Source organism: Gymnodraco acuticeps, unplaced genomic scaffold (assembly GCF_902827175.1).
Source record: "Gymnodraco acuticeps unplaced genomic scaffold, fGymAcu1.1, whole genome shotgun sequence".
Lineage (NCBI taxonomy): Eukaryota > Metazoa > Chordata > Actinopteri > Perciformes > Bathydraconidae > Gymnodraco > Gymnodraco acuticeps.
The window spans coordinates 1,509,271-1,653,449 of NW_022992059.1; the positions used below are offsets into that span (position 1 = coordinate 1,509,271).

At 42.4% G+C, this 144,179-nt stretch overlaps 4 protein-coding genes across 9 annotated transcripts in view; 2 read left to right on the top strand and 2 right to left on the bottom strand.

Moving 5' to 3' along the window:
• LOC117537050 (syntaxin-12-like) overlaps positions 1–9,324 on the bottom strand; it is a 13,709-nt gene extending 4,385 nt beyond the window's left edge. The window contains exons 1-4 of one of the 6 annotated variants that reach the window (XM_034202225.1): positions 9,173–9,324; positions 8,289–8,429; positions 2,021–2,161; positions 1,118–1,217 (exon numbers count right to left, since the gene is read on the bottom strand). In XM_034202225.1, coding sequence (XP_034058116.1) covers positions 1,118–1,217; positions 2,021–2,161; positions 8,289–8,429; positions 9,173–9,300 — 510 coding nt within the window. In that variant the 5' untranslated portion in view covers positions 9,301–9,324. Of the gene's footprint in view, positions 1–1,117; positions 1,218–2,020; positions 2,162–8,288; positions 8,430–9,168 lie in introns of all 6 variants that reach the window. The other 5 variants (XM_034202226.1, XM_034202229.1, XM_034202230.1 and 2 more) reach the window with 5 other exon arrangements.
• Positions 9,325–25,924: 16,600 nt separating this feature from the next.
• On the top strand, positions 25,925–90,924 carry abcf1 (ATP-binding cassette, sub-family F (GCN20), member 1). Its single transcript, XM_034202239.1, has 24 exons — positions 25,925–25,987; positions 32,171–32,184; positions 33,525–33,649; positions 33,728–33,762; positions 33,835–33,930; positions 44,069–44,125; positions 44,219–44,299; positions 44,373–44,468; positions 46,828–46,950; positions 47,064–47,164; positions 56,820–56,905; positions 56,983–57,122; positions 60,147–60,295; positions 60,372–60,455; positions 62,324–62,448; positions 65,049–65,161; positions 72,713–72,887; positions 73,523–73,594; positions 74,903–74,973; positions 75,051–75,083; positions 89,011–89,179; positions 89,263–89,327; positions 89,415–89,487; positions 90,568–90,924. Exons 1-24 carry the CDS (start codon positions 25,925–25,927, stop codon positions 90,732–90,734), a joined length of 2,313 nt encoding a protein of 770 aa, XP_034058130.1. The 3' UTR covers positions 90,735–90,924.
• mrps18b (mitochondrial ribosomal protein S18B) lies at positions 90,918–95,845 on the bottom strand. The gene is given in 8 exon segments (XM_034202234.1): positions 90,918–91,102; positions 91,104–91,180; positions 92,060–92,119; positions 92,202–92,268; positions 92,801–92,869; positions 92,948–93,045; positions 94,019–94,184; positions 95,586–95,845. Coding segments are annotated over 8 exon segments (738 nt in total). The 5' UTR covers positions 95,667–95,845; the 3' UTR covers positions 90,918–90,982.
• A 258-nt stretch (positions 95,846–96,103) lies between these two features.
• ppp1r10 (protein phosphatase 1, regulatory subunit 10) lies at positions 96,104–114,261 on the top strand. The gene is made up of 19 exons (XM_034202233.1): positions 96,104–96,244; positions 96,419–96,705; positions 99,639–99,747; positions 99,858–99,944; positions 101,142–101,277; positions 101,363–101,414; positions 101,506–101,592; positions 103,142–103,273; positions 103,359–103,464; positions 103,574–103,671; positions 103,756–103,883; positions 104,245–104,407; positions 106,939–107,082; positions 107,186–107,432; positions 107,543–107,618; positions 107,755–107,961; positions 109,511–109,634; positions 109,724–110,083; positions 113,175–114,261. The coding sequence occupies exons 3-19, from the start codon at positions 99,641–99,643 to the stop codon at positions 113,333–113,335; spliced, it is 2,415 nt and encodes an 804-aa protein (XP_034058124.1). The 5' UTR covers positions 96,104–96,244; positions 96,419–96,705; positions 99,639–99,640; the 3' UTR covers positions 113,336–114,261.
• Positions 114,262–144,179: the final 29,918 nt, after the last annotated feature.

The following is a 144,179-nucleotide window of genomic DNA, read 5'->3' on the forward strand; positions in this document are numbered from 1 at the left end:
ATGGTGTTTGGTTAAATATATCATTAGCATGACGTGTTCAAGGGAGTGTTCTAAAATGTAGTTTTGTCTGAAAATACTCCTTTAAAGACTGTATAAATAGAGTTGTTAAAAGGAGATGTGTTCCTAGCTAAATACACTGGACCCTAGAGAGGGCATAATGACCTGTAAGTCCCTAAAGAACAGTAAACAGACTGTTATAGAGTATTTCCAGCAACATGGCTGTTGATCTTTGGTCAAAGGGACTTTCTATCTGGACTTGGAAAGCTTCAGAACTAACTACTCACTCGCACTAAGCCTTGTCACATGGCCAGTGGTGGACAGGGAATTAGTGAAAGTAACTATATAGCCATACTATTTAATAAAACATTTAGCAAGCTAACTATAGCTTAGATTTTCTCTCCATCCTTATGCAGGTAAAAGCCTACACTTTTTATATTTATGTTCATAGGCAACCTTTCATATCTCATCATAATCTTCTCTTGCATCATCATCCTCAATCAATAGTAAAGGTTTCTCTCAATGTCTTCAAAGTTCATGTGGAAATAGAACGCTCTGTTTCTTCTAACAAAACCGCTCTCTTTTGTAGAGCGTCATCACGGAACTATCAAGTACCCCCAAAGGTGCCATTGAGCAAGGCGCCTATGATGATGTAATGTATCCTGAAACAACCAAATGCCACTGAGCAAGGCATCCTCCTCTACACTACTCCCAGGCACTGTGCGTTATAGCTGCACTATTGACTAGGATAGGTCGAATGCAGAATCTGGGGACTTCTAGCTACTTGGCTTGGGACCTGAAGGGTTGCCGGTTCAAGTCCCGACAAGTAGCTGGAGAGGTGCCAGTTCACCAAGACACCGAACCCCCAACTGCTGAAATCGGACAACCTGGCACCTCTCTAAACATATGCATTCCTATGCATGTGTGTATTTGTACTATGTGTTTTCATCAAACGGTGTGAAGAACTGCATTTCCCCATCCTCTTCATCACCATCTTAATGAACATAAATTGTGGAGAGGTGTCATCATCAGTGCAGAGGCTGGAGCTTCCACTCTATCTCCAAAGCTGCTCATCCCAGTAGTGATGCGTAATATCCTGATGTATTGAATCAACACCTACCTGCTCTGAGGGGGATGTGGGCAGAGGGATGGACCCCAACTCTTTCAGGTGCTTGTTGGTTTCTTTCGCCAGCTGGTTGGTGTAATGCTGTATCTGCTGCCTGTGGAAACATGTCTTATAGTTCATCCCTTTCAATGATCAGAAACATTTGACATATTACATAACTCATGCTACCTCATTAGATTGAAATGTTAACTAAGAAACATCAGTTTTCACAGTTTGTAATGTATATAGTCTATGTTTGTCTGTTTTTGTAGTAGATTTGTATACAAAACATGAGTATTCTAATTTACTGGTTATTCTTTGTATTCTTCAGATACTCTATTGATATATACAGCTCTGGAAAGAGACCACTCTTTTCTTGAATCTCAATCTCTACATGTACGGCAGCCACTCCAGTGTCTGTTGGATTCCAACACAGAGAAATGTAGTCAGTAGTTTATAGAATCACATTTTGGTTTTTTTCATTTTACTCAAACATATAGCTATAAATAGTAAAACCATAGAAACTGATCATGCTCCAGTGGTTTCTTTATCTATTCCAGACCTGTATATATAAGTATATATTTACTGTTGATGTTTATCTTTTATTCTATTTGTATTTTATACAACTATTATATATATATATATTGTATTATTAACTTTCTGCTGCTGTAACAGAACAATTTCCCATTTGGGATAAATAAAGTCACTCTAATGTAAAAAGTGTAGTTCAAGCCACATCTGATGTGTTTCCTGGGTGAAACTGTTGTTCAACGTGCATCCCTGATAACGTCATCATAGAGGCACGTGACCTTTTGGAGGGTTTAAGATTATATTGGGAGTATGACAGCTCTGAGTGCAGTTTCAACTGTCCATAACAGATGAAGATAACAGGGGTGTGTGTGTGTCAGAGATACGTACAGTCGGTCCTGCAGCTGACTGGAGTCCTGACTCGTCCCCAGCTGGCTCACTATGCTCTTGATCTGAGCAGCTGTCAGGAGAACAACACACACTCTTTTAACAGAGGAACATATGTGTGTATGGAAATCCTGCAACACTGTCCTGTGGAAAAGTGCATGTGACAATGGCTTAAAACATCTTGTTTTGTATTAACGCTCATTATATAGAAAGTCATTAGATATGAGAGCAGACCAGCAAAACATTCTGTCATCAAACATGCTTCTGTTTTGTGGAATACTATAATTAAAATAAAAACTAAGTTCAAATTAAGATTTTGCTTAAACTAATGCAACATATTGTAATGACACACTGAACATGTTTCCTGTTTCCTCTCGAACATGTTAAAGGTCCCAGGTCACGGCCATTTCCACTGATCATAGCTCCATCGTTCAGGTCGACTAGAATAGATTCACATTGGTTTCTCACAGCATCTCTGTATAGTCTGTGTATTCACTCTCTGTCCTACACGGCTTGTGGGGGCTTGTGGGAGCTCCTGCCCCCCCCCCCTGTGAGCCCAGTGGCCGTCTGCGAGACAGCGACACACACACACACACACACACACACACACACACGCCGCGTCCCGCCGTCTCAAGGAGGAGAAATTGGCAGAGCCGCAGCTGAGAAAAGATCGTGTGTGTGTGTGTGTGTGTGTGTGTGTGTGTGTGTGTGTGTGTGTGTAATAACTGGAAAAGCATGACATGGGACCTTTAACATCTTCTCATTCTAAACAAAACACACTGAATGGCAGCTTGTATTAACATATACTTTAGGTGAGGGCAGAACATATAATGGAGAGAGCTTTATCCTCTGGATCTAACTCACACAAACAGATTCAAGTGTGTTACATGGTTCAGATTCAGTTTTGTCGTCTTTGTTTGACAGAATAGATACACACATGCCTGAATGTACATTGAAAGAGTTACAAAGAGATCATTTTCCTAATTGAAGGTTCAATTTTTAGACTAGAAAAAGTCATACAATGTGTGTTGTTTCTCAGAGAACAAGATGACATCATGAAATGTGTTGTTGGTCCAACAGTTAAGTTAAAGCCTTTTATTGTCATTATACACAGAGTATAACGACATTCAGAGTGCAACTCTGTCGCGGTGTGCAAAAAATACAAACAAATACATAACACTAAAAACACGGCAATAGGACAGACAACATACAATCATACGGGGGAATAAATAGTTACAAATATTGATATAAAAATAGTATATAAAGTGCATTAAAAGTGTGTGTATGTGTGAGAATGGTTACAGTTAATGCATTATGTGTGGTGGTTGAGCAGCCTGACGGCCCAGGGGTAGAAACAGTTTTTGAGTCTGTTTGTCCGTGACTTGAAGCTCCTGTATCTCCTCCCAGAAGGCAGGAGAGAGAACAGTCTGTGACCTGGGTGAGAGCTGGGTGAGAGCTGGGTGAGAGCTGGGTGAGAGCTGGGTTAGAGCTGGGTGAGAGCTGGGTGAGAGCTGGGTGAGAGCTGGGTTAGAGCTGGGTGAGAGCTGGGTGAGAGCTGGGTGAGAGCTGAGTGAGAGCTGAGTGAGAGCTGGGTGAGAGCTGGGTGAGAGCTGGGTGAGAGCTGGGTGAGAGCTGGGTGAGAGCTGGGTGAGAGCTGGGTGAGAGCTGGGTGAGAGCTGGGTTAGAGCTGGGTTAGAGCTGGGTGAGAGCTGGGTGAGAGCTGGGTGAGAGCTGGGTGAGAGCTGGGTGAGAGCTGGGTTAGAGCTGGGTTAGAGCTGGGTGAGAGCTGGGTGAGAGCTGGGTGAGAGCTGGGTGAGAGCTGGGTGAGAGCTGGGTGAGAGCTGGGTGAGAGCTGGGTGAGAGCTGGGTGAGAGCTGGGTGAGAGCTGGGTGAGAGCTGGGTGAGAGCTGGGTGAGAGCTGGGTGAGAGCTGGGTGAGAGCTGGGTTAGAGCTGGGTGAGAGCTGGGTGAGAGCTGGGTGAGAGCTGGGTTAGAGCTGGGTGAGAGCTGGGTGAGAGCTGGGTTAGAGCTGGGTGAGAGCTGGGTGAGAGCTGGGTGAGAGCTGGGTGAGAGCTGAGTTAGAGCTGGGTGAGAGCTGGGTGAGAGCTGGGTTAGAGCTGGGTGAGAGCTGGGTGAGAGCTGGGTGAGAGCTGGGTGAGAGCTGGGTGAGAGCTGGGTGAGAGCTGGGTGAGAGCTGGGTGAGAGCTGGGTGAGAGCTGGGTTAGAGCTGGGTGAGAGCTGGTGAGAGCTGGGTGAGAGCTGGGTGAGAGCTGGGTGAGAGCTGGGTTAGAGCTGGGTTAGACTGGGTGAGAGCTGGGTGAGAGCTGGGTGAGAGCTGGGTTAGAGCTGGGTGAGAGCTGGGTGAGAGCTGGGAGAGCTGGGTGAGAGCTGGGTGAGAGCTGGTGAGAGCTGGGTGAGAGCTGGTGAGAGCTGGGTTAGAGCTGGGTGAGAGCTGGGTGAGAGCTGGTGAGAGCTGGGTGAGAGCTGGGTGAGAGCTGGGTGAGAGCTGGGTGAGAGCTGGGTGAGAGCTGGGTGAGAGCTGGGTAGAGCTGGTGAGAGCTGGGTTAGAGCTGGGTTAGAGCTGGGTGAGAGCTGGGTGAGAGCTGGGTGAGAGCTGGGTGAGCTGGGTGAGAGCTGGTGAGAGCTGGGTGAGAGCTGGGTGAGAGCTGGGTGTGACCTGGGTGAGAGCTGGGTGAGAGCTGGGTGAGAGCTGGGTGAGAGCTGGGTGAGAGCTGGGTGAGAGCTGGGTGAGAGCTGGGTGAAGCTGGGTGAGAGCTGGGTGAGAGCTGGGTTAGAGCTGGGTGAGAGCTGGGTGAGAGCTGGGTGAGAGCTGGGTGAGAGCTGGGTGAGAGCTGGGTGAGAGCTGGGTGAGAGCTGGGTTAGAGCTGGGTGAGAGCTGGGTGAGAGCTGGGTGAGAGCTGGGTGAGAGTTAGAGCTGGGTGAGAGCTTGGGTGAGAGCTGGGTGAGAGCTGGGTTAGCTGGGTGAGAGCTGGGTGAAGCTGGGTGAGAGCTTGGGTGAGAGAACCATGGGTGAGAGCTGGTGAGACTGGGTGAGAGCTGGGTGAGAGCGGGTGAGAGCTGGTGAGAGCTGGGTGAGAGCTGGGTGAGAGCTGGGTAGAGCTGGGTTAGAGCTGGGTGAGAGCTGGGTGAGAGCTGGGTGAGAGCTGGGTGAGAGCTGGGGTTAGAGCTGGGTGAGAGCTGGGTGAGAGCTGGGTGAGAGCTGGGTGAGAGCTGGGTGTGACCTGGGTGAGAGCTGGTTAGAGCTGGGTGAGAGCTGGGTGAGAGCTGGGGTGAGAGCTGGGTGAGAGCTGGGTGAGAGCTGGGTGAGAGCTGGGTGAGAGCTGGGTGAGAGCTGGGTTAGAGCTGGGTGAGAGCTGGGTGAGAGCTGGTGAGAGCTTGGGTGAGAGCTGGGTGAGAGCTGGGTGAGATGCTGGGTGAGAGCTGTCCTTTATGATTGTGTTAGCTCTGCTGAGGCAGCGGGAGGTGGAGATGTGTTCCAGAGAGGGCAGGGGGCAGCAGATGGTTTTCTCTGCCATCCTGATCACTGTCTGCAGGGCTTTCTTGTCCGCAGCTGAGCATCCTGCATACCACCCCAAGATGGAGTATGACAGCACGCTAGGGCTGTGCAATTAATCGTATTTTAATCGCAATTACGATTATGGCTTGTGACGATTATGAAAACAGCATAATTGACAAAATACGATTATTTTGCTGGGTGCGCTTCGCCCCTCCCTAAAAGCCCACTCGGCCACGTAGGAGTGATATGTGTTGTGAGTGTTCAGCGCAAGCGCAGATGTCAGAACAAGAGCAGCAACTCGTTAAAAAGAAGGGTACAACTATTTCCACTATTTGGAAGTACTTTGGCTTTCAGGAGTCCGACGTGGAGCAAAAGAAAGTAGGCCTACAGTGCAGGATTTGTTACCAGGTTGTGTTGGCACCACACGCTAACACAACCAATCTCTTTAATCATCTGAAATACAACCACAAAGTGCAATACGACCGGGCAGTAATACAACAAAAAGCAGACCAAAAAGCAGATGCCCGCTTGACTTCATCCACAACATCATCACAGTCATCGATTCAGGACGCATTGTACAGAGCAACGGCCTACGCGACGAGCTCGCAGAGACACAGAGATATTACAGGTGCCATTACATTTCACATCGCTAAAGATATGTGCCCAGTTAGCACTGTTAGCAACCAGGGCTTTAAGCAACTTGTCAACACGTTGGACAAGCGTTACGCGATGCCGTCTCGGTATTATTTCAGCAGGTATTATGTGACAAATGCCGTGGGGAAGTTGAGAGAGATGTGGCTTCAGCTGACTACTTTGCCACCACAACGGACCTATGGTCTAGCCCAGGGGTGCCCAACCAGTCGATCGCGAGATGCGTCTAAAAATAGAACAACAATATTCTGTTTTATGTCCTGTAACATAATCTTCCTGTGCCAGAATAATGCACTTGAACGCATCAAAGCTTTGTGATTGGCCGGCGTCACCCCATGTGTCAGGGCGTGGCTGAGGGTCTTCAGTACAGGTGGCAATATTGTCACCTGCCTGCGCTCATCTCTGAAACCAGACCATGTCAACAGGCTGGTGTTTCTTGCAAAACATCTTTAAGAGATGACATGAGCAGCCCTACCAGCATTTGCCATGGTGGCCTAAACATTTTTATTTGGTCTTAAATTGTAGTTCAACATTTATTTCCTGTTTACTTCTGGACCATGACGGTTGGCCAGCCTTCAACGTTTAACTGAGTGGAATATGTTGAACCAACATGTTGGCTATATGTTAAGGAGTTTTCAGGTTGTGACAGTGCACTGCAACATGTTTGATTTCATTTATTTTTATGTATCATATTAATAATATATGTTTAGTATGGTTTTGGAAGTGCGCTCCAACATATTTGTTGATCTTGTTTATTGGTAAAATATTATTTGTTTTAAAGTTCAATGAATAATCGTCAAAATAATCGTGATATCAATTATTGACCCAAATAATCGTGATTATGATTGTTGCCATAATCGCACAGCCCTACAGCACGCTCTCGATGGTCGCCCAGTAGACCATCTGCTGGGCCTTCTTAACTGCTGCAGTGGTGTGTGCTGTCCAGCTGAGGCTCTCCGAGATGTGAACCCCCAGGAACTTAAAGGTGGAGACCCTCTCCACTCTCTCTCCATTGAGGTGAAGGGGGGCGTGTTCTGGACGGTGCTTTCTGAAGTCTATGATGATTTCTTTTGTTTTGCTTGTGTTCAGATACAGATTGTTTGCTGAACACCACACAGACAGCTTCAGGATCTCGTCTCTGTATGCCGACTCGTCGTCTCCCTTATATATTTGGCCGACCACAGTGGGGTCATCTGCAAATTTGATAATGGAGTTGGAGGGGTGAATGGGAGAGCAGTCGTGTGTGTGTAGAGAGTGTAAAGTAGAGGGCTCAGCACGCAGCCCTGCGGGGAGCCAGTGCTGAGGGTGCGGGTGGAGGAGCAATAAGGGCCTATTTTCACTGTCTGAGGACGGTCTGTAAGGAAATTATTAATCCAGGCGCATAAGATGGAGGGGAAACCTAGGCTTGACAGTTGTTCCACTAGTATGTCAGGTATGATGGTGTTAAAAGCTGAGCTAAAATCGACAAACAGCATCCTTATATAGGATGCTGTTTGTCAGCAGTCTGAAGCCCAGCTTATTTAGATGTCAATGTAGAATAGTTTATATTCTATAATTGCAATCTATTTCACTGTAAATTACTGCTCTATTTTATTGCTATTTAACTATATTTTATTACAGTGTCCTTAAAGATTCTTTGTTTTATATTTGATGTATGCACCACGACATCAAGCCAAATTCCTCGTATGTGTGAACCTACCTGGCAATAAACCCGTTTCTGATTCTGATAGAAAACAGAGAAAAGTAGCAAAACCTTACAGTGGAAGTATGAGCAACAACAGCATGTGGTTGGAATTGTGTCCTCCTGGAGGTTCAGATGTATTCCATACACTGTGATATCAGCCTTCAGTTTGGTTCATATTCAGAATCCTATGAATTCTGGGTAGACTTCCTTAAGAGTCTATTCCAATCTGCATCCAGAGTGGATTTAAACTTTAAGCCTCTTGCAGACTTAATGCATTTTGAAAAGGCCTTGGTGCTCAATGACTTTCCAAAGGAATTCAGATTTCCATACTTAGATCAAATCTTGTATCTTTCCTGTTGGCCACAGCTTTTGCTCTCGTTGTAGCAGGAAGAGCCACTGACGCTGCGATGGAGCACTTACTGTTCTGTGTGATCTTCTGGATGTTGGAGCTGCATGTCTGGATGAGGGTGTTGAAGTCCCGGAGGACGGGGCGGTAGCTCTCTGCTTTGTCGTAAGACATGTCTGCCAGAGAGTGATGCTGCCTCAAGTGTAGAGCTCTGTCTGAACACAAACAGGAAGGGTTTCACAAGTTAGATGTCATTCAAACAAGCTTCTTCACTGCCATGTTTACAATAAGATTTAAATAGATCTGATTTGTTTGGGCCCAAGATTGGCCAATTTTAGAAAACAGCATCAACACAGCTGATTTCAACTTACGGAAAAAGGGGGGTTAAGTAAGTTTCCGTTATGTTTAAAGAAAAAAACATTACAAATACATGTTTTACTTTATGGTACACCAGTTTACTCACTATTGATACGTGTTACATTGCCTGTTTACAGTTCAAGGAAAATATGTCTGATTCAGACTTCATTGTTTTATTGCTTGAAGTGATTAGTTTGTGTAACTTGGTCTAAATAACAACTGTGTCTGTTAGCTTGCTAACAAGTTAGCTGGCTAATGTCCAATCATACAAGACGATCGAAATAAAAGAATACAGAACGTTGCGTTGATGTGTTTAGTTAGTTACCATGGTTTGTGTACACATTTGTGATCGACATAATAAGGTAGTTTCATTGAACCTCTTTATCTACTGTTTACAATTGCCGCATGACACGTAGATGTAAATAACGGTACAACATTACGCTCAGCTGTTAGCTTGCTAGCTAACTTGACAGCTTTCAGTTGTTTAGTATGAACTGGGTATCATCAAAAGGCTAAGCGTGTTGTTGACAGACTTAGATAAAGCTATATATTGTCAAAAAGAGCAAATCGTTTTTGATATTAAATTAACGTTAGTACTTGCTTATTTTGGTGTTTGCTTATATTCCTCGACCAGCCGTCAAAAACTGCTTTTCCTTTCCTGATCCCGAATCCTGGTTCTTCTTCTTCTGTTGGTTTATTGGCGGCTGGCAGCCTATCGTTTAGGCGCATTACCGCCACCTACTGAGCTGAAGTGAGGACCAGACCAATCTCACTTTCCCTCATCACTTGAGAGAACCAATCATTAGTGCTGGAAAGTAACTAAGTACATCTACTCAGGGATTGTACCATTTTACTCGTGTATTTCCATTTAAACCCAGTTTATACTTGTTTATACATTTCAGAAGTAAATATTGTACTTTTTACTTCATTTATATTAACACTCACAGTTACATGTGGGTATATAAACACATGACATGTTCTTTTTACAACACTGCATAATAACTCTCAATGTCACTCCTTATGTTTTCCTCTGTGTGTTTCATATATCTGGCAGTGACATAGTGACAGGTTCAACCCTTTCATCCTCCAATATTACATCTAAACATAATGCTACCTTTTTAGCTGATTTTGCTCACTCAACTGCAGTTAATTTACAACAGCCAACAATTAAAATATATAGTTTACTGATAAGTGATCTGATGTGTTTTCTTAATGTTTGTAATCTGGCAGAAGAAAAGAAAACCAGCACATCCATTTGGTATAATTTGATTCTTATTATGAATTCATTTTTGGTGTGATGTGGTAAGATGGACCTTTATTGATTTCGTAGGGAAATTCAAATGTCAAGGCAGCAACAGCATAAGACAGAAACACAGATAGTACACTTGGGATAATGAAAAAAGTAAGATAAAATAAGAATAAACATGGAGCAATAGTATGCATCATAATAACAAAAATGACATGAGTCAAAGTTAAACTCTGAATTTTAACATGTGAATGTTAATACAGATATGTATAAAGTTTAAATATATATACACAAAAAAAATTATATATAATATATATATACATGTGAATGTGCAGGTAGCAGTGCGGCAAAAGTCTTGTTTACATACAGTGCAAATATTATTCATATTAATTTTGTTGGCATTTCCCCCCCAGCATACCACAACAAAGTAGAGCCCACAGGCCACCACAGACTGGTAGAACATCTGCAGCAGCCTGAAGGACCTGAGCCTCCTCAGGAAGATCAGCTCTGTCCCTCTCTGAAGAGAGCCTCAGTGCTATCCCTCCAGTCCAGTTTATTGTTCAAGTGCATTGAATTAGCTCCAACTTTACCAGCTCTGATCACAACATTGATGCATCAATAATAATAATCTTGTAATATATAATATATGATTCTAAAATGGGAACCTACGCACAATAAAAAAATGTTTTTACTTTTGGTACTTTAAGTATATTTTGATGCCAATACTTTTGTACTTTTACTTACGAAATACTTTCAATGCAGGACTTTTACTTGTAACAGAGTATTTTTACACTGTAGTATTTGTATGTTTCCTTCAGTAAACTATCTGAGTACTTCTTCCACCTCGAGGGACACATGGCCGTGTCTCAATTCAGGGGTTGCATCCTTCGAATGGTGCATTCGTAGACCGCATACATCACTTCCGCCGAAAGAAGGCTGTGCCATTAAAAAAAAAGACGAGACTCCTCCGAATGCGGCTGTCACTACCCGATGTCACTACCCGATCTGCAGTGCGCATGTGCGAGATGGTCCGCCATATTGGACAACTCCGGACGGCAACCCAAGTAGGACAACATTGACACAGTGGCTTTTGGCAAAGCTCAAAAGGAAAACTCGAGAGAGATGAGTTATTGTTATTACAACGTGACTTCACTATTATTTAATAACTCTTTTTATTGGGTTCTTTTATTTGGGGTTAAGTACATTGTCAGAATAAGTGAGAAATGGATTTAACTTCTGTTAGACAGCCATATGCCATACATTTTTGCACACATTCACAGTAAATATGTATTCAGTATATGATAGCTGTCTAACAGTAGTTAAATTCATTCCTCACTTATTCTGACAATGTACTTAACCCCAAATAAAAGAACCCAATAAAAAGAGTTGTTAAAAAATAGTGAAGTCACGTTGTAATAACAATAACTCATCTCTCTCTCTCGTTTTATTTTTGAGCTTTGCTAAAAGCCACTGTGTCAAGTGTCCATCTTGGGTTGCCGTCCGGAGTTGTCCAATATGGCGGACCATCTCGCACATGCGCACAGCAGATCGGGCAGAGCTGCAGATCGGGTAGTGACACGGCCCACGAATGCAGCCTACTTTTCCCCAATTTGAAGGATACATCTGATGTACACTCATACCATGAGCATGCCCGGCGCCGTGGGAGGGCCAGGGAGGGCCAGGCCCTCCCATTTGACATTCCTGCCCTCCCCCAATAAACACGTTTTTTATTATTTATAAAAATTAAAAAATATATATTTTTAATTTTTTTAATTATAAATAAACTGTGAACTTTTATGCTACGATGTATTTGATGTCAGAACAACAACAAAAAATCGCAGGCGCCAGGCTACGTCCAATAAATGCATGTGTCTGTTGTGATTTGTGATTCGTCCCCATTTAGACCAATCACAGTGTCACACTCTGCCGCCTATTCTGGATTTATTTATTGTGCTTTCTGTAGACTCCCATTTCTGTTTGAATTACAAAATGGACATCAAAAATGGGCTTAAAAGGTCTAAGGATTTATTAAAACGAAATAGCGATGAAAGAACTGCAGCCGATGGTGCACAACAGAGCATGGCTTGAATATTCGTTAAAAGCAGACGCAGCCTTTTGTTTCCCCTGTAGACAGTTTAAAGTGAATACGTCTTCATCTGATGCGGCTTTTACTGTCAAAGGTTTTTGCGACTGGAAACACGCATTACAGACTGATAAAGGACTGCTAAGGCATGCCGCATCAAAAGAACACATTTCATGTGAGAGTTTGTGGAGAGAGAGAGACAGATAAGCGAGGAAACAAATAAGGAAATTAGAACTTTGGTGCAGATCAGCTGGCACGTAGCCGTTATTACGTGTCAGCTGCAGACCCGGCGTCATGGGCGGCCCCATGGGGCCGGGCCCGCCCATCCAGGATTTGGGCCCGCTGTTTTAATAAAGGCTGAATACCACATTTGTATTGTTTTATTATTATGTTTATTGTTGTTATTTCTAGGGCTTTGTCCTAATATTTATTTTTGTATTAGTTTAATATAATTTTTTTATTTTGCTAGGAAATTCTGAATGAAAGGCTGCGCGCAAGACTGGTTTTTCGCTGGGTTGAGTCGTGTGGGTTTTTGAGTGAGATGCGGCACAGCAGCCTGTCAGTTAGTTTACTCTAGCTAGTGGTTCACGAAAGGAATATGGCAACTCAGCGCCAGATGCAGGCACATTAGAATAAATCAGTTAGGCCTAGTTACCAACGAGCAAGCAAGTCAGCTGGCAATCAATTATATTTTGAAGAGAAATGTACTCTCAAGCCGGCTCTCTCACAAACTCCTGCTCTGTGCGCAAGCAGACCGCTGCACAGGCTCTCTGCCTCGCTCAATCTCTCTCTCTCTCTCTCCCTTTCTCTCCATTGCTCAACCTTACTCCACCTCTCCACCCTGTGTGCGCTCAAGTTTGCCTGCGTGCTTGCCCAAGTTGGCACAGCGTTACAAATGTGCCACAAAACCAACCAATGGATACATAAGACCGTCAACAGCCTTATGGCAACCTAAAACCCCTCTCTTTCAACAATTCATGAGCGCCTCCCTCCCCCCCGTTGACAAATCGCGAGCATCTAACAGCCCCCCCCCCCCCGTTGACAATTCAGATTTCCCGGGAAATGTAAGTGTCGTGGTGGGCCCGCCCTGGTAAATCAAATGCCCGCCCAGAGATGTATGTCTGCCGCCGGGTCTGGTCAGCTGTCGTTGATATTATAGCTTTTTTAGCTGTCAACCAACTCCCTCTCAGAGGTGACTCGATTCACTCCACAGCATGTCCGAGTGCAGTGCATAGGAACGTAAACCATACCCAAGGCGGGCTAAACAGCTCATCGTCTCCGTCTCTACTATTTCTCTCCGAGTGCAGCGATGAGGAAGCTGCCATCCGTAACCAGTGTGGCTTGCTCGTGATTTACCAGTGTCTGTGCTGCCACGCACACAATGTTTCAAAGTGGTTGCTATGTTGCCCTTTATTTGTGTATGTATTTGCGATAGTGTGCGTCTTTACGCAATGCTGTTGGCCTTGCTGTTTGATATATATTGTGCCGCAGGCCCGCAGCACGTGACGGTTTTGTGTGCCCTCCCATGGAAATCATATGCCCTCCCTTTAGATTTGTTCTGGCGCCGGGTCTGACCATGAGTACCAGATTTGATCATCTTTTATTTAGGTTAAAGTGTATTTAATTTATCCTGATCCCATAATAATAATAAGACAATCAAAAATAGACAGCAGCCTTTTGCTTGATGTTAGTTTGTGCTATCAAAGGGATGCAAGCTGTAACTGTCATTTCATCTCTTTAGTTTTTAAAAACCAGAACAGCACATCATTTTAAATGATCCTTTAGGGATTGTTTGTCTGAAATGCTGAGAGTTACATTTTTGCAATAATACTTTTGCAACCCTTTGTTTAATATGGTTAATTCACTTTTTTCTTTTTGTCTTGTTTTTTTCTGTAATTTTGACAATTCTGGAGAAACGGATCTGCTGGAGAAGGACCCCTAATCTGAAAAGTGCACAGCGGATCATCAGGACAGAGCTGCCATCCACCTGGACCCCCCGAGGTGCTGGAGAAGGACCCCTAACCCCAGCGGATCATCAGGGCAGAGCTGCATCCACCTGGACCCCCCGAGGTGCTGGAGAAGGACCCCTAACCCCAGCGGATCATCAGGGCAGAGCTGCATCCACCTGGACCCCCCGAGGTGCTGGAGAAGGACCCCTAACCCCAGCGGATCATCAGGGTAGAGCTGCATCCACCTGGACCCCCCGAGGTGCTGGAGAAGGACCCCTAACCCCAGCGGATCATCAGGGCAGAGCTGCATCCACCTGGACCCCCCGAGGTGCTGGAGAAGGACCCCTAACCCCAGCGGATCATCAGGACAGAGCTGCCATCCACCTGGACCCCCGAGGTGCTGGAGAAGGACCCCTAACCCCAGCGGATCATCAGGGCAGAGCTGCATCCACCTGGACCCCCCGAGGTGCTGGAGAAGGACCCCTAACCCCAGCGGATCATCAGGGCAGAGCTGCATCCACCTGGACCCCCGTGGTGCTGGAGAAAGCAAAACGGCGATCAGGAACATCCTCCACCCAGACCTCTGCTTACTGCCGTCCTACAGACTTGTGTCTTAGTTATTATGGAATGCCATTTAAGCCAAAATTAAATAAATAAATAAATACATAAATAATTAAATAAATACATATATATATATAAATATGCCTATGAAATTAATTCTGAAATAAATAAATGAGGCAATAAATATGTATGTACATTTACATTTATTTATTTCATGGGACTTTTATTTCATAATGACACATTTATTTATTTCATGGGACTTTTATTTCATAATGACACATTTATTTATTTCATGGGACTTTTATTTCATAATGACACATTTATTTATTTCAAGAGACTCGTATTTCATAATGACGCATTTATTTATTTCAGGTGACTTGTATTTCATGATGAGACATTTCCATTCTTTATATGCAAATGAACGGGGCGTGGTTAGCTCACAGATCCAGAGACCCAGACCAAAGCAACAGCACCACACTGACTACTCGAGAAGAGGAAGAAAATGGAGGAGAAGGACTATAAGGCAAACTACTAAATTCTCAGAGTCAGACATCGCATGTAATCTGATACTCTAAATTTCACCCGCCAGAAATGTTCGCTTCTTCTTCTTCGGTGTAAATTGTCCAACCTGATTTATTCATTATATATGATTTATTTATTTCTGGTTTTAGTCATTCAAACTAGCTGCACCTTTACCAGCTTTGAAACACTTTAATGATCAATAATAATAAAACACTTTAGAGAATCCGACTGCACTTTCACTATCCGACGTGTTTATGATGCGCCAGCAGACGTCATGAATGTGCGTCTGCTGCTGTGGGGAAACTATGGAAACTACAGTTTTCTATACAGCGGACTACAACATGGATGTTTAATAAGAACGAGGGACTACTGTAAACTCATCTAGAGACTCTGCACCGTGCTCTGATGCTGTTGTTTTATGCTTTATGAACGTGGACAACAGAGAAACATATTCCTCCAACCTGGTCTCACCAGAATGCGTGACTCCTTAACACCGCAGTACGTGGTGGAGTCAGGCACTTTGCTACATTTACGTGTCGGCACCACGCAAAGAACCCCAATGTGAATGAGGCTGCTTTGTCGTGGTGCACACACGCATTTCTACAACGTCCTGCAGTCAACTTTTATTCTATAAAACGTTTTTAAAATCTACTGTATAGCTTGTAGTAACTCACGGGAGGCTTCTTTTATTTTATTTGTATTCATAATCATTTTTATTTTTCATCAGAATGTATTATGGTGCATTAGTTACGAATTTTTGTTCTCAAAAAACAGTGCATTGTGTGTAATACAACTGTGATTTGTATTCAATTAGTTAGTTTTTAAGGAAGGCCAGAGCTTCAGCTGTGTCAAATAGATTGTTCCCTTTTAGTTAACGTTTTTTAAAATAACATTATATTCCGATTTGATCATGTCCCCTTTATTGTATTACGGAGAGCAATGTGAGCGTCCATTCCCATTGGATAACGGAGGGTTTTACAGCCGGAAGTAAGTATTCTCTTTACTGTCGATTGATTTTACAGTGATATCTGCACTACTCATCAACTCAAACACACCAGATTATCCTTGTTAATTACACATCATTGATTGGTTTAAATTGTGTGCAATGCTTTTGTAATTTTCCCCTTCGATTCGGAGAAACAAATATTTGTTCAGTTTAGGATGGCCGAAGACACTACACTGAGGAATCAAAACAGGAGAAAGACACAACACATCACGCAGAAAACCCTGAAGAATTATCACTGCACCCGCCTGAGGAATGTTCTGATTATGGGAGACCTATGAGACAAATGGAGGAGTCTCCACTGCCCGTCACCCCCCCCCCCCCCCCTGTCAACGCCTTTGAGGATACTCCGTTCACCCTTTCACCCTCGCCCACCCTCCTGGAGATCGATGAACACACAAAGGAGATACAGAGGGTTGGCACCGATTCCTTCCTGGAGTTCAAAGACCAAACGAAGGCGATACGCAGGGCTGGCACCATGTCCTTTACCCCCGCTCCTCAACGACGCCCACCAAAATCACCGCGGAGACGCGCACCATCTCCCCCGTCCTCATCACCGCGCCTACGTCAACCACCTACCCCCCCTGGCAGCATGTCCTCTACCCCCGCACCATCTCGCCCGTCTCCATCACCGTGCCTACGTCGACCACCTCCCCTCCCTTCGGGGGGGCATCTGCAGTCTCCGAAGCCTGATAAGGATGTGTGTGTACAAAACACAACAAACTCTTACTGATATGTGATGGGTCCAGGCTCAAGGGCGTATGGCACTCTCAACTCTTTCCAGGACATGTCGGGGCCCTGCCTGCCAGTAGCTTTGCCGTTATCTGTGTTGATAGGTAATAGATTAAGAGCGGTGAATCATAGAAACAGGAAGCGCTCAAACGTTTGTGTGAGTGTATCTAATTTAGCAGTGATTCTATGTCAGCCACAGCTTGTTACAAAAAACATGACTGATAGTGTGTTTAACAAACTTAAACTAGCTTTATTAAATGTCAGGTCTTTGGCAGGAAAAACATTTTTAATCAATGATTTTATCACTGAGCACAATCTCGATTTTATGTTTTTAACAGAAACTTGGATTGAACAAAATAACAGTGCAGCTGTTCTTATCGAATCAACCCCTCCCAACTTTAGTTTTATGAGTCAGGAAAGAATGCATAAGAAAGGGGGTGGAGTTGCTATTCTGTTCAATGATTCCCTTCAATGCAGGAACACATCGTATGGAAACTTTGATTCTTTTGAATATGTGGCCCTTCGGCTGAAATGCTCCTCTCGAGCTCTGTTCCTAAATATATATAGACCACCCAAATACTGTGCAAGCTTTTTTGATGACTTTACTGAACTGCTGTCTATAGTGTGTATTGACTTTGACCGTCTAGTCATTGTTGGTGATTTTAACATCCATGTTGATAACCCCCAGGACAGAGGGGCTAAAGAACTATTTTGTGTTCTTGATAGCTATGGACTGACTCAGCATGTGACGGAGCCCACGCACAATAAGGGGCACACTCTGGACTTAATTATCTCAAAGGGTCTGAATATCTCTAAGGTTGTGGTGACTGATGTTGCACTCTCTGACCATTCCTGTGTTTTCTTTGAGAGCTCTATTTCTGTTCACAAAAATGTTCAAAAAGAGGTAACCACAAAGCGATATTTAACTGAAAATACTAGGGAAATGTTTACTCAGAATTTCTCTTCCACACTTTCCCCTGCCAACATCTCAGTAAATGAGCTAGTAGATCATTTTAATTAAAAAATTAAAAATGTTATAGATGCCATTGCTCCAACTAGGTTAAAGGAAGTGTCTGGCAAGAAAATATCTCCATGGAGAAAGGCCATGACCGTGAAAACAGAAAAAAGACAATGTCGAAAAGCTGAACGCAGGTGGCGAAAAACAAATCTCCAGGTGCACTTTGAAATCTATAAAGAGAGACTTGGCCTTTATAATTTGGAATTGAAAAACGCACGACAATCGTTCTTCTCTGACATCATTACCAAAAACAACGCACGTGCCTTGTTTGCTACCGTCGACAGACTAACTAACCCCCCAGTGTCAGTAGCCTCTGAATTTCTATCCACCAGGGCGTGCAATGATTTTGCATCCTTCTTCACTGACAAAATTCAGAACATCAGACAAGCAGTCAGTGCCTCTGCATCAGGAACAGCAAATGTGTTGTCCCTATCTCCACTTAACATCAATTCAGACATCATGACACAATTCCATCAGATTAATGATAAAAACCTAGAGGACATTATTCAACTTCTGAAATCCTCCTCTTGCTGCCTTGATATTATTCCAACAGGATTTTTCAAAGATGTTTTGCCTTGCATGGCCTCAGATCTACTTCATATAGTAAACACATCTCTTCACTCAGGTATTTTTCCACAGGCCCTGAAAACTGCAGTCATTAAACCGCTCTTAAAAAAGAATAATCTAGATGCTTCAGTAATGAACAATTACAGGCCCATATCAAACCTGCCATTTCTAGGTAAAATCATTGAAAAAGTTGTTTTTCAACAGTTGAGTAATTTCTTGCATTTAAATAACTGTTTTGATGTGTTCCAGTCAGGCTTTCGTCCAAACCACAGCACTGAGACTGCTCTTGTAAAGGTCTTTAATGACATCCACTTAAACACAGACAGTGGCAGAACTTCAGTGTTAGTATTATTAGATCTCAGTGCTGCGTTTGACACTGTTGACCACAGCATATTACTAGACCGACTGGAAAACTGGGTGGGACTTTCGGAAACAGTTCTGAATTGGTTTGAATCCTACTTAAAGGACAGAAACAACTTTGTTTCTATTGGTAAATACACATCTGAGTTGACAAATATGACATGTGGGGTTCCTCAAGGCTCCATCTTGGGGCCTCTTCTCTTTAACATCTACATGCTACCACTGGCTCAGATAATGAAGAACAACAAAATAAGTTACCATAGCTATGCGGATGACACACAAATTTACGTAACAATTTCATCAGGAGACTATGCTCCAATTCAAACACTGAGTAAGTGCATTGAACAAATCAATGACTGGATGTGTCATAACTTTCTCCAATTAAACAAAGATAAAACTGAGGTAATGGTTTTTGGAGCCAAGTCAGAACGTATAAAAGTTAGCACTGAGCTTCAGTGTGCAATGTTCAAAACAACAGATAAAGCCAGAAATCTAGGTGTAGTCATGGACTCTGACCTGAGTTTCAACAGTCACATTAAAACTGTTACTAAATCAGCCTACTATCACCTAAAGAATATATCTAGAATTAAAAGACTAATGTCACAGCAGGATTTGGAAAAACTTGTCCATGCTTTTATCTTCAGTAGACTCGACTACTGCAATGGTGTCTTCACAGGTCTCACTAAAAAATCTATTAGAAAGCTGCAGCTAATTCAGAACGCTGCTGCTCGAGTCCTCACTAACACTAAGAAAGTGGATCACATCACTCCAGTTCTGAAGTCTTTACACTGGCTTCCTGTGTGTCAAAGAATAGATTTCAAAATACTGCTGCTGGTTTATAAAGCACTGAATGGTTTAGGCCCAAAATACATTTCTGACCTCCTGCTAAATTATGAACCATCCAGATCTCTCAGGTCTTCAGGGACTGGTCAGCTTTCTGTCCCCAGAGTCAGAACTAAACATGGTAAAGCAGCGTTCAGTTATTATGCTCCAAATATCTGGAACAAACTCCCAGAAACCTGCAGGTCCGCTACAACTCTGACTACTTTTAAATCCAGGCTGAAGACTTTTCTTTTTGTCGCTGCTTTTAATTGAACAATTCATATCTTAGACTGCACTGTAACTTTTATCCATGTATTTTTTTCTTTTAATGTTTATTTTATTAGCTTTTCTTTTTAATGACTGATTTTAAATGCCATTTTCTTAATCTCTTTCATTTTTTGTAAAGCACTTTGAATTGCCTTGTGTTGAAAAGTGCTATATAAATAAACTTGCCTTGCCTTGCCTTGCCTTACACTACCCAGAATCCTCAGCTATTGTTCCGCATTGCCTCAAGCTCTGTGATTGGTTGACCTCCAACTGCATTCCATATGAAAAAACGTTTCGTAAAAGATAAATCATACTTTATTCAGGAGTGCTTGCTTTACTCTTTGAAAGTCATCACATGAATGCATTGTAATAAATGGTTTGGCTTCATTAAATATATTACACATCTGTCGTAGTTCTTTATTTATCTACAGAGATCGGCCTCAGAATAGACCGGAAACTATTCTTTTACCGTTCTGTTTTAATTTCACAATAAAGTTAGTAGTAATAATTTGTTTTGATATTATTGTTTTTTATTAACTACTAGACCGCTGGGTCATGTTAAGACCATCTTTTCTGTGTTGCTGTGGGTTTTTTCCATCGCTTTTGTTACAAATATCAAAACAATAACAGAATATATCCGTCGTAAACTAAACCAGAAACAGCAGTATATTTTATTTTGTTAACACTGTAAACTTGACAGCTTTTTAACCCAAACCACCTACTGGTTAAAGCACGTTATTACATGTTTAGAGTAATATTGAAATCTTGAAAGGGATGTCCAAAATAGCAATTATATACCGTTTTTAATTAACTATTTGCATAGAATAACGAGTAATGTATATACTTTATAGGGATCTGCAGATAAATATTTAGTCTTCTCAGGCACCAACAATCATTACATTACATTGCATTGCATTTAGCTGACGCTTTTATCCAAAGCGACTTACAATAAGTGCGTTCGACCAACAAAATACAAGCTTGAAGAAAACAGAATCATATAAGTACATCAGGTTTCATAGAGCCAAAACATTTCAAGTGCTACTCAACTGGCTTTAGATAAGCCAGTCCTCCAATCAAATATCTCTCCTGATTGTTGGCACTTAACAATCACCTTCCCTGAATTTTACTCAGGTGTAACTAAAGTCTGCTTTAAGGGTTGTTTATATTTCACATCATTAATCAGAATCTGTAAAGTAACTAAAATAAATGTATAGTGGAGTAAAAATACCAGGTTAACCTTAAAGAAAGCCCTCAGGATTATAAAAGACCCCCATCACCCCAGCCACAAACTGTTCTGTCTGCTGCCATCTGGCACAACAGCCGCATTCTAGGAGAGGATGTGGCTGTTGTGGAGGACTACAAGTACCTGGGAGTGCACTTATGGGCTAAACTGGAGGATCAACACTGATGCTGTGCACAAGAAGGGGATGAGCAGACTCAATTATCTGTGGAAGCTGAGATCCTTCCACGTGTGCAGTAAGATGCTGGAGATCTTCTACCAGTCTGTTGTGGCCAGTGCACTCTTCTTTGCTTCTTCTTTGACACTGAACAGGCTGTTGTCCATGATGGATAACCCCACCCATCCTCTCCACCTGCAGCTGGACAGTCAACGGAGCTCCTTCTCCAACAGACTGCTGCAGCTCCGCTGTCACAAGGACCGATACAGGAACACATTCCTGCCCACTGCAATAACTCTGTACAATAAATCACCTCTGCTGGAAGAGAACTCTCTGCTCCATAGTTTCTCTTGTAATACAACCTCGCTGTACATTTTACACATATATAATCTGTTCAATATTTGATATTCCATATTCCATGTCATATATTTTTGAATATGTATATTTGCATATATAATATCTACATGTATATTTTCTATTTCAACACGTATATTTTCTATTTTCTTTTCTTTCTATTCTTGTTTATTTGTGGTTTTGTTTTATTGTAAAATGCCTTGTCTTTTATGCTGCTGCAACAAAAACAATAAAGTACCATCTTATCTTATCTTATCTTACATCCGGACTAAAACCACCAGACTCAGGGTGTCACAATCTTAAGGAGAACCCAAATGCAGCACTCGAGAAACCAAGGAGAATTGGTAATAAACTTTATTGGAGATTCCACTGGATCTGAGGAATTCCAACCGAGCAGTTTAACGCACCGGAGGACAGCGGGCAGAAGGTGAGTCAGGGACAGGCAGAGAGTCAGGGAGTAAGCGAGGCGGTCAGCGGGGATACAGGCAGGGTCGGATAACAGGCCAGACAGGATAGTCGAGGGACAGGCAGGATCAGGGAACAGGCAGAGCAGGCAGATCGAGGACAGGCAGGATCAGGGAACAGGCAGATCGAGGACAGGCAGGGTCGGAACCGGGTAGGCAATCTAGTTTCAAACGCGGGAAAGACAAGCATGAGGCAAAGTACAATCTGGCAAAGAGTGTGTGTAAGGTGCGGGTTTAAATACTGGCAGAAGCTAATGGGTGCAGAAGAGAAAGAGAGTGAGCTAATGAGTGGGTGTGGAAAACAGGTGAGACAGGTGAATGGAAAACTACTGGTGAATGATGGAGCAGACTATGACACAGGGACAGTTTCATCCACAGGCCATAAGACTATTAAACACCTGAACTTTGCAATAACATAGCATTCATCTGGCTGCTACTTAGAAATGATTGTCTAATATATCATATATTCCAATCACTTGTTTTAGACTCTTATTGCACTATTTCATTTTTTACTATTTTACTACTTTTCTTTTTGTATTGACTTGCACTATTTTTTCTGTGTATCTGTTTTACTGTGTTGCACTGTTGGGGGAGCCTGTGACTAAGGTGGGGGGGGGGGGGGGTAGGAGACGTTCGATTCCTGTTTGAATAGTGTGCCGTGATGGGTTTCATTCCATTTTCAAAATGCTGTTTGTCGCTCGGCGTAAACTTCGCGCACTGCCACTCCAGCATCCAATCACAGAGCTTGAGGACAAATCATCGGGGTTTGTCAAGCAAAGCACATGGTGTAGTCCCAAACGATAGCTGAGGATTCTGGGTAGTGTAGTGTCTTCGGCCATTCTAACTGAACAAATATTTGTTTCTCCGAATCGAAGGGGGAAAATTACAAAGTATTGCACACAATTTAAACCAATCAATGATGTGTAATTAACAAGGATAATCTGGTTGTGTTTGAGTTGATGAGTAGTGCAGATATCACTGGAAAATCAATCGACAGTAAGAGAATACTTACTTCCGGCTGTAAAACCCTCCGGTTATCCATATGGGAATGGACGCTGCTCACATTGCTCTCCGTAATACAATAAAGGGGACATGATCAAATCGGAATATAATGTATTTTTAAAAAACGTTAACTAAAGGGAACAATCTATTTGACCACAGCTGAAGCTCTGGCCTTCCTTAAAAACTAACTAATTTAATACAAATCACAGTTGTATTACACACAATGCACTGTTTTTTGAGAACAAAAATTCGGTAACTAATGCACCATAATACATTCTGACGAAAAATAAAAATGATTATGAATACAAACTAAAATAAAAGAAAGCCTCCCGTGAGTTACTACAAGCTATACAGTAGATTTTATAAACGTTTTATAGAATAAAAGTTGACTGCAGGACGTTGTAGAAATTCGTGTTCACACACACACCACACACACACACACACACACACACACACACACACACACACACACACACACACACACACACACACACACACGCACGCACGCGCACGCACACACACACACACACACACACACACATCATGCGCCCCGGTGACAGGACATCTCCTTCATAAAGCGAGGGGGGAATACTCTGGTAGTTCGATGTGTGTATAGGTGTGTGTGGTTAAACGTAGCAGCCTCGATCTCTATTCAGCGGTTCTAATGAAGGGAAAGGCAGGTGAAGTAAACTGTAAAAGGCACAGCTCTTTGCAGCTGGTGCTGCTCTTCTCAGATCTGCTGAGTTACACGTTACTGCCTCCAGTGCCCTGTACGACGAAGCCAGTTCAACAGACCCTGGATATGTTTGATTTACCCGGCTTAACTAACCCTAACAAACGCGATGTCGATAAGCGGTCCTACGAAGCTGGTATTCAACTCAGTAAATCAACCAGGGTTTCTCTGTCCGGCTGAGAGCGCGCTCACGTGAAAGGGGACGGGGTTAGCAGCATTTGACCATCACAAACATGGAGACGCGTTCTGACAGCGCAAGCGTCATACTTCATGAATGAATAGTGTAAATAGCAAATCCTGCTTCGTAGTACAGGCCACTGGTGCCGCAGAGATTTCATAAAGTGAAGGATGGTTTTCCTTCTATAAAACAGCTGTGGGCAGCAGATACTGTGAGTCACGGTTTTAAATAAAACGAGGCCACGCTTTATTAACTCGTGCGCACGCTTTATTAACTCGTGCGAATGAGAAAGTAAAACGTGGCCACGTTTTATTTATTTTTCCCTCAATGAACCCTCCAGGGCTCCGTACCTCTGTCTCAATGATGAAAGTTATAATAATAGAAGACATGAAGCTGCAGAGAGAGGATGGATATATTCTTACCTCTACTTTGTGATAACACTGAAAATACAATATTACATTGTAATTGTTAAACACATTGTTTATTTCATTACTGAGGTTTATAACCATTATTTACAACATGTGTACATAAACAGTGGAATAATAGGATATCTCTAGTCAGTGTTTCTCAAACTTTTTCAATTAAGGACCACTTAACCAATACAAAAACACTCGCGGACCACCTAACTCCACAAATATCCAAAATCACATCGTTTTTTCTAGAACAGATTACAAATCGCCTGAAAATGGTACAAACAAGTGGCAACATGTGTGATGAAGGTGTTGCCACTGGGCTATATCATATTGAAACTTAAGCTCGCTCCATTGCGGAGATATTCCCGCGTGAGTGCGGAAAACTTTAATTTATTAATTAATTAAAAATGTGAAATGTTACCAATATACTCACGGACCACTAGGGGGCGCTCACGGACCACCAGTGGTCCGCGGACCACACTTTGAGAAGCACTGCGGCTAGGTCATTCAACTGTCTTCAGTTTAATTTATTAATACAAAAAATAGGTCATAGAAAATGTTTAATTGTGTATTTCCGCAGAGCGGGGGGGTCACGGTGCTGCTGGACCTGGAGGTGCTGACCTGGGGTCAGTGGGACATCATCTGGGCAGGTTTAGGGGAAGAAGGGAGAATATAAACTGTTATAATCACAGCTATTAAGATTAGAACAATAATATTGTTAACAATCAATCTATACAACATGCTTTGTTCATTTAAAAAACATATTGTTTTATTGTTAATATGAAATAATATGATTAAATTACATCAGCTATATTTAATTTATTTGTAACTACTAATGTAACATTACTGGGGGCTAAAGGAACTGCTTCATCTTATTTACCTGGCCATGGTTCTCTTTATTTCATCGCCTACGGTGATCTCCAAAAACATTTAAAAGTAAAAGTAAAGTTCCTGGATCCTTTTCAGCTGAGTTAGCTTGTAAGCTAATTTGCTAGCAGGCTGCTGGAGCAACGCAACCGAACAGCGCGTATCATGTGACGTAAATACGAAGCGCTCCGTAGGCTAGACCGTCTCATTTCGAGGCACTCGGTCCAGCCTACCCGGTCTACGTGGGCTGGGTCCTCCGTGGACCGCGTAGGCGGGTCCTTCGTACTCCGAAGGGTGCAAGCCCCTGAATTGAGGACACGGCTGGATAGGGATTTCTTTTTGTATTTTCATTTCTAAGTGGTTGACCAATCACAACAGAGCCGGCCAACTAACCAATCAGAGCAGACTGGGCTCTGGTTCAGACAGCGGGTGAAAAGATTGGTGCTGCAGCACAGGCAGTATGAAAAAAACAAAGAGCTTTTGAACATCCAAGTATGGAGACATGTCACAGTAGAGACCATTAAATACAAATATGAACCTGAAAATGAGCAGAATATGTCCTGCTTTACGGGATTTAAAATGTAAATGTGATAAACACTCCGGGGCAGCAGGTGGCGCTAATGCACCCAATTAGCTGCATGCCAACCGCGTTAAACCAGGAATCAGAAGAATGAACCTGTGTTGATGACCCGGCATCACCCGGCATGTGCCTCACGTCGCTGGGCCGCATTACCTCTGTGGATGACAACACCTTGCTGAATAGAAAAAAATACATAGTTTTAGCTGAGTTATTTTAAAAGATTCATAGTTGTAAAATGCCTAAGAAAACGAAAGAAGGCGCAGAGTGGGTGGACGATGAAGTGGCCCCCGGCCAGCTGGTGAGAGCAAGCTAACGTTTAGTTAGGAGTTAGCTAGCAGGCTAAGTAGCTACAGCTAGTGTTAATCATGCAGTGGTCCGCATACACTGTTACTTATGCCAAACTCCATTAAATATCTTCTATAGTTGCTCTTACATGCAAAGTAAAAACATGTATATGTGGTCATACACAACTTGAACTCTTTCATGAATCTTCAGAATGTTTTGTTCAATTCGGATGTAAGGACATTTCATCTACAGGCATTTCTTTGATTAAAATCCAGATGATACACCTGAAGAAGTAACGGTAAATAGCTACCTAACGTCATGATTACACAGTGACAAGCCTCTATATTAATATCACTCAAATGTCAAGAGGGGAAACAACAGTTGATAAACATCTGGTTTAAAGAAATGTTGACTGTATGAATAGTTTAGCGTTTGCCATCAATAACAAAATATAGTATTATCTTATTTGCAGTGATAAGAGAAACCTAAATCACAAGTGAACGGCCGTCATGTTTAACAGTGACTTGAACAAAGCACAGTTTCAGGCTAAACGTTGCCCATTTAAAAAAGTGATGCAATGCTTTTGTCTGCTCTGACATGTGACAGTGTGGCAGTGTAGTCCTCAGTTTGAAGGTAAAACACATGCTTTTAGACCAGAGCTGGAGTCCTGCATTGCACATTTTACTCAAGTAAAGTATTTAGCATCAAAATATACTTAAATTAGTCATTGTGCAGATTGTCCATTTCAGAATAACATATATGATATGTTTTATTTATTAAAGTGTTCTCAAAGCTGGTAAAGGTGCAGCTAGTTTGAATGACTTTGTATACTGCAGGGTAGCTGGTGGATTTACTCCAGGTGGAACTAAAGTCTGATTCAACACTTGATTATATTTCACACTCATTCTTCCAGATCTGTGAAGTAACTAAAGGAATTAAATCAGTGGCGTAGCCACCATAGGGCCACTCATGGCCCCACCCTGAGAAAGCTTCGGTGTTGTTTAAAAATGTATTTACATTTTTTTTTAAATCATTTTATTATTATTATAAAAAAAGTATTCACCCATTGAGAATATCCAAGCATTCAAAGTGAAATTCAAGTGAACAAATATCGAGTTTAATTCATGTTGTATGTGTTCTGTCCTCTGAACCGAACTCATTATGGTAAAAAAATGATGGCACGCGCCATAATAACGTGAGAGAGGCAGAGCGCTGCCTGCAAAATAAATGATGGCTCAAAGTTCACTAATGAACTTTGGTTTAAAAAAAAAAAAAGCCAGACTCCAAGAAGAGCCCCCACTGCCCTCATCTAGCAGCGATCTATACGATCATTTTCTGATAACGATGAAATAGCCCCGCTCCCTCTCCCCACGTCTCCCTCTCCCCACGTCTCCCTCTCCCCACGCCTCCCTCTCCCCACGCCTCCCTCTCCCCACCCCTCCCCACCTCTCCCTCTCCCCACCTCTCCTGCTGCTGGGCTGTCAGAAGAAAATAAATGTTAACGGAAACCCCTCCGCACGGTTCCCTCGTCCCTTGGAAGAGGCGGAGAGGTGGGTGTTTTTCATCTGCTGGTGGACAGTCCGGAGAGATATACACAGGGTTTGGTTGTAACGGAGTACATGTAACGGCGTTACGTAATCAGAATACAAAAATCAAGTGTATTCAGCTGGCGTTACATTTGAAAAACGAGTAATCTGATTACAGTTACTTTCGTAAACCTGAAGTGAATACATTTTGGAATACTTATTGGAATTATTGGTGGAAAAGTTTCCTCACAACATGTAATATTCATTACCGGCAGAACTGTGTGCACACTGCACGGCGCTGCAGCATGTCTGTGAGCGAGAGAGATGCAGCGTGTCTGTGAGGCCCCGCCCCCGGCACGCAGATGAGAGAGAGATCTCTTTTAAAATATATTGAAAGTTAGAAACGGAGATGGTTAGATAAATGTGCAAGATAACGTTTATGTAGCATTTCTTTATTGTCGAGATGATGACATTTAAACGGGATCAAATCAAAGTGAATGGCCTGCTGCTGCTGAATGCATGGGGCAAGTGACTGAAACAGTTTTAAAAGTTATTACATCGTTTCAGATAATAATAATAAAATAATAATGATAATTCATTCGATTTAGGGGCGCCTTTCAAAGCACCCAAGGACACCTTACAATTCATAACATATTCTAAGGAAAGGTTTTTAAGACAGTACAAGAAGGCAGTCCGGCAGACCCGGCATCATGGGCGGGCCCCATGGGGCCCGGGCCCGCCCATCCAGGATTTGGGCCTGCTGTTTTAATCAGGGCTGAATACAAAATTGTAATTGTTTTGTATTATTATGTTCAGTGGCTGGCACCAGGGTATGGCTGGGGTAGGCTACAGCCATACCAAGAAATGGCTTAGCCCCACCATGAAAAATGATGTTAAAGTAAGCAAAATAAGGTCCGCCAACTCGCGCGGTAGTTAAATTGCACAGACAGCAGTTAGTCAGATTGATTTCAGTAGCCACTTGTCTGGAAATACCGAAGACCTAGAAACGGTTTTTGAAAACTTTTGTCACGTAGTGATCGTCTTCTCAATAGAACATCTTTGATAATGTCTTCTGGCCCAATCAGAATCAAGATAACGGCGTGGTGTTGTTGCAGGTAGTCCCAACGGAGAATACTTTTGCTGTATAACATCTCTTTATACATCGATACAACATTACGTGTTGATAGAAATCAAGAATCGATGTCGATCCCCCCAGACCCCCCTGCAGGGGTTGGGTATTCAGCATGTGAACTCTTTCACCTGTGGGGAAGTTGCAAAGATTGGCTCCAGGTCGCCCTTTTTATTTACTACAAGACAATGTGCCTTTTTATTTTCATACAGTTTCAATTTGGATTGAGACAGGGAAATAATCTAAACCTCACGCATGGCGTTTCACTGTCAAGGGGAGCGTGTATGTAATTACATTGCAAATACTGACTTGAGCCCCACCACTGTATGGGTTAGCCCTACCATAGATTACCCAACAAAAATACTCTGGAGCCGCCACTGATTATGTTTATTGTTGTTATTTGTAGGGCTTTGTCCTAATATTTATTTTGTTTCCATTTCCATTTTTGTTTCCAATATCATGTTGAAAGATTAGTTTAATATAATTTTTTAATTTTGCTATGAAATTCTGAATGAAAGGCTGTGCGCGAGACTGGTTTTTCGCTGGGTTGAGTCGTGTGGGTTTTTGAGTGAGGTGCGGCACAGCAGCCTGTCAGTTACTCTTGCTAGGTTAGTTTTGGCTATTATCATTTATAATTTATCTGCCAACAATGGATATATCAGTAAGTGGTTCATGAAAGGAATATGGCAACTCAGCGCCAGATTGCAGGCACATTAGAAGACATCAGTTACGTTACCAACGAGCGCCGAGCATGCCAGCCAGGGACAAGGGAGGCTGGCAATCAATTATATTTTGAAGAGAAATTGACTCTCAAGCCGGCTCTCCTCACAAACTCCTGCTCTTGTGCGCAAGCAGACCGCTGCACACGCTCTCTGCCTCGCTCAATCTCTCTCTCTCTCTCCCTTTCTCTCCATCGCCTCAACCTCACTCCACCCTCTCCACCCTGTGTGCGCTCCTCAAGTTTGCCTGCGTGCTTGCCTAGTTGGCACAGCGTTACAAATGTGCCACAAAACCAACCAATGGATGTAGCGTATAATAAGACCGTCAACAGCCTTATGGCAACCTAAAACCCCCTCTGTTGTCCGTAACAACAATTCACGAGCGGTCTCCCTAGCCCCCCCCCCCCCGTTGACAAATCTCGAGCGTCTATAGCCCCCCCCGGGTTGACAATTCTGATTTCCCGGAAATGTAAGTGTCGTGGTGGGCCCGCCCTGGTAAATCAAATGCCCGCCCAGAGACGTATTTCTGCCGCGGGTCTGCAGTCAGGGTGATGTTTTTTATGTGTTGTTGCAGATGAGAGAGCTGTCCAGAATGACACCAAGATGTTGTGTTTGAGTTCTTGATGAGCCATAAAACAATAACATACGTGTCGTCCTGTTCAGCAAAAACATCCCATCTGTTATTGGAAAAAGAAAGTATTCCAAAAGTATTCTAAAAGTAATCTGCCACCGGTACCGCCGGGATTGTTGTTAGCTTCTGATGCGCAGAAGAAAAATCTGGCCCACCACTATTTTTTACAGGCCCACCCTAAAGTACATTTCTGCCTATGCTACTGTATTAAATACATGTAGTTGAGGGAAAAGTACACCATTTACCTCTGAGTTGTAGCGGGGTTTAAAGTAAATCATAGTTTCAAATTAAATATATTTAACATTTTTAATTTTTATTTTACCGGCAGTGATGAACACATTAATGCATGAACAAAAATAATTGAATCAATTCATGAATATTATTTTAAAGTGGGACCTTACGCATAGGCCTGTCACGATAATATATTTTGATGGACGATCAATTTTTCTGGAAATTATTGCGATAAACGATAATATTGTCGGCACCGTTGTAAGACCATTTTAGACCACTGACATAATGATCATATATAATAATAATTCAAGTACATCCTTTCAAACAGAACTTTGTATTGAACATTCAACATTGCAAATGAAATGTGAAATAATATTAAAATATATAAATTATATATAATAAATAAAACAAATTAATTAAATTATAATAATAAATTAAATCACACGCAACCAAAACAATAAATTAAATAGAGTCAGGCTGGAAAACAGAGCTCTCTCTCTCTATCTATCTATATATATATATATCTATATTATTTATAGATATATAAATAAATATGAGCACACATTATCTCACAAGCAAAGAAAGCCTCCTTAAAAACAACAGTCAAGTGTACAGTCCACTGTCCATACAAAGACCCAGAGGCCTCAAACAGGCCTTATCCAAATCTGTTTTCAAAGTTTTCGAGCAAGGAACAGCAACATGTTTGCATTGTCGGGCAAATGCATCTTTGATTGTAAACTGTCAGGAAGGTGGGGGCTCTCCATCTCCAGCTGCCGTGTTTGCCTCCCAGCTGGGAAAATGGTATGGGGTGGTTGTGTTTTAGGTGTAGTTTAAAATGCGTGGTATTGCCTGCTTTTGTCGCTACCTTTTTTAACCAAATGCGACACACCGCCCGGGTCATTGAAGGCCGTAGGTTCGCCTCGTTGATTTGGCTTGAATCCAAAATACTGCCACACCGGAAGAATCGAGATGTGTAGTTAGGTTTTGTATCCAATTCCATTTCACTTTAAATTCCCCGCGAGTAAGTCACACGTTGTCTCCGCTTGTCGCTATATTATTAATTTGGCTGCTGCACGTGCACGCGGAGTGTCCTGACCATAGACTGTATATATAAAGGTCCTGACCTGGCTGTTGTGTCAGCCGCCCTCACAGCGCGTGTGTTCGGTAGCCACAGCGCTCCTAGCTAAACATGCTGGTCACATCCTTATGTAAACGGCAATTAATCGAGTTCAGAAAAGTTATCGAGTCCATTTTTATTTATCGTACGATAAGTCAATTTATCGATTATCGCGACAGGCCCTACTTACGCACAATAAGTAATTTTACTTTTGGTGCTTTTTAGTATGTTTTGATGCTAATACTTTATTACTTTTTACTTGTAACTAGTATTTTTTCTACTGTCACTTAAATAACAATTCTGAGTACTATCTTTCACCTCTGTATAAACAGATAAAATGCAAAAGAAAGGAAACAATGACTCGGAGGATAAAAGTGCTGAGTCACAGGTTCATGGTATTTGAGTGTAGAACTCTTAGCTCTGGATACAGATGAGGTTGGCAGACGTATTTCTCCGTCTTTGTTGACTGATAAAAATTGTAATGGCTTTATTGAAGGTTCATTTAACTCGTCCAGTTACATTGTGTCTGTATTGAGTATACATTTTATAAAAGGGCCACAAGTTTTATCTACGGATGTGAATGCTGTTCATACGTATATGAAACCTCATAGCTTCCACTGATTTGTGAAATGTTTTTCTTACAGCTGAAAAACTGTGAAAAAGGGCAAGAAAGATAAAAGGGGAAGAAAAGTGTAAGTAATTCTTTGTATCGTTTTGTAAATGATACTCAGTTGTTAAATGCTCCGCCTCACTGGATTTGTTGTGCTCATGTTTTTCTCCAGTTCTTTGAGGAGCTGGCCACAGATGTCAAACCTGAGAAGGAAGATGAGGTGGCTGTGAAAGAAACGCAAGGAAAAACAGGTAATCCTCCCTCTGACAGGAGAGGCAAACTGGCCTTGAGTCTCCAGCTATGATGTATGCAGCTCACTTTGATGGCAAGTCCAAACAAAGAGAAGAGGATCAGACGTATTTGAAAATAATTTTTTTTATTGTAAAGCAAAATATGGCATGTACAAACAGCCCCAACAGCTGACTATAATTTACCAAAGAAAGACACTAAAAGGTTTAATAAAGAAGACTTATTTCTGACAAAGTGTTGGTCAATGAAATGTGAGGTTTCACAGTTCTACCTGGAGCTCTGCATTTGTGCCCTTATATGTAAAGGAGAAAAAAGGGGGCCAGTCGGCAGTATTGGCTTCTCAAAACTAATTTCATCCATTAACTTAAACCGAAGCACAGAAAGGCAATAACATGATAATATAATGGGGGCAAAAAAGATACAATTAATATGCTGTAAACAAGACATTTCAAGTCAGACATTTTGCCAAAAACTCCAAATATGAGGAGCCAAAAATGTAAAGTTCATTCAAATCCAAAACAAGTAATTGGTGAAAATGTAATGGTGGGCAGCAGGAACCGGTGTGAGTACGTGTGTTTAGATAGATAATGATAGCATGTTAGCGCTCCACTTCTGTGCTATTGATGGCAAGTTTGTTGGAATAAATAAATAGACATACTGCATTTACGTACATCAAAATGAGTGTGTGGATGTATTAAACACACTGGTTCTCAGTAGATATGGAAACCCAACATCTTATATATCTCAAATAAATGAAAATATTTGAATAAATTCTCTTTAATGCTAATGAAAGACTACAACTTGTGAAATAAATAAATAAATAATCAAATATTACTTTATACATAAATAAAATTAAGAAAAATACTATGATTAAAAAGACAAAATACTTTTAAAAGGCACTTTTTAACATTTCTGATAAAACATTTTTTTCAACACATTCAATGAGTTTAGTCATTTAAGACATTTAAGATTTTTTTTAATATATTTTACATATGTTTATATCATAATTGTTCTTATTTATTTAATATAAAAGTTTCTGTAGCTTTATTAATAAAATATTCTGTGTAACTCTATTGACCCCGGTTGGCTAAATGTGATCAATCTACATGAAAGACAGTTTCTTTGTCAATGCCATTACAAACTTTGGTTACATTCATTTAGCCACTGGCTCGTTTCCTATTGTCACAGCATCTCTGATGCATTCTACTATCATATTTATCCATATTTCCCCGGGCATGCATTGATACTGTGTTTTTCTACTCAACATCGATGTCGTTTTTTAAAACGATTTCTCCACCAACTCCAAGACTTGCATCACATTTGATCTACTTGTTATCTCAGAAAAAAGAAGAAAGACAGGCGGAAAGGAAAAGGTGGGAATGCAGCTGACGATGACGATGAGGATGTCATGCTGAAGCTGAAGAAGCTCTCGGTGCAGGCCAGTGATGAGGAAGACGAGCCAGGTATGATGTTTGAACACTGACCCAGAATCAATGTTATTCTCACATGTGTACTTATTCAGTGATTTTGTTTTCTTCCAGTCATCGCCCCCAGCAAAGGAAACAAGAAAACTAAGGTTAGTTCTTTACTTTTCATTCTGTCTTGACTCCTGACATGTTGCAGTGTAAAGCATCTGTTCCTCCTGCAGGGTGGAAACATCTTCGCTGCTCTCAGCCAGTCCCAGAGCGACGAGGAGGAGGAGGAGGACGCTGATTTGGACGAAGAAGATAAACCAGCAAGAAAGGTACAGTGCCTTTAGCTCATGGCCTCCAACTACCACAGATGAAATGATGCTACCTTGATTCATAGCTTTTAACTACATGAAATGAATCAAATTAAAGAAATAATGTGAACTGAAGCTCATGTAAAACATAATTTAAGCCGAGTTTCTTCTACACTTCCACAGTCCGAAACCAGAGTAAACTAAGCCTGCAACACATTTTCCATAGCAGCGCATTACAGCATCACTCCTTCTGTTCTTACCCCTCATACAAAAAGACAACTTAAATGTACTCTAAAGGCCCTGACACACCAAGCCGATTTTGTGTGTGTGTCAGTGCCAAACCCGGCCTGTTTTTTGTTGCGTTTCCACTAGTAGTAGTTCGGCTAACGGGTGTTTTTTCACAGTTTTTCTGGCCCTCCAAACTCGTGGTTCTTTCCGGGCCAACAACCGGACTGAGTATGCTAAACTAGAGAGAGAATCGCTGGCAAGAGGGCTATAACTACCACAAAATGAACATATTTTACCGTGATTTAATTGTAATACACGTTTAAAAAATGATGCCGAAGTAATAACATACTGATACCGGTTAGTAAAAACCATGAATTAATGCTTTGACAAGTCTGCAGACAGACGGCAGGCGAAAAACCTTTTTAAAATGCGTGTTTTCTAAATGGAGATCGGCTAAGCATTGAAGATGACGTCACTGCGCCGCCTACACTGCGTTACTATAGTTACTGCCCCAGTTCCTAAACTGTAATGGAAACGCAGCATAAAGTGAGCCTGGTCTACCAAGGCCTAACTATACTGTACTACCGTGCGAGGCCCTGCAGTATGCGCCATAAGAGAAAACAGCTTATATTATCAATCAATCAATCAATGTTTATTTATATAGCCCAATATCACAAATGTTACATTTGTCTCAGTGGACTTTACAGTTATTAGCATTAGAAGAAGAAGACGACATACTTTACAAATTCAACAAGGTGACACAATCAGTTTTCCCTCTGTTATTTCACCTTTCTTTATTGATTTTCACTTATATCAAAACAACGCAGGGCACATGAAAATGCAGATGTGCAATCATACAATTGAATTGAATTACATTTGTACATTTGTACCACAAATACAAATGTCATTGCAGTACATATACTGTGCAAGCACATACACGTAATATATATGTATATACGCACATACACATATTCATACACACCCACAGCTGCACTTAAAGAAATAAAATAATAAAATAAACAAAATAAATAATACAATCCACTAAAAATAAACAGTAAATTAAAAGGGAAGGTTGGGGGGGGGGGCTTCATGCAGTCAGATTTGCACAGGGGAGTTAAAATAGTCAAGGAAAGGCTGCCAGAGCTTGTAGTATTTGTGAACACATCCCTGGCTACGATACCTCAGCTCCTCCAGCTGCAAATGTGCCATCACATCCCTCACCCAGTGGGCGTGAGATGGTGGAGTCCGGTCTTTCCATTTGAGGAGGATTAGACGGCGGGCAAGAAGGGTTGCAAACGCAAGTCAGTGTGACTGGCAATTAGAGAGGGAGACCCCCTCAGGGGCTACTCCAAACACAGCTATTATGGGATTTGGTTGTATGTTCTGGCCATACATCAATGAAAACGTTTCAAATATAGAAGACCAAAATGGGGCAATGGACTGACAGGAGAAAAACATGTGCAATAGGGTAGCCGTGGCACAATGACACCTCTGGCATGTGGGATCAACATCAGGGTACAGCCTGGCAAGCCTGCTCCTGCACATATGTAATCGATGGAACACTTTAAATTGAAGTACTCCATGCCTCACACAGATGGAGGATTTATGTATGTTCTCAGTTGCAGACCGCCAGGTCTCATCGGTTAGTTCTATGCCCATTTCTTCTTCCCAGGCACCCTTAAGGTGGTTAAGGGAAGGGCTAGAGATTTCTTGAATAATATTATATAGCTTTGAGATATAGCCTCCCTGACAAGGTTTGAGGCCAAGGCAGTCTTCCATCCATCCACCAGGTGGGGCGGCCGGGAAGGAGGGAAATAGTTTTCTTGTATAATCACGAATTTGTAAATATCTAAAATAATGATTCCTTGGGATGTCATATTCTTTGACTAAATGTTCAAAAGATGTGAATACCCCTTCGTAGAACAGATCAGCAACACACTTAAGTTCCTTCCGGGACCACAGGTGGAAAGCGGAGTCTATCAGGGCTGGTTTGAAAGCCGGATTGCGAACTATGGGGATGGAGGAGGATAGTTTGTCTATATCCAAAATGCCTCCTGAAACTGTGACCATATCCTAAGAGAGCTATTGACCACAGGGTTGTTCGAGTGATATTTTCTACTAAGTGGTAAAGGAGCACACATCAGGGAGGCAGGGGCCAGTGGTTCACACGAGTGTTGTTCCATGCTAGACCAAATAGGACCGCCCCCTTCCCGGAAATGACTCATCCAGAATAATCATTTTATGGATATTGGCAGCCCAGTAGTAGTGTAAAAAAAATTGGGTAATGCAAGACCCCCCCTCTGTCTTTCTCTTCACAAGAAATGCCTTATGCAGACGGGGAATTTTCTTATTCCAGATAAAAGTGGAAATATATTTGTCCAGGTCTTTAAAAAACTTTTTAGGGAGAAAAACAGGAATTGACTGAAAATAATACAGCATACGTGGCATAATAACCATTTGAATGGTGTTCACCCTGCCCGCCAACGAAATAGGGAGTGACGCCCAGCGCTTCAGGTCCTCATTAACCTTGTCCAGAGCTGGTTGCAGGTTCTTTTTAAACAGGGTTTTAAAGTCCTGTGTCACACACACTCCCAGGTAGGTGAAAGAGTCAATGGCCACTTTAAAGCGGAGTTCGCTAAATGAAAGCTTGGCCGCAGTCTCATTGATGGGGAAGAGTACACTCTTGGTCATGTTGATCTTATACCCAGAAGCCTTGCCGAAAGAGGTGATTACATCGAGTGCAGCCGGAATGGACCTAAGCGGATCGGAGCAGTACAGTAAAACATCGTTTGCATACAAAGACAGCTTATGCGTACAGCCTCCTCGCTGAATGCCTGTAAAATTTGACCAATTCCTGAGAGCAGCTGCTAACGGTTCTATGGCTATATCAAACAAGAGGGGGGACAGGGGGGCATCCATGCCTTGTGCCCCGTTGAAGCCGGAAGTATTTCGAAATTATATTATTAGTGCGAACTGCTGCCTGAGGTGCAGAGTAGAGGACCTTTATCCAGGAGATAAAGCATGGGCCGAAGCCAAATTTAGCAAGAGTTGCAAATAGGTAGTCAAATTCAATGCGATCAAAGGCTTTGTGTGCGTCTAGAGAGATGAAGGCCTCTGGAGAGAGTCCTGGATTTGAGTAAATTATATTATATAGGCGCCGAAGATTCCCAAAAGACTGTCGGCCTTTTACAAACCCTGTTTGGTCCGGGTGGATGATTCTATGCAGAACAGTCTCAAGGCGCAGAGCTTTGGAGAGAATTTTGTCATCACAACAGACTAGACTTACTGGTCTGTAGGAGTCACATTTCGCTGGATCTTTGCCCTTTTTAAGGATGACTGTTATCACCGCCGGAGCTAATGTGGGGGGCAGTGAACCCTGCTGGAGTTAGGGCTGTGCAATTTAATCGATCCTGCGATATATATCGATATTTAGTTTTCCGAGAAAGTATCGATATTTCAGCCACGGGTATCGATACATTAATTCTGATAACTGTGTTCGTTATTCTCGCGTCCAGGAGAGAAGCTTTAAAAAGGAGACTAATTGAGTCTCTGAGAAGGTTCAAATGTATACTTTAATTAATAAAAAGCGCGGTAATGTTACAAGCAGAAGATGGTTCAGTCAGAAAAACAGCTGTGTTCTGGCTCTCATGAGCAAAGGGAAGAGAGCGAGCTCCACCTTTCCAGCTGTTAAATATCCTCTGCTGGCTCCTCCCTGTGGGCCGGTTGGCGCTGCTGGTGGCCGGCCCTCCACGTCTCCAATGTTCATTGTTGCGCATTACAGAGGATTCAGACATTGTACATTAAATATATAACTAAACACGCCTTTCCTCCTCCTTATCTCTTTCATGACTTTTCATTTAATACATTTTAAACGCTGTAATCAATACTCCAAAAATACCTCACGGCTGGTATCATTTCCGGTAGTTCCGGATGTTGTCTCATGCTACCCACGTCTGTAAACAAACGTATTCAAATAAACTGTACCTTCATTTAATATTCAGCAATAATAATATCTCGACGTCTATAGTTGTAGTGTTGAAATCAGTAGGTTTCGGTGTGCAACACTCCGTGTCATATCACTACTAAATTCACCTCTATAGTAAATGGTATATTAGCCACATGCTAAATGCTAACCGGAGATGAAGGATTTTCAGAATAAAAGCTTAACAACTGGTTGTGCACAAGAACTTCTGGTTTTTCAGTATAAAACAGCATTTAAACTGACGGTATGTTTAAGGTACTTTATGCCATCAAAACATTGATTTTAATTTCTAACAAGTCCCATTCAAATCCCCCGTGTTCCGCCACCTGCTGCACCTTTTAATTCTCCATTCTCCATTGTGATACTGCACTTTATGTACTTACGTTTCAAAGGCTTGTAAGCTACAGTTTGCACTGTTTCAATAAATGAAACAAATTTTCTCACCACATCTTTTGATTCATTTTGTCCAGCATTTGCAAGCTGTAGACTCTCTGTCAGAGCCATATATTGTATAATTGATGCTTTCAGTTTTCAGTTGAATTAATTCAATCCAAGTCAATGGAACACTCAAGATGTCACCAAAATCACACTGTCCCTTTAAAATCTTTCAGAAAATGCACAATTCACAGCAATAAGAACATAAACACCATTGACAACCTAAAATAGAAGGTCCATATGTAATTGAAGTGATTGAAACAACATTCACAATAAAGAACTGGTCCCTCCCCAACTGAGGGACTGCTACCCGCCCCCCGATAACACTCGCACCTCAACGTGGACAGCTTACCTGGCGAGATCGAGCCCCGCCAGAACCATCAATAGCTTTAGATAAACCTTGTGCTAATAGATATAGACAAACCTCTAAGTTGAACATTCATAACATGGTCTCAGTAAAAGTAACTAACTTATTAACCAGTTATGGCAACATATGCAAACATCCAGTATTGATTGTTGAATGAAAAGTAGAGCCAGAAAAACGTGAACCTCCCCAGGAGTATAGGAGAGCAGTTGCTTGAACTAGCGGGCTGTAAGCCAACTGACTGTTATAAAATGTGGGCTAGTATGAGCAGCGCGAGCTGGCTTAAATTACACAATAATAAGAAAAACCACAAACGTTCGTAGCAAGTCCTAGCCCACAGCCCCATATACGTACATGTGGAAAATTCAACGCCACTATCCGGCGCTGCATTAGTCCGTCAGTCAGCTTACCTAGCATCTTAGCCGCTCTGTTTAGCCACGTTCCTCAAAACAAAGTCCTTCGCCTCCCCCGGGTCTGTGAAACTGTCGCTTTCCATCGGCCGTTGTGATCCGCAAAAACCGAGGGATACCACAGTCCGTACTTGACACCATCACAGCCTCTTAGCATGCCTTTCACATCCCTGAAGGAGGCTCTCTGCTTCGCGACTGCTTGGGTATAGTCGGGGAATACTCTGATCCTGTCTCCGTGTGACGTTGTCGGATCTGTGGCCGTGGCTGCCTTGCGGAGGGTCGCTTCCTTCTTCTCCCGGTAATAGTGAAATCTCACCACAAATGCGCGGGGTGGCTGGTCCTCCTGGGGCCGTTCCCGTAGGGGTGCGATGGCATATGCAGGGTGTCCGCGGGGTCTTAAAAAGTATTAAAAGTTGATAAAATCAATTTAGCGAAAATTAAGGCTATTAAAAAGTATTAAACGGCATTTTCCAAGGTATTAAGAAGGTCCACAGCAACGACAACATGGAAACACCCTTTAATTTACTGAAACAACATGTCGGGAAACCCCCTCAAGGTGGCCCCATGCATAGCGTGCCATAAAATGCTGCTTCTTATTTAAGTTTCGTTGCCTTGCTCCGCTCTGTGGGGTTATCTGCTGGTGGACTACCTGAGAGATATACAGCAGGAGAACACGCCGTCCACCGCGGAGATAAACAGAAGGGCAACCATGACAACCTTCTTCGCTGCTTTTGGTGTATTTTGTGGCGGCAGCAGCGCCACTTACAGGCCTGGCATATGTACTACAGCATTTCCAGCGTTTCCAGCGGTCTAGTGTGAACGGACACGTTAATGAATCGAATGCGTGTGAACGGAAGACTTTTTGCGTTTGCGTATGCGTTTTACTTAGACCCCTCGTGGGGCCGGGGTCTAAGCCAAACTATATCCGGTCACAGAGATCTGCTATTTTAAAGTAAGGTACATATCGACCCTAAATATAGTCTATATTAAGAACGAGAAAAGTCTTAACATATATATCGTTTTTTGTAAACATATGACAAATGTGTGCGGGTGATGACGTCAGAGCATCTTAGCCCCGGACAGCCCTGGCCCAATTGAACCCCTGGGTATTTGTGAGGGAGCTCCTACAGTATATGGCATTACCCCCCGCTGAAGCTCACCAAAGTTTAATATATTTCATAGTTCAAAGTTTTGTCAATTGTTTTGTTTATTGGTCAAATACTGGTTTCTAATGGTTTCTGAGGAGTTCTACTGGAATGAAAGAGCACAGAGTCCAGAAGCAACAAAGCAGCATACTGCATTAAACCTGACCTTCACAGAGAGGTTGAAGTTCATGTGGAGAGGAGGCTTCAGTAGTCTGTCTGCACTCTGTTTAGTTGTGCTATCTTACAATCAATATAGTAAATGTGAGGTAAAGTGTGTCGCCAATGTAACCGGTTAGAACTCGAAGTTGCGATGAGCTCTTAAAATGTATGGAAAGGGTCTTAACAAAGGTCTTAAAAGGTATTCAATTTGACTTCAGGATTCCAGCATATACCCTGATATGTCTAGTAGTGGCTCTTTTTCTAAGCCCAGCGTTTCCTGGAGTAGTTTAGCTACAAAGCCAGTTGGGTTCTTCCCTGCCTCCCGTTTTTCTTGTATCCCGGTGATGCGGAGGTTGCACCTCCTAGACCGCGCCTCCAGGTCCTCACTCCTGTCAGAGAAGATTTTCATGTCCTTTTTTAGCTGCTGCACGTCTCGTTGGAGAGTGGTAATGAGATCCGAGTGATCATTAGCGGCAGTATCCAGGCTCTTGACCCGGTCCTCCAAAGACTTAGTGCGGCTGCTGACGCGGTCAACGGCGGATCTCAGCTCGTCCCTCAGTTGGCTTATTTCACGTCGTAGTTCTTTAGACTGCATCTCGGCGTTGTCATCAATTTTCTTCAGCAGGTCCTCTCTGAGAGATTGAATGGCCCGTAGAATGGCGGTCTCATCACCTCGTGCTGCGCTAGCAGCTAGGGGCCCTGCCCCAGCACCTTTAGCCGGGCTAGCACTATTAGCTTTCGGATCTGGCGCAGCAGACGCCTTTTTGCAAGAGGAAGACGACATATTTCAAATGAAACTGTTGGGCGGAGGCAAGGAAGAACAGCTTAGATTAAAGTTGCTTGAATATAGTGTAGAGCAGGGGTAGGCAAGTAAGTTTGGCCGTGGGCCAATTTTTTGCTGAGCCGCAAGATGGCGGGCCAGAACATAATCAAAACCTAATTCAAGGAATTGATTTTGGTAAGAGGGCGCAGCGCCCCTGTTCCCCGGTTCAGAAAAAACTCTATCGCTGATGACCCTCCCCATCAACACTCTGATGCGCAGTCAGATCCGCTGATTGGTTCACTGATGATATAGGCGCCCAATCCAGAGCCCCATTTCAGTCCCAAAGCCAGGGCTATTATCTGTATTTTAACAGACTTATCTTTTAAATTGAGGTGTATTTATTGTTCTCTTCAAAGTTTATTTTTCTCTGAAATTGTAGGGAGGATGGTTCTCCCTTTCCTCAATGGACGAGCCTCCACTGAGTAAAGTAGAGTTATTAACTAGCAGTGTTATTTAACATACTTTTATTCTGATAAGTATTGTCAAGTTCTCTGGGTTTTTGGCATTTATTTGAGTGTTTGCCCACATTTGAGAGGCTTGAGGGACAACTGGAATCCTTTTTCCTTTTCTTTATTTCAACTTTTCAAGGACACATTAGGATTCTTTCAGGTTGAAAACCTTTAAAAAATACCAAAGGACAAAATAAATCAATTACAGCATGTTTTGCTTTGCAATTTCATATATTATAACCAATTAATCAGTAACCAAGTATTTTACTCAAACTCAATGTATTTAATAGTTAAATAAGTACTTTAATTGACCTGGTTCCCCCCAATTTGCCATATGTGACCCGCTCTATCAAAATCAGTCGAAAGTCGCAACGGCTCATTTCAAAATAAACGTGGATTTGCGTAAAAAACTAGTTTTTCGGGGATCGGGTGTTTTGTTTGATTTTAAATAAACAAAGTCTTGGCTTTCAGAATATGACATTTTTATTTCCAAAATCACACGATAAATACATGTTTGAAGCTTGTAAAGGGAAGATGACAGCTCTCCCTCCACTCTGCTCTTCCACAGCGCCGCTTCCCCTCCCTCCGCTGACATTATGAATGTAAGCGGATATTTCGGGACAGAATTTATTTTACCGGACAAATTTGAAACTTACCGGTCATGTTTCAATAATAATAATAAGAGTTGTGTAGCAGAGTTTCCGTTAGCAGGTAATCACCGGACTAGGACCGGATATGCTGATGTTTAAAACTCAGTTAATGGGGCTCATTTTTATATTGCTTCAGTTTATAATCGTTACAGATCGAAAAGTTCAGATTCATTTTTCAATAAATGATTCCACAAACAACATAATTATTACATTCAAACAAACTACTTGTAGTAGATGAAGTACATTATTCAAAAGTTTACATTAACTTTGAATAATAACACGGGAGAAACGGATGCTCTCTTTTCCTCTCTCCCTCTCCCTCCCTCTCTCTCCCTCTCTCTCCTGACAGCCCGTCAGTTTCTCATGCAGCTCCTGCAGCTCGCTAAACAGTGGGCGGGGCTTCAGGTGATTATGCAGAGCTGCTTGTCTCGGTCTGACTCAGCAGCTGATCTGATCTCTCTCTCGGGTCCGGTTACACTTCACTCGCGTTTATGTCCATATCGAACAGATCCAGCTCTCCTGATCGGCCTTTATAGAGAGCACCGATCAAACTATTAAGAGTGAATATCGGCCGATAATGATCTGCGGCCGATCAATCAGCGGCTTTTATGTTGTAAAAAAAAAAAAAAATCTCAAAATAATTAGTGATTTTCAAAATTACGGGCCAAATATTATTGCTGGCGCCTCGGCGTCGCCTCTTTGCCCTTATTTGGAGCAGGCGGGAGTTGAACTCTGACGTCACTGTCTAGCCGTTAGTGGCCGACTCCGCCTACTAAGGGCTTCTCTGCAACTCTGCAGAATCCTATGGGTGACGTCACGGACCCTACGTCCATTTATATATACAGTCTATGGTTGAACCCAATGGGAGCAAATTACACTGAATGCTGCGACGCAGCACCTGAGATTACTTCCAAAAAGTTGTTCACGTTCTCAATTTTTTACGTTTAACTTTATATTCGTTCGGTACACTTCAGTACACACGTGTACCGAACCAAAGGGCCCGTACCGAATAATTTCGATACGTATACCGTTACACCCCTACATATATATCATTATTATTATTATAAATACATACCTACTATTATTATTTATTACATTTCAGATTTTATTTTGTATACCCCTGGAAATAATTACTGCACTTTATTCCTTATTCCTACATAAGTATGTATGCTGCGTGTCTTATGTTGTGATGTTTTTTGTTTTGATGGCACATTTTAAAAGGGAGAAGCATTTAGTTCTCTCATTGTACATGTATAATGACATTAAATGATTCTATTCTATTCTTGTGTTTTAAATCTGAGTGAAAAGTCAAATAAATGCTTCCATAATGTAGTGGTATAGAGTAACAAAAAATGGAAATAGTCAACTAAAGGCAAAATATAGTAAATGTACTGAGTTACCTTCCACCTCTGGTTTGTAATGATGGGATACAGATGCAGTGTGCTCCAGTCTTTTCTCATTCTATTGATCTAAACATCTTCTCTAATTACATGCATCTGCATTTCTTCCTTCAGTCGCCAGATAACGATGAGGACAACAAGCCTAAGAAGGGGAAGAAAGAGCAACAGAAGGTAAGAAAGGAGCACTGATGTTAGCTTAGCACTTCCATCCAGTTTTCAGCATCGTCCAGGTAACCATCATGTGATTCATCTGTGTCCCTGTAGAAAGGAAGACCTGCTAAAGCATCACGCAGCGAAGGTGAAGAGGAAGAGGAGGAGGACAGTGACGAATGTGACACCATGAAGGTGTGTTTGTCCTCCATAATCTGTCTATTGTCCTCCTCTGCTCTGGATCAGTGCTAACGGTTCTGTCTCTCAGTGTGCAGAGGATGTGATCGCAGAGCAGGCCCAGCAGCAGGACGACGACCCGTTAGCTAACCTCAGCAAGAAGGAGAAGAAGAAGATAAAGAAACAGGTGATAACATGTGCTGATGATGCATTCATGTGTGCCTTACTCATCATGTTCACATTGACTCTGAAACTCATTGAGTGCTATACACTGTTGGGAAGAGGAGATTTCTGGCTTTCTTATATTTCTATTGTTTCTCAAACTATTACGTAATATACGTCACATGACTGTTGGTGAGCCATAATTTTCAGACAACGGAATTCAGAGTTTGCATACATTATTTTAGTGTTTATTCAGAATAATCTGAAGACTGAACCCTAAATCTAATTCATCTAGATTCACATGCACGCTTATTCTCACCAATCGTATAAAAACAAATTCAAAGTTTAACTTGTGCATTTCATATCATGTTTGAGCACATGCTTACGTGCACACCCAGAGCCATGTGAGCGCCTGTACTCACAAGAAGTTACATCTACGTTTTTCATAAATGTAACCTCTCTTTTTACTCTCAAAGTGCACCATGGATACATTTGTGTCATTACTATGATAACTAGCCAGACGTCCTTCCTGACCAATTCGAGCTGCGCAAGATCAGCATATGTAGCAAGGTGTTCAGAATAAAAGCACTTTAAAGAAAGAATGTGCAAAAAATAGAGATGATTATATAAACCTAATAAGCCAAAGTATAATGTAATAAAAGTCCCAGGGGAAAATTGGGTTTGTGACATTTGCTTTATTTAAGATCAAATGAATACAAAATGTAAAAACAAACATAATACATTCTAGTAACAATATGCAATAAGATATTTAAATAAATATGTTTGTATAAACATAATAATTCAAAGTAAAATGTTCAATAAAAAAGAAGATCAAAATCTTGGGGGGAAACATAAGAAGTTCAAGAGAAGTTGAAATCAAATGAATAACAAGATGTTTAAATCATAAGAATTAAAATAAATTAATAAAAGATAAAATAAGTTGGAATAACATTTTTCACATTGTATTAAAATATATATGTGTGTGTTTGTGTATTACTAAGTACACTTAATGGTGTATTAATAAAATGTATGGACTTTATAAGGGTTTGGTGGTAATGGTGAAGTCCTCCATTCATATGGTTACAGAGTCAAACAATTGGACGACTAGTCTCTTAAAGGTCACATGTCATGCTTTTCCGGTTAGTACCCGTCCCCTTGTGTGTTATGAAGGTTTTTATGCATGTAAACGGTGTGCAGAGTCAAAACCCTCAAAGTACACCATGTAGCGAGTAAAACTCTAACACAGAAAATACCTCCCCAAAACGCCTCGTTGGAGATACCTCACTGTCGATTTGATTCTTCCGGGTACATCATGATGTCATGTCGTCCCCGGAACAAAATGGACCAATCCGTGGAGCCGTTACGTTACGTCCGCGGAGCCGTTACGTTAAGCCCCCGCTGTTTGGTCCAAATTGACCAATCCACGGACTTCCTCACACACTCAGTGCAGGCAGCTCTGCTGATCTCTCCTCCCTGGCTGCAGGCTGATAACAGACAGTTGGGATCGCGGCGAAATTCTCTCTGCAGACCCATTCTCTCTGCAGACCCGTCTCTGCAGGTTCTGCAGACCCATTCTCTCTGCAGACCCGTTCTCTCTGCAGACCCGTTCTCTCTGCAGACCCGTTCTCTCTGCAGACCCGTTCTCTCTGCAGACCCGTTCTCTCTGCAGACCCGTTCTCTCTGCAGACCCGTTCTCTCTGCAGACCCGTTCTCTCTGCAGACCCGTTCTCTCTGCAGACCCGTTCTCTCTGCAGACCCGTTCTCTCTGCAGACCCGTTCTCTCTGCAGACCCATTCTCTCTGCAGACCCATTCTCTCTGCAGACCCATTCTCACAGCGTTTATCAACTCAACCTTTTTCTTACTCAATATCAAGCCACACTTATTGTTTTTACTTCGGCTGTGACTTTATGTGTGCTCAGGGTGAGTTTGGCTGTGTTTGGCTGTGTATCGCTAAACAAGGAAATCACACCTCCACGGAGCTCAGCGCGATTCACAACGTCCCGACTGGTCCCGACCAATCGGAGCACACTGGGCTCACAGGGAGGGGGGGGGGCAAGAGCTGCAACGAGCCGTTTAGTGGAGAGAGTGAATACACGTAGTTTACAGAGATGCTGTATGCGAAACAATGTGAGTTTGGAAAATTGCACAGTATAAATCTATTCTAGTATACCTCAACAATGGAATTATGATCAGTGGAAATGACCATGACATGTGACCTTTAATACAGTCCTGTCAACCATAGGTGTTCCAAATGTCACTTTAAAAGTAACATTTAAAATAGAAATAAACAAATGTTGCATCTTAATGTCTCCCGGGGGAGGAGGGATCCGGCCCATACTGTGCTTTATTCTTGTGTGTGTGTGTGTGTGTGTGTGTGTTGCAGCTGGAGTACGAGCGGCAGGTGGCCAGTATTCGCGCTCAGAATGCTTTGGAGGGAGATTTCTCCATCTCCCAGGCCGAGATTTCCTCCAGACAGGCCATGCTGGAGAATGCCTCTGATATCAAGGTTCATACTCACCATCCTCTTCTCTGTTCTCTTAAATTCTCTTCGCTTACTTTCCTACATGCAATGCAGAGACAGTTTTACTCTCTGTTAGTGATGATGTTTTGTGCCTTCAGCTGGAGAAGTTCAGCATCTCTGCTCACGGAAAGGAGCTCTTTGTTAACGCTGACCTTCTGATCGTGGCAGGAAGGAGATATGGTTTAGTCGGACCAAATGGGTAAATATCTTTTAGTTATTTTCAAAGAGACTTCTATTCCTTTTCTTTTTTAAAACAATGTTTTTATTAACATTTTATACAATAAGACACAGTTACACAGTGTACAGTTACAAACATACAGAAGTGCACTTCTCAAGGTCAAATTACACTGAGGTACAGGTGCAAACACAAATAAACTAAAACAAACACATTACCCTTCATACAAAGACACGTCTTACATACATTTAAAAATTGAATGACATTTCTAGCCACTTTGGTTCAATACAAGGCAGTTTCATGGTACATAGTCCGAACTCAAAATAATCATATTATGAGGTTTACACTCGTCAGTATTCAATTATCCTCATCATCTATTAGCTCCATACCTTCCACAAACAGATTAAATGGTTTCCAAATATTGTCAAAAAAGTCTTGCTTCCCTTTTAGTATATATGGCAGTGGTGCTAAGGCACGCAGGCCTAGCAAAATGTGAGCGCGGAGCGAGTGGAATTTTTTTGCGTGCGAAGTGCGCCCTGCCAATATGTTTCTGTGTCTGCCAGCACAAGAAAGGCTCTTGAGGCTCTACAGGTGTATTTTGCTAAATCACCTTTATTGAATATACAGTAACACAAATACTACACATCCACATAACAAACAATCACAATAAAATGTATGCAATTTAATTATTTTAACCTGCTTTATTTGGCGATGCGCCTCACATCCTCTAGGGGGGTCCGGGGGCATGCACCCCCGTTTAAATTCATCAATCTGCTGCACTTTGAGCACAAAATGAATTGGATACAGCTCTCAACACTCAGATGAAAGGGAGCTGTATACTTTTCAATGATCCAAACATCTTTAGAATATGATCACCACCAATAACATATCATTTAAACTGGTTTATTCTTATCTTATGTTACCTAGTTAGCATTATTTCTTTTTATTTATGCATATTTTACTAATCACTCCCCTTTTAAACTTTTTTTACCAATGACACATTGGAATGATTTCTTACTTTATTTTTTACAACTATATTAAATAGATAAAGGTGTGCTCGCTCTAGCTCTGTCTCGCTCGCTCACAGAGGCTGTGTGCTCCTCCGTGGCGATGACGGGAGCGCCACGTATTATTATTTTAATGTATTAAAAAAAAGAAAAGAAAAATGTTTTAATTAAAATTAGGGCCGGGACTTTAACGCATTAATTAAGATTAATTAATTACACAAAAATTAACGCGTTAAAAAAATTAACGCATTTTAATCGCACTTATTTTTGCACCGCGGAACGTTTCTCACTAGATGAGTTTCAGGCGTACCGATTATACTGGAGCACCAACTAACGTTCATGACTTCAGACAACAACAAACCACAGTGAACAACAGTGGGAAATGTTGTTTTAAAAAACGGACGGATGGAAGCGTCGATAAGAGCACGGTTGTGTGCAAATTATGCAAAAAGAAATTCGCATTTCACCGCAGCACATCAAACCTCAAGTATCATCTCAATGCAAAACATATAGCAGCTAGCGTGGAAGCTAGCGTGGACGTTAGCCTCTTTTATCGCGTTCACACCAAAAAGAGCCAGTACTAAAATTAGTTCATGAGAACCTTTTTACCCCCACGAAAGTCCCTGCTAGAGAGCAGAGAGCTGCTAGAGAGCAGGGACTTTCGTACGGCTCTCTTGTGAGAAAAGAGCTATATTTCTGATTGGCTGGGCGGAGTGCAAACCACGCCCCGTAAAACTCCCAAAAAGTTTTGTGAAGCCGCCATTTTATTATCCTCGCATTAGCATTATTAGCATTAGCCCAGCGCAGAAACGCAGAGAGACTAACTTATGGCAACACAAAATAAAACATGGGAGCGGTGGAGATGAGGAGGTGTCGGCGTTCTGGCGATTTACTCGGAAGGCTGCAGTAGAAGCTGCTGGGAGTCCCAGCAGCTTCTACTGAAGCCAGTCCCCAACTCCGGGGACTTCCGGCCGGGGACTTTGGGCGGCAGTATACGCCGTGAAGTGGTTTGCGGCCTGCCAGTAAACCCAAAGCAGAAGAAGAAGAAGTGACATCAGCGGCTTCATTTGCCTAATCCTCCCCCAGGTTCAAAGAGTTCTCATGAACTAAATTCTCATGAACCTTTGTGGGAAAAGTACTGCGGTGTGAATGCGCCTAATGGTATACTAAAATCCATGTGAATAAAATTGCTTCTCACTGTTCTTAGGTCAAATATTTATATGTGATTAAAAATGCGATTAATTTCGATTAATTAATTACAAAGCCTCTAATTAATTAGATTAATTTTTTTAATCGAGTCCCGGCCCTAATTAAAATATATATATATATATTTTTTTATACCTGGCTGGCACCCCGTAGCAGCATATAGGGGAAACACTGTATGTTATTCTTTCCAGAGGACCCAATATGTGTCGGGCATATATATATATATATATATATATATATATATATATATATATATATAGAACCACCAATAAAGGGTCAGGAAGGATAAAGGATCCCTGTTTGTTTTATACTAGGGCGGTCAAGTTAATGCGTTAATACCGCATTTAACGCAACGTTTTTTTAATGCCACTAATTATTTTAACGTGCGATTAACGCATGTGTATTTGTCCTCGGCCCGCCCCGTAGTTTCAGAGCCTAAAGGCTTGACGTTGTTGTTGTTAGTTGGATGGTGGCAGATTATAGCGAGAGAGATGGATACAAAAAAAGGTGTTTTAAACAGCAAGACAAGCACACAGCTGATGCTGACAGCCCCGCTCCTGCCGCTCGCTTGCGGCAGACCACGCTTGAAAGTTTGCCGGGGAGACGCCTGGACACGGCGTCTACGAGCAGCAACCTTTCAACAGCGATAGCAAAATGGGTGGCGGTGGCTACAGCTTGCAGGACAATTAACATTGTGGAGGACGAGGGACTGTGTGAGATCATTCGGATCGCATCCAACGTGTCGACTGCACATCACAGCGCATTATTTTGACGCACAGTGGGAACTTCAGTCTCATGCTTTGACTGTTATGAAGACAGAGGAGCGGCATTTAGCCGACAACTGTAAACAGGCTTGTCTGCTTGAGCAACTGGCTCAGTGCAAAGAAGTAGACAGGGTTGGGAGAGAGTGTAAGAGAGAGAGAGGTTCCAGGTTGTTGTATTGAAAATATTCAGGAGAATATTTGTCATTGTTTCAATGATAATAAACAAATATTTGCATAAAGCATATTTGTCCACTCATTTGTTGATAAGAGAATTAAAAACATGAAAAATATTCCTCTAAGTTACATTTAGAACCGATAAAAAATGTGCGATTAACTATGGACATCATGTGATTAATCACGATTAAATATTTTAATCGACTGACAGTCCTAATTTATAGATCTTCTGATTGGATCATTGTAACTTTTATTCTGGGCTGTTTACAGTCAAGGCTGGCTGGTTGATTATAAAAATAATAAATGTTTCATAAGATTTGTATAGGGCATTTCCCAATGCTCAAATATGCTTTATAAACAAATAAAGAATATAAGAACAAAATAAAGAAATAAATTACCTCTTTAGAAAGTCACAGAAAAGTATTTCTAAAACTCTCCCTACACCAAGGTTCACCAACCTTTTTTAGAATGAGAGCTACTTTCCAAAAATAAAACAAGTCATCATGAGCTACTTTTACTCCTCTTTTTTTGTTTTTTTGCAGTGTATATATTTAGCACATTTTAACATTATTATATGCTTACCTTTAACCTTTGAGTGCTGTTTGGGTCTGTGGGACCCGTTTTCAGTGTTTACTAAAAGAAAATGTATGCAATTTAATTATTTGAACCTGCTTTATTTACATCATGCATACTGTTTTTTTTGCATTTAACTGTAAGCAAATGTTGTTCAGCTAGTGTTGAACCTTGTCCAAAGCATTAGAGCATGGGTCGGCAACAGGCGGCCCGCGGGCCATTGTTGGCCCGCCAGCAATAATATTTGGCCCGTAATTTTGAGAATCAAAAATTATTTCGATTTTTTTTTTTTTTTTTTTTTTTTTTTTACAACATAGGACCGACAGTCGCACATGAGGGTTCCGTTAGCCAGTAATCACCGGTTTTTATCTGGTAAAATACATTAAAACCCGGTAAATTCAAAACCTGCTGGTCAAAATGTCTGGTAATAATTAGGGATGCTCCGATCGATCGGCCGCCGGTCATTATCGGCCGATATTCACTCTTAATAGTTTGATCGGTGCTCTCTATAAAGGCCGATCAGGAGAGCTGGATCTGTTCGATATGGACATAAACGCGAGTGAAGTGTAACCGGACCCGAGAGAGAGATCAGATCAGCTGCTGAGTCAGACCGAGACACGCAGCTCTGCATAATCACCTGAAGCCCCGCCCACTGTTTAGCGAGCTGCAGGAGCTGCATGAGAAACTGACGGGCTGTCAGGAGAGAGAGGGAGAGAGAGGGAGGGAGAGAGAGAGGGGAAAAGAGAGCATCCGTTTCTCCCGTGTTATTATTCAAAGTTAATGTAAACTTTTGAATAATGTACTTCATCTACTACAAGTAGTTTGTTTGAATGTAATAATTATGTTGTTTGTGGAATCATTTATTGAAAAATGAATCTGAACTTTTCGATCTGTAACGATTATAAACTGAAGCGATATAAAAATGAGCCCCATTAACTGAGTTTTAAACATCAGCATATCCGGTCCTAGTCCGGTGATTACCTGCTAACGGAAACTCTGCTACACAACTCTTATTATTATTATTGAAACATGACCGGTAAGTTTCAAATTACGGTAAAATAAATTCTGTCCCGACATATCCGCTTACATTCATAATGTCAGCGGAGGGAGGGAGGCGGCGCTGTGGAAGAGCAGAGTGGCGAGGGAGAGCTGTCATCTTCCCTTTACAAGCTTCAAACATGTATTTATCGTGTGATTTTGGAAATAAAAATGTCATATTCTGAAAGCCAAGACTTTGTTTATTTAAAATCAAACAAAACACCCGATCCCCGAAAAACTATTTTTTTACGCAAATCCACGTTTATTTTTAAATGAGCCGTTGCGACTTTCGACTGATTTCGATAGAGCGGGTCACATATGGCAAATAGGTGGTTGTGGGGAACCAGGTCAATTAAAGTACTTATTTAACTATTAAATACATTGAGTTTGAGTAAAATACTTGGTTACTGATTAATTGGTTATAATATATTAAATTGCAAAGCAAAACATGCTGTAATTGATTTATTTTGTCCTTTGGTATTTTTTAAAGGTTTTCAACCTGAAAGAATCCTAATGTGTCCTTGAAAAGTTGAAATAAAGAAAAGGAACAAGGATTCCAGTTGTCCCTCAAGCCTCTCAAATGTGGGCAAACACTCAAATAAATGCCAAAAACCCAGAGAACTTGACAATACTTATCAGAATAAAAGTATGTTAAATAACACTGCTAGTTAATAACTTTACTCAGTGGAGGCTCGTCCATTGAGGAAAGGGAGGACCATCAATTTCAGAGAAAAATAAACTTTGAAGAGAACAATAAATACACCTCAATTTAAAAGATAAGTCTGTTAAAATACAGATAATAGCCCTGGCTTTGGGACTGAAATGGGGCTAGAGAGGACGAGCCTCCCTTTGGGCGGGTCTAGCCAGAGGCTTTGGATTGGGTTCCTATATCATCAGTGAACCAATCAGCAGATCTGACTGCGCATCAGAGTGTTGATGGGGGTCATCAGCGATATCAGAGTTTTTTCTGAGCCGGGGAACAGGGGCGCTGCGCCCTCTTACCAAAATCAATTCCTTGAATTAGGCTTTGATTATGTTCTGGCCTGCCATCTTGCGGCCCAGCAAAAAATTGGCCCACGGCCAAACTTACTTGCCTACCCCTGCATTAGAGAGACAGGATGTGATTATTTCAGTGTTTTTTTTTCAGTATACAAAGATGACCGCATCATCGGCATACATTTGTACATTCAAATCAGGACATACATTAGGCAAGTCATTAATGTACAGAGAAAACAGTAATGGTCCAAGAATGGAACCTTGTGGAACCCCAACAGGGTTCACATGGTAGGGGTATTTGGCACCGTTGACCAAAACACACTGTTTTCTGTTTGATAAGTAAGACTCAACCCACTGTATTGAATCTGCCGAAAAATTGAAATGAGTCAGCTATGTAAGGAGCACTTGGTGCTCAACAGTGTCAAATGCCTTCCTGAGATCAAGGAAGACAGCACCTACATAAGGGCTCGTGTCCAACATACACTGAACAAAAATATAAATGCAACACTTTTGTTTTTGCTCCCATTTTTCACGAGATGAACTCAAAGATCTAAAACATTTTCTATATACACAAAATAACCATTTCTCTCAAATATTGTTCACAAATCTGAAAAAAATCTGTGATAGTGAGCACTTCTCCTTTGCCGAGACAATCCATCCCACCTCACAGGTGTGGCATATCAAGATGCTGATTAGACAGCATGATTATTGCACAGGTGTGCCTTAGGCTCATGGGCGCGGGAAGGGGGGTGCTGAGGGCGCTGCAGCACCCCCTAGCGGCAGGCAGGGGCACCCCTGTTTGAATTATTATTTGACGGTCACTAGAGAGGACGGCAGGACTGTAATTTCCCGTGTTCAGTGAATGCAACAGAAGACACCAGACCAATCAGAGAGTTGCATGGAAATAAAAGTGTGTGTGTGTGTGTGTGTGTGTGTGTGTGTGTGTGTGTGTGTGTGTGTGTGTGTGTGTGTGTGTGTGTGTGTGTGTGTGTGTGTGTGTGTGTGTGTGTGTGTGTGTGTGTGTGTGTGTGTGTGTGTGTGTGTGTGTGTGTGTGTGTGTGTGTGTGTGTGTGTGTGTGTGTGTGTGTGTGTGTGTGTGTGTGTGTGTGTGTGTGTGTCGCATTTAGTGTGAGGGAGAGAGAGGGACCGGTGCCAGCAGCAGGGACCGTGTTGTTAGCATCTGGTTAGCTAGCTGCACTAACGGACATACGGAGCTGTTGGTTCCACAACAAGCTGGAGGAGAGCTCTCCTCTCAGACTGAGAGGCTCAGGTGAGCTAAAGGACTCTGAGTGTTTAGATAGTTCACTTTAGTTGAAGTTATCTCAGTGGGTCTCAAACGGTTTGGTCACAAATTATTCAAAAGATTATTTCCGCGGCACACCTTCATATGATCATTATAGTTATAAAAAAATAAGAGAATAAAGGAAAAACAGTTATGAAATACTATATGGCAGTAAAACAAGAATACAGTTTGAAAGGGGAGTGATTTGTAAAATGTCCAAGAAATAGAACATCTGCTTACAGTTGTGTTTCATCTGGGTGTTGAGAGATGTATCCATAGATCTCTTAATGTTGCTCTTATAGTGCACCAGATTGATGCTTTTAACTTTAATATTTAAAAAAATTCTTCCCGGGGGAGCATCCCCCTCAAGGAGGTGAGGTCCGCTCCCCCCTCGTAAAAAATAGCACTTTACCCCTGCCTATATGCCGTGAGCTGATTATCGAGCCTTCATTGTAATAGTCGCGGGTGTACTGTGTGTTTGCGTGTGGGGAGTGCTTTTGTGCGTGCTCTATAGTGCCCGTAATAGTGTTCACTGGAGTCCAGCACCTCAGCACCCCCACTCAAAATACCTTCCCGCACCTCTGCTTAGGCTGGCCACAATAAAAGGCCACTCTAAAATGTTCAGTTTTGTCACACAGCACAATGCCACAGATTTCGCAAGTTTTGAGGGATCGTGCAATTGGCATGCTGACAGCAGGAATGTCCACCAGAGCTGTTGCCCGTTCATTTCTCTACCATAAGGCGTTTCAGAGAATTTGTTAGTATATCCAACCGGCCTCACAACCGCAGACCACGTGTAACCACACCAGCCCAGGACCTCCACATCCAGCATGTTCACCTCCAAGATCGTCTGAGACCAGCCACTCGGACAGCTGCTGCAACAATCGGTTTGCATAACCAAAGAATTTCTGCACAAACTGTCAGAAACCGTCTCAGGGAAGCTCATCTGCATGCTCGTCGTCCTCATCGGGGTCTCGACCTGACTCCGGTTCGTCGTCGTAACCGACTTGAGTGGGCAAATGCTCACATTCGATGGCGTCTGGCACGTTTGAGAGGTGTTCTCTTCACGGATGAATCCCGGTTTTCACTGTTCAGGGCAGATGGCAGGCAGCGTGTGTGGCGTCGTGTGGGTGAGTGGTTTTCTGATGTCAATGTTGTGAATCGAGTGGCCCGTGGTGGTGGTGGGGTTATGGTATGGGCAGGCGTATGTTATGGACGACGAACACAGGTGCATTTTATTGATGGCATTGTGAATGCACAGAGATACCGTGACGAGATCCTGAGGCCCATTGTTGTGCCATTCATCCACGGCCATCACCTCATGTTGCAGCATGATAATGCACGGCCCCATGTTGCAAGGATCTGTACACAATTCCTGGAGGCTGAAAACATCCCAGTTCTTGCATGGCCAGCATACTCACCGGACATGTCACCCATTGAGCATGTTTGGGATGCTCTGGATCGGCGTATACGACAGCGTGTTCCAGTTCCTGCCAATATCCAGCAACTTGGCACAGCCATTGAAGAGGAGTGAACCAACATTCCACAGGCCACAATCAACAACCTGATCAACTCTATGCGAAGGAGATGTGTTGCACTGCGTGAGGCAAATGGTGGTCACACCAGATACTGACTGGTTTTCGGACCCCCCCAGACCCCCCCAATAAAGCAAAACTGCACGTTTCAGAGTGGCCTTTTATTGTGGCCAGCCTAAGGCAATAATTATGCTGTCTAATCAGCATCTTGATATGCCACACCTGTGAGGTGGGATGGATTATCTCGGCAAAGGAGAAGTGCTCACTATCACAGATTTTTTCAGATTTGTGAACAATATTTGAGAAAAATGGTTATTTTGTGTATATAGAAAATGTTTTTAGATCTTTGAGTTCATCTCGTGAAAAATGGTAGCAAAAACAATAGTGTTTCATTTATATTTGTGTTCAGTGTACATTTAACCTTTTCCACAAAGACACAGTTAGCTTTCTCAGTGGAGTGGTGAGCACGAAAACCAAACTGCATTGGGTGGAGCGAAACCTTTGTCTAAATGTTTTGTGATTAGTTTAATAATAAAGGTATGCTTGCTCGCTCGCTCGCTCTCTGTCTCGCTCGCTCGCTCGCTCACAGACGCTGTGTGCTCCTCCGTGGCGATGGCAGCTTGCGTTAAAAAATAATAATAAACATATCTGTAAAGTGGGGGAAACAAGATTTCGAAAAGTGGGGGATTTGCTTGGTGAGTTACTTATTGAGGGCTTGCGATCGACGTGTTGGAGACCCCTGCCCTATACAGTAAATTAAAAAAGGAGGATTAGAATGATTTCCTCTTTAATTGTCACTCACATGAACACAACAGAGAAATATATTCCGTGCCCTTAACCCATCCTAGTACAAGGAGTTTGGCAGCTCTTACACAGCAACCGAGGACCAATATGGGCGATTGGTGCCTTGCTAAAGGGCATCTCAGCATTGCCCATTAGACTCTCAAAGTACCAGTCCACTCTCTGTTCTTTTGTTTTTACAGAAAAATAAAATCGTAAGTGTAGAGAACCCACTGCAGGTTGTCTCGTGCTGTTGTTACCAAAGCCTGTAATATTTCTGATGTTCCCTGCACTGAATCTGTGTTCACCCGTCTCGTGTTTCAGCAAAGGAAAGACCACATTACTGAAACACATCGCCAACAGAGCCCTCAGTATTCCCCCCAACATCGACGTGCTGCTGTGTGAACAGGGTGAGTTACCTCTATCATTCCTCTCCCCTCTGTCCATGTTGTAGTCTCCCACTGACTCTGTGTGTGTGTGTGTGTAGAGGTGATAGCTGACGACACGCCGGCGGTGCAGGCGGTGCTGAAGGCGGACACCAAGCGCCTGAAGCTCATGGAGGAGGAGAGGCAGCTGCAGGCTCTGCTGGAGAAGGGAGAGGACAGCGTGGCTGACAGGCTGGACAAGGTGAAAAAACTCACCTAGATCCTTCGCCTTGTGCGTTCTTATGGTGCTGTTTCATGCAGGCCTTATAAACGTGGAAAGATGTATAACTCTCCTGTCCACTTGTCATTAATCATTTTACAGTAATTAGTATAACGTTCATCTAACATATTATTGAACATTTAAAACATAAAAGTACTTTGGCTGATATTGCATTGGATGGAAAATGCTTAATAGCCACCATAACTTACATTACTTTCATTTGCGTTTTACGGTCTCAGTCGGTTGTTAACGTGAACGGTGCCTCACTTAAGAGGTTGCGGTCGCAAATAATTGTGCGACCGCATTATCTCCTCGGTGTTTCCTAAGCTTAAGGAGATAAAGGAAGCATTTAAGCTCCTTTCCTATCATCTAGATCAGTGGTTCCCAAACTTTTTGTGCCCAAGGCACACCAAAGGTCAAGTAAAAATCTCAAGGCACACCTATTGTGCAAAATAGCCCTTATAACACGTGTTATCACTCATATCATGTAAAATATCTGTAAATGTGCATAATTATTTACTAATGCCAAATAAAATGTGACAAAGACAACTATATTACTCATGACATATTTATTAACGAAATATTTCAGAAATTAATTTGAAACTTTATCAAATTAGGCTTCATCAAAGCAGCAACACACTCATTTAAACCAGACAGGTCACAAAATAAAAAATGAGGCAAAGGAAACTCAGCAGAAATTCAGCACAGAGAACTGTCAATGCAAGGAAGCTGCATTGTCCATGGTCCTAAACTACAAATTATAAATGTAACATTTCAGCAATCAGCATTGAAACATGTGCTATTGTAAATATTTTGCCGACTTACAAATGAGTGAGATACATGTTCCTGTCGGGGCGCTGAGGAGAGGGCCACTCGCAAGTCCTGTTCAACAGAGAGCCGTGACCTCCTGTTGTTCTTCATGTAAACCAGAGTAGAGAACGCCAACTCCAGAGATGGGGTCGTTACTTTACTTTGAGTCATTGATAAAGCGCTATAATAAATGTAAGGAATTATTATTATTATTATTGTTACTAAAAAAATGTAATATATTACTTTAAAAAAAGTAATATATTACACTACTTCGTTACTATCTACATAAAGTAACTCGTTACTTTACTCGCCGAGCACGTACGAACTGCGCATGCGTGAGTGGCAATAACTCTCCTTACCAGCAGGCGGCGGTAGTGTGTATTTGTCATTCAAAACAGGCAACAACCGGAAGACAGAGAAGAAGAACAGACGACGTGATATAAACAAACAACAAATAGCTGTGCGGTAGCTTCACCTTAGCATGTGTTCTTTGCAGGTGTTTGTTGAGGTTTGACCACGTGGTGTTTCCAGCAGTGGATAACAGCTTCTGGCCTGGACACAGTTTGCACCTCACCGTCACATTCCTGTCTATTCTTCGGACGAACTCAAAATAATGGGCATACCTCCACCCCTCGAGAGTTATCGCTGACTCAGCCATGTTTATGCAGCACTGCACGTGGAGATGTGGACGTGCAAGTCGCGCAGGTTATGTACATTTAAACCTACAAAGTACTGATATAGTAAATAAAAAAGTAATTATTTTTTTGTAGTTGTATATTGCAATAATAACGTATGGTTGTCACAAAATCCCACGGCACACCCGGACTTGCCTCGCGGCACACCGTTTGGGAACCACTGATCTAGAGAACTGTTAGAAAAATATCACTTGGCTTGGTCTTCAATATCAGGATACATGTATTTATTATTCTTGCAAGAATGGAAGTAGTCATCACATACAAAGCTGCGTGGGACAAATAGTTCCCCGAATAGTGTCCTTGACATGCTTATATACAAGAGAGTGTTGCAGTCACAAGATGCAGAATACCGGTTCAAAGCAGTATTCAATGTTTAGTTCAGATTAGCTAAGTCCTGCGTAAACAATAAACAATAAACATGACAGTCATATGCCTATCTCCATAGAGGCTGAATCATCATGTCAATCGTTGTCACATAGCCAGTGGCGTAACAAGGTTGTGATTGGCCCCGGTGCAAATATTGTTGTGAAGCTAGATGGCAATGATGATGGTGGTGAGGCAGGTGAGCTATTGTTAGCCTCCGGCTGCCGCTGCACATCAACATTGCTAACGTTAGCGCTCGATTTCGAGGACGATGTATGACAAAAGAAACTGTCTAAATTTGCCAGTTTATTAAATCAAGTTTTATTTATATAGCATATTTAAAAGCGATTTTTGGTCGAGCCAAAGTGCTGTACATGTAATAAAAACAGAAACAGAAAAATATAAAAAACAAAAACACAGGGAATAGTCAGGTGTCATACTCCACTCTGACTAGAAGGCCAGAGAGAAGAATTGTGTCTTTAGTGTAGACCTCACATGGAGGGGGCAGTGTTCCAGAGCCTAGGGCCAGCTGCTGGGAAGGCCCTCGGGGTTTTGAGCCTAGCTGTTGCATCTCCTTGTTCTCTCTTGTCCTTTCTCTTTTGAGCGCTGCTCTTGTGCTTTGGTTTGCTGTACATTATAAATGCAAGCTATTACATTTTTTATAATGCTACCGAACTTGCTGCTGCTAGCTACAGTACAGGTTGATTAAACGGTTTGTTTGTCACGCAAGGTATCACATGACATGAAAGGGAGCAAGGCCATTGGACAGACAAATTACACATTCATTTAGGTTGCTTGGTTACTTTGAAGACTGCGTGAACCGGTCAATGCCATTGGGGCTGCACCGTCGATAGATAAGCCATTGCACATAGCTATCATATGCCTAAAACAGGGTGTCCTGACGCTCTTCTAGGTAATCATACATCCTGTTACGTACACAGCTACGTAGGGCCTTTGTTATCATATGCTACTCTGATATTAGAAGAGTACATTCAGTATTTTCCCAACAAGAACTCTAACGGAGCTAATCATGGCTGACACTGAGGTACTTCCCGCTCATACCCTCAGTTAGAAATCTTCCTGGGGACAAAAGACTCTTGCGACTGCAACCCTCTGGTTTCTCTGCTCTCCTCTGCAGGTCTATGAAGAGCTGAGGGCTATCGGAGCTGCAGCAGCGGAGCCCAAGGCCCGCAGAATCCTGGCCGGTCTGTCCTTCACCACCGAGATGCAGAACAGACCCACCAAGAGGTTCTCCGGAGGCTGGAGGATGAGAGTCTCCCTGGCCAGGTACAGCCCCACTAAAGTCATGGATGGAAGTGATCAGAAGTTCTGTTTCACTCACTGTTCACATGTGTTCCCACAGAGCCCTGTTCATGGAGCCCACCCTACTGATGCTGGACGAGCCCACCAACCACCTGGACCTGAACGCTGTCATCTGGCTCAACAAGTAAAGAGCCACTTTTAATCTCCCTCAAACCTTAGTGGTTAATATTGGTTGTTTTAAATCGGAAGGAATCATGTTGTTGGTCTGCAGCTAATCACATTGCTCTCTGGCCTCCCAGTGTGGGCCAGGTAGTGCCCACCCCTCACTGAGGATATTTAGTTATGTATATCTGGTTCTGAAAGGGGATATTATACAAGCATCGGGTGCTCCTTGGCTTCAGTCAGTGTAAAGATGAGTGTGTCAGAATCAGAATATTTTATTTATTATCATTTTGGGTGACGTGCTCCAGTTGAGAATTACAAAAATAAAATAATAAAAATATATATTTATTAGGGCTGTCAGTCGATTAAAATATTTAATCGCGATTAATCGCATGATTGTCCATAGTTAATCGCGATTAATCGCAAATTAATCGCACATTTTTGATCTGTTTTAAATGTACCTTAGAGGAATATTTTTCAAGTTTTTAATACTCTTATCAACATATAAGTGGACAAATATGCTTTATGCTAATGTTTATTATCATTTGAACAATGACAAATATTCTCATGAATATTAAACACAACAACTTCTGAACATTACAAATATTCGCCTCAATTCAACCTGGAACCTAATACAATAAAAATGGTGTGTGTGTGTGTGTGTGTGTGTGTGTGTGTGTGAGATGGATCGTTGGAGCTATGTGCAACTCAAGGCATATGCTCGAACGGGAGCTGCCTGGACGCTGCAATCATGTTGCACTATCCGTGCTGAGTGTGCTGACTTCTCGTACAATGTCCCACTGTCTGGCTTCCTGCATAAAGTCAAGTTCTCGGCGCAGTTGTCGGCGAAATGTCGCTCCTCTGTTTTCATTTAAGCAGCTCCTTATATCTGTTAGCGCAGCTAGCTAGCACCAGATGCTAACAACAACAATGCACGTAAGGTCTCTCTCTCGCTCGCTCGGGCCACACATACACACACCCTCCCGGTCCTCCCAATAGCCAGTCGGTGCCTGCCGGTGAGCGTGGAAGTGTGGTCTGCCACAAGCGGGCGGCAGGAGCGGGGCTGTCAGCATCAGCTTGTAGATGGTATTTTAAACTCGATGCGCTCTGAAACTACGGGGCGGCCGAGGAAAAAAAAATACACATGCGTTAATCGCGTTAAAATAATTAGTGGCGTTAATTTTTTTTTTGCGTTAACACGTTAACGCGTTAACTTGACAGCCCTAATATTTATACAAACACTATAAGATTTAGTATGAATGGATGGATGGATAAATAAATACAATTATGAATAAATACAAGATTTATGTTGACATAAGCATTCAATAATATAATAAAGGTCTAAAAGATTAAATAAATTAAAATCAAAATAGTTTAAGTAAAAATGTGCACATTGTACTATAATAATATAATTTATATACATTTGAATAAGATCCATCTTGCTTGGAACTGTGTAGACTAGCCTTCATGGCACTTTTGGTTGGTTTACTTGGTTTATAAAAAGAAAGGCTTGAGGCCCACCGTGGTAACCTATAGCAACCAAACAAACAGCCTGACCACCGACTAATAAGATAACTGGTAAACTAAGTTTTTGTTCCTACAGAATACATGCATGGTTAAATGACTGAATTGACCTTAAAGTGATAAGTAATACAGAGAAATACACGTTTTGTATATCTCCTGACAGGACAGTAAAGAGAGCTGTTCTACTCCTGTTCCATCACTGCAGCTCAGAATAACACAAGCCCAGCTTGTGCGATCATTTGAAATAAAAAGCTGTATACATGATGTGTGCATCATTGGATCAAAAAAAAGAAATTCAAAATATTATATATTGTTTTTACTTCATTATATAAATGCTTTATTCAAATGATTGTCTCTCTTCCACAGCTACCTTCAAGGCTGGAAGAAGACCCTCCTCATAGTTTCCCACGACCAGAGTTTCCTTGACGAAGTGTGTACGGATATCATCCACTTAGACTACCAGAAGCTCTTCTACTACAGAGGGAACTACTGTAAGTATTTTTTTTAGATCTATTTAGATGCAAAACATTTCTTTATTGTTTTTCCTCACGATATTTCATCCAAAGATATTAACAAAAATCTAACCTTTAATTGAGGCAACATAATTGAAAGAAACATTACATTCTTATCATGACACAAATATTTTAATTTAGCTAGTGGAGCCTCACAGATGGGGGTGCTGCAGCCCCCTCAGCACCCCCCCCTTCCAGCGTCCATTCGCGATGTCTCGCAGACCCCACGCAGCAAGCAGGAAATGAACCCAGCTCACAACGTCCCGCCAACACGGCACCCAGACCCCACGCAGCATTCTCATCTGTTTGTCATTACCGGTGTCATTATCTGGTTGCTAATGCCATTGTAACACATAATCACTGATGTTCCGCTGTAACGGTGGTGGACTCATCAGAACAGAGTGGGCGAGCTGACCAATCAGAGCACAGTGGGCTCACAGGGAGGGGGGTGCAGGAGCTCCAACAAGCCGTTTAGGACAGAGAGTGAATACACATACTATACAGAGATGCTGTATGAGAAACCAATGTGAGTTCGGAACATTGAACAATGTAAATCTATTCTAGTAGACCTCAACAATGGAATTATGATCAGTAGAAATGGCCATGACATGGGGCCTTTAACACCTCCTGTTGCTTTAAAGGGAAATGGAAACACTTTTCAAACTGCTTTCCATGCGACAATATTCCCATTAGGAAATGTATTTATCTAGTCTATTTCCAATGTAAACGATCGAGATACGCAAATTTATTTTTTGAAATACTGACCTTGGGCGCTTCCATCGATCCGGGACTTTCCCAGTGACGTCACTGTGTGGGTACGGCTTCCTGGGCCAAAGCTCAATACAGCTGCAAACAACATGGCGTGCAATGCACCAGTGGTTTACAACAAAAGAAAACGTTCGTCGTCAGGAGCGTATTGTATTGCCCCAGGCTGCACAAATGGTTTTTATACAAAGAAGGAAGAAGTACATTTCCATAGGCTGCCACTAAAGGATGAGAAGCTGCTCAAAGCATGGGTTATTTCCATGAAACGGTCCGATCCGCCGCTGAATCAGTACGCACGTGTGTGCAGCGAACACTTTACAAATGACGATTATGTCCACAAAATGAGGTTTGATGAGTCTGGATGCCTGGTTCAATACAAAACATCGGATTTGAAGCCAGGATCTGTTCCCACAATATTCGATTTCTCATCGTATGCAGTCGGGAACACCGACCGTCCCAGCACGTCGGCCGCGCAAGACAATGACATCAGTGTCAACAAACGTGAAGTTCGAGCCACCAAACGAGCTGCTTCAGCTGCCGAGAGAGAGGTAAATATTGCAGCACTACCAGATTACTACTACTACTACTACTTTCCCGGGTCGCCGAGGGTGCTGGCGTTGTTTGTTCGCCGCTCCTCCGCCCCAAATATTGTTCTTTAGTCCAGATCAGAACCTCTCCTGTCTGGCTCTCTACTTTTGAAACGTCAGTCATCAGCAAAAATAGCAGCATCTCTATATAGAATCGACACAGATCTTTTTGTTGTCATCTCCTACCTGCTGGCTCTTTCCTGCTCACCGGTCCCTAGCCCGCTAGCTAGCAAGCATTATCGGACCTAGCAGGCTGCTACCTAGATGCTCCTCGGCTCCCTGAAGTCTGCTGAGCTAACATTTCTGTCTCCACCCCAACTCCATCCTAACTCCGCGGCTCGTGTGGGTCTTCCCATCCTGCTGCGATCAGCCGGCTTCCCCGCTGAAAATGAATATCCGGTATGGATACCCGGAGCGAGGACCCACACAGTGACGTCACCATTTGGGACTCCCCTAATGGCAGCGGCCTGGTCCCGGAATTCCCCACCCGGCCGGCAGATAATTAATTTTCTTTTGGCGAGTAATATCATATACAATAAATATTACGATCAATATCCATTGTAAAATGAATAAACTACCGGAATATCATAGCTGTAATGGTGTTTCCTTTCCCCTTTAAACTTCTTAATTATTGCCCTGATAGTGGAAATGGGTATTTTCACCTGTTTCAAGATTTTCTGAAATCCATTTCCTAATTTGTGCAGCTCAACAACTTTTCGTCGCAGATCATCACTATGTTCTTGGGTATTTCCCATAGTGATGAATGACAAAGAGAATTTTGGCCTGTGTCACCTCATATTAATACCCCAGTGAAACAGGAAGTCATGGTTGACCAATTAAGAGTTCCTAATCAAACAGGTGAACCTAAACATGTAAGATATGACTGGAAATATACTTCAGTTAGATTTTAATCATAGAATTTTCTAGTGGTGCCAATAATTGTGGCACACATGTTTGGGAGACAAATATTTATTTAAAGTCAACATTTTTTTTTTCTTCCATTTTTTTACTTCAGTGAAAATGTACGATTTTGAGTGAAATATGAAAAAAAAACAACAAAGAAATATTTTGCATCTTGTTTAGCTAATTTTTACTAAAGGGGTGCCAATAATTCTGGAGGGTATTGTGTTTAAGATAACATCACTCTTTACTTATCCCTTTTAAAACATAAGGGGTTCTTCTAGCTACTATTATTTATTTAGCAACTATTTTATATTCCTTTTTCAGTGACCTTCAAGAAGATGTATGTGCAGAAGCAGAAAGAGATGCAGAAACAGTATGACAAGCAGGAGAAGAAGCTCAAAGACCTGAAGTCTGGGGGCAAGTCCACGAAACAAGCTGTGAGTATCACTGTTCCCCCAGAATGCAGCTTTCTAAACATGGAAGCCAAACGGCATGATTTTACAGAGAAAAACAATCTTATGACGACTGGACAAAAGCTCTGTTCCTTCAACATTCCCCCATTCTAAATTGTCACATTAGTCTGTTTGCCAGTTTATAGAGTCCTACTGTGAACCCAGAAATGTTGAGTACTCCAAAGTTTTATGTTAGAAATGTATAGTAGTATCACATAAAAACTGCCGGATGATAACTTCCATATGTTGGGCAATTTGGACCATTAGCACAAGTTGAGTAAATTAGCATTAATTACCATTATAGCATATGTGGACAATAGTTAAAAAATAAAGAGTGGTTTTGGTGGTTATGAGGATGCAGAGTCAATTTCTGACAGTTTCAGTTTAAAAAATGTCAGTTTTTACCAGAAAGTGGCTGCATTTTTACTCTGTGGGATGATTTTAATACATTATGGGTCGATTTAGAAGATTTATGGGACTATGGATGTTTTGAATGGGAATTGTGCAAATTGCCAAACATATGCAGGTTATCATCCGGCAATTTCTATGCGCTGGGGACCCTACTATACATTACAAACATAAAACTTTGGGGTACTCAACATTTCCGGGTTCACAGTGCCAGGGGCGGATCTAGAAAAATATTCATGAGGTGGCAAGCGGGTGGCAGGAGAATATCAGGGGTGGCATCCCCTGGCAGAAGTATATGCTGATTTAATCGCAGTCATATGTTAATGTCAATGTTAAGTTGGAAAGCCACAATATTGATATTTTAACTTAATAACATTAGGTGACATTATTGTGGCACATCAGTAAAGCCTTAAATATAAATATATAAGGTGGCAGACATCATTTAATGAATTTTAACTGAACAATAACTGAATGAGTTTGTTTCACTCTTAGACCAGCAGGGGAACCAAATTTATGCAGACTGCTGCAATAAGTACATTAATGAACTGACTCATCGATGTTTGTCTGAATTAATATGATACTATTAACAATCATATAATTCCTATCAGCTGCCAATCACTGTTATGATTCACATATTCAGTGTTATTATTATATAAACTATATTTTTTGGAGGAGTTAATGATGAATGTTCCTCAAGATGCTTGCTCACCCTCCTTCAAATTTGAAAGACAAGTAATTACTATCATAAATCAAAAGAATCAAAGGAACAGTTCAGCGTATTTGCAATGTAATTACATACACGCTCCCCTTGACAGTGAAACGCCACGCGTGAGGTTTAGATTATTTCCCTGTCTCAATCCAAATGGAACTGTATGAAATAAAAAGGCACATTTGTCTTGTCGTAAATAAAAAGGGCGACCTGGAGCCAATCCTGCAACTTCCCCACAGGTGAAAGAGTTGACATGCTGAAAACCCAACCCCTGCAGGGGGGTCTGGGGGAGATTTTTTGAAATACTAACATAAAATACACATTCTGGTACTCTCTTGAGAAGAAAAATAAATAAATCTATTACTACACGACATATTTAAAAAAAAAAATGAATGCCATTTTAGTTTTTTGTTACTTTGTTCTGAAAGCTGAACCTGCTGCTCCTCACAGAGAGAAGAGGGAAGAGGCTGTGAATTACTTTACATTGTGGATAAGGGTGGATAGCTCCCATTGTTCTGTGTGTCAAAATGAAAGACAGCCCACACACCTATCAATCATCAAACCGTGGGGTCTTATTTCATTACGTGTTGATTTCTATCAACACATAATGTAGTATCGATGTATAGATGTACTACATTAAAAGTATTCTCCGTCGGGACTTCCTGCAACAACACCATGCCGTTATCTTGTTTCTGATTGGCCAGAAGGCATTATGTTCTCTTGAGAAGACGATCACTACGTGACAAAAGTTTTCAAAACCGTTTCGGTATTTCCTGACAAGTGGCTACTGAAATCAATCTTACTAACTGCTGTCTGTGCAATTTACTCCGCGAGTTGGCGGACTTTATTTAGCTTACTTTAACATCATTTTTCATGGTGGGCCTAAGCCATTTCTTGGTATGGCTGTAGCCTACCCCAGCCATACCCTGGCGCCCACGCTGCCCGCAAATACCTCATTCCTTCCATCTACTTGGATCCGAAATGCTTCTCGTTTTGCGCTGTCCCCCTGTTCAAATGAAACGTTCGCGCCAGGGCCGGGGGAGGGGTTGGCTCGCGTCTTGTGCTGCATTCACTTGCCAGTGCATGACATTAAGGATTTTGGCCCTGTGGGCCATCTAAGCTAATTTACAGATGGCCCTGAGCCCAATAGAGATTGCCCTGAAAAATGCGCGTGGACGAAATGATGCACGAAGGGTTTGGAGGCCCCTCCCCCTAGAAAATTTAGATTTTTGCATGTCTTAGATGCTGTCTGGTGCATTCTCTAGACTGAATTATAAGATGAACCACCACAATATTATATTGTTCAATTTTATTCTTCATTTCACTTCTTTGTTTGTTTGTGTTTGCTCGCTTGCATGCCCTGCATAGCTTTAAGAAATACTTAAGTTGTTGGTCAAGACACTTTCCATCTGATGAAGGCAAATGCCTTCCCAGATGTAAAAAAGTAGAAAACATTACATTCAGTTATAACTGCCAAAACAAACATTATTTACACTATTATGGCCCCTGTTAAAAATGTTGTAATGTTATCTACTGTAAATTGGTCCAACGAATGCTTCCTCATCCGGAAGCTGACCGAGCAGACCCGAGCAGCAGTCGAGAGGAGCCGAGCGCATCCGCGAAGCACACAAAATGGCGACGTCAGAGTTCCCGTTAGCCGGCAAATCTAAATCTCTTCGGTCAAAATAATTTCCCTTTAGCGCAATACCGCTTCAGTTGCGCCACTTATGTGACAGACAAGAAGAGTATGTGACAGACCAGAATAGTCAATTCTAATATCTAACACTTAATGTGGCGAAAGAGATGTCCTGTATGGGTTGATTGTGCGTTGATCTGTTGGTAATGCCTCGGGGTTCCGGTGGGCATGTAAACAAATGCATAATGCTGCGCTATACTTTGTGGCCTCACCCAGTTGCATAGCGACACTTATTGTTTAGGTGTCTTTTAACCTCTTAAGCCCCACGGACCCGAGCCCGAAAATGCTATATATGTAGCAACAGTGCTATATCTGAAGTGTCATTCATGAAACTATTAATATTCCATACCCATCTGACCGGAGGAAACTTGGCTAACTGACGATACGAAAAAAATGTTTTTCCAAAAATAAGTCTCACAAGAAGCCTCTAAATGAGCCCATGGCAAAAACGGGCAATTGCTATTTCTGCTCATAACTCACAAAAACGATCATTTATAATTCATACTTTCTGCACAATCACATTTTCTGAAAGCTGAGATTCCACAGATTCCATGGGTATACACCCCATCACTACAGGCACAACATTAACCGAGCTAGCAGCCAGAACATAGCAAGTAAACAATATCAGTTTTCAAATCCATGACAATAATTAGGTCTTACCTTGGCTGTTTTGTGATCAAAAGTTGTGTTCAAAGGAATAAAAACGCTGCTCAAGGTTAATCCAATGTCTCTTGTCACTTTAAAATGATTACTGATAATCAATCCTTTCATTCACGGCAGAAGAGTAGGTCCAACGATTAACAGTCCGTGGCTTCAGCTGCGGGAGATGCAGTTTACGCATAGCTCAGGCGTAACGTATTTACGTATTTTGAAACTGCCACTCGATTCGATTGGCTCTAACGATTCAAAAAAGGTGTCAATCACCCAAATCGGCCAATGGGTTCCAGAGATAGGATCTTGCGTAAGTATAAGTAAAGGCAGTATAGCTGGTTTACGCACGGCCCACTCTTTTTACGCAGCATAGCATAGCATGTCCCGCGGCGACAGGAGAGCAGAGAACGGCAGATCGATCAGCGAAACAGCAGTATTTGTTTTCTTTGTCTTCATTGTAACAATGGCAGCCAGAAAGAAGACTTTTTTTGTCCGTCGAGGAGGCATTGGACATCGTATTTCAGGACTCTCCGTCGGAAGATAGTGATCTCGTCACGCATAAAGGGGACAGTAATGACTCTGATTATGAACCTCCGTCACCGGAAAGGTATGTAATCTCTCTGTTTGTATCTATTACTTATTTATTTGGTGTAAGAGTATTCATCTGTTTTTATCTTTTTGTTATTTATTTGGTGTAAGAGTGTATTCATCTATAGTAATTTCACACACGTGACAATAACACGACGGCATCCGTCTTGTGATATAATGTTCTTTCACACACTCAACAACAAACAAAGAAGATGGATGCCGTTTCTTGTTCTTGTTGTTGAAATAAACAAGACATATACATGTTGAATTTAACACGGTATTACATTTCATTTAGCTGACGCTTTTATCCAAAGCGACTTACAATTATTACTTATATTATATATATATTAGTGCTGTCAAAATTATCGCGTTAACGGCGGTAATACATTTTTTGAATTAATTGCGTTAAAATATTTAACTATTTAACGCATGTGCAGAATGGCCCGCCCCATACGTGCCACCAGTGGCAGCGCCAGGGTATGGCTGGGGTAGGCTACACCCATACCAAGAAATGGCTTAGCCCCACCATGAAAAATGATGTTAAAGGAAGCAAAATAAAGTCCGCCAACTCGCGGAGTAAATTGCACTGACAGCAGTTAGTAAGATTGATTTCAGTAGCCACGGTTTTGAAAACTTTTGTCACGTAGTGATCGACTTCTCAATAGAACATCTTTGATAACGGCGTGGTGTTGTTGCAGGAAGTCCCGACGGAGAATACTTTTGCTGTAGTACAGGGGTGCACATAACTGGTACGCAGGTTATGTGCGTAATCTGAAATGCATACCGTCACTTGTGTCACAAAGCGCATTTGCGTACCGACGTACTTGTGAAGCTTTTCCAGAAGGCGGTTAGATCATCACCGTGTGCACAGACAGGGCTGCTGTTAACGTCGGTCTGTACAACGGAATATTTTGGACATAATTCGAATGGTGATTAATCATGATTAATTCATTTTTAAGCTGTGATTAATCTGATTAAAAATGTTAATCGTTTGACAGCCCTAATATATACACACATGCATACATAATATGTATATGCTGAGTGTGCTGACTTTTCGTACAATGTCCCACTGTCTGGCTTCCTGCATAAAGTCAAGTGCTCGGCGCAGTTGTCGGCGAAATGCCGCTCCTCTGTTTTCATTTAAACAGCTCCTTATATCCGTTAGCGCAGCTAGCTAGCACCAGATGCTAACAACAACAACAACAACAATACACGTAAGGTCTCTCTCTCGCGCCACACATAAACACACCCTCCCGGTCCTCCCGATGGCCAGTCGGTGCCTGCCGGTGAGCGTGGAAGTGTGGTCTGCCGCAAGCGGACGGCAGTAGCGGGGCTGTCAGCATCAGCGGGGCTGTCAGCATCAGCTTGTAGATGGTATTTTAAACTCGATGCGCTCTGAAACTACGGGGCGGCCGAGGAAAAAAAATACACATGCGTTAATCGCGTTAAAATAATTAGTGGCGTTAATTTTTTTTGCGTTAACGCGTTATTAACGCTTTAACTTGACATCACTAATAAATATATGACAGACGGAATATTATTAAATATTGAAAAGATTATATGAACCCCGTCTCACATAATTTACACGGTATACATTTTGAGTGATATAATGTTATTTCACACACTCAAAATTGATGTTCTGCTGTTGTTGTAGAGAAATTATTTCTGATTTGAGTTACATTTTTGAAAGTACAAGCCAGAGAATTAATCTATTTGTTTTTTCCACATTTGTTTTCACAGTGAGGAAGGCGATGAGGATATGGCTTCTGGATGCCCGAGTATTATGGGGAAGATGCCACCAAGGTCAGGAGGTACTGCAGGAGGTGCTCTGATGCTGGCAACTGTGTACTGCAGGAAGTGTCAGGTCCCTCTGTGCTTCACTACCAAAAAGAACTGTTACAGGGCATGGCATGACTTACTGGAGTAATACTGTAACATTCAGGGTTTGTATAAATTATTTTTTTTTTTACCCAAAAAATGCTTGTTGCTAATTTTTTTAAATAAATCTGCTCCAGTTGGAGTCAAATGTTTCCTAAGTTTCCTAATTTTTATTGTGCAAGTAACATGCATCTCATGCAAAGAGGGAACTTCCCACACACTTCACACACACACACACACACACACACACACACACACACACACACACACACACACACACACACACACACACACACACACACACACACACACACACACACACACACACACACACACACACACACACACACCCAATTAAAAATAAAAAAAATTACAATTTTTTTTTTTTTTTTTATGGAATGAATACCTACAGTGATAATTAAATGTTATACAATGATTTTTACAGTCTGGTACCTGAAAAAGGTTAAATGGCACTGATGGAACCAAATGTACCAAAATGTGCCCAAACCTTAGTCCGCTTGGACTTTTTTTTGCTAAATCTCTCTCAAAAGGTCAATTCTCACTTGTTTTGCCTCAATCTTGATACAGGGTACTTATTATATGTTATACTTTGGATCCCTAAAGCTTTTAGGCTACTAGCCCATCATTCAAGGGTGGTTTTCACTATAAGTAATGGGTTTTATTTGAGCGGAGACAACAATTTACACTTTTTGACTATGTTCCATCTGGATTTACTCTGACACTGAAACATCTTTATTGATTCTGATACTTCTACATCCAACTCACAGATGTGACCTTGCTTTGATAAAAGAAATTATTCATATAACCCTTTTAGAAGTTAAGTTATAGTCCTTTGTTTTGGGCATGTCATTTTCGAGCCTGAAACCTGAAAAACAGGCTTGGGGCTTAAGAGGTTAATAAGCAGGTAGTCCTATCATTAGCTAGAACTAGCTGGATCTGATCGATATGGACATAAACGCGAGTGAAGTCTAATCTGACGAGAGAGAGAGATCAGCTGCTGCTGACGAGTCGACACGCAGCTCTGCATGATCACATGCAGCGGTGAGCGGACAAAACACACACTTCAGGTTAGAATATCACACGTAGCTATTTTAATTACCTCTCAAACTACCTAAACTAGTTATAGATATGTTTAGTTTTACTGTCGGGTCACTCATTACTGGATCCGCGAGCTGCATGATACTGGCATAATAGATTGCCCGATCGGGCAACCAGCAGGTGAGGCTTCATTGCCCGAGCTAAATACTAGATGGCCCCGGGCCATCGGGCAGTCGTTAATGTCGAGCCCTGCTTGCACTCGGACATTAGAGATTTTCTCTCATAAATGTCCGATGAGCCACAACTTTTCTTTCAAAACAAAGCTGCCAACTAGGGTGGCAAGGCATTTTTCTGAGGTGGCAGCTGCCACCCCATGCCACCCCGTAGAACCGCCACTGCACAGTGCTGGAAACTAGACTATAAGCTTTACGACTTTGGCAAACGTACAGCATAAAACTCTGGAGTTATAGGATATGGCGTCACGCTTTGCCATCCTCAGTTGGCCGCAGTGATTAACCCTTCTGTTCTGTCTTGTGTCTCCTCTCAGGAGAAGCAAACGAAGGAGGCGTTGACCAGGAAGCAGCAGAAGGGCAAGAAGAAGGGCCCTCAGGAGGAGGAGAGCCAGGACGCCACAGAACTGCTGAAGAGGCCCAAAGAGTACACCGTCAAGTTCACTTTCCCCAACCCCCCGCCCCTCTCTCCACCCATCCTGGGACTTCACTGTAAGAACTGGAACTCGATGCTCACAACCAGGCGTCGCAGTGACCCTATTGAACATTTCTAATAAATAATGACGGAAAAATCTTAAAGCAATTTGTTGTTATGAAGAATTAGAACTCTGAATAAGGGCGATCTGCTGTAGCTTTCAAATGATTCACAGTGTGACGATCTGAACTGCATGCTGCAGTATCCCGTGTTGCGAGGTTTTCTTGTAAACTTCTGATCACCTCCCTGGGAAACATGTTTCCCAACTCCAAATTGTATCTGATGCGGAGTTGCTTATTCAGTCTCCACAGTGTCAGCTGAGCGCCGTAGGTTGAGCCGTCAGAACAACATTAACACGGCCCCGAGAAATATGTCTGTCCACGGCAAAGACACAGAAACCAATTTAGTAAAATACATTTTGTTTAAGCTGCACTGTTTTTAAAGGCCTTTCTCAAATATTTTATTTGCTTTGTGTGTTGACATGAAAACTGAGAGCACAGTCTCTGTTCATCTTTATTCTCTATGCATGTATACATTTATCATCTCAAAGCTTGGCTGTATATTAACGATCATTTTGAAACTTCTTCAGCCTCTTCCTTTAGATTCAGAAAGTGGTTCAACATTCTGACTCCATGCTCTTTCCTCTTTACAGGTGTTGACTTCGGCTATGAAAATAAGCCTCTCTTCAAAAATGTGGACTTTGGAATCGACATGGAGTCCAGGAGTAAGTTTCCTGCTTTATTTAACGGTTAACCTTTAAATGCTTTCTGGATCCTTGGGGATACAGTGATTTGAGTGAAATGGGTGTAATAACAGTGTAATTATGGTGTAATAAGGGTGTAATGTTGGTGTTACTTGGGTGAAATATGGTTCTAATAACATGTAATATAGGTGAAATAACAGTTTAACATGGGTGTAATTAGGCCTGTCACGATAATTAATTTTGTTGGATGATACATTTTTCTGGAAATTATTGCGATAAACGATAATATTGTCGGCACCGTTGTAAGACCATTTTAGACCACTGACATAATGATCATATATAATAATAATTCAAGTACATCCTTTCAAACAGAACTTTGTTTTGAACATTGCAAATGAAATGTGAAATAATATTCAAATATATAAATTATATATAATAAATAAAACAGAGAAAAGAGCCCTCTCTCTCTCTCTCTCTCTCTCTCTCTCTCTCTCTCTCTCGCTCTCCCGCTCTCGCTCTCGCTCTCGCTCTCGCTCTCTCTCTCTCGGGCAAATGCATCGTTGATTGTAAACTGTCAGGAAGGTGGGGGCTCTCCATCTCCAGCTGCCGTGTTTGCTCCCAGCTGGGAAAATGGTATGGGGTGGTTGTGTTTTAGGTGTAGTTTAAAATGCGTGGTATTGCCTGCTTTTGTCGCTACCTTTTTTAACCAAATGCGACACACCGCCCGGGTCATTGAAGGCCGTAGGTTCGCCTCGTTGATTTGGCTTGAATCCAAATACTGCCACACCGGAGAATCGAGATGTGTAGTTAGGTTTTGTATCCAATTCCATTTCACTTTAAATTCCCCGCGAGTAAGGTCACAACGTTGTCTCCCGCTTGTCGCTATATTATTAATTTGGCTGCTGCACGTGCACGCGGAGTGTCCTGACCATAGACTGTATATATAAAGGTATGGTATGTATAAAGGTAATATAGTATAATAACAGTATATTATGGGTATAATATTGGCGTTACATGGGTGTAATATTGGTGTAATAATAGCGTAATAATGTAGCAAATAGTAATCAAGTAAATATTTAAATGTGATTGCCAATTTAAGGGTTAAGAACACCAAAACATGTGAAGGAGGTCTACAATACAAATAAAAAAAGTTCAGTTTGCATTTTAACATAATTAAACATGGAAGTAGGTTAGTATTTTCTTAATGTGGAGATTATGGCAGAGAAGCAAAATCTTCACCATCATAGACGAGTTAATCTTCCAGTCTCCTCATGCTGTGGTGCGTTCAGGGTGCTGATACTTCACTTCCCTTTCTTCTGCTCCCATCAGTCTGTATAGTGGGACCCAATGGTGTGGGGAAGAGTACCCTGCTGCTGCTGCTCACTGGGAAGCTGCAGCCTGTAAGTGTAGAGACGCTGACATTTGAATATTACTGAGATATCTGTGCTCCTGAGCTAACGGATGATCTGTGTTTCAGACCAAAGGAGAGATGAGGAAGAACCATCGCTTGGTGAGTAACTTCCTGTTGATCTCTGACTCTGTAAACTGTTGGCAATCTGCTCATCAGGGTTGGGAGGGTAACTTTAAATATGTTCCGTTAATATTAATAGACAATAAGCGTCCCTCTCGATGTGGCTTTTATATTGTGATAGATACATCTATCACAATATAAAAGTAATCCAACCTGATTCATTTGCGGTAATTTAGGATTACCTCGATATCAAAATTCCACGCAAAGTAAGAGAAATCAAGGGTTTTACTTTAGTGTATGATGTGAACTATGTGACCTTAGTAAAGAAGAAACCAAGATATTTAGGATCAGAAATGTGTCTTTGCAAATTATAGGCTAGGCCTGCAAAATAGTTTAGTTTACAAATGCTGTTTTAGTTTAACACATGAATTCAAATCAAACACAATATTTTAGTTTTATAAAGCAGCTGTTCACCTATTGTTGGTAAAGAAAGAATGTTTAATAAAGAGAATGAAAGTAGCCTAAATGAAAACCAAAAAGAAAGCACACGCAGTACATCTACCTATAATATGGACCTTTTTATTTGATCTTAAAAGGTATTGTAACATTGTTATCCTGCTATTAATCCCCATTTCTAACAATGTAACAGTGATCCGGTTACGCCTTTTTTTTTATGTAACTGTAAGTGTGGGGGAAACTTCTGAAGCAATGGGAGTCAGGACTCAGAGAGACACGAGGAGAGCTGGAGCTCTGATGGAGTCAGGACTCAGAGAGACACGAGGAGAACTGGAGCTTTGATGGAGTCAGGACTCAGAGAGACACGAGGAGAGCTGGAGCTCTGATGGAGTCAGGACTCAGAGAGACACGAGGAGAGCTGGAGCTTTGATGGAGTCAGGACTCAGAGAGACACGAGGAGAACTGGAGCTTTGATGGAGTCAGGACTCAGAGAGACACGAGGAGAGCTGGAGCTCTGATGGAGTCAGAACTCAAAAAGACACGAGGAGAGCTGGAGCTTTGATGGAGTCAGGACTCAGAGAGACACGAGGAGAACTGGAGCTTTGATGGAGTCAGGACTCAGAGAGACACGAGGAGAGCTGGAGCTCTGATGGAGTCAGGACTCAGAGAGACACGAGGAGAACTGGAGCTTTGATGGAGTCAGGACTCAGAGAGACACGAGGAGAGCTGGAGCTTTGATGGAGTCAGGACTCAGAGAGACACGAGGAGAACTGGAGCTTTGATGGAGTCAGGACTCAGAGAGACACGAGGAGAGCTGGAGCTTTGATGGAGTCAGGACTCAGAGAGACACGAGGAGAACTGGAGCTTTGATGGAGTCAGGACTCAAAGAGACACGAGGAGAGCTGGAGCTTTGATGGAGTCAGGACTCAGAGAGACACGAGGAGAGCTGGAGCTTTGATGGAGTCAGGACTCAAAGAGACACGAGGAGAGCTGGAGCTCTGATGGAGTCAGGACTCAGAGAGACACGAGGAGAGCTGGAGCTTTGATGGAGTCAGGACTCAGAGAGAGACACGAGGAGAGCTGGAGCTCTGATGGAGTCAGGACTCAGAGAGACACGAGGAGAGCTGGAGCTTTGATGGAGTCAGGACTCAGAGAGAGACACGAGGAGAGCTGGAGCTCTGATGGAGTCAGGACTCAGAGAGACACGAGGAGAGCTGGAGCTTTGATGGAGTCAGGACTCAGAGAGACACGAGGAGAGCTGGAGCTTTGATGGAGTCAGGACTCAGAGAGACACGAGGAGAGCTGGAGCTCTGATGGAGTCAGGACTCAAAGGGACACGAGGAGAGCTGGAGCTCTGATGGAGTCAGGACTCAGAGATACACGAGGAGAGCTGGAGCTCTGATGGAGTCAGGACTCAGAGAGACACGAGGAGAGCTGGAGCTTTGATGGAGTCAGGACTCAGAGAGACACGAGGAGAGCTGGAGCTTTGATGGAGTCAGGACTCAGAGAGACACGAGGAGAGCTGGAGCTTTGATGGAGTCAGGACTCAGAGAGACACGAGGAGAGCTGGAGCTCTGATGGAGTCAGGACTCAAAGGGACACGAGGAGAGCTGGAGCTCTGATGGAGTCAGGACTCAGAGAGACACGAGGAGAGCTGGAGCTCTGATGGAGTCAGGACTCAGAGAGACACGAGGAGAGCTGGAGCTTCGATGGAGTCAGGACTCAGAGAGACACGAGGAGAGCTGCAGCTTTGATGGAGTCAGGACTCAGAGAGACACGAGGAGAGCTGGAGCTCTGATGGAGTCAGGACTCAGAGAGACACGAGGAGAGCCGGAGCTCTGATGGAGTCAGGACTCAAAGAGACACGAGGAGAGCTGGAGCTTTGATGGAGTCAGGACTCAGAGAGACACGAGGAGAGCTGGAGCTTTGATGGAGTCAGGACTCAGAGAGACACAAGGAGAGCTGGAGCTCTGATGGAGTCAGGACTCAGAGACACAAGGAGAGCTGGAGCTCTGATGGAGTCAGGACTCAGAGAGACACGAGGAGAGCTGGAGCTTTGATGGAGTCAGGACTCAGAGAGACACGAGGAGAGCTGCAGCTTTGATGGAGTCAGGACTCAGAGAGACACGAGGAGAGCTGGAGCTCTGATGGAGTCAGGACTCAGAGAGACACGAGGAGAGCCGGAGCTCTGATGGAGTCAGGACTCAAAGAGACACGAGGAGAGCTGGAGCTCTGATGGAGTCAGGACTCAAAGAGACACGAGGAGAGCTGGAGCTTTGATGGAGTCAGGACTCAGAGAGACACGAGGAGAGCTGGAGCTTTGATGGAGTCAGGACTAAGAGAGACACGAGGAGAGCTGTAGCTCTGATGGAGTCAGGACTCAGAGAGACACGAGGAGAGCTGTAGCTCTGATGGAGTCAGGACTCAAAGAGACACGAGGAGAGCTGGAGCTTTGATGGAGTCAGGACTCAGAGAGACACGAGGAGAGCTGGAGCTCTGATGGAGTCAGGACTCAGAGAGACACGAGGAGAGCTGGAGCTCTGATGGAGTCAGGACTCAGAGAGAGACACGAGGAGAGCTGGAGCTCTGATGGAGTCAGGGCTCAAAGAGACACGAGGAGAGCTGGAGCTCTGATGGAGTCAGGACTCAGAGACACGAGGAGAGCTGGAGCTTTGATGGAGTCAGGACTCAAAGAGACACGAGGAGAGCTGGAGCTCTGATGGAGTCAGGACTCAGAGAGACACGAGGAGAGCTGGAGCTCTGATGGAGTCAGGACTCAGAGAGACACGAGGAGAGCTGGAGCTCTGATGGAGTCAGGACTCAGAGAGACACGAGGAGAGCTGGAGCTTTGATGGAGTCAGGACTCAAAGAGACACGAGGAGAGCTGGAGCTTTGATGGAGTCAGGACTCAGAGAGAGACACGAGGAGAGCTGGAGCTCTGAAGGAGTCAGGACTCAAAGAGACACGAGGAGAGCTGGAGCTTTGATGGAGTCAGGACTCAGAGAGACACGAGGAGAGCCGGAGCTTTGATGGAGTCAGAACTCAAAGAGAGACACGAGGAGAGCTGGAGCTTTGATGGAGTCAGGACTCAGAGAGACACGAGGAGAGCTGGAGCTCTGATGGAGTCAGGACTCAGAGAGACACGAGGAGAGCCGGAGCTCTGAAGGAGTCAGGACTCAAAGAGACACGAGGAGAGCTGGAGCTTTGATGGAGTCAGGACTCAGAGAGACACGAGGAGAGCTGCAGCTTTGATGGAGTCAGGACTCAGAGAGACACGAGGAGAACTGGAGCTTTGATGGAGTCAGGACTCAGAGAGACACGAGGAGAGCTGGAGCTTTGATGGAGTCAGGACTCAGAGAGAGACACGAGGAGAGCTGCAGCTTTGATGGAGTCAGGACTCAGAGAGACACGAGGAGAGCTGGAGCTTTGATGGAGTCAGGACTCAGAGAGAGACACGAGGAGAGCTGGAGCTCTGATGGAGTCAGGACTCAGAGAGACACGAGGAGAACTGGAGCTTTGATGGAGTCAGGACTCAGAGAGACACAAGGAGAGCTGGAGCTTTGATGGAGTCAGGACTCAGAGAGACACGAGGAGAACTGGAGCTTTGATGGAGTCAGGACTCAGAGAGACACGAGGAGAGCTGGAGCTTTGATGGAGTCAGGACTCAGAGAGAGACACGAGGAGAGCTGCAGCTCTGATGGAGTCAGGACTCAGAGAGACACGAGGAGAGCTACAGCTCTGATGGAGTCAGGACTCAGAGAGACACGAGGAGAACTGGAGCTCTGATGGAGTCAGGACTCAGAGAGCTGGAGCTTTGATGGAGTCAGGACTCAGAGAGCTGGAGCTTTGATGGAGTCAGGACTCAGAGAGACACGAGGAGAGCTACAGCTCTGATGGAGTCAGGACTCAGAGAGACACGAGGAGAGCTGGAGCTTTGATGGAGTCAGGACTCAGAGAGACACGAGGAGAGCTGGAGCTCTGATGGAGTCAGGACTCAGAGAGACACGAGGAGAACTGGAGCTTTGATGGAGTCAGGACTCAGAGAGACACGAGGAGAGCTGGAGCTTTGATGGAGTCAGGACTCAGAGAGACGAGGAGAGCTGGAGCTTTGATGGAGTCAGGACTCAAAGAGACACGAGGAGAGCTGGAGCTCTGATGGAGTCAGGACTCAAAGAGACACGAGGAGAGCTGGAGCTCTGATGGAGTCAGGACTCAAAGAGACACGAGGAGAGCTGGAGCTCTGATGGAGTCAGGACTCAGAGAGACACGAGGAGAGCTGGAGCTTTGATGGAGTCAGGACTCAGAGAGACGAGGAGAGCTGGAGCTTTGATGGAGTCAGGACTCAAAGAGACACGAGGAGAGCTGGAGCTCTGATGGAGTCAGGACTCAGAGAGACACGAGGAGAGCTGGAGCTTTGATGGAGTCAGGACTCAGAGAGACACGAGGAGAGCTGGAGCTTTGATGGAGTCAGGACTCAGAGAGACACGAGGAGAACTGGAGCTTTGATGGAGTCAGGACTCAGAGAGACACGAGGAGAGCTGGAGCTCTGATGGAGTCAGGACTCAGAGAGACACGAGGAGAGCTGGAGCTTTGATGGAGTCAGGACTCAGAGAGACACGAGGAGAGCTGGAGCTCTGATGGAGTCAGGACTCAAAGAGACACGAGGAGAGCTGGAGCTTTGATGGAGTCAGGACTCAAAGAGACACGAGGAGAGCTGGAGCTCTGATGGAGTCAGGACTCAAAGAGACACGAGGAGAGCTGGAGCTCTGATGGAGTCAGGACTCAAAGAGACACGAGGAGAGCTGGAGCTTTGATGGAGTCAGGACTCAGAGAGACACGAGGAGAGCTGGAGCTTTGATGGAGTCAGGACTCAGAGAGACACGAGGAGAACTGGAGCTTTGATGGAGTCAGGACTCAGAGAGACACAAGGAGAGCTGGAGCTTTGATGGAGTCAGGACTCAGAGAGACACGAGGAGAGCTGGAGCTCTGATGGAGTCAGGACTCAGAGACACGAGGAGAGCTGGAGCTTTGATGGAGTCAGGACTCAGAGAGACACGAGGAGAACTGGAGCTCTGATGGAGTCAGGACTCAGAGACACGAGGAGAGCTGGAGCTTTGATGGAGTCAGGACTCAGAGAGACACGAGGAGAGCTGGAGCTTTGATGGAGTCAGGACTCAGAGAGACATGAGGAGAGCTGGAGCTTTGATGGAGTCAGGACTCAGAGAGACACGAGGAGAGCTGGAGCTTTGATGGAGTCAGGACTCAGAGAGACACGAGGAGAGCTGGAGCTTTGATGGAGTCAGGACTCAGAGAGACATGAGGAGAGCTGGAGCTTTGATGGAGTCAGGACTCAGAGAGACACGAGGAGAGCTGGAGCTTTGATGGAGTCAGGACTCAGAGACACGAGGAGAGCTGGAGCTTTGATGGAGTCAGGACTCAAAGAGACACGAGGAGAACTGGAGCTCTGATGGAGTCAGGACTCAGAGAGACACGAGGAGAGCTGGAGCTTTGATGGAGTCAGGACTCAGATGCCCCTTTCACACCAGCGCTTTTTCAGCTCCGACTCGGAGCTGGAGCCTGAAAAGCGCCGTTTTTTCCTGTTCACACCGCAGCGGCGCCGGCTCTTAGCTCCGGAATCCGGTTCACTTCCAGCTCCAAAAAATGGTCGGCCTAGAGGCAAGAGCTTCGGAGCTAAGAGGTGGCGTCGCTTACGTCTCTCTTACGTCGAGGCGTGCAGGAAACTAAACCCTCCTCCCCTGAACATGGGTCGACTGTCATGCCTGCCTACAAGCAGTAGTGCTTATAAACACACTTTATAAAGTCAGGCAACACTAACCAGGCTTCGTGTGATTCTGTTTATTTGTACCTTACTTTGACCATCCGTTCACTGTTATTGATCATTGTGGAGAGAGGCAGACGTGTTGTTTTGTATTATAGCAGCTATCGGATGGAATCAATACATGGGCTGCACAGGTTGTCGTGTCCGACTATCACAAGTAGAATCATTATAAAAATACGCCGGTAAAATGGGCCTGTAGAAAACGGTTTATGCCACAATAGGATAGCAATAGCAAGTAGTCAGTTTAGCTTCGGTTGCTATGCTAACATCACCCATTTTATACCAGAGACACCTTCATAACAGCGTTATGCCAAACAGCGTCAATTCAGACTGACACACATTCAGGGGAACTGGGGATATGTATCAGCTGCTTGTGTGACAGTCAGACAGTGAATACTTTAGAGTGGCCGCTGTAGTGTGAGCTAACCGGGAGCTAACGGGAGAATAAACTCCCGTGGAAGAGCAGCCAACACTGCAGCGGTCGGTAAATGCCGCAGAAACACATTAATAAACAATGAACTACGGCACTCTGGAGCAAAGCATAAGGTTGGAGAAGTCGTTATTTAATTTAATCTGGCTTCGTGTGATTAAAAGCAACACGATCATCGACCCGACGCAGTTGTTATTGTTGTGAGCGCCGTAACGCTGTTGGGGAGCAAATCAGCGATGTAAACGGTGACGTCATGACGCAGCAGCGGCAGCACCCAGTCGGGCTCTGGGCGGTGTGAACAGAGCGGGAGCAGAAAAGGGAAACCGGAGCTGAACCAGAAAAGCTCCCGCTCGGAGCTAGAAAGGGAAAAGCGCTGGTGTGAAAGCCGCAAGAGAGACACGAGGAGAGCTGGAGCTCTGATGGAGTCAGGACTCAGAGAGACACGAGGAGAGCTGGAGCTTTGATGGAGTCAGGACTCAGAGAAAGACACGAGGAGAGCTGGAGCTTTGATGGAGTCAGGACTCAGAGAAAGACACGAGGAGAGCTGGAGCTTTGATGGAGTCAGGACTCAGAGAGAGACACGAGGAGAGCTGGAGCTCTGATGGAGTCAGGACTCAGAGAGACACGAGGAGAGCTGGAGCTTTGATGGAGTCAGGACTCAGAGAGAGACACGAGGAGAGCTGGAGCTCTGATGGAGTCAGGACTCAGAGAGACACGAGGAGAGCTGGAGCTTTGATGGAGTCAGGACTCAGAGAGACACGAGGAGAGCTGGAGCTTTGATGGAGTCAGGACTCAGAGAGACACGAGGAGAGCTGGAGCTCTGATGGAGTCAGGACTCAGAGAGACACGAGGAGAGCTGGAGCTTTGATGGAGTCAGGACTCAAAGGGACACGAGGAGAGCTGGAGCTCTGATGGAGTCAGGACTCAGAGATACACGAGGAGAGCTGGAGCTCTGATGGAGTCAGGACTCAGAGAGACACGAGGAGAGCTGGAGCTCTGATGGAGTCAGGACTCAGAGAGACACGAGGAGAGCTGGAGCTTCGATGGAGTCAGGACTCAGAGAGACACGAGGAGAGCTGCAGCTTTGATGGAGTCAGGACTCAGAGAGACACGAGGAGAGCTGGAGCTCTGATGGAGTCAGGACTCAGAGAGACACGAGGAGAGCCGGAGCTCTGATGGAGTCAGGACTCAAAGAGACACGAGGAGAGCTGGAGCTTTGATGGAGTCAGGACTCAGAGAGAGACACGAGGAGAGCTGGAGCTCTGATGGAGTCAGGACTCAGAGAGACGAGGAGAGCTGGAGCTTTGATGGAGTCAGGACTCAGAGAGACACGAGGAGAGCTGGAGCTCTGATGGAGTCAGGACTCAGAGAGACACGAGGAGAGCTGGAGCTTCGATGGAGTCAGGACTCAGAGAGACACGAGGAGAGCTGCAGCTTTGATGGAGTCAGGACTCAGAGAGACACGAGGAGAGCTGGAGCTCTGATGGAGTCAGGACTCAGAGAGACACGAGGAGAGCTGGAGCTCTGATGGAGTCAGGACTCAGAGAGACACGAGGAGAGCTGGAGCTCTGATGGAGTCAGGACTCAGAGAGACACGAGGAGAGCTGGAGCTTCGATGGAGTCAGGACTCAGAGAGACACGAGGAGAGCTGCAGCTCTGATGGAGTCAGGACTCAGAGAGACACGAGGAGAGCTGGAGCTCTGATGGAGTCAGGACTCAGAGAGACACGAGGAGAGCCGGAGCTCTGATGGAGTCAGGACTCAAAGAGACACGAGGAGAGCTGGAGCTTTGATGGAGTCAGGACTCAAAGAGACACGAGGAGAGCTGGAGCTCTGATGGAGTCAGGACTCAGAGAGACACGAGGAGAGCTGGAGCTTTGATGGAGTCAGGACTCAGAGAGACACGAGGAAAGCTGGAGCTTTGATGGAGTCAGGACTCAGAGAGACACAAGGAGAGCTGGAGCTCTGATGGAGTCAGGACTCAGAGAGACACAAGGAGAGCTGGAGCTCTGATGGAGTCAGGACTCAGAGAGACACGAGGAGAGCTGGAGCTCTGATGGAGTCAGGACTCAGAGACACGAGGAGAGCTGGAGCTCTGATGGAGTCAGGACTCAAAGAGACACGAGGAGAGCTGGAGCTTTGATGGAGTCAGGACTCAGAGAGACACGAGGAGAGCTGGAGCTTTGATGGAGTCAGGACTAAGAGAGACACGAGGAGAGCTGTAGCTCTGATGGAGTCAGGACTCAGAGAGACACGAGGAGAGCTGTAGCTCTGATGGAGTCAGGACTCAAAGAGACACGAGGAGAGCTGGAGCTTTGATGGAGTCAGGACTCAGAGAGACACGAGGAGAGCTGGAGCTCTGATGGAGTCAGGGCTCAAAGAGACACGAGGAGAGCTGGAGCTCTGATGGAGTCAGGACTCAGAGACACGAGGAGAGCTGGAGCTTTGATGGAGTCAGGACTCAGAGACACGAGGAGAGCTGGAGCTGTGATGGAGTCAGGACTCAAAGAGACACGAGGAGAGCTGGAGCTCTGATGGAGTCAGGACTCAGAGAGACACGAGGAGAGCTGGAGCTCTGATGGAGTCAGGACTCAGAGAGACACGAGGAGAGCTGGAGCTTTGATGGAGTCAGGACTCAAAGAGACACGAGGAGAGCTGGAGCTTTGATGGAGTCAGGACTCAGAGAGAGACACGAGGAGAGCTGGAGCTCTGAAGGAGTCAGGACTCAAAGAGACACGAGGAGAGCTGGAGCTTTGATGGAGTCAGGACTCAGAGAGACACGAGGAGAGCCGGAGCTTTGATGGAGTCAGGACTCAAAGAGAGACACGAGGAGAGCTGGAGCTCTGATGGAGTCAGGACTCAGAGAGACACGAGGAGAGCCGGAGCTCTGAAGGAGTCAGGACTCAAAGAGACACGAGGAGAGCTGGAGCTTTGATGGAGTCAGGACTCAGAGAGACACGAGGAGAGCTGGAGCTCTGATGGAGTCAGGACTCAGAGAGACACGAGGAGAGCTGGAGCTTTGATGGAGTCAGGACTCAAAGAGACATGAGGAGAGCTGGAGCTCTGATGGAGTCAGGACTCAGAGAGACACGAGGAGAGCTGGAGCTCTGATGGAGTCAGGACTCAGAGAGACACGAGGAGAGCTGGAGCTTTGATGGAGTCAGGACTCAAAGAGACATGAGGAGAGCTGGAGCTCTGATGGAGTCAGGACTCAGAGAGACACGAGGAGAGCTGCAGCTTTGATGGAGTCAGGACTCAGAGAGACACGAGGAGAGCTGGAGCTCTGATGGAGTCAGGACTCAGAGAGACACGAGGAGAGCTGCAGCTTTGATGGAGTCAGGACTCAAAGAGACACGAGGAGAGCTGGAGCTCTGATGGAGTCAGGACTCAGAGAGACACGAGGAGAGCCGGAGCTCTGATGGAGTCAGGACTCAGAGAGACACGAGGAGAGCTGCAGCTTTGATGGAGTCAGGACTCAAAGAAAGACACGAGGAGAGCTGGAGCTCTGATGGAGTCAGGACTCAGAGAGACACGAGGAGAGCTGGAGCTTTGATGGAGTCAGGACTCAAAGAGACACGAGGAGAGCTGGAGCTCTGATGGAGTCAGGACTCAGAGAGACACGAGGAGAGCTGGAGCTCTGATGGAGTCAGGACTCAGAGAGACACGAGGAGAGCTGGAGCTCTGATGGAGTCAGGACTCAAAGAGACACGAGGAGAGCTGGAGCTCTGATGGAGTCAGGACTCAGAGAGAGACACGAGGAGAGCTGCAGCTTTGATGGAGTCAGGACTCAAAGAGACACGAGGAGAGCTGGAGCTCTGATGGAGTCAGGACTCAGAGAGAGACACGAGGAGAGCTGGAGCTCTGATGGAGTCAGGACTCAGAGAGAGACACGAGGAGAGCTGGAGCTCTGATGGAGTCAGGACTCAGAGAGAGACACGAGGAGAGCTGGAGCTTTGATGGAGTCAGGACTCAAAGAGACACGAGGAGAGCTGGAGCTCTGATGGAGTCAGGACTCAGAGAGACACGAGGAGAGCTGCAGCTTTGATGGAGTCAGGACTCAGAGAGACACAAGGAGAGCTGGAGCTCTGATGGAGTCAGGACTCAGAGAGAGACACGAGGAGAGCTGGAGCTCTGATGGCAAACACTGACGGTTTATTTGGAGCTTCAGCCGGAGAATTCACAAGACAAGTCACGGGCCACGAGTTGACCACACGGTTGAGATGCCACAATCAGTTCTGAAGACCCCTCCTGTAGCTCCAGGTTTTAACTAGTTCAGAGAGAATAATCAACATTATTCATTAGCAGTGTTGTGCTAGTTACTGAAAACCAGTAACTAGTTACCATTACTAGTTACTTACACCCAAAAGTAATGCGTTACTGTGAAAAGTAACGTTTTCGTTACTTGCTAAAAGGGCTCCCATTAATTCCCTTATCGCCTTCATTTAAGTACTGTTATTGCATTGGAGAATAATACAATCTGTTGATCAACTTCACATGCATTATATGCAATCTGGATTGCATCGATATTAGCTGGCTTTCCATTTTTGTATATTCTTTCTCCAGGTAGTTGGAAAAAGTTTTCCGTCCCATATGCCGTGTGCCGCCCGGACATGCTATCATGCTAACTAGCTCCCTGAAAGCGGGTGACTCCACTGTAGCAATAGCCTGCATGTGTTCTACAACATACCGTGCAATGGCTTTATCCACTTTTCCCTGGCTAGCAGTCCCTTGGTTAAAATCCAGCCGCTGTTGCTTAGGTGGAGGTGGAGTGGCGTCGGCTGAGTCTCTGTGGTCTTAGCTAGGCTACTAGCTTCCTCCCAGCATGTTGTTTTTGCAGATGTTTTAAGAGATTTGAATGACTGGTTTGGGCAGTAGATAGGATCTTTGACCTGCCAAGACACAACTTACATTTAACTAAAACGTTCTTTTCTTTGTGCTCGACAAAAGTGAAATAGTGAGAATATCTCCAGGTGGAGAAACTAGACTTGAGCTCCGCCGCCGCCATGATAGTCTTGTTAGTAAACAACACAAACACGCCCACAGCCCGTCTCCGCATGTGACACAGGAAGTATCTAAGTACATTTACTCAAGTACTGTACTTAAGTACAGTTCTCATCTCTGTTCGCCTGGCTGTTGACTATATAAAAAAAACTAACGGAGTAACGCACCATGTAGTAACGGTAACTGAGTTACTGAATTTAAAAAGTAATGCGTTAGAGTACTAGTTACTGCCAAAAATAACGGCGTTACAGTAACGCCGTTATTTTGTAACGCGTTAGTCCAAACACTGTTCATTAGATAGACTAAACAGCTGAGGACACTGAATCAACTTTGTTGCCGCTTATGCCTCGGAGTCATCTACACCCCGAGAAGGATGTGCTCCAGGTGTCCCACAACAATAACTATCTCTGAGAGTTGCCCGGTCACAAACTGGCAACATCAACATTATGCTAGGGTAGCCCCTCCTTATGGGAGATAACGGCTGGTCAGCTGCGTCAGAGGCGAAGGAGGACACAAGGGCAAATGATTTCCCAACAGTAAGGAAATACAGTTAGAATTTATCCTTATTACATGATCCTTTACATGCAACCCATTACTCCCCAGCCTGAGGGGAGTAATGGGTTGCATGTAAAGGATCATGTGTCTCTGCTCTGACCCTCTCTCATTGTGCAGACTGACTACTCTGGCAGAAAGTGAACAGAAATATGTACTGTTCTAGCATTGGTTTTCATAATGTTTTTATCATTGCATCGTAATTCTCTATCCATCCCATGGGAAATTGATCTCTCCATTTTGAATGAAATAAATAAAAATAAGCGGTGGTGATGCGCAGCCATGCAACCGTAGTGGTTCTTTTATAGCCTCACGTTAGTCATTTACTGTTCATTTACTCTACAATTATAAAAGTGGTGTTATTAAGTGGAGATCACCCTGCTGAACAAAATGTGGAAGTATCGTGAACTTGCAAAAGATTACAATATTCTGAAAGGCAAACAAAGTCTCTCATATTTGCAGCCTGCGAACTGAAGCAGTAATGGATAACACAGGCTCTGTTTCCCATTGTATGTACACTTTTACATTTAAAAAAAAAAAAAATCAAGGATGCCTAATACTTAAGTAAATTGAAGTGTTCAGTGACAAATCATAAAGAAATTAAACATAACTCAAAATTAAACTGCCGCTGGGGCACCAGTAAGCAGATCCTATGCAGGAGAAATGAGAAGTCCAGGCAAGAATATTCTTTTAGCATTTATTTCCGATTGATCCAATATAATAATATATATAATGGCGTATTAACCTCGCCCTGCAGCCTTTCCTGTGGCTCTCTTCGTGCTAACCCTGGTATCTGTTCATTCTGGTGTGCCAATCCCACCACCGCCCAAAACTACCTTCAAAATAAAAGCATAAAGAATTACTTTAATTTCTACTGATCATAATTCCATTGTTGAGGTCTACGAGAATAGTTTTAAATTGTGCCATTTTCCAAACTCACATTGGTTTCTCATACAGCATCTCTGTATAGTATGTGTATTCACTCTCTGTCCTACACGGCTTGTTGGAGCTCCTGCCCCCCCCCCCCCCCTCCCTGTGAGCCCACTGGCCGTCTGCGAGACACAGTGAAACCCAGCCCGAGCACACACACCCGCAGCCTGGCTGGGAGACTCACAGCCTCACCGCAGCCCGCCGTCTCAGGGAGGAGAAATCGGCGGAGCTGCAGCTGAGAAAAGATTGAGTGTGTGTGTGTGAGGAAGTCCGCGGATTGGTCCACGGTCATTGTACCCAGGAAGAAAACAATGGAAAAAGAGAAATCTTCAACGAGGCGTTCCGGGGCAGCATAGATCACGTCTTTTCTGTGTTAGAGTTTTACTCGCTACAGGGTGTACTTTGAGGGTTTGTGACTCTGCAGACCGTTTCCATGCAGAAAAACCTTCATAACACAAGGGGACGGGTAATAACCGGAAAAGCATGACCTTTAACTAAAATAATTACACTAATTAATAAATGTACTATAAACAAAAACAGCAAGAAGATAAATGGTTGCCCATTAAATAATATAAATCAATTTATATATTTTACTCTCTTGAACCATTTCTTATGTCAATTTTAGAATTGAAACAATAAATAAATAAAAACAACGCTATGGAAAAACAGAATTCATTAAAAGTGTTTTTCTGGAACCTAGTTTATGTCCTATTGAACAGTTGATGAAGACTTGTAACCGGGGTCTCTGGTCTCCTGCAGAAAGTGGGCTTCTTCAACCAGCAGTATGCTGATCAGTTGAACATGGAGGAGACGGCCACAGAGTACCTGATGAGAAACTTCAACCTTCCCTACCAGGACGGCAGGAAGTGCCTGGGACGCTTCGGCCTGGAGAGCCACGCCCACACCATCCAGATCTCCAAACTGTCCGGTATGAACATGGACCGTCAGACAACATGTCAGCTGACAGGATGTGAATATCTTTTAACATTGTGTCTGGGTGTGTCTCCGCAGGAGGTCAGAAGGCCAGAGTAGTGTTTGCTGAGCTGTCCTGTCGGCAGCCTGATGTCCTCATCCTGGTACGTGCCTATCAGACTTATATCCACGCTGAACCCACAGAACACCTGGATGAATTCTACAACTGACTGACCTCATTTCTCTTATAGGATGAACCTACCAACAACTTGGATATTGAGTCCATCGATGCCTTATCGGAGGCCATCAATGAATATAAAGGAGGTGAGAAGCATGTTCTGTAAGACGCGTGTGACCATACTGGTTATTAGTGGAGAAACCAGTTAAATGGTGTGGCATGTACAAGATGGAAATAGTAGTTCTCTGGATGTAGGTCCAGAGCCCTCTACCTTAAGGCCCAGCAGGCAGCAGTGGTCTGTACTGAGGAGGGTTTAAGGTGATTGAGGGAACTTCAGGTTAACGCAGGTTTTAGTCCTACGATGGCGGTTCACTTATATTCCAGATAACCAATCAAAGCTCAGTGCACAGGTTGTCGAATAATATTACACAAATAAGAAGTTTAAGGCAATTAAATCATATTCCAGGCTCAAAGCAAACCATTTGATATTGCCAAATGCAGGATGGACAGCTGGCAGTAAATTGCAGACTGTGAATTGTTTTAATAATTGGACTGACTGACCATTATTACATTTGAAAGTTATGATTTTAACTTTAATATCTTAGTCCTAATCACCTTTTTCCCCCAGCTTCCCTTCCTCTGTTCTTTCTTGCTTTTATCCAGGATTATGTGTTTAGCTCATGGATATGTAACTTCTCCTAACTTGTCTAATATTAAAGTTTACTCTTAATTTGTGAATTATGATGCTGTCAGGGCATATTCTGCAAACCTCGCCTCTTTCATGTGAACTTACTGAGTTTTTAACCAGTGCTGTAGCACCGTTTAATGTTTATTAAGCCAGGTAACACAATAACATCCTGGGTTTGTCATACTGGGCACTGGTTGGTTCCTGTTGAGTTCAGAGGGGAGCTGGTGTTTCACAGTGTGTGGTTGAATGTGCAACAGCAAGGCAATGTTTTGTTTGAAAAGTATAAATGACCAACAATAACCGAAAGAGTGAAAGTTGACTCCAAACCAAAGACATTCAGTCAGCAGCTGCAGAGCTGAACTAAAGGAGACTTTGGGGAAGTTCTGATCGGAAGGATTTGGTTAACTTGACTTAGTATGTCCTCAATTGAAGTTGTTTAAAAGCTTGACAATGCGAACAGACTGAATTAAAATGCTCAAAAGATCTTTAAAACACCGTCTTTCCTTCAGTACTAACAGATGTCTCCCCCCCCCTGCAGCAGTGCTCATCGTGAGCCACGACGCCCGGCTCATCACAGAGACTCAGTGCACCATGTGGGTGGTGGAGGACCGCTCCGTCGTCCAGATCGATGGAGACTTTGACGACTACAAGAGGGAGGTGCTGGAGTCTCTAGGAGAGACCATGGTCAACAAGGTCAACCCATGAGACCCTCGTCACATCCTCAATACACTTCATGTGGAGCATGTCCTCAGAGCGGCACGCATAATAAAACCTATCTATCCCCTTTATACTGGACTGTCACATCTTTAAGGCATGGTGGTGGAGTGTACATTTCTATAAATATCAAGGGAGGTCAAGATCTACTAAAGGAAAACAATAAAATAAAAACATTTTTCATTGTGCAATTTTTATTTTGGTGTACATGGTCCAACAGACGAACATCCACTCAACAGTCACTTCAAATATGCCTTGTATGTCTTCTTCACTTTGGCCACTTCCTGCTCATCAGGTGTTATTTCACCATACCATTTATACCAGGTGTCTCCAGAGGTTAGGGACGGGGGAGGTGGTGTGCATCCCCACGGCATCATGGGAGTTGGAGTAGTCCTCTCCTGAAAACTCCACATATGGAATCTGAAAGGGCAGTAGGCCTGAAAGAGAGAGCAGTGTTTGAGTGCCGGCTTCCGTTATTTACAAAAACATCTCAGTTTTGAAAACCCTTCGACACATAAAGCTGTATCTTAAGTCGCCTAACCAGCTGGAAGACGTTCGTGAGTGCTCCAACAGGTTTCTCCTCTCTGAATGTGTGAGGACTAAGTGCTCCTGGGTTTCAGGAGACACCTTTAATTACAATATTGGCTTAAAAACAAACACTCTGAAAATCCTGCTAAATCTGAATTACAAAGCATACTTTCCATCTCAACATGGATGGCCCCAGGGCAGCAAAAGTCATTCAAATTGCAATATAGACTAGTCAAATATCCAGCTGCAGAAAGCACGATATTTGGTAATGGCGAAATATCTAAATTAAGTATTGTGGAGCCGAGCATACAATATTTTTTCAACAGACTTGATGAAAAATCCTTGTTTGGTAAAGATACTTTTTTCCCCTTTAACATCAGTATATAGCTGCAATTAGGTATTGTTTCCAAATGATGCAGATGTGCAATTCAAAATAATATGAAAAGTTGATTTTTCACAATTCTTTGCAGTTATCAAGAAAGTTGAACAAAATAATAACTATAACAATCGCTGGTTGCAGTATTGTTAATCATCAGTTTTTAAATACTGAAGAAACTTACAGAAGCACAAGATTGGACAAAACCCTTAAATGATTTACTATGTCACCTTTTAGAGGTTATTTGCACACAAACAAGTGTGGAAGGGAACTTTGAGATTGTAGCCTTTGCAGACCATTCACATGCACAGAAACCTTTAAAGACACAATACAGTGAAGGGAACATTTAAAAAAAGCGGAATAGGACGTATTTACAAAGGACCCTGGGGCTGAGGGGTCTTGTGGTACGTACCGTGATCTCTCGCCGTGCCGACTGCCTCATTTAGCTTCTTCTGCTGTTTCATACACACACCTGCAGACAGTCCAAACACAACATGAGCAGTCTGGAAGAGTAGACAGGATTCAGCAGCAACACACACTCACTGTGGACTCACCAGTGCGAGTGGGATCGTACAGCATCCCCGTCTGGGGACTGATGAACTGCTGCAGCAGCTTCACATTCTGTAAGAGAGGACAACTAAATCAAGCTAATTCATTGTAATATCAGTGTCCCTGGGATCTCAACACCAAGTATCTCCATCAAATGTACATTATATACGCTGCATTTATGATCTATTGATGTTTGACTGTTTGTCAGATAAATCAACATCAGACATGCTTTTGGGGTTTTCTGAATCTTCTAAAATAGTCAAGAAAATATTGAGAAGGTTGTTCAATAACATTAACAATCACTGGTTGCAGTACTGGTTTTTCATTTTGAAGGGAAATGTGCCAGTTCATTTGAGAGAACAATGCAGCCAGAGGCATGAGATTAGAATAAACTCATAATAAGGTTGTTATACATAGTACATGTATTGATGTGTATTTAGCACTTTGTGTTACCTTTTGTATCTAAAAAGTGTTCAATATTTCAACAATTACATTTCCATGCAAACAGATCAGGTAAACAGCATGTAGTTCAGGTGTGGTGAGGGATGTATAATAGAACCCAGTGTATCTTTGTTTATGGTGCTGTAAGGAGATGCTAACCCACCTGATGGTGGACCACGATGTTTGAATCCCGACACACTGGGCACGGGTTTCCAGATACCTTGTCTCCTCTCTACACAAACAGAAGCAGTGTTAGGGTGATTTACACATGTGATGCTCAGACCTAATGAAAGACAGATTATCATATTACAATGCAGGTCTTGCGTGTCTTCTGTGGTGGGATGCCCCCTTTGTGGTTCCTCCTGTAGTCGGCCCACACTGGATTGGTTCCATACCTCTCAATGTACTCTGTCATGAGGAAATAATATTGTAACAGCAAGCACAGGTAATAGTCTGTTTGCCAGCTCATAGAGTCCTGTTGTGAACCCGGAAATGTTGAGTACCTCAAAGTGTTATGTTAGAAATGTATAGTAGGGGTCCCCAGCACATAGAAACTGCCCAGACAATAGTTAAAAAAAAATATCTCGGCCAATTCTGACCATTTTGGAGGGGTTTTGGGGGTTATCGAGAATGCTGAATCCATTTCTGGCATTGTCAGGATCAAACAAGTCAGTTGTAACCGGAAAGTGGCCATATTTGGACTCTCACTGGGCTGATTTTGATACATTTTGGGACTCTGGATCATTTGGATTGGATCTTTCAATATTTGATTTGGGTTTCCGGATGAATATAGTCCAGAGATAATAAATACAATTATTCTTCTGGGTAAAATACTTATTTAAAAAAAAAATGCAATTTAGGAGTGATCTGATTTGAAGGTGTTTGAAAAATAGAGTGCAAAGGCAATTTCTTTTGGGAAAAATGATTGCCACAAACAATCTAAAGGTGGCAAAACACAAGTTGAAATGGAATACAATTTGGAATGTGTTGAGCTGTAAACCTGGTTATATGAAGAGTTGAAGCGATCCTATGGACTGGTTTCTTCTGTCTTTTCTTTATTCTATTGAAAAGTTCATTCCTTGTATGTGTTATTACACATACAAGGAATTAACTTTTCAAAAAAAGACAAATACTATATTGAAAGTGGAGCGCTGTGATAGGTAATAATAAAAGAACAGTAATAACACTCATTAGATAAAAACACAAAAATGAATAAAGGTAGTAAAACTGATTCTGATTAATGTATTTGTGGTGAGATAGGAATGTCATCTCCCCTTTACTGTTGTTGTGTCCTTGTTTGTGTCTCTGGACTGTACTAAATAAAAACTAAAATAATAATAAACAATGAATAAAAAGGATGTGACAGACTGCTTTTAAGTACCTTCACTCTCCAGATAGTCCCAGGGTCTGTCCTTGTAGCGGTGCAGGGTCTGAGCCTGAGCAGCAGCATCATTCTGGTGAGATGCTGCCTGGCAGTAAAAGTGACTGGGGGGTGCAAATGGAGAGAGGGCCCCGTATGATCTGACAGGAAGCCTCTGCAGACAGGACTGAAAGCAAGAGAAAAGCAGCTGAGCATCGTCATCATCACAACAACCCTAAGAGCTTCATCTAAATGGTTATGGATGCATGAAGCCACTGTATTTAAGTCAAGACAAACATAATTCATTTAGATACCCTATCCAGAACTCACTGCTTCATAGTGTGTTCAGGTTCTCCCTCTCTATAAGCATGAACAATGTTCACATAATGTACTTGCATATTTCAGCCTACTTGCACTTCCTCACAGGATATATTTAAATTAAAATGTCAAGCTACTGTTCCCATTTTTTTTTTTTACGTATATAGAATCAGAATCAAAATACCTTTATTCGTTCAACAGATGCGAAATGTACATTTGTTACGCAAGTAAAGAACCAAAGATAGCTTAATATCAATCAAGAAGCCTGCATACAAATAATGCATGATAAAAAACTAGAAATGACACAATTTACAAAATACACAGCGAACACACAGAATACAAAGTGCACTATGTTTATATGTTCTGTAGATTGGTATATTAGAGAGTCATCTATTTTAATCTGTATATTATTTAGATACTCCTCTGAATATTATTTTGTTACTGAGGATATGTTTATATCGTTTTTTACAGTTTAAATTGTTCATATTAATCTTTATTTTATTGTATTTTTAAGTAATGTTGTTAATTTTGTAGATTGACTGTCCATTTGCTGCTGTGACACAATCATTTCCCCAACTTGGGATAAATAAAGTATCTATCTATCTAATATGTATCATATTGTTATATGTTTTTTAGTATATTTTCTATATTTATATTTTGTGTAAATACTTTATTCATTTCTAAAATGTTATAGTGTTTTTGTATTATTTTCTTTGTATAACAGTTATGTTTTTGATCTCCTCTTACAATTTATTTCCTTATGTTGTTTATGTTTACACCAACAAACACCAAAGCAAATTCCTTGTAAACGTACGGGCAATAACGTCGATTCTGATTCAAAAGGAAAGAGTTGGTGGCAGTGCATAAGAGTGCAAACCAAACCAAACATAAACACATGGTATACAAAACAATTGGACAAATTCGGCTGTCCTTTCAGACACCCTAGCTAAATGCATATTAAATAAGCTGTAAACACGGCCTACACATGGCTATCTTGCCTGACATTAAGCTGATTTGACAGTAATAATACTCTTGTTTGCAATGCAATACATGCTATTTGGCAAGGTGCAACATGTCTTTGGTTTTACAGAGAGGGTATTGTTGAGAAAATCTTATCAAACACAGTAGCGCTACATTGGATTAATTTACATGGCACGTTAGCTCACTGTGCGACAAACCTTTAACATATGTAAACCTTATTACAAACAGCGTAGACATATGTACATGAATCGGATGATCTGTATATCATCTGTACAGTAGATTCAAATACCTGATACTGCCGTAATTGTTGTAAAATTGAAGGCGAAAGACGGCACAGAACCTTCGCGATGCTTGTTAAGGAGGCAGCCATTTTTTTCTGTCACAGTTTTGGGTTGTAGGTGAAAGGTGAAAGGTCACCTATTTTATGTAACATTTCATATTAAAATGGTATGATTCCTACGTATATTATTAATAAGTATGTGGATGTGTGTAAATCCACATTCTGTCCTTTTTAATTGTACTCTGTTGGGAATTGACAATATTATTAACATTAAGAGTGACGCATGTGAGTATCAAGCATCAACCCCGACAGCGACAGACAGACAGACAGACAGTCGCCATTTTGAAGAAATATAATGAACTAAATATATATACAATATGATAACCGAAATCCAGCTTAATCAACAAAATGCGTTGAGGGTCTTAAGTATCTACGAAATTATACAAATATGCAACACTTTGAAGGTGAATCTGTGGAGGTAATCACAATATTAGTATCCATCACGTGTGATACGCCATTGTGCCCATGGCAGCTCAGTGAAGGACGGCTATCTACCATTTTGTTTCAGCGCTAACACAAAGGAAAACGTTGTTCGTGACGTAAAAAACGTCACTTGGTATAAAACCCAAGTCCCTCCCGCCCGGGCTCATTCCTGGATTTGTTCAGAGGTAAGTGAAGTCAGAAAGACAGCAAGACTTATTTATAACATTTTCTCCGTCTAAAATGCGATTTTTTTATTGAATGTTTTAAACAACCAACAGAGGACTTTGATAAAGACGGAGGACGATGAAATGTGTCGAAAGAGTCGACATTGAATGTGTGTTTCTTTGTGTGTTTTGCAGGTATGAATTTGCTTTGGCGAAGACTGATCCGTCGAGGACTTTGAACAACTCTACTCAAATTCATATTTTTTCTTCAAGTATTGGACATTTGATTACTATTTTTGCCTCAAGTTTGTTCCTGAAGGAAAGGCTAGCCTTTAACTATAACAGCCCCACCCATAAGAAGTATTTCAGTTGATATTAAAACCATGAAGGTTGACGATATAAACTTGATGAAATAAGAGATATAAGTGCCTGAAAAGCACACTCTAATACACCCGAAACGCTGAGGATCTATAGTGTCAATAGTAAGTTGATTTTAAAGTTAAATTGAATCGAGATACATTTAGGTTAAAAAATCGACAAATTACTTAGCGGTAGCTGGTTAGCCGGTACCGTAAGTTAGCTTGTTTTTGGCAAACAATTTGAATATAGACAATGTTATAGTATGAGCTCACACAGGAAAGTGGACGGAGGCACCAGGCTCCGTTTCTTTGTGTGTGAGACGGAATGGACGGGTTGTACAAAAACGAAATAGTCAGGTCTATTACTAAAATAACCATAAGCAATCTACTCATAAAGATTGCCGTAGGCATAGAAATTTAATTACTGCTTAATGAAGTCGGACTTTTTGCTTGCCAGGTTTGTTTAGTAGGGGCTGCTCCACGGAACGAATACCCACAACAATCTATACATAAAGATTGCGTTAGCCTGAGGATTGTGGACATATTCTATGAAGCACTGTGTGTGTTGACATGTCGATAACTAAAGCACAGGGACTCGGCAATCTGTGGATAAAGATTGCAGGATGACTAGCGAAGTGGTCTTTCGAAGCACAAACAGTCGGAATTGTCAAACATGGCGGATTGGTTGTGGTTTGATTTTCGTCTTCGGACAGCTCCGGGGGCTGGCGGTGTTCTTGGAGCAACATTTGGGAGTTATTTTTTAACAAAACCGAAATGCAGAGAAAGTACATGCAGCTTTTTGTCGCATTGGTTGGTTCAGTAAATATCTGGTCCTCGCCGACTTGTTTTCCTTCACACCAGCACGGGTTTTGCCAGACAGGGAGAGCCATTGTTGCTTGTGTCGACATTGGGTTGTCGTCGAAGTGGTTAACGGAGGGAGGCTGTGATAGCCGCCTCCCCCTCTGACAGGAGCAGGCCTGTTTAAGCTATGACACATGACATCTTAAGCGCGTGCCTTTTATAGGCTGCTTGAACTGCCCTTATATAACCAAGGGCATCTAATATTGTTATTTGATTCATTCAGCAAATCTTTTTTTCTTTCTAGAAGAGTAGTTTGTTTACAATAATGTACCAGTGATATATATCTGAAGACACCAGTAGGACACAAATAATGTTCTTTCCCCCACTGAACCAGGGCCATGCTTAAAACAGATTTTGTGTATACGTGTAACAACTGTGATATTTGCAGGAATTGGGTTATTTGCAGTTTTTTGGAGGTCTGAGACTAGATAAAACTTCTACTACAGTTACACGGGTAAGATCTAACTGATTCCTCACATCATTTCCAATGAATTGAACTCCGTCAGAAATGCAGGTTCTTCATACGTGTTGTGGCAGGGTGACGGTTTCATCAGAAAACGCATAAAACATGCGGAAAATATGTGCATGCTTTATATGACACGAGCAATTAACTCATGAAGCAGTTTGATTATATTTAATAAGATCCTTTTTGTTAGGATGCTTGTTTAATCATTTTAATTGAAGATATACATAAAGACAAATTAACCCTTTGTTGGCTGTCTATTTGGGTCACTTTGGACTTTTTAAAGATAACAAGTACACTGATTGAATTAATTACACATCCAACACCTTTTATTCATTAGTTTGTTATCCGTCAGATTACCGTGTGACTATTTGTCACTCTTGTCATGTGATATTGCACTTACCATTCTATGAATTAGTAATGCTTTCTCTATTGGGTAAGTCCACAGTCAGTTCAGTGTCAGTGTGATCATAAGGTGTCCTGTAGGGGGCCGATAGTGTCCTGCTGGCAGTGGTTCCTTAAACATATCTGAGGATATAACAAACTCATTTTACAGTTTAAAAGCATTTCATTATTCATACAGTACCTTTATCTCATTTGAAATGTTTTGGGTTGTATAATCTAAATTATTTTTTAATTGTTTTCGTCATTTCATCTGATTTCTCATGAGGGGTTTACACTAAAGACGTTTCTGTTCCCATTGTTTTTGTTTGACTTGCAGTTTTGCACAAATGTGAATGATTGTGATAGAAGTGTGGTATTAAAAATGTGATCAATCATTACCGGTAACATTTCTTTCAATAAGTCATATCTATTTTTATTCTAACCAAACTTTGACATTTCAACTTTTTTGTCTTTTTTGTGTCTTGATTCAATATATGTAGTAGTAAATCATAGTTAAAGCTATTAATACATCGTATTCATTTACTTTATGATGAGGGAATCACTGTTCCATTGAGTGATAAGTTAAATAAAACAAGTGGGTTTGCAGTAAATGTGTAACATTTTGTATGTCAGTAACATGCAGTTGTGTTCTGTGGTCGCTGCTGCCTCTTAAAGAGAATGAAGTGGAATAAACCGTGTTGCATCACTCTTAAATGAGATCAGTCTCCTCTACATGTCAGTCCCAGAGAGGGGACACTGCTCGTCTGGTGGACTGCTCCAAGCGGGTGGAGTTCGGGGCAGCAGCTGCTCTGGAGGTGTGGCTGCAGGAGCAACATGGAGCTGTAGCAGGGGGGAAACGCTGCTGCCTGTCAATAGTCATATGTATGTGGCCATGTCACCAAACTACCCATGCTTATTTCTTCTGGCCTGATGTTCAAATGATTCATCAGATTGTGTGTCAGGGTGAGACATGTCGGCCAGCTCCAGTTCTCTCCTGGTTTGAGTGTAGAGCATCAGTTCTTTGGACCATGTTGTTGGATTGAGCTGATTCAGTCTCAGTGGTGAGGGGAATCTGAGCCCTGTCAGATCGTTGGCATTAGAGATTGTTGTCTGTCTAGTGTGACAGTTCCTTGTTGGAAACTTTTTGGAGCAAAAAAAGTCTGAAATCCTAACGATAGGCTGGGTGTGTTTTTGTGACGTGTAGCTCCCCTTTCCATTTGGCAGGCAAAAAGTCCCTTCCAGAAACAGCCCGTCTATACCTTCCAAATATTTGCTGTTCATACTAGAAACTATAATACACCCATGCCTTGTTGCCATGTGTATTAACGATTTGATATGTGTTTTTCAGATATGGCAGGGGGGCCCGTGGACCCCAGGGAGATCCTGAAGGGAGTGGAGTCTCTGCTGGGGAAGGATGGAGAGCTCCGCAGCCTGGAGGGAGTCCCCAAGGTGTACAGGTGAGCAACAGGAAGTAGCTCTGACACATTGCTGTGACTTTACTGTGAAACCGTCTCTTTTGAATCGTCTTCTACTCATGATATCCTAACACATGCTTCTCTTCATGCAGCCTGATGAAAGCTACTACTAAGATGGTCAGTAGGTGTATGTACCTGAGCATCCTGCTGCAGACCAAATCCCATGATATCCTCAACAGGTAGGCCTCACTTCCACTCTGCATGCTGTATATATCAATGTATTGTTTGTAATGGGTGGATACAAGTTTGAGGTGTCTTAAAAAGTTGATAAATCAATTTAGTGAAAATGAAGGTTATTAAAAAGTATTAAAGGGCATTTTCCAAGGTATTACATTTTGTAGCTTGTCTTCAATAAGTATATCAATGGTCCAAAGAGGTTGTATTCTACAGTGTGCCTGAATGTAGTCATTGCGTAGGTGTGTAGTGTGATTCTGTGTAGTTTATTGATGGCATCCCGTTGGGTTTGACGTCATCTGAACAGGACATCGCACGCTCACTGCTTGATAGCGCGAAGGTCCGTTTACGCCGGTTGTTAAACAACATCGTTATGGGGAAATGCAAGTCTGCGTCCAAATGGTTGGAAGATAAGGAGGAAGGACAATCAATGCTGTATATAGTCAATGTGAGGTGAAGTGTGTCGCCAAGGTAACCGGTTAAAACTCAAAGTAGCGATGAGGTCTTAATATGTATGGAGAGGGTCTTAAAAAAGGTCTTAAAAGGAATTACATTTGACTTCAGGATTCTTGCAGATACCCTGTAATAATATTTGTTCAGAGTTTTAAAGTGCTTGTAATATTTAGTTGTCTAAAAATGATTTGTTCTTAGGTAAACATTCATTCCTACAAAAGAACAGCTGTTTTGCAGGCAATTCTCAAGAAACCTGGCTCCAAGATGGTGGAATGAGCTCCCCATTGAAATCAGGACGGCAGATAGCTTGCACATCTTCCGGCGCAAACTGAAAACTCATCTCTTTCGACTCCACTTCGAGCGATAGAACTATTAACAAAGCACTTTTATACTAATAAAGGACTGGCTTATCTAAAGCCAGTTGAGTAGCGCTTGAAATGTTTGGCTCTATGAAACCTGATGTACTTTATGATTCTGTTTTCTTCAAGGTTGTGTCTTCCTGGTCGAATGTACTTATTGTAAGTCGCTTTGGATAAAAGCGTCAGCTAAATGTGATGTAAAAACAGGAAGTTATAGAATTTGGTCAGTTTGAGAGCTTGAGTCAGTTTGTTATTTTTTTTTAATCACTTTTTTATATAGGTTATTTTTATGGCTTCCTCATGGCAATTATTCTTACACCTTCCACACTTCTCCCTACACCAAGTGTTCCCCATCCTCCATTATTAATCATTTGTTCCCGCTTCAATCAGGTTTATCAGAGTCGGGGGCTACAGGATGCTCAACGCCTGGCTCACCTACTCCAAAACCACCAACAACTCCCCCGTGCTGCAGCTCATCTTGCTCACCCTGCAGAAGCTCCCTCTCAAAGTGGACCACCTCAAACAGGTGGGTGTTGGGCAGTAGTAATGTCTGCAGGACTCTGTTGAACTATAGTCTCTAACTTCCTGTTTGTGCCTTAATCTTCCCCCAGAACAACACCGCCAAGCTGGTGAAGCAGCTGAGTAAGACTGCAGATACAGAAGGTTAGTTTGCTTGCACATTAAACACGAAATGTATCCTGATATATTAGTAGTGTGTATTATGTATATTAATAAACCTGTCTGTCACCCTTAGAGCTGAGGAAGTTGGCGACCGTGCTCGTGGACGGCTGGATGGCTACCATCCGCTCCCAGAGTGTGTCCAGCGCTAACTCTCCTGCAGGTACACACCCATCATGTACCTGTCAAATGTCTGTCTGTGCTCACCATGGCTCCTATCTGCTATTACACTAATCATTTCCAGAGGTAGAAGAAGTACTCACATCCTGTACTTGAGTAGAAGAGCCTGAGTGTAGAAATACTTTGTTCAGGGTGTCCGCGGGGTCTTAAAAAGTATTAAAAGTTGATAAATCAATTTAGCGAAAATTAAGGCTATTAAAAAGTATTAAACGGCATTTTCCAAGGTATTAAGAAGGTCCACAGCAACGACAACATGAAACACCCTTTCATTTACTGCAACGACATGTCGGGAAACCCCCTCCAGGCGGCCTCATGCATAGCGCACAGTCAAATGCTACTTCTTATTTTAAGTTTCGTTGCCTTGCTCCGCTCTGGGGGGGGGGGGGGGAGTGTGTTGGGGCCACTGATGGTGATGAAAGCTGGTTCGAGGGGCCCACAGACTCTAGAATCACCACTGTCGATGGGGATCAAAGCTGTCCGGTCCCACATGCTAAGTGCTAGCCAGAAAGCCGCGGCGTTTAAGTCCCGACTCTCCCGATAGCCAATCCGTGCCTCCCCTGACTGCACGTCGCTGACACACACCGCTGCAGACTCTCTGCACGGAGGAGCAGCGGAGTCCGGCCGATGCTGCTCCTCCAAGGAAGAGACACATGTTCACTAAGCCGAACTATATCCGGTCACAGAGATCTGCTATTTTAAAGTGAAGTCAACACATATCGACCCTAAATATAGTCTATATTAAGAACGAGAAAAGTCTTAACATATTTATCGTTTTTTGTTTTATCTCTTGGGAACAATGCCTAATGGGTTTTTTTTCTAATAAACCTTGCATTGGGTTAGTCACACAATTCATTCTCTTGTGCTTTGTTCTATCTGAATTATGATATGGAGTTATCTCAAGCTGTTTAGTTGTGCTATCTTTCAATCCATACTGTCGTAAATGTGAGGTAAAGTGTGTCGCCAAGGTAACCGGTTAAAACTCGAAGTGGCGATGAGGTCTTAAAATGTATGGAAAGGGTCTTAAAAAAGGTCTTAAAAGGTTTTACATTTGACTTCAGGTTTCCTGCATATACCCTGTTGTTACAAGTAAAAGTCCTGCATTCAAAATGTTCCTCAAGTGAAAGTAGAAAAGTATTCTAATCAAAATATAGTGAAAGACAGTAAAAGTAGTCGTTGTGCAGATTGGTCCATTTCAGAATAATATATATGATATGTTTTATAATGATTGATCATGAAAGTGTTCTCAAAGCTGGTAAAGGTGCAGCTAGTTTGAATGACTTTGTATACTGCAGGGTAGCTGGTGGATTTACTCCAGGTGGAACTAAAGTCTGATTTAACACTTGATTATATTTCACATCATTCATCCACATCTGTGAAGTAACTAAAGGGATTAAATACATGTAGTGGAGTAGAAGTACACCATCTACCTTTTCAAAAAAATTGAAATACTCAAGTGAAGTATAAGTACCTTAAGTACAGTACTTGACTAAATGTACTCGGTTACTTAACACCAGTGATAATTTATCTTGCAGATAAGAAGAAGAAGAAAGAGGAGGCCAAGGTGGCAGTAAAGGAGGTGAAGGAAAAGATTGTGGTGGAGGAGGAGAAGAAGAAGGAGAAACCCAAAGCTCATGCTCCCAGCCACACCAAGATCCGCTCCATAGGTAAACCTGACGCTGAGCACTGAGGAAGTGAATTCTGTTTTTATAAGTTCTGTATGAGAGATGAAATATGTTGTGTGTTGAGTAGGATTGGAAATAGACACCCCCAACCCAGCCCCTGCTAAGAAGACGCCCGTCGCCCCTCAGCTGGGGGACAAGTACAACATCAAGCCCCCTGTCCTCAAGAGGCCAAGGTACTGCTGCCCCCCCATATCTGCTTGTCTGTTGTGTATTCTTGCAGCTGTCTCGTCGCTGCCCTCCGGTGGCGGATCAGAGTACTGACTTGTTTCCTTTATTTTTCAGTTCTGGTCCAACAGAAGCCCCGCCTCTGGAGAAGAAATACAAACCGTTAACCATCAACTCCGCCAAAGAGATCAAGATCAAGCTCATTCCAGCTCAACGTACGTTCAGAGAAACATTTAAATGATATATAAAAGAGATAATAGTGATGTAGCTGTGCTCACCGCTCCTGTTTCTCCCTGCAGCCATGGAGTGCACCGGGTTCCTCGATGCTCTGAACTCTGCTCCAGTGCCCGGGGTCAAAATCAAGAAGAAGAAGTCTGCTCCGACGAGTCCAGCTGGGAACAAGGCTGTGTCCCCCACGTCTAACAAGGTACCGTCAGTCTGTATTCTGGCTATTGTCAGTCCACGCACTCAGAACATTTTCCTTCCATTTCATTTGCAGTTATTATGGCCAATGTTTGTCCAAAATAGCCTCTGAACGTTTTTATTTTGTATCTAATAATAACATTTTCAGTCCAAAACATACTAAAAATCATTGTCTATCATTTAATTTGTAGTTATTATAGCCAAAATGCCTCAGAATGTTTTTATTTGAATCTTTTATGGTCATTGTCAGTCCAAAACTTCCTCAGAATTTGTATATATTTTATTTTGAATGTATTATTTTAGTTTGTTTCCCAGGTTCTCAGAAAATGTAACCAAACGTCCCTCTCTTCCTTCTTTGTTCTCAGGCAAACCCCTTTGACAGCAGCAAACCCGCTGTGTACTCTTCATCTCCGACTAAACCTTCATCTCCTGAAGGAGCTGCCTCCATCACGCCTGCGGATGACATCCTGGAGCCAGATCGGCCGGGGACCCCCGTCCCCTCGGAGGAGCCCGAGGCCTCTGACAACGGTCAGTCCTCACACATGCTCTGTGATGTTTTTCTTTGGATTAATTCAAAGGTCCAAAGGGTTCAAAGGGCTTTATTGTTATATGCACAGTGTAGACATGCAAGGACACACTTCAGTCACCAGCTCCTCCAACAATGCAACATAAATATATATCAGACCTACAACTAGTGTTCATTTCGTTGACTAAAACTATGACGAAATATGTTCGTCAACGACCTTTTTTTCCATGACGAAAACGAGACGATGACGAGACGGCACCGACGGCAGTAAACAATAACTGTAATGAAATCATCATGCAATATCGTTGACGAAAAGTGACGAGACGAAAATGTAGTTTACTAAATAAAAACTATGCCAAAATCTCTCTTTACTTTCGTTGACGAAAAATGAGGAGACGAAATATTATCAAACATAACGTTACATCTCTGATAGTCAGTTTTTCTCCCAGCAGTTCCATTTCCGGTGCTGTGGCCGGGCAGCAGCTGTGTGTGTGCTGCGGCTGGGCAGCAGCTGTGTGTCTGTGCTGCGGCTGGGCAGCAGCTGTGTGTCCGTGCTGCGGCTGGGCAGCAGCTGTGTGTCTGTGCTGCGGCTGGGCAGCAGCTGTGTGTCTGTGCTGCGGCAGGGCAGCAGCTGTGTGTCCGTGCTGCGGCTGGGCAGCAGCTGTGTGTCCGTGCTGCGGCAGGGCAGCAGCTGTGTGTCTGTGCTGCGCGCGGCGGTAGATTTGAATTACACCGGGCAGCGGCACACTGTGAACTGTCAGGAAGACTCGGGTCTAACTCAAGGTCTAACTAACCTTATTCAACAGAAAATGAAATGGCAACAACAGGTCTTGGGAGCAGTGGTCGCACTCGCGTTAACCGAATACCCCCCCGTCAGCGCGAGTGAGTGATAAATTGTGCACTCGACGGATAATAATGGATTATGACGGAAATGTTACGATCCTGTCCGTCAAAATGACTGACAACGAAAAAGTCTAAAGCCACCACTGCTTGGGAGAAAGAAACGATGTGATATTTGGGCCCATTTTCGCTTCAATGAGGCGGAGAAAAAAAGCGAATGCATTGTTTTATCAGAAGGGAAGCAATGTGGCCATAACACAGCTGGTAAAAACACCACAAACCTGACCAGATACTCTCTGCAAAGCTTCTTAATCATTCAACCTGTGTTTTTCATCAAATAAGGACAAGATATAATCTTATTTATTTATATATGCTAAAATGACAAATGATCGGTTTTGGCTCGACTAGTTTGACTGAAATGTTCTATATAATCTGATGACTAAAAAAGACTCAACAGTTTTCATTGACAAAAAGTAGACTAAATAATTAGTTTTCTTTGACTAAAATAAGACTAAAATGGTTACTGTTTTAGTCGACTAAAATAAGACTAAATAAAAACAGGATGAAGGTGACTAAATATGACTAAAACTAAAAAGGAAATTTAACACAGGACTAAGACTAAAACTAAATAAAAAAATAGCTGACGAAATGAACACTACCTACAACTAAATAAAAAGATCATTACATTACATTGCATTTAGCTGATGCTTTTATCCAAAGCGACTTACAATAAGTACATTCGACCAGGAAGACACAACCTTGAAGAAAACAGAATCATATAAGTACATCAGGTTTCATAGAGCCAAACATTTCAAGTGCTACTCAACTGGCTTTAGATAAGCCAGTCCTTTATTAGTATAAAGTGCTTTGTTAATAGTTCTATCGCTCGAAGTGGAGTCGAAAGAGATGAGTTTTCAGTTTGCGCCGGAAGATGTGCAAGCTATCTGCCGTCCTGATGTCAATGGGGAGCTCATTCCACCATCTTGGAGCCAGGATAGCAAACCCACGTGTTTTTTCTGATGGGAACTTGGGTCCCCCTCGCAGCGAGGGTGCAGCGAGTCGTTTGGCTGATGCAGAGCGTAGTGCACGTGCTGGAGTGTACAGTTTAACCATGTCCTGGATGTAGGAAGGGCCAGATCCATTCGCATGGTAAGCAAGTACCAGTGTCTTGAAGTGGATTCTAGCAGTTACCGGAAGCCAGTGAAGGGAGCGGAGGAGCAGAGTGGTGTGGGAGAATTTAGGAAGGTTGAAAACCAGACGAGCCGCTGCATTCTGGATGAGCTGCAGAGGTCGGATGGCACATGCAGGTAGACCAGCCAGGAGGGAGTTGCAGTAGTCTAGGCGTGAGATGACGAGAGCCTGGACCAGAACCTGCGTCGCTTTCTGTGTCAGCTGGGGACGCATCTTCCTGATGTTGTAGATCAATAGAAATAGTGCCAAAAATAAAGAGAGTAGAAATAAAATAGTGCAAGAGAATGCAGCAAGACTAATGCAGGAGAAGTTCAATATATGCAAGTGAAATAGGATAAGATGTACATCGAATGTTAAATGAAATGCCGTAGAGTGCAATAAAATACTGCTTAATGTACTAATAGAGAAATATGTGAGATGCAAACAGGAATTGTATGAAGTTGTGAAGACATTTGTTCATAATGAGGGTGTGCTCAATGTTACTGTGTCTTATTGTTTGTAGGTGAGACGCCTAACGCGCTGGCAGAACCTCGGGGGGAGGAGGAGAGTCTGACCAAGAAGGGCAAGAAGAAGAAGACGGTCCACTGGGCGGAGGAGGAGCAGCTCAAACACTACTTCTACTTTGACCTGGATGAGACAGAGCGAGGTACAGCGCATGCTTCCTATTGCACAATGTCGAGTGGTGATTGCTGTAAAACACAGTTATTACAGTATGACAAAATGATGAACCTCATTTTCATCTTACACAGTCAACGTCAACAAGATTAAGGACTTTGGTGAGGCCGCCAAACGGGAGCTGATGATGGACAGGCAGACGTTTGAGATGGCCCGCCGCCTCTCCCATGACACCATGGAGGAGAGGGTCCCCTGGTCCCCGCCGAGGCCCCTGACGCTGACGGGCTGCCTGGTCAGTGCCGGGGCCAACAGCACAGAGAAACTGACCCAGAGAGACCGCGAGATGGGCATCCTGCAGGAGATCTTCCTCACCAAAGACAGGTAGGGAACAGGATCAGATGCTTCTAGGCTCATGTGTTTAAAAAAGATGGGCTATAAAGTCAGGGGGTGAGTCGCAGTGTTAATCATTTCCATCTTTCTCTTATCATTAGTGTGCCGGACAATCCACATGAACCAGACCCAGAGCCGTATGAACCCATGCCCCCCCGAATCATCCCACTGGATGAGGTCAGTACACACACACACACACACACACACACACACACACACACACACACACACACACACACACACACACACACACACACACACTGTATCTCATTAGACACATTGTGTAATGTGTGTGATACTGTGTCCCCTGCAGGACTCTTCCATGGGGGATGATGGCTACGCGGAGCCCATGGACACCCAGCCGGGCTCCATGGCCCCGGGCGAGAGCTCCAAGCTGCCTCCTGTCCTTGCCAACCTCATGGGCAACCTGAATAACAGCTCCCGCAGCCCGCAGACCAACCCCGTCAGCAGCCCTGTGGCTCCCACTGTCAACGTGCAGGAGCTGCTCACCTCCATCATGGTGAGAACCGTCAGGAGAAGCTTTCACATACTATTTTACAATCATGATCATCATGGTTTCCTTTTTTAACGCGCTAATCAAAATACACATTCAATATGTAGTCTAGTGGTCTCAAACTCATTTTAGGTTAGGGGCCACATGCAGCCACATTTTTCCTCAAGTGTGCCGGACCAGTCAAATCCCAGCATAATAACCTATAACTTACCACAACGCCAACCGGTTCGCTTTGTTTAGGAGCAAAAGAGTACATTCTGAAGATGTTCACATTTAATGAACTATCTTTTTACAAACTTTATGAACAACCTGAAAAATAAGTGCAATTTCAACAGTATTGTGTCTCAGTTTATCATTTACACATGTGACCTGCTCTATCGAAATCAGTCGCATTGACCCGAAGAGTTGTTTTGAGTTGTCTACACTGCTGGAAAGAGGAGATTCCTAGCTTTCTAATGATATCAGGATTGTTTTTGTTGTACTCCAAATATTAAGCGAAATATGTCACATTATATAATGACTGTCACCGAGTCCTCATTTTGAGAAAAAGGCCTTCAAAGTTTCCTCTTCTCTGGAATCCATCGATCTGATTGGTTATTAGCGGAGCAAATGATCAAAGTACTACGGAGGGAAAATATGTTCGTTTGGATTACTGGTCTGGGGGAAGTGTGTGTGTTTGTGTATTTTTGCGTTGGTGCGTATTGTGTTTGAAAACACTCAGGAGAAACACCGGCTGTTGTTATGCCTGCTGTGACGTCAAGTTACTCCGTTCTCCGCTTGGAATTATGCCGTTACAAGCTTCAAAGTTGTATTTATCATCTGAATTTGCCGAAACAAGTTTAATATTCTGAAAGCCAAGACTTTGTTTATTTGAAATCAGATGAAAACAAACGGTAACGGACCCTGCCGTGTTATCTATGATTACTATACTCTTACATTCATAATGTCAGCGGCGCTGTGGAAGAGCAGAGTGGCGAGTGAGAGCTGTCTTCTTCCCTTTACAAGCTTCAAACATGTATTTATCGTGTGATTTTGGAAGTAAAAGTTTCACATTCTGAAAGCCAAGACTTTGTTTATTTCAAATCAAACAAAACACCCGAACCCAGAGAAACTATTTGTTTACGCAAATCCACGTTTATTTTGAAATGAGCCGTTGCGACTTCCGACTGATTTCGAGTCACGTATGTGCATTACGACGTACGGAACAGTGTGTCTAGAGAAACATCTAGACACAGGTACCTGGAACTGATAATGAAGATATAGTATGTTACTTTCTAAACAACTATTTTACATTAACTTCCACATCTGTGCAGTAATCCTCACACACCAGCATACAGACTAAAGTGGGGGCTATTCAGGAAGAAGGTGCCTTGTGAAGGAAATGTATGCATACAAAAAACATAAAAGTCGGGAAAATAGCAGTTAATGTCTTCTCTGTGATCTAAAGTCACCCGTGGGTCGGATTGGACCCTCTGCCGGGCACCACTGATGTGATGTGCCCAGTTGGGTTTGCAGCTGTATTGTGTATTTAATGTGTGTTTGTGTGTATCTTTAGGGCGCCTCTGGTAACCAATCGACTGAAGACCTGATCAAGCAGCCCAACTTTTCCGACAAGATCAAACAGCTGCTGGGCTCCTTGCAGCAGACCCAGAACCAGAACCCCAACGGACCTCCACCAGGTAAACTTCCCATCTAATTCTCCCATCTTTTCTTGCTGTCCCAGCATGCTTTGCTTGTTCTGTGACTCATCATTATTGTCTCTCTCTAGTCAACCCGGGTCTGCTGGGTCACGGTCCGGGCATGAACAACATGAACATGCACATGCCGATGCCCATGAATGGCGGATACCCCCCCAACAACCCCCCCGGCGCTCCCCGCTTCAACCACCCTCCACCTCCGCACAACCACGGCCCCCCGTTCAACAGCGGCGGGGGCCCGCGCATGATGGGGCCGCCGCCGGGCCAGGGCCGAGGAGACAACGGGAACTACTGGGGAGACGACTCCATGAGAGGAGGGCCGCCCAGGGGGGGCCACTTCCACAGAGGAGGGCGGGGCCGTGGGGGGGGAGAGCCGGGCTTCAGGGGCCGAGGACGAGGGGGGCCCAGAGGAGGACACAACAACATGAATGGTATGTGGGACAAACACGTAATGTGGAGAAAGAGATGTCCTGTATGGGTTGATTGCGCATAGGCCTGTCACGATAATACATTTTGTTGGATGATCAATTTTTCTGGAAATTATTGCGATAAACGATAATATTGTCGGCACCGTTGTAAGACCATTTTAGACCACTGACATAATGATCATATATAATAATAATTCAAGTACATCCTTTCAAACAGAACTTTGTATTGAACATTCAACATTGCAAATGAAATGTGAAATAATATTAAAATATATAATAAATAAATTAAATAAATTAAATAATAATAAATTAATTAAATCACACACAACCAAAACAATAAATTAAATAGTCAGGCTGGAAAATAGAGCTCTCTCTCTCTATCTATCTATATATATTATTTATAGATATTAGGGATGTAACGATACCAAAAACTCACGGTACGATAATATCGCGATAAAAAGTCCACGGTACGATATTTATCGCGATATTGAAAAATAAAGGAAAAAAATGTGAATTTTTTATTTTACTTGAATTTTTTTTCTTTATTAAATAATAAATCAGATTTGTACAGCATTTTAGTAGGATAGTAGTATTTTAAAGTGTCAACAATATAATAATCAGACCCTGCAATAGAATAAATCAAGTTTCACTTTAGTTTTTCAAGTAACTTAACTCTAACTCACTCACTCACTCACTCACTCACTCACTCACTCACTCAGCGTCATCAAGGTTATCTTTCAGGAATATGAGCATGTCCACATTTCCAGGTAGAAGCTGGGATGTTTGGGCGTTTACAATATCCCCTGCTGTGGAAAAAACTCTCTCGCTTGGTACTGATGTTGCTGGGACAGAGAGATATGCTTTGGCCATGGGTGACAGCAGTGGGTCAAACTGTGCATTGTCTCTCCACCACTTCAAAAACAATACAGTGTTTGCCAAGAAAGTGAGGCTTATTGACAGAGATATAGATATACTGTTGGTACTTGTCAATGTCTCTAGGTATGTACATGTAGCCCTGTAAATATGATGTCCTTTATTGTTATCTGTTGTTTTATGTTCATGTTGTAACCTACTTGCTGCCATGTTGGACAGGTCTCCCTTGAAAAAGAGATTGATGATCTCAATGGGACCATCTGGTTGAATAAAGGATTAAAAAAATAATAATTATAAAACAAAACAAAATCGCGGTAGATTTTGTCAGTATTTGTCAAACGGTATTGAGACATTTATTTACCGCGATATTCGATATATCGTTACATCCCTAATAGATATAAATAAATATGAGCACACATTATCTCACAAGCAAAGAAAGCCTCCTTAAAACAACAGTCAAGTGTACAGTCCACTGTCCATACAAAGACCCAGAGGCCTCAACAGGCCTTATCCAAATCTGTTTTTCAAAGTTTTCGAGCAAGGAACAGCAACATGTTTGCATTGTCGGGCAAATGCATCTTTGATTGTAAACTGTCAGGAAGGTGGGGGCTCTCCATCTCCAGCTGCCGTGTTTGCTCCCAGCTGGGAAAATGGTATGGGGTGGTTGTGTTTTAGGTGTAGTTTAAAATGCGTGGTATTGCCTGCTTTTGTCGCTACCTTTTTTAACCAAATGCGACACACCGCCCGGGTCATTGAAGGCCGTAGGTTCGCCTCGTTGATTTGGCTTGAATCCAAAATACTGCCACACCGGAGAATCGAGATGTGTAGTTAGGTTTTGTATCCAATTCCATTTCACTTTAAATTCCCCGCGAGTAAGTCACACGTTGTCTCCCGCTTGTCGCTATATTATTAATTTGGCTGCTGCACGTGCACGCGGAGTGTCCTGACCATAGACTGTATATATAAAGGTCCTGACCTGGCTGTGTGTCAGCCGCCCTCACAGCGCGTGTGTTCGGTAGCCACAGCGCTCCTAGCTAAAATGCTGGTCACATCCTTATGTAAACGGCAATTAATCGAGTTCAGAAAAGTTATCGAGTCCATTTTTATTTATCGTACGATAAGTCAATTTATCGATTATCGCGACAGGCCTAATTGTGCGTTGATCTGTTGGTAATGCCTCGGGTTCCGGTGGGCATGTAAACAAATGCATAATGCTGCGCTATACTTTGTGGCCTCACCCAGTTGCATAGCGACACTTATTGTTTAGGTGTCTTTTAATAAGCAGGTAGTCCTATCATTAGCTAGAACTAGCTGGATCTGATCGATATGGACATAAACGCGAGTGAAGTCTAATCTGACGAGAGAGATCAGCTGCTGCTGACTAGTCGACACGCAGCTCTGCATGATCACATGCAGCGGTGAGCGGACAAAACACACACTTCAGGTTAGAATATCACACGTAGCTATTTTAATGACCTCTCAAACTACCTGAACTAGTTATAGATATGTTTAGTTTTACTGTCGGGTCACTCATTACTGATCCGCGAGCTGCATGATACTGACGGGCTGTCAGGAGAGGGAGAGCGCTCCGTTTATTATGCCCGTGTTATTGTAAATTACTGAACACTTTTGAATAATGTAGTTAATCTACTATAATTAGTTTGTTTAATATCGAATCATCTCAATTTGTTTTAAAGCTCAATAAATAACAAAGAAGACCTTTGACCGGTACTTTTCTAATTTTGTCCGGAAGATTTAAACTTTAACGGACATGTTGACCGGCGAAAACATATTCTAACGGGAACTCTGGTGCAGTGAGAGATTCAAATTAATAATAATAATGCTTTATTTGTATAGCACTTTTCACACACCAGAAGCAGCTCAAAGAACTTTAACAACATGACACAAGTTAAAACTGAGAACATGTAATTTACCATAGGTCAAAGGTCAAATAGTTTTTTCACACATGCAGCATAAAAGTGTAATATAACAATTCCAAGGGACACAAGGAGGTAAATACTTAACAGTAAAATAAATAAGGAAAATAAAGGAAGATTCAATACAAAATGAATAAATACAATATAATAAATAACTAAAACAATGATAATAATACACTTACGTCCACTGAGTTGGCCTCTGATGTTTCCTGGTAGGGTGTTGCACAGTTTGGAAAAGTGTGAGTGTGTGATGTGATGCTAACGCTGTTCTCTCCTCTCGTCAGACATGTCCAAGAGGCCTGTGTGTCGTCACTTCATGATGAAGGGCAGCTGCCGGTACGAGAGCAACTGTGCTTTCTACCACCCTGGTGTCAACGGACCCCCACTGCCCCCAAACCACCCCGCCAACAACCAACACAACCAGCACCCGCAGCACGGACACTAGCCTGGGAACAATGGTTGGCCCCCGGAGGAGCCGTTCCTTGATCAAACTGCAGCTCTGTGAGAGCAGAGAGACTGATCCTGCAGGGACTGAGCTCTGCCTCACTGACGCACTGTGTTTTTACCGGCATCATTTTAACAGTGAGACTGAAACATGCCACCACTTGACCACTATGTGTGAGCTGCTTCATCAACATGGTCCACCAAAGGAGTGTCCTAAGCTCTTCATACGACTGAATGACCTTCTCATTGTGGCTGTTGTACTGTGTACCTACCTGATATTGCTTCATATTCCTTCATGGGTCGGTTTGTACAGAAGTCGGCAAGTTTGACCTTCCTGTGTGATACTGGAAGCACTTTATAAAGAAAAAGGCCAATAGAATTTAGACACAGCCATGATTCCTTAAAATGGGCCTAAGGAAGAACTGCACAGAATCAAAACTGCTTTCTTAACTTGAACTCTGCTGACCTTTGAGACTTTTTTCCAGCATTGAAGGTGATAAGATTAAGAAGAACGGCAGTGTGTGTTATCAAGCTTTCTTCTGTGCACTCGCTTCAGTCAGAGCGTCAGATGGACGTGTGTGTGGCGTGAAAATCATGAGCTTCTAACATGAACGCTTCAGAAGCAGCCGCTGCTGCTGCTGCTGCGTGTACTCTGTGTTATCTGTGGGTCAGATATATGGAACGTTTTCTGTGAAAACTTTGACCTTTGTGTCTCTTGTGGGACGGTAAGAATGTATTGGTTCTTGTTGCTCCCTCCACCGTCTGTGTTTTTTATTTTATTTTGATGCAATCTTGAGACCTTTGGCCCTTTTTAGATGGGTTCATTATGAAACGATTGTATGAATACAGAATACACATTCATACAGTCGTATTTTCAGTTGAATTTTTTTGTACACAGTGTATTGAATAAACGTCCAAACATAAATATGCCTTGTTTGATTTGAAAGTGGGACTGCTGGAAACAAGAAGCCGTTGGGATGAGTGGAAACATTCTGCAAAGAATAATTCCATGGAAACTTTACAACATGCAATACATTGAATGCAACACTCGCATACAATGGGTACATTGAAAGTGATCTCAATCATTACCTCTGCCCATACTGACTCTACTGTAAAATAGTTTATATACATTTTTGTATCATTTATTGGGGAAAGATAACATATTACATTACGTCTATAGAGCAAGCTCTTCAAGATAGATTCTTAATGACTAACACAGTGTTTGTGTCCACCAACAGAGGGAGCCATGGAGCTGCTGGTCACAGCTAAACTCTAGAATTAAATAAGTAAGCAAAGTGGCTGAAATGTTCAATACTCCCCACTATATCAATATCAGAGTAGACGTCAGGAGTCTCTACGAATGAGTAATGAACCGCCTCAGGCCTTAAATGTCAAGCAGTTTCACCTCTCATGTGATGTGTGAGCTCCCCCTTTCAGCTGTACAGAAGAAGATGTGACATTGGGCAAAGAAAGAATTTTCAGGTCATTTAAGTTGAGGTTTATTTGAAATTGGTTAATCATCTCTAGATCTCAGCACTAAAGGGATAGTGTAAGGAATTTGTCTGCATCTAGCGTTCAGATTGCTAAATGAATCCCCTCAGTTTAGCCCTGTGGTTAAAGAGGCCTATTAAAAAACCATGCTAGGCCTACAGTGTGGTTTCTTTCTTACTGAACCATCATCTCCCTGAGGCCATCCTCACCTCAACTCTACTCATTCAGGCAGAGGCTGGAGTTACTGCAGTTGGTTATTGTGCCGGAGAAATAGGTTAGCCTTCAGGTAACATAGAAACATAAAAAAGGCTTCTTGGAGTGGTGCAAAAACGAGGCCTAAAAAACAGTGGTTGCTAACGCTGAACATTAGCTTTCAACCTTTAGACGTGATGTTGAGTCATCACAATTTGTTTATAGCCTAATGTCAGCTTTTTACTTCTGGAGATTGCCTTTTTATGCTTCAGAAATGATATAAGTGGTGTTAATACTTTGTTCTAAAACCAAATGCATGAAGAACTGATGACATTCAATCTGCTTTGGCAAGGTTTACTACTAATATCTAATGTTAGCTTGCTCACACACATGATGAACATGGTTACATGATACCTGATTAGCTTTAGAATGTGAGAGTTGTGAACCTGTTAGCATGGTGGTGTTAGCACTTAGCTAAAAGCTCCATACTACATAATGTAATCCTCACAGAGCTGCTAGCATGCTGCTCCCAGACAGGAAGTGGAAATATAAGAACATATAGGACTGTTTAGGAGGAAGTGAAAATGCTGCAAAAGTTGTGATGTACTAAATTGAACAGCCCTTAAATCTGTTTAACCTTTAAGAATGTTGTAAGTTGTGTCACCAATGTTTAAAGACATATTTGTTTAATACATTTTGCTTTGCATTAAATGAATATATTGTCACAGAAGCAAAAATGAAGTACTTACTGTCTCTCTGTGTGTGTGTGTGTGGTGTGTGTCAGCAGGGCCAGCCCTTGGCATAGGCAGAAGTCACGCCCATCTACTTCCGCCCCATGGGACCTTATTTCTGAAAAATTATGTATTGAAGTCAATGGAGAGAGAAAGATTATCTTTCGATCCCGTTTGAATTGTGCCATGAATTACACATGATGTTTGTCAATCTTAACAAATAATTTCCATGTCAAAAAGGTCACAGTTTGTCTTAAATATTTGTTGAAATATAAGACTATGAAAAATAAGCAACTCGAAAGACTACAAATCCCAGAGTCGCGTAGGTGAATTTTAGCTAGCTGACATTAACGTTACACATTACACTCGTGTTACTCACCGAAACCTTGTAAAGCCGTTCCTGCATGCTGCAACCAACTAACTCCCCTTGTGTGTATGTACAGCTCTCAACATGGCCAGACTTGTAGTGATTTTCACCTCTTTTAATACTTTTCTCCTCATTCTGAAAGAAAGAGGTGAAATGTGCTAACGTGACGGCCATCTTGGTGTTGGACACGTATGCGAGACCAGAGATGTAGTTCATTGAGCGCTTCACACAAAAAAATGTGTTACTTCACAGTTTTACGGCACATTTTTATTAAATTGACAAACATCATATGTGTAATTCGTTGCACAATTCAAACGGGATCAAAAGATAATCTTTCTCTCTCCATTCTTTCACACACAGTGACGTCACGAGCTACCCACAATGCAACACGCACCATATAAATATATATAAATGCGCCATTTTCCTGGAGGTGCTAATATCCTGGAGGTGCTAATATAAACAGCTAGCTAACGTAGCCAGGCAGAGCGCAGTAGGTTTTTTTTCTGAATTAACGACCGAAGAAATCGCTGCATGTATTCGGATTACATCTCTGGACTTGAGGGGTGTGCTCTAGGTCGTTACCAGCGTAAACTAGAGCTGTGTGGGTTGTTACAGACTGCCTGCAGATGTATGGAAAAACGACAGTGGCCTTCGTCGATTTTGGCTGCATCTAAGTCTAATTTCTGGAAACACCAGGTGAATACCCCACTTGTCACAATAATATTATCATGCCATTGCATATATGTGGTATTTTAGAGTTGACTAGATATTGATTAAGGCAATAGACTATGATATTCAGTACAGGAAGTTTAGCAACACCTAGACGGTGTACGGCTGCTTGCACCTCGCGTAAAACGGCGCAGACCGGAAGTACGGTGTCGCGCTCGGCCCAATACCCGTATATGTGTGTGAAAGAATCGACTTCAATACACACTTTTTCCGAAATAGGGTCCCATGGAGGTCCTCCGGAAGGGGAGGGACTTCGCCGCAAGCCCCCAGGAAGTGCGCCGGACTCAGATGAAGATATTCGTTGTGGCCAAACGGTGGTACTACACTTCCGTTTGGTTGCCAGGCCCGGAAACACTTTTTTCCATTGACTTACATTGGGAAAGAGTGGTCTGTAAATCGTTGGATAATTTGTTTGAAACTAAATAAACTACCCAGTATGAACACTTGTATAGCCCTTATTAAAAACATTCGTTCCTCAAGTTGTAAAAATGTGCTAATAACGTTATTCTGAGAGTTATTTCCCTCTGCATTATGAACGCGCATCTAACCCACGGGACCGCACAGCCCGGCACGTTCATGTTACGTGTCCCGACCGCGTCTATGGTTTTTCCAACCCAGTTTAGATTGAACCATGCCCACTTCCGCATTACGCAAGAACGTAGCTCTTCGCGGCAAAGCAGGATATTGAATAGTTGTTTTTTGTCTTTCCAAAGGATTTGTTGACTGAAAGTAAACGATCCTGTAATCAAAGCCATATCGAAGAGTCCTGAGATTGTATTACTGGTGTTTTATCATCTATAAATAGCCTGTGTGTATTCTCAAATGTCGTTTTCAGGACAAACAAAAGACGTTTTAAATATCTTATCAGTTGGTGCAGCGCCATATCTATCTATATGGCGCTGAGCTGGTGTAAGTGCAGAATATTGAATATAACCTTGACTATTACTGTGTACTTCATTTATCTGACAGCATTATTTAATGACACTATTTTATATATATATATTAGGGCTGTCAGTTGATTAAAATATTTAATCGCGATTAATCGCATGATTGTCCATAGTTAATCGCGATTAATCGCAAATTAATCGCACATTTTTTATCTGTTCTAAATGTAACTTAGAGGAATATTTTTCAAGTTTTTAATACTCTTATCAACATATGAGTGGACAAATATGCTTTATGCTAATGTTTATTTATTATCAATTGAACAATGACAAATATTCTCATGAATATTAAACACAACAACTTCTGAACATTACAAATATTCGCCTCAATTAAACCTGGAACCTCTCTCATTCAATAATACAATACAAATGGTGTGTGTGTGTGTGTGTGTGTGTGTGTGTGTGTGTGTGTGTGTGTGTGTGTGTGTGTGTGTGTGTGTGTGTGTGTGTGTGTGTGTGTGTGTGTGTGTGTGTGTGTGTGTGTGTGTGTGTGTGTGTGTGTGTAACAATTATTTACTCTTTATTTTACTTAAATCCATACACCAAGTTCTCTGTATGTGGAAGTTGATCTGGTTATAAGTGCCTTGCTCTATATCAATCTCAAGTTTGCAGGAGCTTAACCCAAGTTTACCTAAGTTTAGCTTTCACTATTAGGTCACAAGCTGTTAGCCATAGGAATTTTACTCCTTGTGGAGTTAGCACTGGGTTCTCCATCGTTTGGGGATGGGGTCGATGTAAGTGCTATGGGATGGGTGGGAGGGGCTGGGATTGTTTACTGTGTGTTTTTTTAATTTAATTTAATTTATTTTTTCTATTGCTGTGTTTCCCTCTATGTCTCTTTCGGGGTGGTGCTTCATAGTCAGTTCTCTCTTTATAGAAAGTCCTCAGTAAATGTCTACCAATACTAGCAATTTAGGAATCGCTCCTACTGGCTCACCAGTGAAGTTTGTAAGCTGGAACATTAAAGGTATGGGGAGCCCCTTGAAGAGATCCAGGGTATTTGCTCATCTGAAACGACTTAATGCAGACTGTTTCTACAAGAAACCCATATGCGCTCCACAGATCAGGTCAGGCTTAAGTGTCCATGGGTTTCTGAGGTGTTCCATTCAAACTTCAACTCTAAGTCCAGAGGGGTTGCCATTTTAATTGGTAAGTCTGTTAATTTCACATCTTCCAAGTGTATAGCGGATGACAATGGCAGATATTTAATTATCTCAGGCACGCTGTTTCATGTTCCTGTATTGTTAGTCAATATTTATGCCCCAAATTTTGATAACCCACACTTCATGAACAAACTTTTTGAATGTCTTCCGTCACTGCATAATAACCTGCTTATATTTGGAGGGGATATGAACCTTGTTGTCGATCCCAGTCTAGATCGTTCTTCTCCTAAAACGCTGACCGCATCACTCATGTCAAAAACTCTTTCTGACTTCATGTCCAAGAACGGCTGCGTTGACCCCTGGAGATTCTATAACCCCCGCATTAAGGAATATTCCTTCTTTTCTCATATGCACAAAGCCTTTTCTCGAATTGATTATTTCTTCATCGATGCCAAACTTATTACCAAAGTGTCGTCAGTTAAATATCACCCTATTGTAATTTCCGACCACGCTCCTCTTTCTCTGGATATTTGGATTTCACCGCAACCACGATACTCAACGCCGTGGAGGTTGAATACTTTGCTGTTGTCAGATGACACATTTAATAAATTGATTGCAACTTCAATTGATGATTTTATTACAAACAATCAAAACGACAATGAACCCATGTCTTGTTCTCTGCTGTGGGAATCGTTAAAAGCCTACGGGGCCAAATCATCTCTTATTCTGCGCAGTTAAATAAAACTCGTTCTGCCAAAATTAAAGATATATCGTGCAAGATAAAAGAAATAGATCAGCAATTAGCCATTTGTCTCTCTCCCAATTTACACAAAGATCGAGTTGAATTACAGACGGAATTTGATCTCATAACAACTATTGATGCAGAGCGCCTTCTTTTACGTTCAACGTATTATGAGCATGGTGATAAGGCGAGCCGCCTTTTGGCCCACCAATTGCGTCGTCAGGCAGCCTCACGTATAATCCTCCAGATAAAAGATTCATCAGGCACGGTGCATACCGATCCTAGTACCATTAACTCAGTCTTTGGCTCATTCTATTCTTCTCTATACAAGTCTGAATCGCCATCCGACACTTCTGAGATGGGCGCTTTCTTTGACAATCTCAATTTCCCTACTATAGGTCCTGGTGTTTCAAAATAACTTGATTCTCCATTAACCTCAGATGAGATCTCCCTCGCTATAAATAACATGCAAAATGAAAAAGCTCCTGGCCCTGATGGATTCCCAGTAGAATTTTTTTTAAAGATTTAAATCTAAATTGGCCCCATTAATACACTCGGTGTATAAGGAATCTCTGCGGAATGGTTCTCTTCCGCCCACTTTAAGACAAGCCTCCATAAGTCTGCTTTTTAAAAAAGACAAAGATCCGGATCTCTGCAGCTCTTCCAGGCCACTTTCCTTAATAAATGTGGATGCGAAAATACTTGCTAAGGCTTTGGCACGTCGATTAGAAAATATTCTCCCAACCATAGTTTCTGAAGAACAAACAGGATTTATAAAGGGACGTCAACTATTTTACAATGTCCGCACCCTTTTAAATATTATCTACTCCAAAAACACTGCTACGACCCCTGAAGTAGTGATCTCACTTGATGCAGAAAAAGCATTCGATAGGGTTGAGTGGGACTATTTACTTACTGTACTGAGTAAATTTGGGCTGGGTGATATATTTATTTCATGGATACGCCTTCTATATACATCCCCACAGGCTAGTGTTTCCACTAATGGCGTTCAATCTCCTTATATTACTTTATCCAGAGGAACCCGTCAGGGATGTGCACTATCTCCTTTGCTTTTTGCGTTAGCCATAGAGCCTTTGTCAATATATCTGAGGACCTCAACCACTTTCACTGGGATATCGCGGCTGGGGATGGAATTTAAATTGTCCCTGTACGCGGATGATTTATTGTTGTATGTCTCAAGCCCCATTAACTCTATACCAACAATTTTATCTTTTCTTACGAAATTTGATTCATTCTCAGGTTACAAAGTGAATATTTCCAAAAGTGAATGTTATCCTGTTAACGCTCTGGCATCACAATTGAACCAGTCCGATGTCCCCTTCAGATTGAGCCCCTCTGGCTTTAAGTATCTAGGAATCAATGTAACAAGAACACTAAGTTCCCTTTTCGCTGCCAATATCTCCCCTTTAATGTCTAAAATCAAGTCAGACCTTCAAAGATGGAAGAGTTTACCTCTGTCGCTTATAGGTAAAATTAACACAGTTAAAATGAACATTCTTCCTAAGTACCTATTTATTTTCCAATGTCTCCCTCTATTCCTACCTAAACAATTTTTTAAGACTCTTGATCAGGTTATTTCTGGCTTTTTATGGAATGGAAAGGCACCCAGAATAAGTAAATCTATTCTTCAAAGATGTAGACTTAACGCTGGACTGTCTCTCCCGAACTTCCAATTATATTATTGGGCTTCACACGTACACAAAATTTCATTTTGGTCAAAATCAGTGCATCCTCCATGGTCTAGATTTGAGGCACAGTCTTGTGGCTCATCCTCCGCTATGGCACTACTTACCTCTTCCATTCCTACCAACCTCTCTGGACATACAAATAATCCTGTTGTGAGTTCTACTCTTAAAATCTGGTACCAATTTAGGAGGCATTTTAAGTTTACTTCTGCATCCACTTTAGCTCTTTTATTGGGAAACCATTTATTCCGACCTGCCTTATCTGACCCCACTTTCTCTGTATGGCATGAGAAGGGCCTGAGGACTTTTAGAGAGCTTTATAAGGATAATACCTTTCGTAGTTTTACTGATATATCAAGGGAATTTGAACTCCCAACATCTCACCTTTTTCGTTATTTCCAAATTAGACACTGTACCAAATCCCTGTTTCCATCCTTTCCCTCTCTACCCCCTAATCAACTATGGGATGAGTTTCTTTGTTCCGATCCCCTTCAAAAGTCACTTATTTCAAAAATATATAACAAACTCCTGACCGATGACAGCTCACACACCACTAAAATCAAGGCTGCCTGGGAGGCTGAGCTAGGTGTGAACTTGGGTGATCATCACTGGTGGGACACTGCTCTTAACAGGATTCATACAAGTTCATCCTGTGCTCGTCTCACTCTCATACAGTTCAAGGTGCTGTACAGGGTTCATTTCTCAAAGGCACGATTGTCACAAATATATCCCACTGTTATTGACATCTGTGACAAATGTCAAGCCTCTCCCTGCAACCTATCCCATATGTTCTTCTCCTGCCCATTAGTGTTTTCCTTTTGGCAGAAGTTTTTTGAGGATATCTCAAAAATATTCTCACTCACTGTGAAAGTCTGTCCCCATATTGCCATATTTGGGTGCCCAGAAGATTACAACAGATACAACTCGGGGCAATTAGATATTCTGGCATTTACTTAGTTATTGGCAAGACGACTTCTTCTTCTTCACTGGAAATCCAAAAAAGCTCCTTCCAATGCTAAGTGGCGCAGCGAAGTCATGTCTTTTCTAAAATTGGAGAAAATTAAGTATTCATTAAGAGGCAGAACCTCTATGTTTTACACTAAGTGGCAACCCTTCTTAACCTTCTTCCAATCTCTCGCATTTTTGGTTACTGATTGATGGACACCCCCCCCCCCTTCCCCTTTATTACGTATTTATGTTAATTTGTTGTCTTTGTATTGTTTTAGTATTATTATTTAGATGTTATTATTATTATCTTGTTTAGTTCAGTCGGTACACTACTCCCTTATATTTGGCTATCTGGTCTGTTTGAGTTATGAAGGTGGCTTAAATACTGTATGCCTTCAAGAGAAAATTAACCATACGGCTTGTCAATTGATGCACAATAGTAGAGACTAAATGGTTACTAGTAACTTTGAACTGTGGTCCCTGTCAATGTACCAAATGTCTTTTTTATGTGTCTTCAATAAAAATATATATTAAAAAAAAGAGAAAAAAAAAAAAAGTAAGAGACTATTGAAGGAAGGGATCACACCTGAGTGTTCTCTTTCCTGCTTCTGTCCAATCCAATCCAACTTTATTTATATAGCACTTTAAAAACCTTCAGACCAAAGTGCTGTACAGAGGGATAAGCTCACACAACATAATATAAATACATTTAAAATACAAGATACAAACACAAAACAAACCAGAATAAACGTAATAATTAAAAAATAAATAACAGCCATATAATAAAAACAATAGAACACTGAAAGCAAATAAAAGCAACAATCTACTTGTTTCTGAATGCCAAGGAGAAGAGGTGGGTTTTAAGACGAGATTTAAAAGCAGTCAGTGTGGGAGCCTGTCTGATGAGCAAGGGCAGGTCGTTCCACAGTTTAGGGGCGGCAGCAGAGAAAGCACGGTCCCCTCTACGCTTAGACTTTGTTTTTGGCACCTTCAGGAGCAACTGATCAGCTGACCTGAGAGTGCGAGTGGGCGTGTAGCTGTGGAACAGCTCAGAGAGGTAGGGCGGGGCCATTGAGGGCTTTAAAAGTAAATAAAAGAGTTTTAAAATGAATCCTCAAATGAACGGGCAGCCAATGGAGTGAAGATAAAATGGGGGAAATGTGCTCATATTTGCGTGTGCCAGTTAGTAGCCGTGCTGCTGCATTTTTGCACCATCTGCAGGCGAGCAAGGGAGGATGCACTTATCCCCATATATAGTGCATTACAATAATCCAAGCGGGAGGTGACGAAGGCATGGATTACCGTTTCAAAAAGGTCACTACTTAAAAAAAGCTTTATTTTGACTAGCTGCCTGAGGTGGAAGAAGCTGTTTTTAACAACTGCCTTGATCTGGCAGTTAAGCTTGAGTTCAGGGTCCATCTTTATCCCAAGATTTGTGATGGTAGGCCTGGTGGAGTGGCCCAGGGATCCTAGGTCTATCGGAGTGGTCCGAGGGGCACCAAAAACCATCACTTCGGTTTTGTCATCATTTAATTTAAAAAAGTTGCATGACATCCAGGATTTAATGTCTTCAAGGCAGTTTAACAGCGGTTTAATTGAAAATGAGTCGTTCTTTTTAAGTGGCACATATATTTGGCAATCGTCTGCATAGCAATGGAAAGCGATACCGTGCTTCCTAAGAATGGACCCAAGAGGGAGCAAATACAGGGAGAACAACAGGGGGCCTAACACTGAACCCTGTGGAACCCCACAAAGGAGAGGAGCAAACGAGGACTCAGAGTCCCCAAGGCTGATGCAGAAAGTCCTACCAGTCAGATACGACCTAAACCATTAGAGGGCTTTGCCCCTAATGCCCACCCACTGCTCCAAACGAGCTATCAGGATCTCATGGTCCACTGTATCAAAAGCGGCCGTTAGATCAAGGAGTAAAAGGATAATGCATTCACCTGAGTCTGTTGCTAAAAGGATATCATTAAAAACTCTTAAAAGAGCTGATTCCGTGCTGTGCAAGGTTTTAAAACCAGATTGGAAGACCTTGAGTACCTTGTGCTCTTCCAGAAAAGCGAGAAGTTGACTGTATACAATCTTCTCTATGATTTTGGACATAAAAGGCCATTTGGAAATGGGCCTAAAGTTTGCAAGAACTGTGGGATCCAGACTAGGTTTCTTAATAAGTGGTTGTACAACTGCATGTTTCCAATTTTCCGGAACAACCCCTGTGAGCAGACTGCTGTTAAAAACGTCAAGAACAAAAGGTCCTATAGTGGGGAATACCTCTTTAAAAAAATCGAGGAGGGACAGGGTCGATTGGAGAACCAGAGGGTTTTATTTTGGAGACAATCTCCTGCACAGAGGACAGAGTCATAGGCTCAAAACGGTCAAAAACAGCAAAGCAGGGGGCAGAGACAGAGACAGGTTCATGGCAATCAGCAGAGCTGTACATCTGAGCGACCCAGACATTACATTACATTACATTGCATTTAGCTGACGCTTTTGTCCAAAGAGACTAATGACCATGATGAATGTTGATACATTTCCTTTGCTCTTTATATATATTTCTAATATTTTGTTTATAGTTTGAATATAATTTGAACTTTCTATATATTCCTAATACTTTGTTTATAGTTTCAATATAATTTGAACTTTCTATATATTCCTAATACTTTGTTTATAGTTTCAATATAATTTGCACTTTCTATATATTCCTAATACTTTGTTTATAGTTTCAATATAATTTGCACTTTCTATATATTCTAAATACTTTGTTTATAGTTTAAATATAATTTGCACTTTGTTAATTTGCACTTTGAATTTGTTTCACTGTTTGTGTTTGTATTTCAATGTTCAAATGATAATATATTTCTCTGAAACAAGTTATTTTTGTTGCAATGTCATCTGTTATGGTTTAATTGTTTACTCTCTCAACCTTTTTTTGACAGAAGAAACATGATCAGTCATTTAAATATGGAAATACATTTCGTTTGAATTATTCCATATTATCCAGTGAAAAACGCCCAGGATAATATTGTAATAAATAGCTGTAACTTGCTCAGGGAACATAATATGCAGATTACATTTCATTTGAAAGCCTAAAACATCTAAATGCAGCTTTGTAAATAATAAAAAAGAAAATTCCTATGTTCCTGGCGGAGTAAACAGTTAAAAAACACTACATTTGTACTGGCGTTTTTGAAAAGTGCTGGTAAATTCAGCCATTATCACACAAAGTTAAGGTAAAATGTGGACTTTAAATTAACCAGACTTGAACTAGAGGTTCTCCTGAATCAAATGAGGTAAGGCACTTGATGCTGACTGCTAGAAAAGGTTAGAACAGGTTAGGAGAAACAAATAAATACAGGAGAGTCAGGCAGGCGAAAATTCCGTCTAGGTCTTTAAGGGTTAACAACTCTTTTTATTGGGTTCTTTTATTTGGGGTTAAGTACATTGTCAGAATAAGTGAGAAATGGATTTAACTTCTGTTAGATAGCTATCATACTGAATACATATTTACTGTGAATGTATGCAAAAATGTATGGCATATGGCTGTCTAACAGAAGTTAAATTCAAGTGTCAAAAGTGTCCATCTTGGGTTGCCGCCCGGAGTTGTCCAATATGGTGGACCATCTCGCACATGCGCAGTACCAATCGGGCAGGGGGACGGATCGGGTAGTGACAGCGCCATTGAGCAACTCCATGGCGCGGCGAGGCGGTGTCAGTCATAGAGAGGCGAAGTCCCTCCCCTTCCGGGAGCCTCCATGGGACATCGGAAGCGGAAAATTATACATTGAAGTCAATGGAGAGAGAAAGGTTATCTTTTGATCCCGTTTGAATTGTGCCACGAATGACACATATGATGTTTGTCAATTTAAAAGAACATTTTGCAAGTCAAAAAAATTAAAATGTGTCGTAAAACTGTGAAGTTACACATTTGTTTGTGTGAAAATGCTCAGTGAACTACAGGTCTCTGGTCTCGCACAAAACGCGTCACCATCACAAAGACGGCCGTCACGTTAGCAAATATCACCTGTTTCTTTCAGAATGAGGTGAAAAGTATAAAACGAGGTGAACATCACTACAAGTCTGGGCATGTTGAGAGCTGTACATACACGAAAGGGGAGTTAGTCGGTTCTGTAAGAGCCAGCATGCGGGACCGGTGAGTAATATGAGTGCAATGTGTAACGTTAATGTCAGCTAGCTAACATTAGCTAACAAGGTACACTAACGTGTTTTGTTTTAGTAACTAGTTTTCTCCTTAAGAACTTCGTGGTCTCTGTGTATGCTGTGGATAACATTAGTGTTCACAAGAACAAGGTACACTCCCGTGTTTTGTTTTAGTTGCTCTCATTTTCTCGTTGTGTCATTTGAGTTTATTTGCTGTGTGTAGATTCAAGGATTTTGGTTATCTAGGCACAGCTGTGTGTGACAACCTCTGGTACACTGGTATGTGTTTTCCTAATGTAGAGAGCATTGATTAATTAATAAACTACACATTGAGTCTAGATCCTGACCAAATCCTTTTTTATTGTTGATCAAATGTTTAAAAAAAATGTATTCATACACATTTAGAAAAATACAATGTACAATCACAACCAATACAGCACAAATTACAAAAAATACAGAAAAAACAAACAATAACAACAATCAGACAAGAGGACAAAACTATGGAAAAATAAACCCTCCCACCCCCAGATCCGGACCATCCTTGTATTATTGCTCATTCAATCTATTATAGCATGCTAACAAATGGTACTTACTTTATTTTTACAGATCTGCATGGGAGACGATGGCGCGATGCAGAGATACATCGATACATCGCCAACTGTCAACTGGGGGGTTGTAAACGAGGCCGAAGGGGTGAAGGCTTTTGTGCAGGCCTATCCGGTGACAGTGTTCGAGTCTGGTCTCTTTGTGAGTGAGTCGGGTGTTTTGGGAGCATCACCCGATGGACTTGTGCAGCCATCTGCCCTGCTGGAGGTGAAGTGTCCACACAGCCAGAGGAACATGACCATCGCGGAGGCAGTCCAGTTACCATCCTTCTGTCTCCGTGAGGAGGGTGGGTCATATATTCTCAAGGAGAATCACCCATACTGGCACCAGTCCAAGGGCAGCTGCATATCACAGACCGGAGTCTCTGCTACTTTGTTGTGTGGACCACGAAGGAGGCGATCATCATCCCCATCCCCAAAGACCCTGCATGGCATGGAAATCTCCTCCTCTGGGAACAATTCTACACCCAGCATATGCTCCCTGTGTTGGCCAGTAGAGAGGAGGACATTTAAATAAACATACTCTTAACACCCTCGGACTCTGCGTTGTGTTTCGTATGTGTGATGGGGTGTTATGCAGAGGAGAGGAAAACAGGACACAGCAGATTGGGATTGTGGTGGAGATGCTGAGCAGTTATTTAATTGTTGCATGTAATTATTATTATACTGCGTGCTTCTTAGTTATTCCATCTTTTGCTGTAACATGGATCTGTATGTAACTCTATATTGACTTGTTATCTACCACACTTCCTTCTACATCATACACCATCATTATACATGATGGTGTATATAGGATATATATATTTGTATACATATCTGTAAATTGTATAATTTTATTTAAACGTCTTTTTGATCTCTCTGTCTATAAACACAAACTGAGTAAGATTGACAATAAAGTTGACTTTGAAAAATATATATATTCTTTATGAAAATAGTTGACTGTTGTCAAATGAATCCAAATGAAAGGTTGGACTGAACTACAACTACGCCTTTAAATCTCTACGGACTGTTTTTCAGTGGGATGGCAAGTTCCTATCTTTAAACATTTATTAGTTTTTTCTCAGAACAGATTTGATTTTCTGAAGTTAATTTAACTTTGCCTACCATGTAAGGTCATTATTAAAAGGTACAATCAATTTGTTTAGGGTTGACTAAAATAATGAAAAACATTTCATTTGGATAATTTACTGACAGAATAAGAAACTCTGATGCTCTACTCACCTGTTCCCTTTTTATGAAGTGAAACAGTTGAAACGATAGATTTTAGTAAACTTAAAAACAACCTTCTCCAAAAGCTATCAAGGAATATACCGAATACTTGTTTTAGAACTTTATTACATATTTTTATATAAATAGTTTGAATGATCCATAATTGACAGAAGCTTGTGTTTACACTGACCTGTTACTCATATATTAATGTCTTTGTAACTTCAGTAAACCACTACCTCACTAATTTCTTTCATTCATCACGGTTCAGTAAACTAAGTGATACATGAACCAGTTTAATCATTATAATAACGTAGGATTGCAACTCTTTGAAACTGTAGGTGGCTCTTAAAAGAGCCGTTGTGTTTGGGTGTGCTGGTCTCAGGTCAGTCTAAGCCCTCTCTCCGCGGATGCGGCGGGCCAGCTGGATGTCCTTGGGCATGATGGGGACCCTCTTTGCTTGGTTCATCTTACTGGGGGGCAGCTACATGGATGTCGGTGCAGTCCACAATCATTGTGCAGTTGAAGGCAGAATGAATTTATTATTGACTCCGAATGAAGCACAACTTCATGTCATACAATACAATGACTTTATTTGTAATTGTGTAAAAACATATGAGCATTGATTAGCAAGCAGGACCTGCAGGAACAGAGAATGGTGATGGATGGAGCTGGGAAGAGAGAAGAATAAAGAAAACAGATCAACTTTATTATCGGATATTAAAAATTCAATTTCAAAACAAGTTGCCGCTCCTACAGTTTTCTAGTATGTAAAGATGATTTCATATGACCTATGCAAAATATCACACTCAATACATGTGTGTCTCTGGGGGGTGCATTGTGCCTTTGATGTATATAAATAATATACCATAACCAAATACTATTACGTACAGTGGAAATCAGGTTGCCAGAGCAGGTCAGTGTGCATGTTCCTCAACGTCTCAGCAGTTACAGGTGAGGTAAAGAAAATAAAAGAGAAAAAGGTCAGTAACAACACTTAGTTTAAAGTAACAACACCTAGTTTAAAGTAACAACACTTAGTTTAAAGTAACAACACTTAGTTTAAAGTAACAACACTTTGAAACACTTTGAATAATTATCTCTTCTAACAATTTTCTCTCAGTAAGCACACAACGACTGTCTTTCCAACAAACAGATTGACTCACCCTCACTGTCATCACAATGAAACACGTCCAGAAGAATGTCATGCAAAGCTCCCTGCCTGCCTTCGACTCTCCCTGAACTGCTTCCTTAGCACCCGGTGGAGGGCGCAGTAGGCTACTCTTCAAATGTTTCACGAAATACTTACCATCATGACTACTCTTACTGTTTAACATTTTGGTTTACTTCATGTAATAAAATAATAACTTCATGGTAAGGCTACTAAAAATGACAAGGCTAAGTAATGTAATGCTAACTAACGTGCTCGCTACTCGTCGCTACTAGCTAGGTAGCTAACTTGACTATGTTCCATGCACAACATGTATATTACCTATGATATTACCTGATATGTCTGATCCAGCGACTCCTGGTCCTTTCATCAGACGGGAAGCGATAGAACGAGCAAGTGGTATGATCACTTTTGTGATTACAACCTGGTACACAGGCATCTTGTAAAAGTGAACCAACCACTTGGAGCATTATCGCCGGTGATATCACTTATGCGACCCAGAATGGGATTTGTAGTCTTTGTAGTCGCGTATTTTTCATAGTCTTATATTTCAACAGTTTTACGACAAAATGTGACTTTTTTGACATGGAAATTATTGTTTAAGATTGACAAACATCATATGTGTAGTTCGTGGCACAATTCAAACGGGATCAAAAGATACGTTTTCTCTCTCCATTGAATTCAATGTATAATTTTTCGCTTCCGGGGTCCCATGGACCGGAAGTAGATGGGCGTGACTTCGCCTCTCTATAGATATATATAAACACTAGATGACTCACCCGCGCTGCTGGCCAATGGAGACCGACTTGGCCGCCATCTTGCTACAGGGAGTTCTCTCATTCATAACATTATGGTTTACTATTTAAATAACCATAGCTTGCTCAATTTTCAAACGGTTTGGTTTTTTATAAACATCAAAGATGTAGTTATGATCCTGCATACTTATAATCATGGACTTTCATATGAAAATAACATTAATCAGATAAAGCAATAGCTATACACACACACACACACAAGGTATTTATATTAAATATTTGCCGGTGTATATATTTCCATTTATTTTATTATATTGTTAATATTTAAAATAAATTATCAAATTAAAATAAATTTATATTTTATATATAAAAATCGGTCTCATGTTACCACTCTGTAAGCCAAGAGTTGTTAATTTAGCAATGCCTTAGCTTTAAGAACAGGGACACAACTAATGACAATAGCATATGTTGGTATATTATTTAGATATTCACACCTTTATCAGAAGAACCAAACCAACATAAAATGTGCTCACAGACAGGCCAGTTCTGTCTAATTTATCACAATTATTTTTGACATGAGATCTTCATATTACTATACTAGTTTTGTATTTAGTTTCTAGATTTGTAAACAAATCCAGAACCTTTGAAATATGTTATTGAAAAAAGACCAAGAATAATATAAACTGTACCATGTGTCCTTTTGTGTCCTTCTGTAGTCCATTTGTGGTTTGTCTTGTCTCACCCCGGCTCATATATCACAAAATCCACTGTTTAAATTGTTCCCTATATTGCCCCTATGCCCCTGTAAGGTGTCCTTGGGTCCTTGGGAAAGGCGGCCCCCCAAAATAAATCTATTATTATTATTAAGAACAGTGTGGTGTGGAGGGGATGTAGGAAGCAGGAGCAGGTGGGGAGAGATGGGGCTTCAAGGTTCAAGGTTATTTGTTTTAAATGTGTCTTGGAGATAAGGACCAGCTGCACACAATAAAATACAGTATAACACAAAACCAATAAGACACACGGTGACACATGGCACACCAACAATCAATCATCGTCCAGCCTCAGCTTTGGTATTCTTTCACAACCATGTTATGGGTTTATTAGACTGAGCAAACATAAACATATGTGGGGAACATAGTGCTGCGTCTCATGGAACATGAAGATTTAATAAATACATAGTAGGTGGCGATATATGCTCCTAGTGGTAGCGATTCGCCATTAAACAAAGAAGAAGAAGAAACATCAGGGGGAAAGAGAGGGAGACACACAAGCACCCACTACGGCACGTAACACATGTTGTTACGTTCCCTCTTGGCGAGGGGTACAAAGGGAAACGACACGACCAGAGTAGAATTGGTATGTGTTACCAGCGGTTTATTTGTAACTGCAAGTAAGTAAAATGATATGCACAAAACAGCTTGGCCCAACAACGGGTCAAACTGTTACTATCTGACACAACGGGTCTCCAAAAGAGAGTTGCCCAGTACTATACAAAAGGAAAGAAAATCTCACTTCTAAAGTGGAAACAAAACAATAAGCAAAAACTCCTCCTCCTCTCTTCGGTTTTGGGAAACCTTAAAAACATGAGAAAGGTAGCCAGATATATAAATTATTGTCAACATTTTCCTCCCTTCTTTCCTTTAACATTAAGGGTAAGGACAAAAATACACACCGAAATTATCATATTTTTGGTATGTATGCATGTATGTATAGCCTACTTTAAGAATAAGACAACCACACTAAGAGTAATAAAAAAGGTGTCCAAAAGAAACATTAAATAATTGTGTAAAGAAATGGTAACAACATATTCTAAAGAGGCTGGGTCAACAACAATCTTGCAATACTATTATCTCACATAGCCCCACTGATCCTGTGTAGCAGGACTTGTAATGTACATACATCCACTAAGTAATTAACGATTATCCTAATTTTAGTCATAATATTGTCATATCTTACACGTGATTCCACGGGTTCTTGTTTGCAGACTGCCGCGATTAGAGCAGCCGTAGGCTGCACAAAAGTCAGGCATAGTCAGGTACTTCTGTAAACACAAAGCCAGCAATTTCCTGTATCATAATGCAAGATGTTTTTAACAAGCCAAACCACTTGGAAGAAATCATGTGTAACTTAAGTTATGTTGAAAAGAATGAGCAGTTCTGCCTCTCCCACTGGTGTAAAGTTGCTGGGTCAACTTTGTAATACTAGGTCTCACTTACAGCCTCTTGTTATTAGCCAGCTAATAAATACAACCACATACACAAAGAAAAGCTGCAATTTCAACATGTCCAAGCATCCTGTATCATAGCCATGCTAATAATGTTTATAATAAACCAAACCGTTTGTAAATCAGTCAAGATTTCAGCGAGTTAAGAGTATTTTTGTGCAGATCACTCACCTTACAACAGCTACCATAGCGCGAATCAGAGTAACTGTTAACTGTAGCAAGATGGTGGCCGGTGAGCTACGCTGGAAAATCTCCCATGAGCCATCTAGTGTTTATATATATCTATGGTGTCAGTACCAGATGTGTTCGGGGCATGGATGTATAATAAGAACTGGATACAGCGTGGGAGGCGGGGCCTCATTCATTCCTATGAGAGTTGCTCATTAGCGCATGATGACAAAATGGCCCAACTTTTGAGAGAGCGAAACGTCACAGATTACCCGGCATGCCTGAGAAGTACCCGTATGTGCGCTCATAGCGCATGCGCAACTTTAACCACGCCGCCCAAAAGGCTCGTTCACATTAAGCACGTGAATTTACGTACACGTAACAGCACCGCGCGTTCATGACAGCATGGTACTGGATTTATATTAACGAGGCGGCAGTTAGCAGCTAGCGGCTAGCTAGTAAATGATGCTAACTTACACATCAATCGTTATGTACTTTTATATTACGCTGACATCAGGATCTAGTGATATCCAAGCAACAGAGCTTCATTTAGCATGATACTTGTGTACATGAAACCACTTGGTAATATACAAATGTATATGTTGATGCCTGTTATGATCAATTGTGAGTTAAAACTTTATCTAAAAAGTAAAGCTGATGATGGATTACTGTGGTGGAGTTAAAATAACAATATCCTATTTATTTTTGAAATGTGATGGAATAAAAGGATAGTAACTGTGATTATTCATGTTAAGTAGCCCACAAGTAACTAAAACGTATAATACTTGAAGGAAAAGTGTAAAATGTTCCCATAAATACCAATATCACAGTACAACACCCCTTGTTGTTAAATACCAACCATGTGTATATATATATATAAATATATATATAAATATGCCGCTAAAACTGTGTAATATACCAGGCTGCTAAATCCTCCAAACTGTTACAGGATGTGTATTTTGTGAAATGTGTATTTTTTTTAAATTATAATTTCTTGTTTTGAATCTTTAATACTTTTTTATGCATACTTTAAGTAACATTAGGCTGTCTTTGGCTCTTTTCTGCTGTAACAATGTAAATGTATTCTGATCTAATTGATGTTTTTGTCAGTTTGTTTCCCTATATTGCGACACTTATTTGGTTTAAGATTATTTCTCCTTTTTTTACAGACATCCCGAACCATAGTGGAATGCTGTTGTAAAGGATTGCATTGATCCGTGCATCAATACCTTCACCCAGCTTTGAGGCCTCCAATGAATGAACATCATCTTGTGGCTGGGAAAAATGTGAACAAATAAATCTCACAAAGAGTGACTTTCTGGTGTAATCATTATAATATCAAAGACAAGCACTTTAAGTAACAATATATAAAATCATTCAGCAGCAGAGGATGGGGTGGAAACAGCATTTCTAACTAAGATGATTACAATATTACAAGTTAAACATCAAGATGAACATACTACAGGCATGCAAACGGGTCAGGGGTGAAAAAGGTGAGAAGGATATTATCCCTCTAGGGGGGTCCGGGGGCATGCTCCCCCGGAAGAACATTTTGAATATTTCATATTTTAAAGCATCAATCTGATGCATTTTGAGATGCATTTTTTTGCCAACCTGGGGAGAGCTGGAGAAACTTAACTTCAGCCATGAGTCAAAAATATTATGGCCTCCTTACTAAGTATTATCAGGGATGCAAACTCATCAGGTATGGAAAAGGTGACAAGGACCCGAGCCCCCCGACCCCACGGAATATCGGCTTTAAAATGAGGAATAACAGAGGATTTTAGCAGTCAGAACAACTAAAGCAGCAGTGTTAATAATAACAGAAACGCTAAAGAGTTACATCTAATAGAAATATATAAAAACATTTATTTTAATTGTGTAGCAGTCAGTTTATAATTTTGGCAGCACTGTTGAGCATTTTGAAAATCTATTGTCATGCCTCTGTGCAAGGCTTAGTCTTTCTATCTTTATGGCATCTGGTGTAAAGTAACTACATTCATAAACTCAAGTACTATACTTGGGTACAATTTTGAGATACTTGTACTTAATTTAAGTATTTCAATGTTTTGCTACTTTGTTCTTCTTCTCCTCTACAGTTCAGAGGTAAATGGTGTACTTTGACTCCACTACATGTATTAATACCTTTAGTTACTTCACAGATCTGGATGAATGATGTGAAATATAATCAAGTGTTAAATCAGACTTTAGTTCCACCTGGAGTAAATCCACAAGCTACCCTGCAGTATACAAAGCCATTCAAACTAGCTGCACCTTTACCAGCTTTGAGAACACTTTCATGATCAATCATTATAAAACATATCATATATATTATTCTGAAATGGACCAATCTGCACAACGACTATACTTTTACTGTCTTTCACTATATTTTGATGAGAATACTTTTCTACTTTCACTTGAGGAACATTTTGAATGCAGGACTTTTACTGTGACAGAGTATTCCTACACTCTGGTACTTCTACTTTTACTCAAGTACAAGATCTGAGTACTTCTACTTTTACTCAAGTACAAGATCTGAGTACTTCTACTTTTACTCAAGTAGAAGATCTGAGTATTTCTGCTTTTAATCAAGTGCAAGATCTGAGTACTTCTACTTTTGATCAAGTACAAGATCTGAGTACTTCTACTTTTACTCAAGTACAAGATCTGAGTATTTCTGCTTTTAATCAAGTACAAGATCTGAGTACTTCTACTTTTAATCAAGTACAAGATCTGAGTACTTCTACTTTTACTCAAGTACAAGATCTGAGTATTTCTGCTTTTAATCAAGTACAAGATCTGAGTACTTCTACTTTTACTCTAGTACAAGATCTGAGTGCTTCTACTTTTACTCAAGTACAAAATCTGAGTACTTCTACTTTTACTCAAGTACAAGATCTATACTTATACCACCTCCGTTTATAGCCTATGAAAAACTATTAGAAAACGAAGGCTAAAGCTAACGTTAGCAGATAGTGACAATGTATGCTAGCTTGCCCAACGATAATATTGCGACAGAAAAACTTTTCAGTGCACATCACGCTCTGCGCTCCGACAGGGAGCTCTGCTCTGAACACCTGAACGGCCCGTTCTAACAGCTGTTCACCAGCGGTCCGGTCTGTACCACAGTGACTCCGGACCGCACAGTTAATATTAACGAATGCACCCGTAATGTGGCTGCTGAAGCTAGACCATCATCGCGGAGCAGCAGAGCCGACAGGCAGGAAGACTCGAGCACACAGCTCGCGCTGCATTATAATATATAAAAAAAGAACACCATGCGTGTCATGATGGCACATAACAGCTCGCGGCCGCAGATTACTCCGGGTCCCAGACCCCCCCATACCCCAAAAATATTGTGATTGCAGATCTACATGAATCACACAAACGACCTATTTTGGATTCAAAACGGCGAATTTCGCCGAAAGGTGAGTGATTCTCATGCCTGATACTATTATTAATTTAAAAAGTACATGGGAGACTTAAATATCCTGCAATATACCATTAGCAGAATTGGAACAAATGTGCCAAAACATTTCTAAAATAAACATAAACATAAACTGAGGGCTTTCTTCCTGAGCCGCTGGGAGTAAAGGTCCTCCATGGATGGCAGCTCCGCCCTGGTGATGTTCTGTGCAGTTTTCACCACCCTTTGGAAAGCCTTACGAATGAGGGCGGTGCAGCTGCTGTACCAGGCCGTGATGCAGCTGTGTCCGTGATGGACACTGAGGAACCTGAAGCTGCTGACTCTCTCTACCGTAGTCCCATTGATCGCGATGGGGGGCGTGTCCCTCTCTTTGCTGCTTCCTGTAATCCACAATCAGCTCCTTGGTTTTGCTGACGTTGAGATGGAGGTTGTTATCCTGGCACCAAGATGTCAGGTTTTCGACCTCCTCTCTGTACGCCGTCTCGTCGTCTGGGTGAGGCTGGGGAAGATGAGTGAGGGAAAGAGAGAAACAAAACAGGGGGACTAAGATGAGTGAGGGAAAGAGAGAAAAAGACAAGGGGACTAAGATGAGTGAGGGAAAGAGAGAAAAAGACAAGGGGACTAAGATGAGTGAGGGAAAGAGAGAAAAAGACAAGGGGACTAAGATGAGTTCTCGGAGACTTCAACCTCCAGACGGGGAAGATAGACGAACTAACATCTCTGTTAACCGCCTTTGCTTTCTCACTGTCTCCGTCCCCACCGACTCATAAAGCTGGCAATGTCCTTGATCTCATATTCTCAAGGAACTGCGCTACTTCTAACCTCTCTGTAAACCCGCTCCACACATCCGATCACTTCTTCATTTCATTCTCTCTATCCCTTTCCAAACATAACAAACTAATCTCTTCCCATCCTGCACTTGTCCGCCGTAACCTTCGCTCCCTCTCCCCCTCTACCTTTGTCTCGTCGGTGCTCTCAGCCCTCCCTTCCTCTTATTCGTTCCAACTCCTGCCTCCAAACTCTGCTGCAGAAACTCTCCTCTCTACTCTCTCATCCACTCTGAACTCGCTCTGTCCTCTCACATCTCGGCAGGCTCGTCAGTCCCCTCCTGCTCCCTGGCTAAATGATGCACTGCGTGCTAATAGAACCGTCCTTCGGGCAGCAGAGCGGAAATGGTGGAAATCCAAACACCGTGACGACCTCCTAACCTATCAAGCTCTCCTCTCCTCTTTCTCTGCTTCAATCTCTCAGGCAAAAAGCACTTTCTTTCAAGATAAGATCCAATCTTCCTATTCCAATCCTAAAAAACTATTTTCCATCTTCTCCACCCTCTTGGACCCTCCAAAAGCTCCTCCCCCCTCCTCACTTCTGTCAAGCGACTTTGTTATCCACTTTGAAAAAAAGGTTGATGATATTCGCTCTTCTTTTTCTGACTCACCTTTACTCACCGCTGGGTCACCAGACCCTCCTTCCACCAACATACTTACCTCCTTTTCCCCTCTCTCTCCAAGTGAGGTTCTTACCCTCATTACCTCTGCCCGCCCTACCACCTGTCCTCTGGACCCTATCCCTTCAAACCTCCTTCAGACTATCGCTCCTGATATTCTACCGTTTCTCACCCATTTCATCAACACTTCTCTAACTTCTGGTCACTTTCCAAACAGTTTCAAGGAGGCAAGAGTAAACCCTCTCCTAAAGAAACCCACTCTCAACCCGTCTGATGTTATAAACTACAGGCCTGTCTCTCTCCTCCCGTTCCTGTCTAAATCACTTGAACGCGCTGTCTTTAAACAACTCTCCTGTTATCTCAATCAGAACAACCTTCTGGATCCGCATCAGTCTGGTTTCAAGGCAGGTCACTCCACAGAAACTGCTCTCATTGCTGTCACGGAGGAACTGCACACTGCCAAAACTGCATCCCTCTCCTCTGTCATCATCCTGTTGGACCTGTCTGCTGCATTCGACACGGTGAATCATCAGATCCTCCTTCGCACTCTCCAAAAACTTGGAGTTTCAGGCTCTGCACTTTCCCTCCTCACCTCATACCTGAAAGACCATACCTACAGGGTGACTTGGAGTGGGTCTGAGTCCGACCCTTGTCAATTAACTACGGGGGTCCCTCAGGGCTCTGTTCTTGGTCCCCTCCTCTTCTTCCTGTACACAAACTCGCTCGGATCAGTCATTAGCCCGCATGGTTTTTCTTACCACTGCTACGCTGACGACACCCAATTAATTCTGTCCTTTCCCCGCTCAGAGACCCAGGTCGTCGCGCGCATCTCTGCTTGTCTAGCTGACATCTCTCAGTGGATGTCTGCTCACCAACTCAAGCTCAACCTTGACAAGACTGAGCTGCTCTTCCTCCCGGGAAAAGATTGTCCCACTCTTGACCTAACAATCAACATCGGCACCTCAGTTGTTTCCCCGACTCAGACTGCAAGGAATCTGGGTGTGACCCTAGATAACAACCTGTCCTTCACTGCAAACATCGCTGCTACAACCCGTTGCTGCAGATACACGCTTTACAACATCAGGAAGATACGTCCCCAGCTGACACAGAAAGCGACTCAGGTTCTGGTCCAGGCTCTCGTCATCTCACGCCTAGACTACTGCAACTCCCTCCTGGATGGTCTACCTGCATGTGCCATCCGACCTCTGCAGCTCATCCAGAATGCAGCGGCTCGTCTGGTCTTCAACCTTCCTAAATTCTCCCACACCACGCCGCTCCTCCGCTCCCTTCACTGGCTTCCGGTAACTGCTAGAATCCACTTCAAGACACTGGTACTTGCTTACCATGCTGCGAATGGATCTGGCCCTTCCTACATCCAGGACATGGTTAAACCGTACACCCCAGCGCGTGCACTACGCTCTGCATCAGCCAAACGACTCGTTGCGCTCTCGCTGCGCTCTCGCTGCGCTCTCGCTGCGCTCTCGCTGCGAGGGGGACCCAAGTTCCCATCGGCGAAAACACGTGGGTTTGCTGTCCTGGCTCCAAGATGGTGGAATGAGCTCCCCATTGACATCAGGACGGCAGATAGCTTGCACATCTTCCGGCGCAAACTGAAAACTCATCTCTTTCGACTCCACTTCGAGCGTTAGAACTATTAACGAAGCACTTTTATACTAATAAAGGACTGGCTTACCTAAAGCCAGTTGAGTAGCACTTGAAATGTTTGGCTCTATGAAACCTGATGTACTTATATGATTCTGTTTTCTTCAAGGTTGTGTCTTCCTGGTCGAATGTACTTATTGTAAGTCGCTTTGGATAAAAGCGTCAGCTAAATGCAATGTAATGTAATGTAATGAGTGAAGGAAAGAGAGAAAAAGACAAGGGGACTAAAGTTTAAGAGAGAGGAAGAACAGAATGTGAGTGAACAATTTAATTAAATTACTCATTTAAAAAAAATAGTGTGAGTAAGTGAAGACATCCTTACAAGGAGGACTGCCCTGTCAAATTTAAAAGTTATTCTTGTTAAATATACATATCCTGTTGAGGCTAGAATCCAAAATGCAGAACCACTTTAGATTGTAGCCTCAAGGGACTGTTTAAGGTTACTTAAAAACATATAATTTCCCAAATTGGTGAAATGAACTCCATCTCTTAGAAATATGCCAGGGCAGTCAAACTTAATGCAAGGATGCCTTACACTCTACCCAAACCACTAACACATGTACCCATCTCTCTGTTCACCCACATTCTGGCCTTGTTCAGCTTTCCCGGATTGGCTTTCCTCCAGTGACATCTCTCATTGATAGAAGATAGAATTTTCTTCATCTCTGAGAAGTTGTCACTGAGGGAAAGCAGGTCCTGCTTCATCGCTGTGACAAGCTCCACACCTTGCCAAGGTCGTTGCCGCCACAGTGGATGAGCAGGACATCCGGGACTGTTCTTCCTCTCAAGGACTGATAGAAAAAGGGAAGAAGGTTCCTCCACCTCAGACCACCCTTGCCAAACCACCACACACGGCAATTGAGACCCAGGTTGCTTCCCATGGTGTGTCTGGCTCTTTCTTCCCCACGTCTAACGTAGCTGCTCCCTATTATCCACACATTGGGACCTAGATAGAATAAAATATATTGAAAAAGGAAAAAAAAGTGTTTACTGGTGATCATCTTTTAGAAAAAGGTGGTACATGTAGTTGTCATATCATTTTCATCATATTTTTAAGACTACACAAGTTTAATTTGTATATTATATTACATATAACTCTATACTTGTATATAGAATCATGATGAAACTTTATAAGGATTAAGATTATATATTAATATTACATTAAATAATGCATGACGATTTCATGCATTATTACGAAGCAGGATGTATCAAGTCACTGACTTTTTGTGATAAGGTCACAATCAACTGATTTCACTTATCAGATGTAAAAATAAGGTACAATATATTTGTTTTTGCCATATGAAAGTAAAGGGTATGCAATCAAAAAATTACTGAAACAAAATGAATAAAAATTCTTATAAAAACTATACAGCACCTTTCCTCAGGATTTCCTCTCTGGATGTCGATCCGGCTATTTCTGCCATCTATAAATAAAGTACAAATGATTAGCTCTTCACGCCTCTTTAAAATAATATGTGTTCTTGAAGATTCTGTATGCATCGTCGTTTATAATGGTAGGGACATTGCATTGGAAATTAGTTGTGAAAAAGACATGTCATTTTTAGTTTTTTCATCTCACATTTATAGATTTTAAATAGAAATATATATATATAAAACGAATTATAAATGCAAAGTCTGGTTTCTAGAAAGTTAGCTAATGCATACAGAGTTAACATTGCAGAACTGCTGGATACATACATACATACATTTCTAGCATTTTGGTTAACTATGAAAAGTATGGAAAATTACTGTGCAAACACCCAACATTAGCTTAGCCACAGTAGCGGTTGCTGATGAGTGGTTTGGCTTATTTTACTCTTTTATATGAGAACATGTTACATTACATAGAGACATTAAGGAGGCAGGTTAGAAAATAAATATGTTTTCATATCTTGCCTTTTGGAGCAAACTGTTGTTGGTTGTTAGCATAGACTGTATATATAAAGCGTTGTCTCTTTAGCCTCAGTGACGTAACAGTGAACACTGAACGTGACCGCGTGTGAAGGGGGAGGTGCTGAACACGTCACATCACATGAACGTGCCGGGCAGCGCGGTCCCGTGGGTTAGATGCGCGTTCATAATGCCGAGGGAAATAACTCTCAGAATAACGTTATTAGCACATGTTTACAACTTGAGGAACGAATGTTTTTAATAAGGGCTATACAAGTCTTCATACTGGGTTGTTTATTTAGTTTAAAAAAAATTATCCAACGAGTTACAGACCACTCTTTCCCCATGTAAGTCAATGGGAAAAAGTGTTTCCGGGCCCAGCAACCAAACGGAAGTGTAGTACCGCCGTTTGGCCACTACGAATATTCTCATCAGACTCCGGCGCACTTCCTGGGGGCTTGGTTCCATGGATGTATAATAAGAACTGGATACAGCGTGGGAGGCGGGGCCTCATTCATTCCTATGAGAGCTGCTCATTAGCGCATGATGATAAAATGGCCCACCTTTTGAGAGAGTGAAACGTCACAGATTAACCAGCATGCCTGAGAAGTACCCGTATGTGCGCTCATAGAGCATGCGCAACTTTAACCAAAATGCTCGTTCACATCAAGCACGTCAATTTGCGTACACGTAACAGCACCGCGCGTTCATGACAGCATGGTAATGGATTCTTGTTATCATGGATTTGATATGAACGAGGCGGTAGTTAGCAGCTAGCTAGTAATGATGCTAATGTACACATCAATCGTTATGTACTTATATTACGCTGTAACAGGATCTAGTGATATCCAACAGAGCTTCATTTAGCATGAAATAATTATTGCACTGTATATATATATATTTATATAGGCCTACAGTGCAATAAGCTTCTTAGTGCAATACGAAGCTACAGGGACGTTAATAATGTCGGTAATATTAACTTTATTTAATACAACATTTACGGTACAAGATTTAATCATACAGCCCATGTAGTATGATAATGAATTACAGCAAACATGTGCAATATATCCATTATTACAGCTCCGTGGGATGGCAGTAAGACGATATGGATCCGTTCTTATTGTGCATCCATGGGTAAAGATAAACGCAACTCACATTGGTTTCTCATACAGCATCTCTGTAAACTACGTGTATTCACTGAATTTCACTCTCTGCCTTTAACGGCTCGTTGTAGCTTCAATAGCTTCAGCCCCCACCCTCCCTGTGAGCACAGTGTGCTCTGATTGGTCGGGCAGGGTCGGCTCTAGAACAAATCAAATGGGGGGGAAATCATTTACCAAGGGGGGGCACACACTGCCGTCAACAACCAACACACAAACACCAACGCAACTTCAATTTAAAAAAACATGCTGTAAAGTGTATTGTCTCTCACACACATTGCAGGGTGTAGTGCTATTTTATAGCGCACCTATGACTTCTGCATACATGCACGGTTGTGGCACGATCACCAAAACAGAAACATATGGACATAGGCCACCATATGAAAAGTGTGCAAATGTATTTAGTATCCTATCCATGTTTTAGGTGGGGGTGGACCTAACCTCCTCTAGGGGGGTCTGGGGGCATGCTCCCCCGGAAAGATTATTTTAAAAATATTGAAGTTAAATGCATCAATCTGGTGCACTTTGAGAGCAAAATGAAGAGATCTATGGATACATCTCTCAACATCCATATGAAACAGAACTGTAAACAGATTTACTTTTCCTTTATGGATATTTTACTAATCACTCCCCTTTTAAACTGTATTCTTGTGTTACTGTCCTATAGTATTTCATACCCGTTTTTCATTTATTCTCTTATTCTTTAATAATTATAATGATCATATAAAGGTAGCCTATTCCTCGCAAATACTTGTTTACATAAATGGTCACCAAACCGTTTGAGACCCACTGAGATAACTTACACTAAAGTTAACTATCTAAACACAGAGTCCTTTACCTCACTGAGCTGAGGTTATAAGATCCTCTCAGTCTGACAGGAGAGGACTCTCCTCCACCTTGGTGTAGAAACAGCTCTTTATATCCGTTAGCATAGCTAGCTAACCAGATGCTAACAACAATATTCCACGTTACCGCTCGCGCACTGACAAAATGCGCTCGTGCCACACACAGAGAGCCGAGCTTGAATGAAACACAGAGACCCATGTACTTGTACTGTACTGTATATCATATTATTTTCGATGGCTTTACTGTATAATCAGTATAACAGATGGACAGATCGCCACTGGGCTTTCATCTAAACACACAGCCACGTAATGATAACAAAACAAAGGTCGGGGTCATTGGTCAAGCAACACACCAATCAGAGAGCAGCAGTGAGCACACCTCAGGCTGTGTTTCATATAAAGAATAAATAAAGAATACACATTTGTATTCTTTATTTCTGATGTATTTCACACAAAAAACTTTTGGTGGAAACGTTTTAACTTATATGATTACAACAAAAAAACGGCAAAGTGGCAATAAGGCTTGCCCACCCTGCGTTGGGGGGGCACAGTGACTCATTTGGGGGGGCATGGCCCGCGAATGACCCCCCATGACGCCGACCCTGTGGTCGGGACACGTAACATGAACGTGCCGGGCGGCGCGGTCCCGTGAGCTAGATGCGCGTTCATAATGCAGAGGGAAATAACTCTCAGAATAACGTTATTAGCACATTATTACAACTTGAGGAACGAATGTTTTTAATAAGGGCTATACAAGTGTTCATACTGGGTAGTTTATTTAGTTTTAAAAAAATTATCCAACGAGTTACAGACCACTCTTTCCCCATGTAAGTCAATGGGGAAAAGTGTTTCCGGGCCTGGCAACCAAACGGAAGTGTAGTACCGCCATTTGGCCAGCACGAATATTTTCATCTGAGTCCGGCGCACTTCCTGGGGGCTTGCTGGTACCCCGGAGTGGAGTGCACCAGCTGGGTGTAAACAAGTAGGGCTTAACTCTAACGTCGGGTTTAGCTACGTCCGACGTAGTGATTCGAATTTACACCGAGTGCACTAGTCTCGGGCGTAGCTGCGCCTGGTCTTAAGATGCGCGTCCACGTGAATACACGCGAAACAGTAATTGTTGCCAAGTAACGCCATTTTACAGACTCAGAGGACCGCAGAGAAGAGGGAA

Excerpts from the sequence above, each read along its gene's own strand:
- abcf1 (XM_034202239.1), top strand. The coding sequence starts at position 25,925 with ATGCCTAAGAAAACGAAAGAAGGCGCAGAGTGGGTGGACGATGAAGTG. Across the intron at positions 46,951-47,063 it reads AGAATGCCTCTGATATCAAG|CTGGAGAAGTTCAGCATCTC; the intron begins GTTCATACTCAC and ends TTGTGCCTTCAG. Across the intron at positions 74,974-75,050 it reads TCACTGGGAAGCTGCAGCCT|ACCAAAGGAGAGATGAGGAA; the intron begins GTAAGTGTAGAG and ends TCTGTGTTTCAG.
- ppp1r10 (XM_034202233.1), top strand. The coding sequence starts at position 99,641 with ATGGCAGGGGGGCCCGTGGACCCCAGGGAGATCCTGAAGGGAGTGGAG. Across the intron at positions 101,593-103,141 it reads CAGCGCTAACTCTCCTGCAG|ATAAGAAGAAGAAGAAAGAG; the intron begins GTACACACCCAT and ends TTTATCTTGCAG. Across the intron at positions 107,962-109,510 it reads AGCTGCTCACCTCCATCATG|GGCGCCTCTGGTAACCAATC; the intron begins GTGAGAACCGTC and ends GTGTATCTTTAG.